The sequence below is a fragment of the Xenopus laevis genome, chromosome 4L (assembly GCF_017654675.1).
Source record: "Xenopus laevis strain J_2021 chromosome 4L, Xenopus_laevis_v10.1, whole genome shotgun sequence".
Lineage (NCBI taxonomy): Eukaryota > Metazoa > Chordata > Amphibia > Anura > Pipidae > Xenopus > Xenopus laevis.
In genome coordinates, this window is record NC_054377.1 from 91,877,700 (window position 1) to 91,999,133 (window position 121,434).

Below are 121,434 nucleotides of genomic sequence, written 5' to 3' on the forward strand. Positions count from 1 at the left end.
TTGATGTATATCTGAAGAGTCAATGCCGTGAGTGCTTTCACTGGACATACATACATACATACATACATACATACATACATATATATATATATAAAATAGAGGATCGGCACACTCCGTAATGTTTAGGTGAAAACAAGTGTTGATTTATTAACACATCTTATCCGACGTTGAAAAAGGTCCCCACGTGGGACCGAAACGTCGAATAAGATGTGTGAATAAATCAACACTTGTTTTCACCTAAACATTACGGAGTGTGCAGATCCTCTATTTATTATTACTACAAGCTTGATTGTGCACCTCTGGCTTTGTCATTGACTGTGTGCGGGCACTGTCGGATAATCTCTCTCTCGATATCCCGACAACCAACAGAGCTCTGACTAGCTGACCTCTCAATCAATCAAAAAGGTCTTATCTTACAAAAAAAAAAAGCATACATAGAAGGCAATGGATTGATATTCCATTTTACAACTGATAAATACTTTATCCAATTTCTCTGCTTGTAGATTTCTTTAGTTTCTACACACACAAACAAGCAGTGTTTTTTATGACATTTTTAACTTTATTGCAAATTCCATGCATGCCTTTTTGTTCTCCCCCAATATGACTGGCTATTGATTAAAGAAGTTGCAACAGCAAGCTTACAATACAAGAGGGAACGCTATGTTGGAAACTGGATGATGGCATTAAGATATGCCTTCTACTGTCTAAACTTACAATGACAGAATGCAGTAATTCAGCAAACATTTTTAAAAAATATTAAATAAAACATCACACCCAGATAAAACAAAATATACACAAACTTTATTATATTAGTTAATAAAATAGTTTTGCCAAAAGTAGTCCATGGATATTAAAAACTGATGTGCACATGATTATTTATAATGCTGGTTCAGAGTGTTCTTTCTACATTAATTTGCTGTTAAATCTTAAAGAAACCAAAGGAGAAATCATTCCTCCTTCAGGGCATACATAATATCATCCTGACTGACGTTTATCCTCACTCTTAGGTGAAGGTCATTTCTGCTTGATTCCACCAGGAGTAGCCGAGAGGCTCCAAGTCTATGGCACACAGCCATGGTCTCAGACATCTGTGGAGGTTGCAATCCCTCTATCCTGCACAGTGCAACATGCTGTCGATATATCTGAAACAAACAGCTCACATTAATACCACAGATCTAAAAGACAAATTTAAATCAAAAAAGTTTCAAGCATAATTCCTTAACAACTGAACAGTACCTACAATTAGTATGGTATTTCATCAACTATTAGTCAGGGCTGTACCTACCATACAGTCACCCATGTGCATATGCCTAGAGCAGCAGATTTAGGAGACGACCCACAGGTTATTTTATAACTTCCCCTCTATCTATATCATTTATGTAAAAATATTCTCCCTGGAGTCCTGGGTTTTTATTACAGGTTGTTTGCCAGCAGCTCTGCAGTGGTCAACATCGGTGTCTGTGATCATAACAAGTTTAGATAATGCACATTCATAACCTGAACCCCAGATATCTCAATATAAATAGTTCATGATTTCTAGAAATGTTACTAGACCTGTTTTGAACACTTAAAAAAATACATCAATACATTTTGAAACACAATTATATTGCTATGGAAGCAGAAGATAAACGTTATGTTTGTGTGATCTTGTTGAGAAGGGAAAGATATGTCTGTGTTGCCAAAATAACAAAATAATGGTAGTGTCACTAAAATGGGGGCTGAGCATTCACTTACTTCATACAAGTATATGAAGAAATAAGTTAAAAAAAAACCAGAAAACTGTTTAATACAGTTTGAGGCACTACAATTACACTTATAGCTCCTTTTACATGTTCCAGGACAGGCATTTCTTTATTGTAGAGGACTGTTGGACATTCCAAGGAAAGGGTAACATTTTTCTTGGAGGCAAGGTCTGACTTCCCCACAAAAAATGGCATGGCCTATAAGTTAGAAAACAGGTTCTTGCTTTCCAAATACAATGAGTTGGGATACTTTCGCCTCTTTGGGTTAGCAGTTCAAACTGGGGCTATCTTACAAAAATATAGGCTACCACTCCTTTGTGTTTAAGTTCTCTTCACAGTTCAGAAGAGAAAAATATTCTGATACAGACCTTTGTCCTACCCCATTATTTAGTTATGTTGCTTTCTTATATGTACTGGGTCAAATAACATGCCCATTACTCCAGGTTTAAAAAAAACCAATCCATAGCCTCTTGTAGCTTGTATATGAAAGCATGATAAAGTAGTTGCCCATGGAACAGAGTAGTGGCAATTTTAGTAATGGAATAGGCCATGTTCAGATTTCACACAAACCATACAGCTTTACAGATACAGAGTGGACCTGACCCCTTGGAGATCTGTCCAAAAAATGTATACACTTGGGGGCACATTTACTAAGGGTCGAAGTGAATTTTCCAAAACTAAAAACTTCGAACAAATTTTTGGGTACTTAAACCATCGAATAGGCCTAAATTTGACTTTGATTCAAAGTAAAAAAGTTTGACTTAGAAAATGTTGCTATGTTAGATTATGGGGACCTCCTACAACCTATAGCCAACATTTAGCTAAGCTTTTAGAAGTCGAAGTAAAATCGTTCGATTGATCGATGAAATCGTCCGATTCAAAGGATTTCATCATACAATCGAACGATTTTACTTCGACTGAATATGGGCAAATAAACTTCGAATATCGAAGTAATGCCATTCCATGGTTGAATTTCGAAGTTTTTTACACTTCGAAATTCGACCCTTGATAAATCTGCCCCATGGCGTGTAAAATCACTGCCAAGCCTGAATACCATGAGGTCATTGAAAAAAAAAAAAAAGTGATCATGATGCTGGGAAGGAAAGGCCTGTATCACTATACAAGTATTAGAAAATTCATGGAATGGCTATTCTTTACTTTCTGTGAGGCATATCATGTTTTGACTATAGCACAACTAAATCGTCATTGAATGTTTTGCTAAACGGTGAGGTCCCTGCACAATAGGGTTGCCTCCAGGAGCTAGCACTGCACCCTCCCCCAGTGAGCAGGAGCTAGAGGGGTCCTGAATAGCCATTCTGAAATCTAGATTGACATTTAGAGCAAGCAAAGTAGGTTTCCTGCGCTGCTGGTGTGGGGGCTCGTCTTCAACCCCCCCAAGGGAAATAGTGTCCCTGTCCTACCTTCCACCATGTGTCTGAGGTTAAATTGTCAAGGAGTAATATGTTACACTGGTCTCTGCTGAAGTTAAGAAGAGAGGAGCCCCCCATTTAGCCAGGTTCTGCAGAGTGAGCTGGTCTTGTGGGAGTTTGTGGGAAGAGGTTCTTCCCTCGGTTGCAACTACTGTGGGCTAGTTGGCAACATGGTGGCAAGTTACGGCGCCAAGCTCCCAGCATGAACGCGTCATAAGTCACACAGCAGCAGACACCCAGTACCTACGTGCCTCAGTGCGCAAATGCTTCTCCTGTCATCCCTGCTGGCTAACACAAGAGCAGGACATGGGACTCACCGTTAAAGGCCCCCAAGGTGCACAGGGTCATGGAAGAACGGGACAGGTACAGAAGCAGGGGAGAAAGCGAGTGGGCATTCGTGGGGTGGGGGGGAGCTTTTGGTAATGCTGGCCATGGGCACTGTGGCCAGATAAGCACTGGAGCAGGGAAACATACCTACTGCTGTGCTGGTGTCATCTGGCCAGATACCCTGTATTCCCCCCAGGGAACAGGTGCCAATCTGGGTGGTCGGTCTCCTAAGGGAGGGCAATGATTCCAGGGAAGTGTTCCTCTGGTAAGGTCTTGCTGGAGACCAGGTGGTCCAAACCTCTTGTGGACAGGACACTTGAAAAACTGAGTACAGGTAGGAAGCGCTTGGGGTATAATATAAGCCATAATACAAGGCATGGCACCTTTTTCTTCAGTCATCAAGTATCCTGCCGCCTGGAGCATGTAGCTACTGGTCTGCTGTGTCCCCCGGAGACACCACAGAGATTTAGTTTGTGTGCACTTCTAAATGCAAAATTTTAGATGTCGGGGTCATCTTGCCTTACTTCACATTTACTGGATGGTAAGGAAGCTAGCAAGAATTTTTACCCAAAACTTCTTTGGTGAGGTTGTCTTTCCAAGTTAGTTAGGTTGCAGTATAAACAACAATGCTGTACTTGAATAGTACCTGTTGAAAAGTAGCCTCCTCAAGTCCAGATCTGCGAAATTCAGCAATTACAGCCCGTAGGAATGTCTGTTCCATTAACGAAGAGTTTCTAAATAAAGAAATGGTTGATATGTTATAACAGTGTGTAAATCGCTAACGTAGTATTTTTGCAACAAGTATGGCAGTTGTAATCTGTGAATGAGAGTGAAGAATAAAAAATGTATATGGGTTAAGGGAAGTGGTTCCACACACCATGGTCAATGTTATCATTTACCTTCTGTATGTTTTTGCTGGAGTACCTGGAGAAAACCAGCGCATGCAAGGAAAGACTCCTTGCAAATAGTGCTGTGGCTGGAATTAAACCTAGGAAGCCAGTCTTCTAAGGCAGCTGTGCTAACCATGCTGCTCTTGTATCACATTAAATATTAAGATTTTACACACAAAATATTTATATATTACACAAGAGCCATAAATTACCTGTAAATTGTCACGACCTGTGTATTACAATAATGAACCCTGTCAAGTGCAGCCACATGTTTGGGTGTGGCTGTGTGTGTGTGTAGTTAGTTATGGAGTTCATGATGACGAAATTCAATAAGATTTTGTTCCCCCTTTCTTTTCATTGTTAAACGCCAAGCAGCAATGTAGCATAGGTCAATGAGGCTTTCTGACAAGTGCTATGGTTTTCCTCTTTTGTCATTTAGGATATAGTCTGTGATTGTGACTCTAGAATCCCTGCCATAAGTCCTGTCGCACACAGGGAATTTTCTGCCCAATGCTATTAATGCCTCTCATTATCAGGAATCACATAAAAGCACTTACTTAAAGATGCCCAATGTACATCTGTGAGCGAATACCCACCTTCCCCATTTCTATGAATTTTCTTCTTCTTATACTGGCCCCGCAAACAGGTCAGGCACTTACAGGATGTGCTTGGTCGTTCCACATTTGGTTCATACAAGTTCTTTAAAAAGGAACTTGCAGAGCCCAACCTCAGCCAGTTCCAATATTTCTGATTCAGGCAGGTTTTTCAAGCACAATTTGGTGGAACAGATGTACAAATTTCCCAACCCCAATTTGAAATTGCTCTTTGGTCTCCTACCCTAACTAAACCGACATCAGCACTCTATAAAACTTTACTGCAAACAACCTCCCCACAGTTTCAAAAGGCCTATCATAAAGTGCTTGACTAGAATCCTGGACCTTACAGAGGAGGACTGGGATGAGGCAACAGACAGAGGTTATTAATTATTCCTTATACGGGATAAACTAATTCAGTTTAAAGGGGTTGTTCAACTTTGAGAACTTTTAGTATGATGTAGACTGTAGAGAGTGCTATTCTGAGACAATTTTTAATTTTTTATTAATGAAGGTTTGAGTTATTTAGATTTTTATTCAGCAGCTCTTCAATTTGCATATTAACCAGTCAGGTAACTAGGGTCCAAATTACCCTAGCAACCATGCATTGATTTGAAGAAGAGACTGGAATATGAATAGGAGAGGCCTGAATTGAAGGATCAGGAATAAAAAGTAACAATACTAATACATTTGTAGCCTTATAGAGCATTTGTTTTTTTTTAGAAGGGAGTCAGCAACGCCCATTTGAAAGCTGCAAAGAGTCAGAAGAAAAAGGCAAATAACTATAAAAGTATAAAACAAATAAATAATGAAAACCTATTGAAAAGTTGCTTAGAATTGGCCGTTCTATAACATAATAAAAGTTACCTTAAAGATGCTACAACAGTTTTATCTTACACCTATACGGCTCAATGGTGCTCAAACCTGAAGCAAGGTGTGTATTTTAGGGGTCTTAGATGAACTTATAAATGCTAACTATGCCAGAAGCAGACACAGAACACTCCTATACTATGCAAGGAAAATCATTGCAATGAAATGAATGGGACCCAAAGGTCCTCCTAATATTTACATAAAGGAAACAGTCACATAATTACTAGGATAAGTTAACATGTTTTGCAGAAGTAAAACATTTTCCCAAAACCACATTACATTAATTTGTAACTGTAATTCAAATTGGTGTCAGGCAAAAGGAATGGCTATTAATTCTGACAGAATTCCTTTAACAAATGTGTTGGCCTAAGAGCAAGATTTTTTACAGTACTTAAACAACTTTGTACTATGAGATCATATTCTATGTATATTGTAGACTAATCTCATACCAATCCACTGCCATCTGAAAATGATCTGTTGTACCTACTAAGATTCTTTTTAAAAAACATGTAAACTAATTAACTTTATGAGCTATCTTCTCAGATCTACATTACATTGCCACAAAGACCAAATTGAATGTACAGATGAACTGGAATACAAATTTATATTTTCAGTCATTGAGTTTCTTAAAGAGTTTCTAATGCTTTGGGGTTTGGAACAACAAACTATATAATAATTTCAGCCACCCAATAGTTTAGATGTCACATCAACTAAAAACACCAATTTCAGTCAACCAGCACCCAAAGCTGCATAAAAACACACAGTAGGAACTACAGACAAGCCAAAATTAAAAAAAAAAATAATTATCTGGACTTACCGGATTGCAGTTACATAAGGTGAAGAAAACATTTCCTCCAATGCTTCAATCACATGGGACATCTTAACCAGAGATGAGTCAGCCATCGAATGAGAAAACTCACATATTTCTGTGGCTCTACGACATATATCCAAGCATCTGCGAGCATCTCCCGACAGTGCAGCCACCTAAAAAGAATGTTTAATTTCTACCTTAAAGGGATATGGTCATCGGAAAACATGTTTTTTTCAAACCGCATCAGTTAATAGTGCTACTCCAGCAGAATTCTGCGCTGAAATCCATTTCTCAAAAGAGCAAACAGATTTTTTTACATTCAATTTTGAAATCTGACATGGGGCTAGACATTTTGTCAATTTCCCAGCTGCCCCTGGTCATGTGACTTGTGCGCCCTTTCTGGCAGGCTGCTGTTTTTCCTTCTCAATGTAACTGAATGTGTCTCAGTGGGACATGGGTTTTTACTATTGAGTGTTGTTCTTAGATCTACCAGGCAGCTGTTATCTTGTGCAGGGAGCGGTTATCTGGTTACCTTCTCATTGTTCTTTTGTTTGGTTGCTGGGGGGGGGGAGGGAGAGGCGTGATATCACTCCAACTTGCAGTACAGCAGTAAAGAGTGATTGAAGTTTATCAGAGCACAAGTCACATGACTTGGGGCAGCTGGGAAATTGACAATATGTCAGATTTCAAAATTGAATATAAAAAAATCTGTTTGCTCTTTTGAGAAATGGATTTCAGTGCAGAATTCTGCTAGCTATTTCTGAAAGACCAGGATCTTGCACAATTGCCTGAGATTGCTGCCTACACCAATATTATATTATGGATAAAAAAAACCCAAAAAAATATTTGTTGGTCCAGGAATAACATATTATAGGGTAAATTATTTGTAACGTAAACTGTAATTTAGGAATAAAAACTACACCATAAATTTCATGACAGAATCCCTTTTAAAACATTTAATAAACTCAAGAGGACTGTTTCGTCACCAATATGGATTATTGCAGTTTAGTAACCATTAAGTACATAGTATTTATTGATTATTACAGAAGTGAAGGAAATCATTAATTTTTTAAAATTAAAACGCACTAAACAATCAATACAGGTTATCCAGAAATCTCTGAATTAGGGAATGGCCATCACCTATAGTCTCCATTTTAATCAAATAATTTAAATTTCCTTTTTCACTGTAATAATCCAACTATACCTAGTAATTAATCCTAAAATAATGTGAATCCTTATTGAAGGCAAAACAATCCTGTAGGATTTAATTAACGTTAAAGTGATTTGTTTAGTAGACAACTTATAGAGACCCAAATTACAGAAAGACTCCTTATGCGGAAACCACAGGTCCCAAACATTCTAGATAACATGTCCCATATCTGTATATCACAATCAGATACTACAAGCTTTGGCAAATTCTTATTACCACTGACCTTTCTTGCAACAAGCTGAATAGCATCATCATCAAAAGCTTTGATGTGATTTAGCCTAGAAGTAATTATCTGCTGCAGCTGTTTGTGAGTGTAAGGCTGGAAGGACATCCTGGTGAGACCCTACAAATAAAAGGAATTATAAGGTGAGACCATATGAGAATGAAAGACATTCAATACACTATTTTGCACAGATAATCAACAAAAGATTTACTAATAATGTAGGTGTGGTTAATTTGAAAGTTAAGAAGGTAGGACTTTGTTTGTACTTATTATTATATTGCTGCATTTGTTCTATTAATTTACTCTTCTGCTGAACAACACTGCATGCATAAGAAGCGCTATATAAATTGTATTTGTGACTTTATCTTTTCTGCAGGTCACAAATGTCTGTTTTTATTGCAACCCCATTCCTTTGTGTTTAACAGGTCAGGAGTGCCCTTATGTGGATCAATGACCTCCTAAAAAAGTATTCAGAAGTAAAAAATAAATTCCAACTGGATAAGAAAAACACTAACCAGTCTGCTGGCCACTCTATTCATCATGATCCTCTCTGGCAGATCCATAGTATTTGCTATTGCCAGGACAATCAATTTTGCTTGTTTTCTGGTCGGCCAGTCAAACAAACTATACATGACATTCTGTTTTCTTGTCCACAATAAGTCCAGCTTGGAAAGAGAGAGCAGAAATAGATCAATATATATAGTTTATACTGTGTAAATGTTAAAAGATTTTTTGTAAAAAAAAAAACCATACAAAAATAGTCTATTTTTTTTTCAAAGAACCATGGGATAAAAAAAAAAATGCAAAAAACATCATTGGACTTTAACATTATAGCTTGTGAAGCAAAGAATTGTGGTGTAATAACTCAAGCACTGGACTGAACTAGCCTTTGAACTATACCATCAGGTGTAAATCAATTAAGGATGTTACATTTTGTATTAGTACTCCATTTGCCATACTTCTGTGCTTAGAAATCTTTTACTTGAGTGTATTTCATTCGCAATTTCTTTTAAGTTTCAAGTTTAAAAAGGTATTTAATTTGTAAACAAAGAAATAAGGTTATATAACAGTACACTCCAAAAATTACAAGAAACGTGTACAAGATTTCCACATGTTTGAAAACAGGACCCTAGCTGAGTGGACTACAAAGGATTTATTGCAAAGGAGGTCATATGTAAAAAGTAGGATTCGGCCTTTTTCAGCAGGATTTGGATTCGGCCGAATCCTTCTGCCAGGCCAAACCAGAGGACGGGGAGGGAAATCTCGTGACTTTTTGTCACAAAACAAGAACGTAAATTTTTTTCCCCTTCCCATCCCTAATTTGCATAGGCAAATTAGGATTCAGAATTCGCCCGAATCTTTCGCAAAGGATTCAGCCGAATCCAAAATAGTGGATTTGGTGCATCCCTAGTAAAAAAAAGTGTCGAACAGAGATCAATTCCGATAATTTCTACTGGAATTGTATCCAACAACGTTACCCATATTCTATTAAACTTGGATGGGCAACCTCTTCCTTTTTTTGTGGGTTTAATTAGTAGAAGAAATGGAAAGCCATGCACCTGGGATGTAAAAATATGCAAGCTTCTTATACCCTTAATGGAGCACTATAGCCTAACTAAAGAAGTAGACTATAAGGATCAAATTGGAAGCAGAATCAGTAAATACCATAGATACGCATACCGGAGACCTCTAGTGACCAAACAGAGGTAAAACTATGAATACAAAAAACTTTTCTCCAAGGCATGCTAATTAGTAAAAAATATATTTTATTACATCAATAATTTAAAAAACATACAGAGTATAGAGTTTTAAAAAACATACAGAGTATACCCTCTAACGCCTAGGCGTTAGAGGGTATACTCTGTATGTTTTTTAAATTATTGATGTAATAAAATATATTTTTTACTAATTAGCATGCCTTGGAGAAAAGTTTTTTGTATTCATAACTAAAGAAGTAGGCTAGTAATGTTGTACATTATGTTTTGGGCTTCTGTACCAGCCCACGGCAACCACAGCCCTTTAGCAGTAACGATCTGTCTCCCCAAAGATCAAAGATGCCCCAGTAGTTCCCCATCTTCTTTTCTGCTGATTCACTGCATATGCTCTGTAGTGCTGTCACTTATATGAGTTTAGGGACCCACTCACATACATAGAATATAAATGTCACAATATACGGCTGATTAAGAATTAATACAGATAATTACTACATGGCAGCACAGAAACCAGTGCAATTAGCATCAGAATTTAATAATCAGCCCTGTAGTATCAGCTTATATTACAGACCAACCTCATTTTCTGCTTGTAAATTTGCTGGTACAATAAGTTTAGTATGTAAAATACGGCATTTTTAACCATATTATTATTATTATTTTTTAATGGGACTGCACTGGGCAAATGAAAAAGGACCTTGGCATCCTTGTAAATAATAAACTTGGCTGTAGCAAGCAGCTGCATGAATAAACAAGGTATTGAGCTGTATTTAAAGGGGCATAGATTCATGGGAGGAGGGGGTTAATCTTCCACTGTACAGAGCACTGGTAAGGCTCAATCCAGAATATGGTTCTAGATGGTCTACAGTGCTAAAAGAGGACATTATTGAATTAGAGGGGGTCCAAAGATGAGCACGCTGGAGAAGAGGCACTTAAGGGGTGATATATATAAGTATACAAGGGGATCATATAATAAATCTCTATAATGCTTTATTTACCATTAGGTCCTTTCCTTCCAGCTGACAACAGGGCACCCATTCCAGTTAAAAGAAAGGAGGTTCTAAATATTCTATTTTTTTTACAGTAAGAGCTGTGAAGATGTGGAATTCTCTCCCTGAATCAGTTGTACAGGCTGATACATTAGATAGCTTTAAGAAGGGGTTGGATAGCTTTTTAGCAAGTGAGGGAATACAGGGTTATGGAAGATAGCTCATGGTAAAAGTTGATCCAGGATCAGGTCTGATGCCATCTTGGAGCCAGGAAGGAATTTTTACCCCTCTGAGGCAAATTGAAGAGGCTTCAAATGGTTTTTTTTTTGCCTTCCTCTGGATCACATGGCAGTTAGGCAGGTTATTTATAAACCTAAACTGAACTTTATGTACGTGTCATTTTTCAACCTAACTTACTGTGTTACTAGTTACTTTATGGGATAAACCTCTCCAGCGATGATTGGTAGGATTTTAATAACATATTAGATTAGAGTTCTGTTTTCCCTTGGGGCAATATATTGGCCACAATTTGCAAGTGTCATATTTCAGGTGTAAAAAGCAAATGCTCAGAGAGGAAGTTGATGACTCCCTTCTAGCAGCTTACATCCGGAGAACAATCCCAAAGCAAATGCATACTGTAAGCCCATGGTTGTGCACATTTAGCAGACTGGTTTGCCCAATGTATAAAATACTTTGTTGTAAAATAACAGCTAAAAAACCCCCCAAAAAAACAGTGGAACATAAACACTCTTCTCAATCAGTGACAAAGTTAAACATGTTAAAAAAAAAAATCGTATAAAAGTCTTAGCGTTATCTATTGCCCCAACAAGGAGGAAGGCCTGGAGGAGTAATATTTAACTAAAGTCTAGTTTAAAAGTAATCCAGGCAAATGAAACCATATCCTTACCTCATCCACCAAGAGCACTGTAGTTTCTTTTTTGGATGCTGGGGTGCTAAAGCGCTTCTCCAGGAGTGCTGCAGCGTGATCTGCTGTGGCTTTTTGGCCAGTTAAGAGCTACAACCAACAAACAAAGCTATTCAGATAAATTTGTGAAAAACAAGTTACAACTACTAAATAGTTATGGTAATGGTGTCAAGTTTGGCCATTGCATTTGCTCTATTCACAAATATTCCAGAAAGCTCAGAATTATAAAAAGGCTTTCTCCCATAGACTCCAATATAATCAAGTAATTAAGATTATTTAAAATGATTTCCTATTGTAGTAATGAAACTGTACCTTGCACTTGATCCCAACTAAGATATAATAAATCCTAGTTGGATGTAAAACAATCCTACTGGATTTGATTAATGTTTAAATTACTTTTTAGTAGACTTGTATTCAAAGTTATTAGAAGTCTGAACTTTTTTTGGCGACTCCAACTCCAGATACCCAAAATTGCTTCCGACTCCACAGCTCTGTCAATGGGGCAAATCTAACCCAGTCAGTAAGCCACAGTAAATAATCTGCAATTCATTTTGATATTTGTTTCTATTGGTTACAGCGCTAGGACAAATTTACTCTTAAAGTGTTAGAAAGGAAGACCTATGGTTGACTTATCATTTAACAAGCTCAGTGTGGTGAGGCCCACTGCATGCTGAATATGCTGCATTTTGTTACTACTAAAGCCTATATTTGTTCTATATGGCAACACTCCTTGGCCCTTATAAAGACTGCTTTGACTGTGCAACAGATCTGCATGTTAGGGAATCTACACTAACTCAGTCGGGATATTTTCAAAGATGGAATCACCTTCAGGATCTGCACATAGGCCTGATGAGGATCAGTCAGTTTCATGCCATTTATTTCAATGTAGTGGAACATAGGCAGCTCTTCTTCCTCTGCACTTTCCTGTAAACTGCGAATCACCTCATGAACAGTGGCTGTTTTTCCTGTACCTGGTACCCCAGAGATGTACATGCATCTGCAACGTAATTTTCACATATCATCAAGGAATATCTAGTACAGCAGCCTGAAAAGTAGTTTCATCTGAAGCAATACATATATGTAAGGTGAATACATTATAAGGTTAGTCAACTAAATATGCCAAATTATATTCAATTAAATATTAACCTGGGAAGGCCTACCGACTACCCCAATCAATTTAAAGGAATTAAGAAACTGAATTTAGAGGCAGACAGTGGATTACACCTACACTAACTGTTTGTGCAATTCTAATGGGAAAAAGAGAATAAATGACATTTAAGTTAGTGGCAGAAGGCATGGCAGTTTTAAGGCACTATAAGCACAGTTGAACTGAAGAAGCTGCTCGGGTGAGTAGTGAAACGTCTTCAATGATTACTCAGCAAGTCCAGTTGTTTTAGATTTACCTATACTAGATATACCATGACATGGATGAATGAAAATCTTCATAGTCATATTAGCATAGTATTGGACACAAATGCTCTTAAATGCTACTCACCCCCCAGTGCCATCTAAAAGCTTGCTTTCCACAAAGTTATAAACATCTTGGTATTCTTGCTCCCGACAGGGCAGTGATTCAGGCACAGCAGAGACATGAAGTCTGCATACAAGAAGACATTGCTGTAAGCACAACTAAAAGGTAGCCCATTATAGAATGCTTTCTTTAAAAGAAAAATAAAGTTTATATGTTCACTGTTGTCAGTACACAGACCATAACTACATGACCCTGACAGTCATCTGTATCATGCTAACACAATTGCTTTTTACATTTAATGAAGTAGAAACTTAAGACAGTGTGGTTGCAGTAGATGTGATCTACTTGGATTTTGCCAAAGCCTCCACATAAGTGTTGGCTTTCTAAAGGTCTGTTGAACTTGGTACTGCCGAATGGAAAACCAGCAAAACTGGAGAAGGGTCCTTAGCAAGGATACATATTAAACACATGGTATTTGTACGAAGTGCTTCATTGGAGCATATTTGTCTCATTTTTGGACACCTGTAATGGAATTTTGTGACTATTGCTTATAACTAAGGTGCTGTAGGGTTCTGTATTGGGTCCGCTTATATCCAATTTGTTCACCAAATCTCTTGGGAATCTCCTGGATTAACCTCGTTGATTCAACTATACCCAAAATAAAGCTTACCCATGAAGCGAGAGGCACAGCAGATACATTTCAAAAGATATGGAGTCCTTGGTGGGAAATGGGCCCGGGCGTGCAACCAAGAAATTATCATGCAACCGGATACATTTGCTTTAAATTGTACCCGTAATGACTTCCAATGTTAATTCAACCTCAATTTATGCTGCAACATTTGAAAGCAAATAATCCAGGACATGTGATACGTTTTAACTCTACACATGTTTATTGATATATTAATAATGTTTTTTTCTTTTTTTGTAATGTTTATTAAAGCAAATAAAACATAACCTTTTAAAAAATCTCTTGGGGATGGGCAGTGTAAGACATACGTGTATCTGTTTGCTATGACACAACTATACAGGCCAATTTAGTTCACCCAAACCAAGTCAAGCTGGCAATATAGATGGTTACGTGGCAGATAAGTTTCAATGAAAGAGGTGGTTCACCTTTTAATTAACTTCTAGTATGTTACAGAATGGTTAATTTTAAGCAATTTTTCGATTGGCCTTCATTTTTCTTTTTTACACTTTCTGAATTATTTGCCTTTTTCTACTGACTCTACCTTTCAAAAAAAAAAAAAAAATGCCCCTTAAGGCTACAAATGTATTTTTGCTACTTTTTACTACTCATCTCTCTATTCAGGCCTTCTCCTAGTCATACTCCAGCATTTTTCAAATAAATCAATGCACAGTTACTATGGTAATTTGGACCTTAGCAACCAGATTGCTGAAACTGCAAAGCTGCTGAATAAAATAACAAAAAACACAAATAAAAAATTATAACCAATTGCAAATTGTCTCAGAATATCACTTTCTACATCATACTAAACTATAATACCCATTTAATGTAAGATTTTACATTTGGGATTTAAACCCTTGATGGGACCTGGAGGCACTTGTAAATAACATAGCTGTAGCAAACAAAGGCAATCAGAAGCAGGAAAAGACAGCTATGTATTGTCCATCTAGCAGCCTCCATCTTTTTTTTTTTACAGCAAGAGTTGTCCACTATTTGTTGTTCTGTGTCTTTTTAGCCTAAGCAGTTAAGATTCAGCATGTTAAAGTGATAGGACTAATTTATTATACAGTTGAAGTTTGAGTTTTTCAAAGGATACTACAACGGTATTGCTGCAATATTCTTAGGAGAAAAATGTCAAAATATACAGTATATGCTTAATACAAGTATTCGTAAATTAGGTAAAATTAATATTGCAATGTGTTTATTTGGAATAGATAAATTGTTGTTTTTAATCACAGAAAACATTAACATTAAGCAACACAGTGCATTTTTCTATATTTCACAGTCATCTAAAGGACACACAAGATTCCCTCACCTAATTCTGGCTTCCTCCAGCATATTGCTCGGTTTTTTAACTGGCTGGTTCCGCTCTGGAATTCTAGGAGTTGCAGAATGTAGCGTTTTGGAGGTGGGCTTTAAAAAAAAACAACAACATACTGGTGAGAATTTTTTTTCATTCATACTAAATTAAACAACAATTTGTAATACCATGCTTAACTCCATAAAATATACAGAAAAGATTTAAAACATTTCAAGAGCTGTGTGAAAAAAGCTAAAAGACAAACTTATTACACAAGACTGTACAGAAAAACTGACTGTTTTATTGGGTGTTCTTGAAGAGGTTTTTCTGGAGGAGGTTGGTGTTCTAGGTGTAGCACATCCTCTCTTTACATTCCTTTTTAAAGGCACTTCCTCTTGTTCGTTCTCTTCTTCACTGTCACTGGGTGTACAAGTCTCTTTTATTGGAACAAAGTCTTTGTCCTCATCAACATCGTCATCACTGTCCATTAAAGCCCTGTACAGGTAAGACATTTAGGTAGAAAGCTGTTGCTTCAGAAAGAGTGAAACAATTATCAGCTAACACAGAAAATATGAGCTGTATCCTTGACATACACAGATCACAATGTCTGCTTCAGTATAAAGCCGATATGCAACTTTTTTTTTTTTTTCAACCTTTCAACCAGAGATTATGGTTTAACATTTTTTTTTCTAATTTTGTACCCATGAGATTGAGAACATTAGTCTCCTATCACAATAACTAACGTTTTTAAAGCAGACTAAACTAAAGCAGTTTGAGTTATCATATCAAGCAGCTTCTTACTTCAGTTGAGCACGGACTTTGTTTGCAGTCTTCCGAGCAGATGTCCTGCGGGAACGGGGTGTCTGTGGGTCTCCCTCAAAGTCTTCCTCAGACCTGGAAAAGTAGACAATTTTTGTTTCTAAAATTTCCTTTTTCTTAAATTCAAAGATGCGATTAGAGAAAAAACAACCCCACATTTTTGAAACTTAATGGAACAATAACACCAAAAAATTTAAATGTTTTATTAAAATATAATGCACTGTTAAAAATGGTGTGTGATTAAGAAATTCTACTAATTTATATAAACAAGCTGCTGTGTGCCATGAGGGCAGCCATTCACGAAAAGGCACAGGATAAACAGCAGGTAACAGATAAGCGCTTTAGTATACAAAGGGATTCTTCAGAATTTACCTGTTATCTAAAGTTTTACCAGTGCAGGGCAACAGTACATTCATTGCAAACACCTTCATTTTTTTGGTGTTACTATTCCTTTAGGGTGGTGACAGATGAGGAGATTTGTCGCCCGCAGTAGAGAAGATTTGTCGCTGGGTGACTAATCTGCCCGTCTGCCACCACCCTTAAAAAAGCCTAATCATATTTGAAAAATCATTCCAATTAGACCTTAGCCCCTATGTGATTTAAAACCAAAAAAAAAAAAAACACCGCTCTACATAAATATCAGCATGGCCTGCATTCTCCAAGCTCTAGGCTTAGCACATAATCAATGTGCCACCTTTGGCTGCAGTGCACCCCAAAGCACCAAACTGAGCAAGCAATACTCAGATAAAAAAAAAAAATGTACATTTTTATAAGATGTATTACTTTTTACATTTAAATCTACAGGACAATATGGCATGCTCTATGTATTACTTTTTACATTTAAATCTACAGGACAATATGGCATGCTCAGACCTTATGTCAATAAAAAAAAAACTTTCCAAATATGTATTTAATGTTTGTTTTAATTGAATAATCCATAGAGTTAAAGCCCCATACAAATTTCAGCATTAATAAGGGTCTTACCTTTTTAAAGGTCGAGACGTGCCTTTCTTTGGTGTGGGTTCCAGTTTTTGGGGTGTTTTAGACTTAACAGGTCTTCCATTATCAACAGCTTTATTTCCATTCACTTCTATGCTAAGAACACACACATGCATAAATCTTTACTTAGTCAACAAGTTAACTGAAGCGAAAATTACAGTTGAATGAAACACAATTCATTGTTGACAACATTAGGGATTCAGCCTAATCCTTCTGCCCGACCGAACACAAATCATAATTTGCATATGTAAATTAGGGCAGGGAGGAAAATTTAGTGACTTTTTGTCACAAAACAAGGAAGTAAAATTTAATTTTTATTTAATTAAATTCCGCTTAACCATTGACGCAGGATCTGAGAAATGGTACATTATTAACATGGTATCATGTCCATATTTACCAGTTTTTACTCTGGTTCTCTGGCAGACTGCTGCATGATTGTTCCAGCGGAAGTCTCAATGGAGTCAGTCTTAAACGGAGTCTTGTCTGACTATTTGCGTTTCCCTTTAATGGCAAGATACTAGCACTATTAGGGATGTCGCTGAGGACTTTCTTTTGTGGTGAATCAGGGATTCCGCTAAATGCCACTTTCCGCTTGGGAGCTATGGATTCCAGCATTTTGAATTCCTCATCCAATGTGGTGTCCTCTTGCTCAAGGCTAGAGACTTCAGATTTTGTTGGACCTGATTATAAAAGAAGCATAGAATAGAGCAGTGATCCCCAACCAGTAGCTCGTGAGCAACATGTTGCTCCCCAACCCCTTGGATGTTGCTCTCAGTGACCTCAGAGCAGGTGCTTATTTTTGAATTCCAGGCTTGGAGGCAAATTTTGGTTGCATAAAAAACAGGTGTTCTACCAAACCGAGCCTCCTGTAGGCGGCCAGTCCACATATGGGCTACCAATAGTCAATCACAACCCTTACTTGGTACTAACTAGGAACATTTTTCATGCTTGTGTTGCTCCCCAACTCTTTTTACATCTGAATGTTGCTCACGGGTGGAAAAAGGTTGGGGACCCCTGGAATAGAGCATATTATTTACAATCATATCTAAATCCGTTATTTTACGCAAAGTCTCTCTCTTTGTACTGCCAACAAATGTTTCTGCATACTTTACTTTTTATTTTCAATTTGCTTGGAGAAATATAAATGCCGGTGAATAATGATTAGCCCTTCTTTGTTCCATCTAGCTTCCATCTATGAGGTGTATTGAGTTACATTTGCAGCTTTAGTTGGCAGCAAGCTTTGTCTAAAGATCTAATGCATTATAATTCCCTTACAAAAAGGCAGCAGGGCCATGGTTTTACAACAAGATAGGGATGTGGCCAGTCAAACAGGGATAATAATAAAATACAACATATCATTAGCAGCAAGGTATCATAACCATTAGTATTTCCCCACACAATTCTGCGTTTTTTTTTTTATTGAGTTGGAGAGCTTTTTTTAATACCTAGAATGAACTCAACTCTGATGTTTTTGAATTTATGAAAAAACTCGGATGTAAAAAACTTGTTTTGGTGAATGTGGGGTGAAAAAAAGAGTTTTAAAATAATACCCACCGAAAAAACCCTGAACATCATGAAGGCTACAAACATCTCGACAGGTTTTGGATGGAGTATTTTTGGATTTGCACTATTTCCAGCTTCGGAGTATAATAAATCTCAAAAAAAATTTAGTTTCTTAAAAAATTAGCGTTTTGACTTAAAAATACCCTTGGCAACTAAAATTTTTGGGTTAAATACAACCTGCCCCTCAAATAAAAGAAAACATTCTCAGCAACTTTGCAATATACATTCATTACAAATTTTATATGGTTTTTAAGTTATATATACAGGTACAGGATCCGTTATCCAGAAAGTTCCGAATTACTGAATGGGCGTCTCCCATAGACTCCATTTTACCCAAATAATCCAATTTTTTTAAAAAAAAATAATTCCTTTTTCTCTGTAAAAATAAAACAGTATCTTGTACTTGATCCAAACTAAGATATAATTAATCCTTATTGTAAACAAAACCAGCCTGTTGGGTTTATTTAATGTTTACATGATTTTCTAGTAGACTTAAAGGTATGAAGATGCAAATTACGGAAAGATCCATTATCTGGAAAGCCCCAGGTCCTGAGCATTCTGCATAACAGGTCCCATACCTGTATATGTATTGCTAGTAAAAGCAGTGTTTGTCTGTGCCTATATATTCTCTAACACCAGATATGTGAGCTCACAGTCTATGAGTAAGTGCCTCAAAAGGCACAAAATGCATCAGGCCATGTCCTTATACATTTTTGTATTTTTTTACTTGCTGCCTAACATTTTTTGGAGGAAATCACTTATCTGGTGTTGGTTTTTATTACATGCACCCTTGCATTGGGGTGAACTGTGAGTATGTGTCTCCAACCTGTACTCTAATTTGGACTTTGTATTGATTTAGTAGTGGTTTTACAGGTTGGATGCACCATACTCTCTCTCCTTCTATTCTCTGCCTTGATGTCTAAAACGGTTGATACAATGTAAGACAAGGCAGCTGATTAGCAGACCTGTCTTTGCTGGGGAACCAAGACTATTGCAACATTGTTTACAAAAGTAACAACCGGGAGTTAAGCCAATGCTGCTTTCAATATCAATTGTTTTTACAAATAACTTTAAAAGCACTGACAATTTGTAATGAATGTATATTGGAAGTTGCTTCAAATTATGTTTTCTTTTATTAGTCAAATTTTCATTTTGGGGTTGACTTGCCCTTTAAAGCAAATGTTTAAGGACACTTTTGGCTAAAAATGCAATTCCCCAATTTTAAATGCAGGCTTACAATCACTCTAGGTGGGTGAAACACTGGTGCTACTTTAAAGGGATACTGTCATGGGAAAAAATTTTTTTTCAAAATTAATCAGTTAATAGTGCTGCTCCGGCAGAATTCTGCACTGAAATCCATTTCTCAAAAGAGCAAACAGATTTTTTTATATTCAATTTTGAAATCTGACATGGGGCTAGACATATTGTCAATTTCCCAGCTGCCCCAAGTCATGTGACTTGTGCTCTGATAAACTTCAATCACTCTTTACTGCAAGTTGGAGTGATATCACCCCCCCTTCCCCCCCCAGCAGCCAAACAAAAGAACAATTGGAAGGTAACCAGATAGCAGCTCCCTAACACAAGATAACAGCTGCCTGGTAGATCTAAGAACAACACTCAATAGTAAAAACCCCATGTCCCACTGAGACACATTCAGTTACATTGAGAAGGAAAAACAACAGCCTGCCAGAAAGCATTTCTCTCCTAAAGTGCAGGCACAAGTCACATGACCAGGGGCAGCTGGGAAATTGACAAAATGTCTAGCCCCATGTCAGATTTCAAAATTGAATATAAAAAAAATCAGTTTGCTCTTTTGAGAAATGGATTTCAGTGCAGAATTCTGTTGGAGTAGCACTATTAACTGATGCGTTTCGATAAAAAAACATGTTCTGATGACAGGATCCCTTTAAGGAAGCACCTGGTGTAATTTACAATGCCGGGACTCAAGCATACTCAGACTGACCCAGGGCACTCACTCAGTATGTGGATAACCCAAAAACTAGGTGGATTGAATGATCCTATTGGCAAACTGCACTATTAGCAAGTCACAATTTTGGACCGACATCTATAGAATCTATAACCAACACTCGTGTACAGTAAACAAAAGGCAGCATGCTAGTGGACAGATAGCAAACAAACCTCCTCTTATGATTTGCTGTGGGTTTAGCATGCACTAACTGCTCAGAGTAGAAAAGAAAAAATCATCTGACTGTAAACACCATATTGCAAAAGTTACGTTGAATAAAACATTAATAAAGTTGTTTACCTTCCAAAAATTTTTTTGTTGGTTTCAGATGCTACACTAGTATTTTTTTATTTTATTTCAGCCTTGAAACTGAAGCGTTAAAGTTCCTCTATCTGGTGTTTTTGTCTGGCAGCTCAGCAATCCAGATGCAATATATAATATATAATTTGCTAGATCATTTGATACGTTTTTCGGCAGCATCTGCAGAATGATAACTATTTCAACAGCCGTCTTTAATAAATCTCAGGAACTATGCTCAGCAGTAGTGATGTCTGGGTTGAGAAAAACACAACCTGAACCTGCCCGCAACTGACCCGAATAACCCATCACAAAAGGGGCAGCAAGAGTGTAAAAAAGGATGGCGGTAGCCACCAGTGTAAGGTCCCAGGTGGGGTGAGCAGAGAAGAGCTCAACCCGACCCCCCCCCCACACAAATGGTGTGCTGAGGTAGGTCCAAACCCGCCGGTATTGGGCCAGCCCGCACATCACTACTCAGCAGGGCCACAGATAAGCAAAATATCAACTAATGTATCATATTAGAATAGTTTACAGAGTCACTGCCCGTCACCCAGAGCTACTCTAGAGAGCCACAAGAATGTGGAAAACTTCAACATTAGCTAAATAGCCAAAAATAAAAAAGGGAAAGAATTGAAAAAAACGTCTATTTCTGGGGTCCTGTCTGAAAACAAGTGAACTAAAAGATCTTGGAAGGTGAACAACCCCTTTATAATAAATCAAAACTGTAAAACTCAAAAATCTGCAAAACGTACTACTTAGTTGCAGCTTCTTTCTAGCTCCAGGAGTGCTGGTTGTACTAGAGACTCTCTGAATCCCTCTCTCCTTACAATGGGAGCTCTTGGAAGCTGAATGTCTTGACTCTACTTCTGCCTCGTTTCTTTGTCCCCTGGTTGCACTGCGAGTGATTTGCTTGATTTCGGCAGTATCTCCCTCCAACGGATAGAAGAGGGGCTTTGGCAAAGAATTATGATCCTCTAGGTGATTGTTTGCTGCAATCTCTCCATATTTATGACAAATACTGGAAGTTAATGGCTTGAAGGCTTTCCCGTTCCATGCCAACTTCACAAATAGTATTCCAGCATCTTTTTCTACAGGGAAATTCTCTCCTGGTTTCAACTGTGTTACCTTAAGATGAAAGTAAGTTAAGAATGACTTGTAATGAGGGTAGCTCACAGAAGCAAACATTTAGACACCAAATTTGTCACAACTTCATGGTGAGTATGAAAGTATATAGTAATATTTTTATGCACCTCCCATCACTATCATGGATTTACATCTGCATGCAGGGCTATGGAGTCAGTACATAAATCCTTAGACTCCAAGGAACAGTAACACCAAAAAATGTATCAGCAAAAAAGTATCAAAGCAATCAAAATATAACGTACTGTTGCTCTGCACTAGTAAAAGCTGTGTGGTTGATTCAGAAAGACTACTATAGTTTATATAAACAAGATGCTGTGACGCTATGGGGGCAGCCATCCAAGCTGGAAAAAGAAGAAATATGTATTGGACAGGGCTTATCTGTTATGTGCTGTGTAACCTGTGCATTTTCTCCGGCTTGAATGGCTGCCCCCATGGCTACACAGCAGCTTGTTTATATAAACTATAGTAGTCTTTCTGAGGCAAAAACAAAGCTTTTACTATTGCATGCCAATACTATATTATATATTACTTTAAAATGCTTTAATTTTTTTTGCTACGGTTCCTTATGCATTTTCCATGTTGACTGAAAGAAGTTAAGCATACAAGGCATTTATGAATGCCAAAGCTCAATAATATAAACCACATCCTTTGGTAATTTTAAACTAAAATCAGTTAAAATACATATTTGAAAACATAAAACAACCAATATATTAATTGAACTTGGCATAAAGCTGTAGAATAGCTGCTAAATCAGCCACAATTAGCTAAAGTATTGTTCTTAGAAACAGAATTCTGCCATATCCTCCTTCACAGAAGCGATTAAATCGGTTTTGATTATTTTCAGTTCTTCTATTTAAAGTTATTAGGAGTCAGAACATTTATGGCGACTCCGACTGCAGATACCCAAAATTGATCCAGACTGACTCCACAGCTCTGCCTTCATGTTACTATTTACCATAGCCCTACTATTCTTTCCAATGAAAAAAAAGCATGTATTCATATTCACAAATTATAATTTTATATTATAAATATATATTTTATATAAGCAAGCATCCCATCTCAATATCCACAAGTTGTACAGTCCCCTTCAGTGCTGTTTCCTCCAATCAGAAAAGGAGTACCTTAACACTTCCAATAATTGTCTCTGCATCAATGTCATTTTCACAGGAAGGGACGTCATACAAGAATATTTCCTCTTGATGAGGCTCCCGCCCAAGTAGGGCTCGCTTCTTGTATGGCACTTCTTCATACCTTAAAAACCATTGTACAATGGCATGCTTGCTTGTGTGTTTTTCATTTCCTTGGAAAAATGAGGGGAATAAACACCATATAGCATAAACCTTGCAAGTATACTTCAATCATTTTAGTATATCACATCATAAGATCACAATAGTCCACAGTGAAATATATAACAAGAGAAAAGCAAATGAGGACAAAACATGTAAGGGAAAATAACTTAAAGGAAGGGATGTACAATTTCTTAAACTCCATTTTACATGTACTATGAAAAGAATACTATTATATTACAGGTATGGGACCTATTACCCAGAATGCTTGGGACCTGGGGTTTTCCGGATAACAGATCTTTCCGTAATTTGGATCTTTGTACCTTAAGTCTACTAGAAAATCATGTAAACATTAAATAAACCCAATAGGCTGGTTTTGCTTGCAATAAGGATTGATTATATCTGAGTTTGGATCAAGTACACCGTACTGTTTAATTATAAGAGAAAAAGGAAATCACTTTTTAAAATTTGGATTATTTGGATAAAATGGAGTCTATGGGAGACCGCCTTTCCGTAATTCGGATCTTTCTGGATAACTGGATTCCGGATCCCATACCTTATGGATAAAAAGAGTAGACCATGGGAGAGGATTTGGTAAAATGACACATGCTTTGAAGTGTGGCCTAGCTAGAACCCTAGCGATATAGAACCTATATTGGGGGTGGGGTTCATATATATATAATTGTGCTAGGATCTACTTACTGTTGTAACAGCATTAAAGCAGACAGTGTAGCATTTTTTTAAAAAAATATTTTCATATAGGCAAGTATGTAATTGGTGGCTGATTTTAATACGGGCTAAAGCAATTGCTACTTTTAAAAATAAAACCTTTATTAGAGCTCCCCACAGATCCTCTATGATCCTTGTCTGTGTTACAAATCAGCACAGTAAGATAATCACAAAAAACACTGCAGTTTCCAGTCAGATTTGCCTTGCTGCTAATTTGCTGGCATCCGACAAAGTGCTGAAATACACAGCGCACATGTGCCATCGGAATTAATGGTACAAACTGTGCTCTGTACATATTAAAAACGCTAAGTAACCGCTTTCCAGCAATGTGTTTTCGTAATGTGTACCGAAATGCTTAAATTTGATAGAAATATGGGTAAAGCTCATATCGTCTTTTTTTCTTCCATTCTACAGGGAAGAGCAACAGTGAGAGAAAACTTTTGCAAGAGTTGATGTACTGTATTACCATATATTTTTCTTACCATCATCGTATAATTCTTGGAGCTTTGCAACAAATGGTCTCTCCTCATTTTCCCCTTCTATCAGAACAAAGTCTCCAGGAGTTACCGTTATACACCCAATGCCTTCAGATTTTATATCGAGCCCTCTGAAATATAATTTTTCAAGTACAAGGTAGTATACATAAAAGTTGCACAAAAATAATTGCATGCACAGTTCCTTATGATATCAATGCTGTTGTTAAAGTTTATTTTATTTAGTTGGTATGCAATGAAGCAAGGAATATAACAAATATAACTAGAGAGGTACATTTCCTGAAGAAAATGTGAGTGGTGCTTGCCGTGGCAAAACTCAGGCCCCCCATATATGTTGGGTGTCTTGCCCAGTCGCCCCTGGTGCCTAGAGAGTACACAAAGTCGGTAGAATCCGGATTAAACCGGTGAAATTTAAAGCCAACCAAATTTTACCATTGAAATCAATCCAAACAAACTGGCTATTTTTGGCTCCGCCCACTTTTAAAAATTTGCAACCCAGTCACCAAATGGACCAAGTTTGAGCACTCTTACATTAACAGTGTAAGAATGACAGGAATTTAAATATTCCCATTGAATAGCGTTAGGTAAAATTTGATTGGCTGTCTTAAGCTCCGCCCATTTTTCTGAATTTTAACCCCAGTTACCTAGTCATGGTCAGTGCCAAGTTTGGGGCCTCCGGTTTTAAAACTGTGAGAACGGCGGTAATCAAAAATTTTACATTGAAGTCAATAGGTGAAAACGGATTGGCTGTTTATGGCTCCACCCACTTTTCCTAAATTTTGACCGCAGTCACCCAGTGAGTAATTGAGCCAAGTTTGGTACACCTAGCATTTAAACCGTGATAATAGCAGCAGTTTATCATTTTTCATTAAGGTCAAAGGCTGAAATCTGATTGGCTGTTGTTGCCCCGCCCCTTTTTTTCCTAATTGTGAACCACAGTCACTCAGTGACTAACATACCAAAGTTTGGGAATGCTGTCATTTAATGTGTAAAAATGGCAGCATTTCTATTTTTTTCTATTGAAAATCAATGAATGAAATTTGATTGGTTGTTGGTGGCTCCGCCCACTTTTTCTAAACTTGAAGTGGAAACCCCCAGCGACCACATTTGTGATATTCAAGGTCCCTGACATCAATACTGAAAGAATGGCAGCCTTCTTAATTTTTCCCATTAAAACCAATCTGATTGGTTGGTTTTGGCTCCACCCACTTTTCTTAATTTTAATCCCAGTCCCCCAGTGACCAACTGTGCCAACTTTGAGGAGGCTGCCATTAACCGTCTAAGAGCGGCAGCAGTTTAAAATTTTCCTATTTAATTGAATGGCTGAAATTTGATTGGCTGTTGTAGACTCCGCCCACTTTTTGTAAATTTTGGCCACAGTCACCCAGTGACCCACGGTGCCAAGTTTGGGAGCTCTGGCTTTATTACTGTGAGAATTACAGCTGTTTACATTTTCTCATTGAAGTCAATAGGGAAAATCTGATTGGTTGTTTGCGGCTCCGCTCACTTTTTTGGGTCCCCAAAATAGGACAGAAAAGTCACAACACCCCATTCCCGAATAAGCTGAACGGTTTGACACCTCATTCATGGGTCTGCGACAAACTAATTATTCGATAAATTCCCCATTATAAGTCAATGGGGCAAATTTGGGGACCTCTCCTGCCCCGGGGGTAAAAACTTATACCCTCGTGTGGGGTATCATCTGACACAGGTCGCAAACCTCTTCAAATGTGGTTAATTTAACGTTTCTACAAGATTCCCTCTCTGCGCTAGAATCCGTCAAAAGTTGGCCTCAATGTTAATCTATGGGACTTTTCGGGGTGGTTAATTGCCCCCGCAAGGGGCAATTAACCACCCACCCCTTAGAAAAGTCATACCACCCCATTCCCGATTAAGCCGCACGATTTGACACCTCATTCATGGGTCTAGGACAAACGGTGCGGGACTAGTTACGCGCCAAACTTTCATACGGAAGAAGAATAAAAATAAGTTTGCAAGATAACAGTAGTGATGCTTTGCTTCGCAAGCACCACTAACAAGATAACAGTAGTGATGCTTTGCTTCGCAAGCACCACTAATAAAAAAGTAAATTGGTGAAAGGAGGCCGACTATAATGTGGCCCCCAAAACACTACAGTTGACAAAATAACCCGTGCAGCAGTGTTTAAATTGCAACTAAAGCAGTGTTTCTCTGTGTGTGTAGCGCATTATCTAGTCCCAAATTCCTACATACACAATATCAAACTCTTCAGGTAGGGGTGAATGTCTATCAATAGGTGTTGCTTAAACACATCAAGTATATGAAGTTCTGCTCCTCAGTGTAGTAGGTTTGCTACTTCTAAATGGAGTTATTATATAAACATGAAGGATCCACTGAGCAAAGTAGTGAAATTAGTTTTTTCATGTATTGGAGATAAAAAGCACAACATGTTTCAAAGCAAGTAGTTCTGTGCATCTTAAATAAATGGAAAAATTAATTTAACTACTTTGATTTCTAGTGGATCCTTCATGTTTATATTAATGCAGAAATGCCCTGCTGCCACTTGATAAAATACTGCCATTCAATATATGGTTGTCAATATCCAAAATGATAAAATGCCTTTAGCATACGCAGAGAAAAATATAAGGCTCTGTCAAGCTTAAGCTTTAATTGCCACATCGTGAAGGGCAGCTGACTGCAACAAATCCCACCCCAATACTCACACTGAGTCACTGTACCCACACACAAGACAGGTGCTTACTGAATTCTGCTTGCATATTCCACCAAATGGGGTGGAAATCTAAACTAAACAGATACAATACAGATCAATTTCTTCTGCATTTTGTATTATTGCCCATTCTAGTACCCAAGTAGCAGAACTGAACCAACTGGAGGTTGATTCAAGTATATTTCAACAGTGAGGATGCGAAGATCTCCTTGAAAGCCGTCTGTCATACACTAGATTTCCCTCCAAACTTGTGAACATTTAAAAAAGGAAACTTCTCAATACAAATAAATGTAAGTAAGTAGAGCAATGTTAGACATTCTTTTTCTAAGAGAATTCATTTTGAACCAACTGTATCCAGTCAGCCTAAATAACAAGCAGGCAGTGGTGTTTCAAGTTTATCATCGGTGTAAAAAGTGTCTCATATTGCAAAAACTAGAAAAAAAACATAAACAAGCAATTTTGATTTAGGTTATACATTCCCTTTAGCCTGCTAATGATATAGGGACTATGTCTCCAGCAAGCAAAATTACAGCCTGCTAACAACTTATCACCCATGTTTCAGTGTTTATGTTAATCTATGAAAAACGCATTGTCTAGCATTGAGCTTTTCCTGAAGCACCATTAACATGGCAGATCTGTTTACAGGATACGGGTTTACTACCATGTCCATCCCAACAATCAAAATGTCGTATTTAAAGGCTTTAACACTGTGAATTAGACCATTTGTGATATCTGTACATCAAGCATCTCTTCCCAGTTGTAAAATTGTACTAAGTATGTACTAAGTAATACTAAAATTTATTTTAATTTACCCATAATGCAGATTCAGTAATTTTCTGTCTTTTATGGAAGGTCTCCCTTTCCAGGCATAGACTCTGTGCTTTTTCACACGGGTAAAATATTTGGTCATGACTGGCCCAGAAAACCTGAAATTAGGAAAGATATATATATTAATATATTATAATATCACTACTTTTTATTTTTGTCCATGAGCACCATACATTTATCTCCAAAAGTCTATAAAATAGTCTTTGCTGAAAATATGTTTGGATATCCTGTTAGGGAAAAAAAAAGATTTTTATGTTTTTTTAATAAAACCCTTACTCCTACCTGATGAAGAATTTAGCCTTTAACCTTTCAGTTTAATCTTCTGCATTATCAACTATTTATCTACTGTATACTTCCCTGAAAACTCAATATACAGAGCATACTGCATCAATGCATTTTCAATATAAGACTAATTTATTGGGCTAATCTTGATCACAGATTTGGTTCTTTACAATATTCAGGTGTTGCATACTGAATATTTTTACTCTGATTTTATACTGCAAAACAAAATATTGGCAATCGTTTTATGTAGTGCAAAACACAAACAATTACATATGTTTGCATAAATGCACAAACCTGACAGTGCACAGTGCATCTTTTATAGACATATCAGATGTTGCCAGAAAGCTACTAGTTCAGGTTTGCAAAGTTCAGGTACTTAAAATATGTATTTAGCAGAGATGCACAGATAATTGCATTAAAATACCTTTCCTTACACAGAAGCCTGCATGTGTTAATGTATGAGGCCCACTCTTTCCAACTAAATGTTGTGCCTCTTTTTGTGACAAAATAATATATGTATGATGATAAAAGAGCATCTGCATTATATACAAGATACAAAATTATAATTGTTTCCATTTCAAAGGTGGCAAAATAAAGTGACAAATGGGAAGTACACCTTTCAATAGCGTCTTGATTGACGATTTTATCCACTATATAGCTTGCATCTTTTACCTCAGGGTATTTTTTTTTACAACATGCCTTGTGTTAATTGATTGTCAGATCTACACTGGTCTTCTTTTGAATTGGTTTTTTTTTTCCCTTCATTAATAATAATAATTTGTTTGACATTCAAAGAAATGCTTGACTGCTATGGTCAATGAGCCTAGAAATGCAAATATTTAAAAAAATTCCCACAAGGACGGAAAACCCTAAAAAGTTCACCTTTAAAGGGGAAGTCTAAAATAGAATAAGGCTAGAAATTCTGTATTTTGTTTACTAAACATAAACATGAAATTACTGCACCACAGGCCTAATCAAACAAATTATTTATGCTTTCAAAGTTGGCCACAGGGGGTCACCATCTTGTAACTTTGTCTGCAAGACTGTGCACATGCTCAGTGTGGTCTGGGCTGCTTTTGGATCATCTTAAATTATCATAACAGCACATGTAAAATAATATCTGCCAGAAGCCGATACAGCAAGACTCAGAATAGGCAGACTGCACTGGGTCCTGTGTTGTCATGTAATCTAATGTGGATTTTATAGTTTTTGTATTCTTTAATATAAACTTTCTCCAACTCTCCAGAACCAGTGGCTGCAGCAAAATAATCCTCCAAATAGAATCCCAGTTTATCTGTTTAAATCTGGCTCCATGATCTTTGTCCCTGCCGCTGGAGTTGGAAACAGTAAAGGGGATGTAAAGGCTAAAAGAAAATCCAATACAAATCTCTACACGGTCGTCGACTGCTCTACAGGGAAACAAACAAAGCTGCTTGAGTTCTGCATGGCTGGGAAGTAAGGTGGGGGCTCCCCCTGCTGTTCATAAGTATGATTGTTTCCCTGCAGAGCAGTTAGGGACTGACAATTCCTATCCACAGCAATATATGAAGGGAGAATTTCACTGCATATGGTGAGGTTTCTTATAAAAACAGCACATATTTTTTAATAAAAATATATTGGAGATAGGTTTCTTTTTATTAAAGAAAGTAAAAATGGGATTTTATTTCTTTGCCTTTAAATGCCGTTTAAGTTAACTTTTAGTATGTTAAAGAACAGCCTATTCTCAGCAACTTTTCAAATGCTTCAAAACTGTTGCGTGCACGTTCACAAACCAGAGGCCAGCGGTGGATTAAAATGTAAATTTATTTTGGGTTAAGTATACCTAAGGAATCATGATTCCAGTGATCATAGAATATAATAAAATGTGGGGTGTTCGCGTCCTTAGGCGGGTTGGCCTTTGCCATACCCGGCATGTGTTAGACCCTTCAATAAGAAAGGCTACACATCGGATTGCTCGAGATAATTATTGTTCTATTTTTTATGATTACCTTTTAACTCTTTCAGATATGGCGACAAGGTTGTGTATTTATACAGTACGCTGCATGAGTACACTAGGTGCCCCCCAATGTAACTACATTATAGTCACGGATTATGGTGAGGGGCTCACAGAGCACTTGCATATGCTTCCAACAATTAAGCAGTGAGGCACGATGGGATAAATGCACGTCAGATCGGATCTAGATTGACATGATTTTTATATGCATATATATTCCCTATGGTTCTATCACATGACAGTTGCATGTGATTCTTTCAGCGGTGATATAATTATGGATATGAGTGGACACTGTTTCTGTGATAATTGGTTACTACTTTATAGTAACACTTGAGGCACTAGATTGCTTCACAGCGGTATTTACATTTTTCACACTATTGCATTCTACACGGCACAAAGGTCAGCTTCTTTCTGACAGGGTGACCGTGGTGCCGACACGGATGGAGGGGTTTTGATTCAGGGGCAGCGTGTGTCTTCACGATTGAGGTAGTGCCGCTTTACCTGTAAGGGGAAGCCCTGATAGGTCGGTCAAATAGAGTAATATGGATTTTAATTAAGAAAAATTTTTTATTTAAAAAGAGATCAGTTAATTGATCAATTTAACGAATTGTATACACTACATGGCAGTATGGGCTGGTTGTGGGACACGTCATCAGGGGACGGGGATTTTGAATTTCACGCCATTTACGGTGTATATAGGGGTAGTTTGGAATGGCGTATATAACTTTGACAAAGGCTGTGACACAGCCGAAACGTTAGTGTATTTCTAATAAAGCAACTATACATTTATAAGACCTGTGAGGGTGGCTCCTACTGGGAGGATTGTGCACACTATCCATGACATGCACCCAGGTGGTGTCATGTAATAGCTCATCAATTTTAAAGTTGTCAGGTATACAATATTCCCATAATATACAGAGCATTCACCACAGAGCCTATACAAGAAAACATTTTTACTGTTATAAAGCCTAAAAGATTAAGAATATCATAGCTGCAGAATACTCATCAAATTGACTTCAACTCCTTGCACATTCGCATAAAGTACCTGGTTAAGGTGTAGCGTAAAGGTGGCACAAAGTCCTTTAAAGGGGACCCATCAGCAAAAAAAAATATTCAAAATCCTATTTTATCATATTTGTTAAGCAAAATGAACTTTAATTACACTGTTTAAATTATTTAAATCTTGTTTCCTTCAGTCTGGGAATTCATAATTATATCAAGCAGTCAGGAGCCATTTTGTGGACACTTATTAAGGAAAGCCTTGCATCATCTCAGAATCTTGTTTGTGCACCAGAATGGGGGACCTGATGTCCATCCCCATGCACTGGCTACACAATTAAATTGTTAAGAGAACGGGGGAATGTATGGAGAGCAATGACATCTAGGAAGTTCTGAATGGAAAGTGAAGGCAACTCACTGCCCCGCCTCTATGGCTAAGGCATAGATTTTTTAAATAAGTTTACATCTGCTATGAATGCTTTCATAAAAAATAGAAATTGGATTTCATGTTTAATTTGAAAAGGACTTATTCTACAGCTTTTTGGGTCTGGGTGACAGGTCCACTTTTTAATGGCTCAAATAAATCCCCAAAGCCCTACTCAATGTTTCTATTTTGGCACCTCAACTAGCACCCTAAAAATTGACACCACAAGAAGAGAGAACATCCTCCATGGGCAAATTGGATCATTAACGTTTCTAAAGTGGGTGAGCCTACCAACTAGATAACAGTTTCAATGCCAAACTGGAGAGCACATAATGAAAAATGTTAAATAATCCAAAAACCATCAAGAGCAAATTGCCTTTGAATGCCATTGTTTACATTAAGTGTAAATTTAAGGTGAACTTCCCTTTAGTCCTGTTATTTGACAACAGCCAAATAGTCATTGAAGAAAACAGGCCTTACTGCAGAGATTTCATCCGCATGTGAATTTTGTTGTGCCAACATACACTACACGTTTTGGGGTTGCCACTATTGTCAAGTGTACAGCTGGAAACATGTAGCGTATATTGGCACAATAAAATTCACATACAAATTGAAATCTCTGCAGTAAGGCCTGTTTTCTTCAATGATTCTTTGGCTATAGCAAATAGACATCAGACTGCAACGTCTTTGAATTATAACAGACAGAGAAGGGTTTCCTGAAGGGTATCCAAGTATGTTATAATTTTAAATGACAACACCATTTCCCTTCTATTTACTCACTTTAGGCATGATTTTGTCATAGGAGATCAAATTAAAAAGATTGAGGACACATACTCCCAACAGCCTCAGCTTTCCACCTTTTCCTGTTTTGTTGAGAGGTAGGTTTTTTTTTTTTGTTTTTTTTTTAGTTTTGTTGCATAAGAATTTTCTAATTTCTTGGAAGGGGGGTTAAAATGTTAGCAACTAGCCCCAAATTCAATGAGGGGCACTCCTGGACAACAGGAATAAACATACATTTTGTTGCCTGTGCTTAAATGTGTATTACCCACAAAAACAAAAGTACATCCTAAGGGTAAGGTCACACTGGGTGATTTGGGGAGATTTTGTCGCCTGGCGACTAATCGCCTTGTCTTTGCGGCGACCAATCTCCCCAAATGCCTTTCTTCTGTCTTGCGCTGACTAAAATGAAAAATCGCCTGCGGCATGGCACACGCGACGCTTCGTATTCTGAAGTCGCCTCGCGAGGAAACCGGAGTACAAATCGGCGCGTGTGCCATGCTGCAGGTGATTTTTTGTTTTAGCCAACGCAAGACAGAGGTAAGGCATTTGGGGAGATTGGTCGCCGCAAAGACAAGGCGATTAGTCGCCAGGCGACTAAATCTCCCCAAATCGCCCAGTGGACCTTACCCTAAGAACCGATTCTTAATGTTTTGTAATGTTTTAGGATAATTATTAACTAAAGGCAGTGGTCACTTATCTGTCAGGATAATTGGTATAAATCTGTGGTTAAACACAACATAGCTAGGCTAAAGGTCATTTACATCATCATAATTAAAACAAAACTGACAGTGCCAGAAAAATATTTTAAGGCACGTGATTTGCTTCTATTCATTGTAACTGTCAGCACCCACAGGGGAGGGCAAATTTAAATCTTTTGAAAAAGTTGTGACTATCCTACGCAGCAGCCAGACGCATCCAGTTAGACAGATGGGATAGAAGTTCCAACTCTTTGCTCAGCACAAACAAATTACAAGCAAACGGACGAGAAGTCCAATAAATTACATAAAGATACTCGATGCCTCGGGCACACCATCGCCGCTCACCCTGTCACTTCGCTCGGTTTGGTACGTCCTGCTCACACACTCAGCAGCTGCACAGATCTCCTATGCTTAGAACTGGAATACTTTTTCCCGCCAGTCAGTGATGTCACTACCTGGCGCGGGAGTGACTGCAGTAAGAAGCCTCTGCCGGGTCGATGACGTACTTGGGATGCGCCGGATGTTCGTGTGTTCTCAGTCTGTGGAAAGATGGCGAATCGAACTGTGAAAGACGCTCATAGTGTGCATGGGACCAACCCACAGTACTTGGTAGAGAAAATTATCAGGACACGCATATATGAATCGAAGTATTGGAAGGAAGAATGTTTTGGGCTGACAGGTAAAAATAGATTATGAGCGACACCATTAATGTGCAAGTTGATTATCTCCGAAGACTATTGATCATTCATAGTGTTTTCTTGTTTACAAATGTGCTTTTTCAAACCCATACAAGATCCATGCTTTTTGTAAGATCTGCCGCTTTCTATTTAATAATACATTTTAGTAGCTTGGCGATTAGTATTCGTTATTATTACTCATAAGTAGCCAAATAATAGGTATCTAATCAAAGGCGCACAAATTGCCTAGAGGTAGTAACCAATTAGATATTCTTTCGAAACAGAATATCAAGGTATTCAGACCCTGGAATACTATTTTGGACAATGGAATGGAGGTTTTTGACACCCTTGCACCTATATGGTTAATGTTGACACATTAAAGTAATTTTAAAGGAGAACTAAAGCTTAACTAAAGAAGTGGGCTAGTAATGTTGTACATTATGTTTTGGAAATCTGTACCAGCCAAAGGCAACCACAGTCCTTTAGCAATAAAGATCTGTGTCTCCAAAGATGCCCCAGTAGCTCCCCATCTTCTTTTCTACTGATTCACTGCACATGCTCTGTGCTGCTGTCACTTACTGAGCTTAGGGACCCACTCACAATATACAGTACACATAGAATATAAATGTCACAATATAAGGCGGATTATTAATTAATACATATAATTACTACATGGCAGCTCAGAAACCAGTGCAACTAACTTCAGAATTTAATAATCCGCCTTGTAGCATCAGCTTTTATGACAGGCCAATTTTCTGCTTGACTTGTGACAACCTCTAAGCTCAGCTCAGTCCACTGAACATGTGAGTGTCGCAGACACTTTCCAAGATGGTGACCCCCCTGTGACAATTTTGAAGTCCTGGATCATTGCTGCTATTGACAAACTGAACTTTCAGCTATAAAGTCTATAAAATGTGGTATTTTTAGCCATGTTCTCCTTTAACAAACAACTGCTGTATGATACTTGTCTGGTACAGAATTGGTCTCAAGGTCAAGAAAAGTGCTGCTTTTATACCCTTGCCAATAGTCTTGGGGTCCAAGCTGAAACCCCCCCTTTCCTGCGGTGTTGTATGGAAAGCTGAATTGCATCAATTAAATGTACAAAACCACTTCCCTTTAAAAATACTCTTACTGCTAAGTGATCAGTTATTATAATTGCAGGGGTAATTTCTAAATACAGTGCCAAACTGAGCTGATGCTGTGATTTTAGCCTGTTACATTCTTATAAATTCAACTTTGGTAATTTTGAAAAGAGATATACAACTACTAAACTGTAAATCATTGCTAAGGGCAGGGGGTTTTATTATCAGCAAAATAAAATGAGTGTAATTACACTGGGGGGAAAATACATTTTATTGGGGAAAAAGTGTACAATGCAGAGCAGTAGTAGTAGAAGACATTAATGGGCAGATTTATCAAGGGTCGAATCTGAAAATTCAAATTTTGAGTATTTTTATGGGCACATATCTATATTGAGACTCAAGTACACTCTTAATGCAATCTATATTAATTTGGTTTATATGCCACCTAGAATTATTGGTGCTATATAAATAAAGGATGGCATTAATGAGTATTATGACTATGAAGGCATAGTAATTAATAATAGTTAAATATCATACAACTTTGATACATGCCATGAAGCTATGATTAGCAGGTAGATCTTTAGTAGTTAAAAGTTTTACTGCACATCTTATAAGGGCTAATTGTCTGTGCTGTCCTACCTAACTTATGAAATGTTCAGAATTTGTTTGAATTTAAGTAGTGTGCTTTCTTATATTGTTTTAGAGATCACTTCAATAAGAAAAAAGGTATTTGTATACTTGTGATTGCATGTTATTTTTTATTTTTTTTAGCTGAGTTGATGGTTGATAAGGCCATGGAACTTAAATATGTTGGAGGTGTTTATGGTGGAAACATAAAACCAACCCCTTTCCTCTGCTTGACCTTGAAGATGCTGCAGATCCAGCCAGAAAAAGACATCATTGTGGAATTCATAAAGAATGAAGACTTCAAGTGAGTGTTATATTTAATCCGTTAACCCAACAGTCCCAAATTAGGTTTTGCCTTGAAGGAAGAATGCCACATGTAAATCTCACGTGATAGAATGGGGGGGGAGATCTCATGTGCCCTGCACTGAACGTTCGACTGAGGGAGCAGATGGACAAATGATAACATAAAGTTTACTGTCAAAATTCAAAACCTCCTTTTTATTTTCTGCAGGTATGTGCGAGCTTTGGGTGCCCTTTACATGCGATTAACCGGCATTGCCACTGACTGCTACAAATACCTGGAGCCACTGTATAATGATTACAGAAAAGTTAAAGTTCAAAACAGGGATGGAGGTAAATTCCTAAACTGTCTTAATGCTGACTTCCCTGGGATTGATGGTCTGTGTAAATTGTAATGGGGAAATGATGTTCTTTACTACAGAATTTGAATTGATGCATGTGGATGAGTTCATAGATCAGCTACTACACGAGGAGCGTGTCTGTGATGTCATACTACCGAGGTTACAGGTACGTATATTAGTTCCCAACTACACTTTTTTTTTTTTCTTCTTGCCTTTATTGGCACAGTGGGCACTGAAGTTTTCTTACAGAGCTAACAATATAGTGTTAACATTGTTTGTAGTGGCATTTAAAGGAGAACTAAACCCGAAAAATTAATATGGCAAGAAGTGCAGTATTTATATACTGAACTTGCTTCACTGTCTCTATAGTATTCCACAGGAGCTCCACATATTGGATTTTCTTTTTAAAGCGTTAGTGACATGTGCATGCTCGGTGTGCTCTGTGCAGCTGTTGAGAAACTCGGGCAGATTGATTAAGGGTCAAATTGAAAATTCGAGTTTTCTATTTTATTTTATGGTCAAAACTAAATTCGACTAAGGAATTACCAAACTCGATTTTTTTTTTTTTTTAGAAATTTGATTTTTGAGATTTATCAAAATCTGGCCCTTTAAGAATTCGACTATTCGCCACCTAAAACCTGCAGAATTCCTGTAATAAGTTAATGGAAGAGGTCCAGTGACCAATTTGAAGAGGTTTGCAGCCTTCCTGACATTCAAGGTTTTTTTCAGAGAAAAAACTCGATTTCAGTTTGGTCGAATTATAATCAATGCGATTCGAGTGTACAAGTCGGTAAAATTTGTTCGAGTTTTCCATATTCGATTTTTCTTTTTTTTTTTTTTAAAGGTTGATTTTTATTGCATTTTACAACAGAACAAAAATTAGAAGGAAAGAAAGTTAGGTAGAAAAGGAGGAAAGAAGAAAGGACAGGGGAGAAGAGAAGTGGCTGAAATCATCGGTCAGTCGAGGTGGCTGGCGACTCAAGCCATGTATTCCAAATATTCTCGAATTTTTTAGGACATCCACGTGCTAAGTAAGTGAGCTTGTACAGTTCCAATTGTGAATTAATCAGTCCAATCCATCTATTCAGAGTCGGTGGTGAAGGGCCCATCCAGTGAAGGGCAACAACTTTTTTTGCGTAAAAGAAAAGCAACCGCATCAGACACCTAGTGCTTACTCTAGGAACCACGGAGTCAAGAAGACCCAAAAGACAGGTAGCCGGGTTAAGTATCTGGGGAAGCTCCAGTTCGGTAGCCATAAAGTTCACAATTGCCCTCCAGTATCTAAGTATCACCGGGCAATCCCACAGTAGATGTATAAAAGTAGCAACAGGGGCACCACACCTTGGGCAACCAGGCGAGGCCAACCTTCCCATTGTAAATAGTTTCTGGGGAGTGAGGTATGTTTGATGTATAATCCTAAACTGTATAAGCCTATCTCTCACACTCACCAACGGCACATATAAATTGTCTATGATTTCTTCCCAATCATCTGGGTCAACACGAACCCCACTACTCTCCCACTTATATTTCACCCTGGGTCTGGGATCATATCTGTTAGAAATTAAGTGCTTATAGGTATTAGATAATAGTTTGACCTTAGTGGGCTGGGCTATCAATTGTTCTATCCCTGTACATTGTAGATGTAGGGGGGGGGTTGGGAACTGTGCTGAGCAAAGATGGCTAATCTGGTTGTATCGGAATTCAGACAGGTCAGGCAGAGAGAGAATCTGGCGCAATTGAGGGAGTGTGTGAAGAGTCCCATCTGTGTATACTTGTGATAGCCGCTTCAGACCAAATTTAGTCCACGTCCCCACTTCTGAGAAGGCAGCTAGGTGCGAATAGTTACTATTACCCCATAAAGGCGAGTCTGGAGACAGAGAGGTATCAGCTTTTGTGGTTTGCACAATTGCATCCCAGGCTCTCTTAGCGGCATCCATTACAGGCAATAAAGGGCCAAGATCCTTTCGGGTTCTATATAAAGCATTGTGCAAACTTTCCACAGAGGTAAGATACAGCGCCTCAATTATGGATGCCTGGTTATCAGCGTCAAACACTTTCCAACCAGCTGCATGCGAGGCCTGGGAGGCAAGATAGTATAGTTCATAATTGGGAGAGGTCAGTCCTAGATGAGCTCGTGGAGCATTGAGGGTGGCTCTGGACAGTGTGGGCGTTTTGTTTCCCCAAATAAATTCAGATTGTGTTCGATCAATATCAAGCAATGCTTTCTTGGGTATGTGGCAGGGGGTATTACTCAGTATATAAAGAAATTTAGGAAGATAAATCATTTTGCAAATATTAATTCTTCCAATTAGCGTGAGAGGGAGTTTGGTCCAGTGTGCAAGCGTGTCCCTAAATTTGCGATGTAAGGAGTATAAGTTATGCTGCAAAAATAATGTCGGATCTTTATGCACTGTTATCCCTAGGTACTTAAAATTGTCCGTCACCTTAAGGTTACAGTCCGGGGCCATCTCTATCGGGAGTTGTCCGTCAAGGGGGAATAGTAGGGACTTGTCCCAGTTAATTTGGAGGCCCGAGAACGAACCAAATTGTTTGACAATCCCAAGCACAGAAGTGAGTGATTCGTGTGGGTCTGCTAAGTACAGGAGCGTATCATCTGCATACAATGAGATCTTCTCTTCAATTGTTTTGTAGATGAGACCCCGGACCCGGGGAGAGTGCCTAATTGCTATGGCCATAGGTTCAATTGCCAGCGCAAATATGAGCGGGGAGAGGGGGCACCCCTGACGAGTACCTCTGGTAAGGCAAAATGGTATAGAAGTAATGCCATTAACCCTGATGGATGCCTTTGGTTCACTGTACATCAACTTAAGCCATTTTATAAAGCAAGGGCCAAAACCCATTCTAGTCACAACCTCCCATAAATAGGGCCATTCCACTGAGTCAAATGCCTTAGCCGTGTCCAACGAAACCACCAGCCTGGAACCCACATTTTCATGATTTAGTTGTAAGTTAAGAAACAAACGTCTCAGGTTAAAGCTGGTTGATTTAGAAGGCATAAAGCCGGTCTGATCTGGTTCCACTACCGTAGTTACCACTTTAACAAGACGCTTAGCTAAGACTTTTGCAAGAATTTTAACTTCCATGTTGAGTAGTGAGATAGGTCTATAAGAGGAACACAGCGTGGGGTCCTTCCCCGGTTTGGGGATCACTACAATTGTCGCGTCTGAGAACGTTTTAGGGAGAGAAAAACTTTCAAAGGCATACATCAGGGTTTCATGCAATTTGGGGACTATTTCACGCAAATGAATACGGTACCACTCTATAACAAAGCCATCCGGACCTGGGGATTTGCCAGAGGGGAAGGATAAAATGGCCTCTGCAATCTCAAGAGGAGAAATCGGGGAGTCCATGTACCTCGCCTGCTGAGGTGAAATATTTGGAATGGGGATCCTATTAAGATAATCATGAAGATCATCAGTGGAATAATGCGCAGTAGAGGTGTAGAGAGAGGAGTAAAATTTACTGAATTCCAAGGCTATGTCAGATGGGGAGGTCAACATGGCCCCTGTTGAGGATAGTATCCTGGGAATAGCAGAAGTACCATTAGGGGGATTGGCCAGGAAAAGCTAAGGGTTTGCCATTTTTATCACCATATGCAAATGTAGTGCTGGTGGCGTGTAGAAGTTGCTTTTTAGTCAGTTCTAACCTATGCAAATTGAGACGCCGAAGAGCAGCAGCAAATTCCCCATGCGTCCGTGGCGAGGGATTGTCAATATATACAGATTCGGTTTGGGTAACTGCTGATTCTAGGAGTTGTAGAGACTCTTTAGTAGTGTTTCTAGCCCTGGCAACTGCAGCCATCAGAGTACCACGAGAGACTGCCTTAAAAGCCTCCCAGGCAGTCGAGGGATTCACAGAACCATGATTTACACTCCAATACTGCGTGACAGAGTCAGTGGATTCCCCTACCACGCTAGGGACCTTCAGCCAGTAAGGGCTCAGCCTCCAAGTCCTATGTGCAGGGTCTGTCGATTTTTCTTTTTAAATAAATAATCAAATATTAAAATTTCGAGTTAATTCGAATTCATGTGAGTTAAAAAAAAAAAAACTCACATGAATGCGAAATTCGACCCTTGATAATTGTAATGTATAGGGATTGTCGCAAATTATCAAGCAGAAAATGAGGCTGGCCTGACAGACGCAGATGATACAAGGCTGACTAGTAAATTATGAAGCTAATTGCACTGATTTTATAAGCTGCCATGTAATGAGAATTCAAATTAATTACTAATCGGCCTTTTAGTGTGTGTGTGTGTTTGTAAAAATAAATAAATTTAAATTTTTTATATATATATATATATATATATATATATATATATATATATATATAGATAGATAGATAGATAGATAGATATATATTATGGCACAGAGTTACTGTGGGAGCTACTGGAGGCACCTTCAAGGGTGCTGGGGGTTTCCTTGGACTGGTACAGAACCCCATTACAGAAGGTGCCCTGCTTCTTTAGTTCTCCTTTAATGGCTAGTAACATTTCATGAAACACATATTTCCCCCTTGGTTCATAGTAATACATGATAATAATGACCGTTACCATAGCTATGCCTTCAAGATACAAACTTGTCAGGGAAATGTACTGTAGGAGTGCTGTGACTTTTGCTTATTACATTTTCATAAAATTTACTAAATATATATTTTTTTGTTTTACACATCTTAGTTTATAGTTTGTCATATGTGTGTTCCTTAGAAACGCTTTGTTCTGGAAGAAACCGAACAGTTGGATCCACGAGTCAGTGCATTGGAAGAAGACATGGATGATGTGGAGTCCAGTGAAGAGGAAGAGGATGATGATGAAAAGGTATAAATAGTGATGGTCTTTTTTTTTTTTTTTTGAAGCACAGCAGACTTAGGTGTGACTTTTACAAAATAATATGCAAACAAAACAAAAACCTGTGGCACAACTGATGCAATTGAATCCTTTTTCGTGTTTTTTTAGGTCACAAGCAAAGTGGCAACGTTCCGGGCCTCTACTGGGCCCTTTGTCAAGCCTAATGGTGTATTACATGTGACAACCATAAATAGTGAAAGAGAGGCAGAGCCCCACCTCTCACCCCACAGGTCAAAGTTCATCCAGTCCATGTTTCTCTTCTCATTAACCCAAATTTCATAATAATTGAGTCCAGGATTGTCAAGGATCAGTAGATATTGTAATAAAGTGACTAGTGACAATGTGCCCAAAACCATCTTTACCATCAAAGTTGCAACAAAGTATAATAGCAATATCATTGTGCACAAATATAAAAATGACACAAAGTTGTAACATAACAATAACATCTTTCAGTAAGTCAAACTGGACTCAGAGATTGGAATTGACCTATATATGCCTGCGACATCCTGTGGTACCCATGTCACAGACAGTACTCAGCACTGTACATGAGACACTTCATTGTATGCTCCAGTTGGTACCGACACTCAGGGTGTTCAATGTAGATCATATTCCTTTGAAAAAATAGAACAAAATTATAGACAAATTACCAAGTCATACATTTGTTTTATACACCATTCTAAACAGGACTACATACCTAATACATTTTAAATAAATGCTGCTGGGGTATAATCTCTGTTAAGCCCTCCAGGCCAAATAGTATCCAGTCTATGTATCCATTGCATTTCCAATTTCTTAAGCATAAGAATCCTGTTTTTTCTTGCTGTTATAGGGTAGAGTTCCCTCTCCAGAACATCACAGAAGAAGCTACAGAGACCTTGACAGGCCACGTAGATCTCCTTCTCCCCGTTACAGAAGAAGCCGCAGCCATTCACCGAGAAGGTAAGTGAGTGGCAGTGTTTGTGTACTAGAGGTTGGAGATGGCATCAAAAGTACCTAAGCCATTGCCCCCAGAAATATATTTTATATGGACAAATGGCTGTAATTAGTGATATTTGGTCCCATTATCTCATTCCAGTATGTGCAGATCTTCCCATTATCCTTTTGCCGCTAGTATAACAAGTCAGTGCTACTTAAAGGGATTCTGTCATGATTTTTATGGTGTAGTTTTTATTTCTAGATTACACTTTTTACACTGCAAATAATTCACTCTACAATATAAAATTTCATTCCTGCGCCAGCAAGTGTATTTATTTTAGTTCTGTTGTTGGGGAAGAAAGGGAGGGGGGGATGATCACTCAAATTTGCAGTACAGCAGTAAAGAGTGACTGAAGTTTTAGAGCCCAAGTCACATGACTTGGGGCAGCTGGGAAACTGACAATATGTCTAGCCCCTGGTCAGATTTCAAAATTAAATATAAAAAAATCTGTTTGCTCTTTTAAGAAATAGGTTTCAGTGCAGAATTCTGCTGGAACAGCACTATTAACTGATGCGTTTGGAAAAAATTTTTTTCCCATGACAGTATCCCTTTAAAGAGAAATTCTCCTTTTTAGTATGTTAAGGCATCTACCTTATAATTGTATTTAGTTTTGGGAATGTTCATTACAAATAATGTGTAAAAAAACTAAATGTTAAATGTTTTAGACTTGAGCTTACCTGATGTATTATACATATACTACAGCCTTTTAATTTGTGTATTTTTCTTATTTCAGACGCAGTCGCTCTCCTAAAAGGAGGAGGTAATTTAAAAAATCTCTTATTTACACCTTAAAAATCTTCTTAATTTAAAATGTTCTGAAATAATTTTCTCTCCACATGCAATTTGTGTTGTTTAATGGGAAAGTATATGAAAAAGTTGGGAAAACTTCTGTGTTAAAGTCATCAATATACGCTTCAGTCTCACTATTTGACATTAATACAAATATATATATACAACTTATTGTAGCTTGAATTGATTTGAAAGCTTCATAGCACATGCTGTGTTTTCTCCACTGGCAAGCCCATGTGTGCACATTAACAGAACTGGAATCCAACTGTCATTACACACATGATGACAATCTGCAGATGGAAAGTGCTGAGCAAGACAAAACTTTTGCGACACCCACTTCTGCTCTACCCCGTATCTGATGTCACTAGAGGTTGGGGGAGGGGTAGTTCTGGATTGACAGTGTGACCCATGCATCTCTATAACATTAATTTAATTTCCTGACGTAAATGGGTAATGCCAGAATATTTGTCTAGAGACAGACAGCACAGTATAGCAGGAATGGAGCATCATAACGTGTCCCTCTACAGAAGCTCATCTCAAAGTACATTATAGAGCTGTGCTATTTCCAGTGCTAGTATACGAAGAAATTAAAACTCATTTTCTTTTTTAATTTATTTATTTTTTATTTTTCGTTCTGTTTTAGTACCCCATCTGTGTTGAGAGAAATGTTTTTAGTATCCTCACTGGAACTATATTTCTTACGGTGTCCATTGATTTCCTGGATGCAAACGCCATGTACCAGAATGCAGAGACTATGAGAGCAGCACTCGCATAGATCTTCTGGCACTTTGCCTTTTATTAAACCACATGCTGACTTGTGCAGTGAATTCAGAATTTGCCCAAAATGTTGAATTATTTGCATAAATCAGTCTATGACTTAATAAAAGGCAAAGTGCAGATAAATCTGCATGGGCTGCAAAGGAGAATTCAACCCTAAACTTAAAAAAACCCTAACCCCCCTCCCCTCAACCTAAGTGTTACCCCAGGCAAATGCCACTAACGTTTTACTTACCCCTCGATGCAGATTCAGGCATCGGAATTCACGGGTGCCATCTTCTTCTCTTCGGAATGCGACCAGCATGTTGGTGCATGCGCGGTTGGAGCAATTTTCTGTTTCGCGACAACTGCGCATGCGTTGAAACTCTCAAAAATTGCTTAAGCGCCGGTCTCTTCCAAAGCGGCTCAAGATGGCGCCTGTGAACTCCAATGCCTGAATCTGCTCCGAGGGGTAAGTAAAACATATGGGGCATTTGCCCGGGGTAACACTTAGGTAGGAGGGAGGGGGATTTTTGTGGGGTAGGGTTTTTTTAACTTTAGTGTTGAATTCTCCTTTAAGTAATGGCACTTTGATCAGCTGCAAACTTAATAAGCTGTGTTTGCTTATAAAGATAGTTACTAAATCTGCAATATATATAGGCTTCACATCTATGCTGTAGGCTTGGAGACTGGGCACTTAGAACAGCAGGTGGCCCACATAGCACTTCTTGTTTAAATAAATTGCATCATTGTGAGCTGTAACTAGTTTTTATTTGTCAAGAGTTGCATCTTGTCGGAACTACTTGTGGATTACTTTGTGCCACATAGCTTTTATTTTGGCTAAGAAGTGCAGGTGTTCATTATTATTTACCTTTTTTGCTTTCATAGTCCTTCTCCATCTCGTCGGGAAAGACACAGGAGCAAAAGCCCGAGACGTCATCGCAGTAGGTCTAGAGAGAGACGACACAGATCAAAATCCAAATCTCCAGGTATGATTCCTTAAACATTGAATGTTTGAAGATTTTTTTTTAACAATGCGATGGAACAAATATTACAATTATTTTCCTTTTTTTTTTCCCAAAAGGACATCATCGAAGTCACAGACACAGAAGTCACTCCAAGTCACCTGAGAGGTAAACTCTATACACATATACAAGCTTTCTAAATAACCAATGTCTTCAAAATTGTATGTCAACAAATGCTTCTAGTAAAGAGGTGTTTGTCCTGTTAATGATAGGTTTTGCAGGAATCAGTCTGAAGGCCATTGGTAATTTCATACTGTCTGTAATCATTTTGTGTCCCTTCTGGTACAAGAAAAATCAGATCAGTAAAACTGTATTTTCTGTTACAACCTTGGGGTAGATCCTTGTCACTTATATTATTAACGTGGGTCTTTAAGAAATTTCCACAGTTTCAGGGGTCTATAGTGCAACAGTGTGAACAGAAAAAAATCAGTGTTTGTGGTCAATTTACTTTTGCATCTCCTTTTAATGCATGTTAAGCTGAACAGAGCAACAGCAGAGTGTTTGCTTACCTGTTATTAATTTGTATTTGTTTGGTACCACTTACTACCTGGTGCCTTTTTGTGATTCTGTGAAAAAAGCAAGTGTTATCAAAGGGATTCTGTCATGATTTTTATGATGTCGTTTTTAATTCTAAATTACACTGTTTACACTGCAAATAATTCACTCCACGGTATTAAATTTAATTCCTGAACCAGCAAGTGTATTTTTTAGTTGTAATATTGGTGTGTAGGCAGCCATCTTAGGTCATTTTGCCTGGTCATGTGCTTTCAGAAAGAGCCAGCACTTTAGGATGGAACTGCTTTCTGGCAGGCTGTTGTTTCTCCTACTCAATGTAACTGAATGTGTCTCAGTGGGACCTGGATTTTTAACTATTGAGTGCTGTTCTTAGATCTACCAGGCAGCTGTTATCTTGTATTAGGGAGCTGCTATCTGGTTACCTTCCCATTGTTCTGTTGTTTGGCTGCTGGGGGGGTGATATCACTCCAACTTGCAGTACAGTAGTAATGAGTGACTGAAGTTTACAGTTCAGTCATCTGTTTGCTCTTTTGAGAAATAGATTGAAGTGCAGAATCCTGCTGGAGCAGCACTATTAAATGCTGTGTTTTGAACACATTTTTTTCCCCATGACAGAATCCCTTAATTAATGTCTCCCCCCTCCCCACCCCCAATTTTCTATTATGAATAAAACCCAAATGTTTGACTTGAGGAATTAATAACCACCCAGATGAAATCATAAATAAAAATGCCAAACATTCACATAGAAAAATATGCTAATTACACGTTGGCTAAACGTGTAAGTTGGCCCTGAGATCGTAAGATTCACTGTGCACACATACAAACCACATGTTAGGTCACATGAGCCAATTAACAGACAGAGTTCTGCTTTTTGCTTCCTCACTTCTTCCTGTTACAGTTAGTGTTGTAGTATTTCTGGTCAGGTGATCTCTGAGGCAGCACAGATAGAGTCACGAAATGGTGGTTCAAGGCAAGAGATGTAAAAGGGCAATATTTATGTAAATATATATTCCAGTTTGGTAAGATTCTTTAATATGTCATTCAATTTGATATAAACTATCTGTTGCTTAAGTATTCATTTTGGGGGTATAGTTTTCCTTTAATTAAATTATCATATACAGTGCATTAAGGAACTTGTCTGTATAAACATTGTCTAAAGTGCAAATGCAATGCATTAAGTGATTTTTCTCCATATAGGTCAAAGAAAAGTCATAAGAAGAGCAGAAGAGGGAATGAGTAACAAGATGCTTAGTCGTGGACTTCTTCCAATCAAGAAATGTTTTTTTGTATATAACTTGAAGTTTTTTTTTGTTTTTTTTAGCTTTTAGAACCATAAACATTTTGGAATGCTAATCAATGATTTGTCTTCTTATTTTTGTTTTAATTTTATAAATAAATTACATATTTGATGTTGTAGGTTTTTTTTGTGTACCACTTGCGCCTATCACAAGATACCTCTGCCTCACTGTCAGTCATTGCTGGATCAAATGACTGGAACTTAAGATGGCAGATAGGCAAGACAAGGAAAACTCACTGGGAAGTACATTCAGATAGTGCAGCAACCATTTTCTTGTCTGCACCACTCTGAGATTTCCTATGGACAATAAGAAACCTTCTTTGGTCATTTCTGTACTCTATATGCACCCAGCTTGGATCAACGCAGTGGCTGCCTTGAAACAGGTAAAAAGATGGCAGTTGGGCACTCTGGGAAAGTACAACGGGTCTGTGTCCCTTTTAAAGAAGTGCTAGTCCTGGAAGGGAAGTTAAACCTGTGGCCCTCTAGCTTCTGCTTAAATACAACCTGCTGGAGCTGCAGAAATATAACCTGCTGGAGCTAGGGCAGAAAAGTCATCAATACGGTTGCCATATTTTTTTTTCAGTAGCATTATGCCAGGCTTTGGGTTGGGAGGGGTGGAGATGACATCATGGAGTGGGGGAAACGGGCAGAGCAGAGGCTGGGTCTTTATTAGAGGTAATCAAGCAGGGAAGAGAGCCAGGAAAGGCAGAAAAGTATTACAAATTTACAGGCTAGTACATTACTTATTGAAATTGTAATACCAGCCCTAGCTGATGATTTATCAGCTAGCCAGTCAAATCCCAGGCAAATAGCAACCCTGTGCATAGAATGAGAAACTACATATTTCTCTGTCTGCTTGGGGGACACAGGGACAGTGGGGTATAGCTGGCACCACTAGGAGGCAGGACACAAAAAAAAATAGAAAATGAATCCCTCTTTCTCCTGCTATACCCCTTCTCTGTAGGCAGAGACTCACAGTTTTGTTGTGTCCTCAGGAGGTTAGGACTGTTTCCTGCATTCAGGAGTAATTTATTTTTATTTTGCCTTTATTTTTCCTTACAACGCGAAAGAGGCAGCACTTCACTCTCTCGACCCTGTTAGGGCCCTCAAGTTTTACCTGCACTAGGTTGAGGACAACCGTAAATCAGATTCCTTGTTCATCCTTCCCTCAGGCCCTCTCTGGGGCACTCCAGCTAATAAGACTACCATATCCCGCTGGATTAAACAGGCCAGCCAGAGAGCGTATTCAGCACAGAGCCAAGTTCCCCCAGATTCAATCAGGGCACATTCCACCAGAGGAATGAGTGCGTCCTGGGCTTTTCGAAACCAAGCCTCAGCGCAACAATTGTTCAAGGCTGCAACGTGGACTTCAATCCATACCTTACCAACATTGAACAGTTTGTCACCTTGCTTCTAACACCCGCTACAGCAGGAAGGTTCTTCAGCCTGCAGTGGCTATTTCCACGTAGTCTTCTACTTCCCGCCCTATTTTCATGGGACACTTTGGTACGTCCCCACTGTCCCTGTGTCCCCCAAGCAGACTTAGAGAAAAGTAGATTTTGTGTACTCACCGTTAAATCTCTTTCTCTTCAGTCGCTTGGGGGACACAGGGCTTCCCTCCCTGGATAGAGGCCATCTCTTGGCTTCAGACTTGGTTGACTCAACCATCTGTTCTTCTTATAATTAGTTATCAGTTTTCCATTTTATTGTTAATTACCTCCTGTTTCTCCTTTGGTACGAACTGAGAGTCTCAGCCTACAGAGGAGGGGTATAGCAGGAGGAGGAGAGATTAGTTTTTCTATTTTTTTATTGTGTCCTGCCTCCTAGTGGTGCCAGCTGTACCCCACTGTCCCTGTGCCCCCCAAGTGACTGAAGAGAAAGAGATTTAACAGTGAGTACACAAAATCTCCTTTTATTTACGCCTTCCAGTTGTTACAAAGTATAACCTGCACCAGCTGCCAAATGTCTATAAATCTGTGCAAATGATGAAATAAAGAGTGCCTGCTACTTAAAACACAGCAATAAATAAGATAACAATTGGATAGAAACACTCATTGGGGTGTAACATAAGGGCCTTCCATGGCTGTTCATTGTCAGCTTCTAGGAGTCCGTGATTTGTCAGAAATAGGGTATTGCATTGTGGCTTGGCAGGCAAGCTGAAAACTGTATTTGGTGGCTTACATGCAGCACTTGGATTTAGAGTCCGATTCCTGCATGGGTACTGTAAGGAGATCAATTGTAAATTTTCCCTGTAATTAGGTGGGCATCCTTCCACTCTCTAAAACTACACAGGCAGGTCATTGGTTCCTGCTAGAAGCTCAACATAGTGAATGTAATAGGGGCTCTCCCGGAATTACCTGATTTAACAGCTGCATGTATGGTGAGCAATTTTACAATGGGGAAAGGGACAGTTTTAGATGTGGGCATGCACAATGATGCCATTACTGATGACATGCTAGACCACGCCTCTTTTATTAGGCCACTCCCACTTTCCCAGAGCTGCATAAAAGATCCTGTGACAAGAAACTTCTCCAGATTGTCATCTCTGTAGGGTCTTTCGATTCAGCTCCACTGGGGCATGGAATGATGTACAATCTCTGTAAAGTGCTGTGAAAATGTGATAGCATCATAAAAATACCAAGAATGAACTATTTATCTGAAGTATTTTGTGGCCATCCAGGTTTTGTTCAGAATAAAAATAAAGTAAATTAAAAAAAAAAAAATTAACATTTAGCACTTGCAATTGAATTTCATTGTTTATCGTTTGAGCAGCTCTCCTGTTTCAATTTCAGCAATCTGATTGCTAGGGTCCAATTAGGAGGGCCCTTTGTTTGCAGCCCAGGTCTGTCTCATAAATCATATAGTGGGCTTTTTGGCCGTTATTAGATCCTGCTTGGATAGCCACATAAGTCAAATGGTTTTCATAAAGAATTGAACTTGTGACTGTGTTAGGTATACTGCAGCACATTTTTGATTTCCAACTAACTTGGCACCTAGTTATTGTATTCAGGCTTTAGTCTAGAAAACTGGTTGTTTTACATTGATGACTTTGCCCCCCTCCCGGAAATATGGCTGCCATGCAGAAAACGACACTGCATAGATAGTGCACATTGACTGTCTATAGAGGGGTGGACTCCCACTCATGAAGACAGGTAGGCCACTAAGCTCCAGTATGGATCTACGAAAATTACAAAGAGATGCAACGTTACATGGTGCTGTGTAAGTGACTCATTTGAAGCACCATTTTTGTCAGTTTTCTGCCGTACTACCATCACCTCAAAATGAGCAAAATTCACAATTGCCCAATGGGCAATCTGGTATACAGATGCTCTGGACCCAGGGTTTTCCAGATAACAGATCTTTCCATAATTTAGATCTTCATTTCTTAAGTCTACTATACGATACAGATTTATTATATCTTAGCTGGGATCAAGTTCAACCTATTGTTTTATTATTACCCATAGGGTTAAGTTCCCCTATGGTCTGAAAATCCCACATGGTTGGAAATCCCCTGCTGTGGCCAGCTAAGTGTTGGACCTAGATTGGATATGGGAAGAGGGGTGAGTACTTTTCCCCAGTGCAGTGTGTCCTGGCAGATTTGGCCTGAAGGTGCCTCTGTTGAGTCATTTCTTTATAAAGTTGAGCTGTCTGTGTTCAGTTCTTCTCTATTAACGTCAGGATGGAGTGATTTGTTTTTGGCTTGGGCTATTGCAGCTGAGACCCCAGGATATAGAGAGATGCCACATGGGTGGTGAGGCCCTTGGTGGGCTCCGGAATATCGGGACCCCGAAAATCATTTGGTAGTTTGTCTGGAGCCCCAGCAGAGAAAGTAAAGATGCTGCCATTGATGGATTCCTGTGAAAGAGGCTTGACTCCGATGAGTTTTGGAGCCTGGCCTGAATTTTACATACTTCTGTGAGACACTGTGGGACTGTGCCCTGGGTAAAGATTGTCAGGAGTTGAAAGACCACATAGGTACCTCAGGGCAAAGGTTTAAATTACTGTTGTGTGATTGCATTTTGCCATTTTCCTTCAATTATATAAAGGTAATTTTTTTACTGTGATTTGTTCCTAGTGGGGCCACCTGTCTGTGCATCCCCAGATCCCAGTAGGTGAAGGTACTGGGTCAGAGAAATTCCCAGTACCTTTCATATAGCAAAGGGTATTCAAGGCCTGCATTGGTAAGAAACTGTATTTTTATTAAAGGTATACATCCTATAACACAGGAGGTGTCAAATTAATGTGTGTGTGTGTGTGTGTGTGCGCGCGTGCGTTAGGGAGTTTTACTTTGAAAGCAGCAAGTACGTTGCAGGTAAAGCTTAGTCCCTTCATAAAATGTATAATGAAGCAATAGAATCAATGCAAGTTGAGCATAGGACTGGCCATATCGGGGATGACTTTGACGTAGTTGGCCAGCTTAAATATATTGCAATATATGGACAAACAATCCCTGTTTTGTTTAAAGGGCAAGGCATTTTTAGTAGCTTCAGGCACAAAATGTTTCAATGTCCTGAATATATTGATAATGGGTTGAGCGCAGAGGACCTCTTGTATTTGTCTTTGTGAATTTTGTGGTCCCAGCCTCATTGTACACCTGATTAAAGGGGAAGTAAAGTATAAAATAGAATAAGGCTAGAAATGCTGTATTTTGTATACTAAATATAAACACAAACTTACTGCACCACAAGCCTAATCAAACAAATGATTTATGCTTTCAAAGTTGGCCACAGGGGGTCACCATCTTGTAACTATGTTATATAACTCTGCAAGACGATGCACGTGCTCAGTGTGGTATGGGCTTCTATTGGAAGGCTTAAATTTAGGGATTGTCATAAATTATCAAAACAGCACAAGTCAAATAATATCTGCCAGAAGCCGATACAGCAAGACTGATTAATAATCAGAATAGGCAGACTGCACTGGGTCCTGTGTTGACATGTAATCTAAAGTGGGTATTATAGTTTTTGTATTGTTTAATACAAACTTTCTCCAACTCTCCAAAACCAGTGGCTGCAGCAAAATAATCCTCCAAATAGAATCCCAGTTTATCTGTTTAAATCTGGCTCCTTGATCTTTGTCCCTGCAGCTGGAGTTGGAAACAGAGAATGTAAAGGCAAAAATAAAATTCCATTTTTTATTTAACTGAAAAAGAAACCTATTCCCAATAATAAATCTGTACCTTTTTTTTAAGAAAGCTGACTGTATGCAGTGGAATTCCCCCTTCATTTACTTGCTCTGACAGCTGCGGATCCAGTCTCTACACGGTTGCCGGCTGCTCTACAGGGAAACAAAGCTGTTCAAGTTTTGGGAAGTAAGGTGGGAGGGGGCCCTGAATGAAGGGGGAATTTCACTGCATACAGTCAGGTTTCTTAAAAAAACACCGAAGAGATTTTTTTTATTGGGGCTAGGTTTCTTTTTCATTAAAGAAAGTAAAAATGGGATTTTATTTTTTTGCCTTTACAAACCCTTTAAGCAAAAAGTATTTTCAGGGCAAGCTGTATTTATTAAACTCATGTTGAACACAAGGTTATACTGTATATAATATATATTCACCCCCTTTTATGCCTGTATATGCTCCATTAGGCTCTGAATAGGGTTACCACCTTTTAAAAAAATCTCTACTGGCTGTTGGAGGGGGCGGGTATAAAAGGGTGGGCCCTGGCTGCAAAGGGGCGGGTCACGACAAGGGGGTGGATCCATGGCACGTGATTGGCTGGGCCAGTCGTGACGTCAAAGGGGGCGGGGCCACAGCGCACGTTTGGACTCTAGCCAGCAGCAAAAAAGTTTTTACTGGGCTGGGTGCAGGCCACGGGCATTTGTTTGATGTATTACAAATTTACCAGCAGCTACATTGCTGGTAAATTTGTAATACCGGCCCCGGCCTTTGCTGGTGTTTTACCAGCAGAAAAGAAGATGGGGAGCTACTGGGGCATCTTTGGAGACACAGATCTTTATGGCTAAAGGGCTGTGGTTGCCTTGGGCTGGTAAGGAAGCCCAAAACATAATGTACAACATTTCTAGCTACTTCTTTAGTTACACTTTAGTTCTCCTTTAATGTTACTGGCCTGTATTTCTGCAGGTAAAATATATTTCCTGGGCTCTTTAAATCAAAATAAACAACATCACTGGTATTCTCAGCTTTATTAAAAATGAAGAAACCAATTTATCAAATATGTTATACTTTGCAGCTTGGAATTTCATTTTAATAAAAAAGTTTTTTTTTTTTTTCAAAGTTTTATTGTTTTGTTACACATAGGGGCAGATCAAGGTTCGAATTTCGAAGTGCAAAAAACTGCGAAATTCGACCATCGAATAGGGTAGCTCGACATTCGAAGTCTAAGGATTTTTAAAATCGTACGATGAAGTCCTTCGAATCGAACGATTTAATCGTATGATTTTATCAAACATCCTTAGATTTCTCAAAACTTGCCCAAACACTCAAGATAGGTTATAGGAGGTCCCCTATAGGCTAAACAGCAATTCGGCAGGTTTAAGCTGGCGAAGTGTCGAAGTCGAAGTTTTTCACTTCGAATCAAAGTCGAATTTGGCCTATTCGATGGTCGAAGTATCCAAAAATTACTTCGAAATTCGAAAATTCACTTTGACCCTTAGTAAATGTGCCCCGTTGTAAATGTGCGGATAAAACAGCCTTCTATTGGTACCAAAACAAAAAACGTGTTTTTTAAAAGATTTTTTGGCCCCTGCTTCAGACTCAAATAATAAAAGTCATTTTTAAAAAATTACATTCCTTTCTTTTTTTAAATCATCTTTTTTAACTAAAATATATACATTTATAGAGAGCTTGAAGCAGCTGAATGAACAAGGCTAATAAACATTAAGAACTTAATTTCATTTTTTAAAAATGCTCTCTTTTTTTTTTTTTGATTTTTTTTTCTTTTACATTTTATACCTCGATAAAACGCAAAGCTCCCCTTAAAATGGGGCAATGAAATAAAAGAAATTAGCATCACTCAGAGGAATGATTCCAGTAAATGAAAACTAATGTATTTACAAGTGATACAAATTAAAAGCCCTCACTCCTCTAGATTCCCTGCAGCCATCCAAGGTTTCAGCAGGCTCCTGGGCAGTAGAAGGGTTAAATAATCCAATAGTCAAACACATTGATTTAAAACTAGATCCTGTAAAGGCCGACATATTGTAATGGCATTGATTCATTTCTTCTGCTGTATATAATTTGAATTTAGGTGGGGATGCCCTTGAGATAAGACAGGGAACTGGGGCCCGTTCTGGATCAGCGAGGCAGCTGAAAAATAGAAAAATTTACATAGAAAATTAGATCACGGTAAGGTGTATATTCTCATTCAGCCATAAATACACACAAATATAATAGTAACAAGTGTCACACGTCATCTGGCCAACAGACAGTACATTTGTTTACTAACTTTGGGTACCATCGAAATACCCATAGCAGAGGAGATTCTGGGCCCCCGGCTACTCGGAGGTAGTCTTCCCAAATCTGCAATTCCCCAAATTGAAGAATTACAATGTACACATGATGAGCAGTAAGCAAATGGTTCTTAGATCAAACTTTTTTTCCAATGGCTATTTGCCAACCTGATGATATAAATGACTGCCCCACTGATAAATTGCCTTGTGTCAGTTTAAAATACAAATACTCTAATAACCTGACTGTTTTCTATATTTTTGGAAGGACAATGAAAAGAAACCGTTATCACAACTATGAAGATACTACCTGGAGGGTAATACGTCTTGGAATGAAAGCTGGCAGGTCCCTGCGGCAATAAGTTCTGGGGCAACCTGTAAGGCCACGATGGTGGGAGCAGGGGGAAGTGGGGCGGGGTGGTGTGCTCCCAGGGAGTGGATGGCTTAGCAAAATGTCCTTGGAATCCTTGATCTGTTGGGCAGGAAATGCAAATACTATTAAAACCTAATAGCAATCACAGTGTTTGATGTTTTATATTACAAATTACATATAATATATATTTATTAAGCTTTAATATGACTCCAGCTATTTGTGCAGCATCTGTTGCATTCAACTTGCTTCTACTCTCTCAGATGTGCTCTCTGGGCTACTAGTTTTTTCCACATAGGAGTTCACATTTACCCAAAAACGGAAGAGTATTGTTGTTTCACTGTTTGTGAAGAATTATTTACTAAAATTACCAGCACCCTTGTCTTGTTTTATGGCTTCTGGATTCTAGACTTCGGTTAAAAATGATTGTCTCTCAAGTCAAGTATCATTACAAATGACCCTTTACTGGAAAGGATCAGTTATATTTACTGCACTGCTATAGTTCTAGCTAAAAAAAAGAGGAATCTAGAGAGATAAAAACTGCAGAACAAGAAATTACTGAACAAATAAAACATGAATCTGAAATCTAACATGGCAGAAATTAGAACAGCAAAATTACTATGTGATTAAACAAAATTAAAAGGGGTACTGGTGTGCACATTTTTTCTAAAATGCGCGTTGGTTTGGGCAGTCTCTCCCTCTTAAAAAGCTGCATAAGCAGGTGGCGGAGGGAGGATTTAGCCAACATGTTGAAACCAAGGCACATGAGATATTTACTCCAAGTAATGCTATTAAGCAGAGAGGTAAAATACCTTTTATACTATGACCAGAGGTAAACAAGTTAGGGACCAACGTGTGGGGTTTACCTTGACGTGGTATGGTGGCTTCTCAATTTTATGATCATAACTTTGTAACTAAAAAACCCTGTTTTTAAAATACATGCACTTGCATATTTATTGAATTACTCAGACAGGGCATCAGGGAATGTGCATTGATTGACTGGCCGATTCAGTAGCACTTGCATTGTATTTAAATGTATTAAAATGTAGCCTTAGGTGTGCAACCACAACCCCCCTTTTTTGTATTTGTATCTTAAAAACATATGTACAAACAGAGAACTACACAAGTAAAACATTGGGCCAGTAAATATGCAGTGATTATTCTTTTGAGTATATGCATGATACAACTTTGGTTTGAGTAGCATTAGAAATTTGGATCCAAAGAAGAAATGTCATTAGAAAGGGTTTTCTTCTTCCAGTATTATGAGTGAACAATGCTTCTTCCATTCAAGGGATATCATCATCATAGCTTGTCACTTTTCTGCTTCAGCTATCACCCTGCACACCCCTTGTAGGTGCCCCCTGCATCTTTTACATTCTAGGGATAGCGTTTCTATGGAGAAACAGTGCTTGTGGAATACTAGCTTGGAGTTATTCACAGTGCCCACTTTATATTACATTCACAAGCAAGAACTAGGCTTCTCGTCAGAACAGTCTGCAAGTGACTCAAAGTGCTGCAAAAAGTAGATATTTTGGAATGCCTCATGGGCTTCCAAACTCTGAAGCAGATCAGTGGTTATATGACAAAATCCCTTTAAAGATAAGAGAGCAGGTTGGCAGCTATCACAGCTATTAAAACATATTATATAGAGCTTTTTTTCGATAAGACAGAGCTTTCTACACATTTTAAGAAAGAAATGTATATGTGCAAAATACTGTCTGTTCATTTTTCCTACCATAATGTGTTGATAAATAAAATAGCAATATTATTGTTTTACCTGTTCCACCCACTGTGCCATTGCTCATCAGAGAGCTGGGAGTTTGGGAGCTGTGCCAGGGACCATCGTGAGTGGAGTTTGGGAATCCCAGGGATCTGGCAGCAGGCTGAGCAAAGATGATACTTGGATCATTCAGGTTAACAGCACTTTGATTAGTAGTGGATGGGCTGCTGCTGCTGCCAGACCTGGCTGGGAAGGTGACACCACCAGGGTGAGAGGGGTTTCCAGAGGATGAGAGCAGCATCTGAGCACGGATGGGCCATGAGCTGCTGGGAAGAGGTATTTGTGGGGGAAAGGGGAAAATCCCAAGATTGTGCAGAGGAGAAAATCGAGTGGGGGGAGAGTGTGGAAAGTTAAACATGGGCCGTTGAACCTGGTGAGGATTCTGTGCTGCAGGAGTTTGTTGCTGGTCAAGCTTGGTCTGCAAGGGCAGTGTCTGGTTGATGGAATTTTGTTGTAAATTCTGAGGCTGTGGCGAGTATGACGAATGATGGGATTCTGACTGCAGAGGATAAAAGAAGGCAAAGTTACTAGTGAAAGAAGCAGAAAGTAATGACCAACTACAATTTTAGGGTAAGACTCTTTGGCATGTACACCATATCATGGTTGAGTGTGCACTTACAGAAAATTCACTTTGTGAATCATTACTGTAAACATATTAAAAAAAGATACTTAACAGTTCTGCAGTGTGCAAAGCCAATGCTTTAATTTAACATTTCAGCAGGAGAAAATCTAGGCCACCGCACCATTATATAACTGTATTAACTATATTACCAACAAATATGGTTGAAGTCAATTGTCTCAGGTTATGTAGTTCCCTAAAGCCTTAATACAGGGGAACAGTCCAGTTACATCAGGGACTGCAACAACCCCATTATTCCTGATAAGAGGCATCAAAAAGAATGTTTGCATATTACATATTTTCATGTTAAAACAACCATGATTTGGCTTTCTCTTCAACTGCAGTGCACAAAAACATGGAGTTTCTGTTAGCATCTGTGATGACAGTGACAAGAGGCAAATGTAAAAAGATAGCTTAAATCTTAGTCAGAAATCAGGACTGGAGTTAGAGAGAAGATATTTTTATGAGTGTGCCCCTTTAAAAGAAAGTAATGCTATATGTATCATCAGGTTTACCTTTCATGGTAAATTTTTAAATATGTTCAAAATGTACAAGAGGCATGTGATGCTACTCTTCTGCAAAGGCAAAATTATCTACTACTTATCTACCATAGAATCTAGTGTAACCATGCTACTAGCGGCTTTCTAAACAATACCTTTGAATTGAAGAATAATGTTGTTTTTTTGAGCAAGCCAAACAAAAAATTTGTGATTTGAAAAAGTACAAATCTGAATTCATAAATGAACGCCTTTTGCAACTCACCGATTCAGAGGCCTGTCGGGTCCGACATGGACGTTCAATCTGCTGAAGTGGTGTAAGAACTGACTGTGGTAGAATCAGGCCTTGCAAGATCTGAGGGGCTGAAAGAGTAAAACAACTCCCTTTTACACAGCTGATAACTCCTTTTGAACTTGGTTTGTAAGACCTCTGTCAATCACTGTTTGCCTTGAGTTAATTTCTTTAAAGAGTGGTTATAGGACATAACTTTTCTACGATTAAGGAAATATGACTGACACATAATTTAACAAATCTTCCTGCATCTTACCTATAATTCCACCATTTTTCTGCCGGACTGGGTTGTGTTCGGGACAGTCTCTTCGCACATGTCCCACATCCCCACAAGTAAAACACCTCTTCTCTCTAGGGTCTCGCTCATCTTCCTTTATGTCCTTATCATCATCCTTTTCATTCTCTTTCTTTTTGATTCTTAAAAAGGAAAAATGTTAGCATAACCATAGCATTCATAGTTAAAGGAAAACTATACCCCCAAAATGAACTTAAGCAACAGATAGTTTATGTCATATTAAGGGCATATTAAATAAACTTATCAAACTGGAATATTTATTTAAGTAAATCTTGCCCTTTTACATCTTTTGCCTTGAACCACCATTTTGTGATGGTCTGTGTGCTGCCTCAGAGATCACCTGACCAGAAAGACTGCAACTCTAACTGTAACAGGAAGAAGTTTTGAAGCAAAAGACAGAACTGTCTGTTAATTGGCTCATGTGGCCTAACATGTATGGTATGTCGGTATGTTTATGTGCACAGTGAATCGTACAATCCCAGGGGGGGTGCCCTTATTTTTTAAAATGGCAATTTTCTATTTATGATTACCCAATGGCACATACTACTAGAAAAGCATATTATTATGGTTTATTTACATGAAACAGGGTTTTACATATGAGCTGTTTTATGCAATATCTTTTTATAGAGACCTACATTGTTTGAGGGGTATAGTTTTCCTTTAAAATATTCTTTTTATCATGGTTAGTGTGTCAATGGAGATGTCCCTAGACAAGTTATTATTATTCACATATATTGCAGAATAAGACTAATGTTAAAATATACAATTTTAGTTTCATTGCCACTACCCGAACAAAATTAAATGTACCGTAGATGCTTAAATAAAAAAAGGGGAAAAGGTAAAGTGAAGAACATGTAAGGAGCTCAAAGCAACGTCTTCCTCCATTCTCTCTTACCTTCTGCGCTTTGGACAATCTTTCATGTAGTGACCAATCTTCCCACATACACGGCAGCACCTGTCATTGGGTGCCAACTCCCCATCGGTCAGCACTTTGGAATTAAAGAAGTATTCCTGTGAGCAGAAAAAAATTACAACTGTGTGAAATAAAGTAGATAAAAAGCGAACAGAATTTTTTTACATGAAACAGCATGTAGGATGTGACATATTACGTGGCTTGGTATATATTATGGCATATCATATTACAACCATTGCTTTGGTCGTCTAGTGACAATATCTTTCCAACAATATTTTTCCCTGTTTAGTAGGTGGCAAAAAATAAATTAAAGCATTGTCAACAATGAAGAATGAAAAAGGTGAAAAAGGGATGTCCAGCTCTTATCACATAGCTCATGTAAACTACAATTCAGAATATTAGTAAAACATCCAACTGGCTGGGAATGCTGGGTGCGCAAACAATAGTTGGTCGCTTGGTAATTATTTAAACTGTCCTAGATGCTTACTGCTACTTGACTCAAGTGAGGTACGTTCTGTAAGGAGATCAAACCAGACTTGGTCGGAAATGTACAAAATATATTTTGCCAGGCCAGAAAAATTGGCAAACTGGAAACTAAAAGCGATTCAGAGCACAATATTGTTGCACTAAAAGAAATACCAAATAAAAAAAACCTGATTTCTGTGGAGAGAATTTTCTACATTATAGCTAAACTTAGCACTGTAGGCATCTCCAAGTAAGGACTACTAAATAACAAAATTCCAAGCATGCAAAATGATGGATTATTGAATAAAGTAATTAAAAGTGAAACCACATTAGAAATGGGTGGCAACCTTTGCTTTGATATATTCAATGCTCACTAACGTGTACAAAGGAGGAATGCTGAGTAATTGCAGAAAACATATTAAAAAAGCAGAAACCTTACTCTTTCAAGACCAGGAATAGGGTAGATTGGTATTCCAAAAAGTTTCCTTCCATTAATAAATGCCTTCATGATAAAATTTGTCACTAGTACAAAACATAAACAAAGAAGCAATGAAGACAACAAATTTAATTAACCTTTTTATTAACCTTATATTTTTAACAAAAACAGCACAACATATATAACGGTTTATCTTGAAAAACAGCTGAATGTGTGTATAAATAGATTTTTATACTTACCGTTAAATCCTTTTCTCTTGTCCTACATTGGGGGACACAGGCACCATGGGGATGAAGTCCTGTTGCTTGGAGAATGGACACTAAAAGGTTAAAAGAGCTCCTCCTGCACTGGGCTTCATCCCCTGCCTACTTCCTTTTACCCTCAGTTTTGGGCCGAAAAAGGAAGGACAACCCTACAATTAACTAAAAACTGCGAACTGAGGAGGAACTCCTTCCCCCTAACGAGAACTTGTTTGAACAGAGTCAGCATAATTCAATTAGCAAAATAAAACAGGGAGGGAAGGCCTGTGTCCCCCAATGTAGAACAAAAGAAAAGGATTTAACGGTAAGTACAAAAATCTATTTTTTTCTTGGCTAGATTGTAGGACACAGGCACCATGGGGACGTCCCAAAGCTACCCATGAGGGTGGGACTTGTTTTCCCCGATGCTCAGTTAATCACAGTCTGAAGCACCTTCCTCCCGAAGCTCATTTCTGCTGAGGAGAGTCTGTGTATCTGTGACACTTGGAGAAGGTGTGGACATAGGACCACACTGCAGCCCTACAACCTGATCAGCGGAAGCCTGGTGGTGCACCGCCCAAGAAGTGCTGAGGACTCTGGTAGAGTGAATTTCGGATCCCGAAGGGCAGAGGTTTTCCCTTCTCTGTGTATTGGAAAAAACCCATAAGCAAGATGGGTGCCACACGGATCCCTAACCAAGATGGCGGCCGCACGGCGAAGTGAGGGAAGGGAAAATTCTGAACCGGTAAGGGTCAAGAGGTTGCCAGTCCGTCCACCCTGTCTGGCTTAGTAACGCTATGCAGGAAAGGGACAGGCTCAGAGAAGGTGCCTTGGGGCGAGAGCAAATTTATCGTTGGCGATGGACTGATGGGGGGGGTGAGAGTAAGTGTACTTAGAGCGGGAGCCAGTAGCCACAGGGTGTTGAGGGAGCATCCGCCTGCAGACCTCCATAGAGCGGGAAGGCAACAAGGGCACAATAAGTAGAGTAGACTCTCTCGGCTGGTGGGGTTCGGGAAAGGAAGCACAGACTCCTATTTCTGGCATGGCACATGAATAAGATCTGTACCACTGCTCCCTGCCAGGAGTATCCGTCCTCCTTCTGAGGACACTAAAAGAAAACTGAGGGTAAAAGGAAGTAGGCAGGGGATGAAGCCCAGTGCAGGAGGAGGAGCTGCTTTAACCTTTAAGTGTCCATTCACCAAGCAACAGGACTTCATCCCCATGGTGTCTGTGTCCCCCAATCTAGGCAAGAGAAATATATTTATATTCAGTTTTATTTTGCTTTACTTAAAGCTTCTATAAAGGGATAACGATGAGTCACCTTACAGTCTACAGGTTTAGTCTTGCCTGTGAAGTCAATATCTTACTGGCAGGCTGCATACCTCCCAAAGAGATGCTATCAAGTTTGTTATTCAGTTACAATAAGCCCTCTGATAATCTAGAGGGTGTGTCTTTGGCCCATTTATCAATGGTCGAATTTCAAATTCATGGGAGTTTTTTTTTTGAAAATGCCCATAAACTTCCATGAACTGGAAATATGATCAATCAAAATTTATCAATAAAATTAAAATTTTTAAAAGTTGAGTGAAGAGAATCGACTTGAAAACTCTAATCAAATTAAATTCTAATTTAAAAAACTCAAATGTCAGGAAGGCTGCAAACAACTCCAAATTGATCCCGTCTCCCATTGACTTAAAAAGAAAATCACAGGTGGCGAATAGTCCAATTTGAGTTCTAAAAGGGCCAGATTATGATAAATCTCAAAAATCTGATTACATTTTTTTTAAAAAAATTAAATCGAATTTGAATAAATCCCTAGTCCCAGTTTTGACCATAAAAAATTTGAATTTATATATAGCAGGGACAGCTCCCTATGAATTCTCATAGCTTGTAGGCAGATAACACACATTTATACTGCCTTAGGTATTCCCCTACACTAAAAGGGTGAGAGGCTGTACAGCATCTTCCTGTAAAGATCTTCCACAAATTAGAATATACAGGGCAGATTTAATAAATTAAATACAATCATCTAGGAACTCAAAGATTATGACTCAGATGGCATCAGGATACAAAGTTTCAGTATCAATGATCTAGAAATACTTACTTTTTCTGGAAACTCCAGCTCCAAGATTATGATTGAGGTCAAAGGGGTCTGGTAAAGAGCACATATGAAAAGATAGTTATTTTAAACAGCATTTATTTATAAGGCCCACATTGACACAGAATGAAATAAAAGAGGGAAGAAGCCCTGTTCCATAGGTTACAGCACTTAGGAGGCCAATTGTATCGAACAATTTAAAATTACATGTTTTTATAAAATATATATTCACAGGATTTATTGGACTGTATATGTAAGGCAGATAAAGTTGTGAGTGAAAGTTTATGAATCCTTTAAAACTTTCTATATTTTTATATGAATGTGACATAAAACATCTGATTTTCTAACCTAGTTAAACAAAGGAAACAAAAATGATTATATTTGGTTGTGTATTTATTGAAAAAGAAAAAAAAAATCCAATAACAAATCTGTGTGTGGCAAAAGTAAGTGAATGATGCTCTCAGACTGCCTTGTAACTAAATATTTGTGGTAACTGTTGATCAGTCCTGCATATTCCTGAATACAGAACAGCTTCAGCTCTTGGATGTTGGCGCAGTTTCCTCACATGAACTGCTCGCTTTAGGTCTTTTCCATTTCAATTGGACAAAGGTTAGGACTTTGACTTGGCCATTCAAGAACATTCACTGCATTCTATTTTTAACCATTCTTTGGTAGAAAGACTTGTGTATTTAGAATTGTTGTCTTGCTGCATGACCCATTGTGTCTTGAGATTCAGTTCAAGGACAGATATTTTCACATTTTACTTTAGAATTCTCTTGTAGAGTTCAAAATTGATTGTTCCATCAATGATGGCAAGCCATCCAGGCCCAGATGCAGCAAAAATGGCCCAAATCAGAACACTCCCACACACCATGTTTCACAGATGGGATAAGGTTTTTTATGCTAGAATGCAGTGTTTTTCTTTCTCTAAAGTTCTATATTGGCTTCATCCGTCCATAAACCATTCTTCCAGTAACCTTCTGGTTTGTCCACATGATCTTTAGCAAACTGTAGGTGTTCAGCAATATTTTTGGGGGAGAGCAGTAGCTTTCTCCTTGCTACCCTGTCATACACACCATTGCTGTTCAATGTTCTCATGATGGTGGACTCATGAACATCAACATTTACCAATGTGAGACAGGTCTTGAGTTGCTTAGACGCCAAAACTCTCAGACTATTAGATGCCTTGCAGTTGGAGTTATCTTTGATGGTCAACGGCCTTGAATTTCCTCCATTTTGTCTGACTGTTGATTGGTGAAGTCCAGCTTTATGGGCATCAACAACTCTTTTTCTGAGGCCCTCCGACACCTTCTTTGTTCGATCCATGATATACATCCCCAAATGTGTTGTATGTGTGATCAGGCTTTGCTGGATCACCGCTCTTTAAATAAGAACCTGATTGTCATCCCACTGACTAAAAATGCAGACTCTGATTTCACCTTCAAATTATATGATAATCCTATGAATTCACTTAATTTGCCACCCGCATGTTAATTTATCATTTTTTTTAATACATATATGACCAAATATAATATTTTTTTAATTTGTTGAAAACATAGGTTTTCTTCATCTACTTTTAGTACTTGTTTGAAAGTCAAATGATGTTTTAGGTCAGATTCATATAAAAATATAAGATATTTTTTAAAGGGTTCACAAACTTTAAAGCACGACTGTACATATGCTTAGCAAGTGGCACAAAAGCACATTACGCAATACATGCCCTAGGTATGCTCTTTGCGTGTTAATTTTTAAATAATTTGTGTTTGTGTACCAAATGCTAGATAATTATGCTCATAAAAGGCAACAGATTTTAAGGGTGTGTTTGACCTTTAAAGGAGAAGGAAAGGTTAAAACTAAGTAAGCCTTATCAGAAAGGTCCATCTAAATATACCAGTAAACCCCAAAAGTGGTGCTGCTCTGAGTCCCCTGTCAAAAGAAACACAGCATTTCTTTCCTTCTATTGTGTACTCATGGGCTTCTGTATCAGACTTCCTGCCTTCAGCTTAAACCTCATTGCCCTGGGCAAGAGCATGCTCAGTTTGCTCCTCCTCCCCCTCCTCCTCCCTTCTCTACTGTAATCTGAGCCCAGAGCAGGGAGAGACTCAGGCAGGAAGTGATGTCACACCATGTTAATACTCCAGCTCCTATCCTAAACAAACAGAGAGTTTCTAGAGCTTTTTACTCAGGTATGGTAAAACATTATACAGAATAAATATAGCATTCTAGCTTGCACTATTGCAGCTAATCTATTGGCAATAAAATGCCTCCGTAGCTTTCCTTCTCCTTTAAGATAACTTTTATAATGTTATAGTATAGACAAATTCGAAGCTACTTTTCAATTGGTCTTCATTATTTACTTTTTATAGTTTTTTAATTATTTGGCTTCTTCTTGTTCTTCCTGTGTCAGTGATGCCATCTAAAAAACAATTGCTCTAAGGCTACAAGTGTATTGTTATTACTACTTTCTATTACTCATCTTTCTATTCATGCCCTGTCCTATTCATATTGCAGACTAGTATTCTAATCAATGCATGGATGCTAGGGTAACTTGGACCATAGCAACCAGATTGCTGAAACTGCAGACTGGAGAGCTGAATGAAAACCAATTGCAAGTTGTTTTAGAATATTACTCTCTACGACGTCATACTAAAAGTTAACTCAAAGGTGAACAAACCCTTTAAATACCTGAATAAATGCTTGTAAAGTATTGCTCAGTGTATCTATCAATTGTACATTCTTTTTTGGGAATTGATATAAAAAAGGTTTTGTAATTTACATGAGGTTAGAAGTGGTTCGCGTGATTAAGGATGTATTTTGCTTTCATAATAAAAATGTCCTAGCCTTTCATTTACTGTAGTACATATACCTTCAATAGCAATACATTTAGAGGTCCACTGCTTTTCAAATGTAGTTAGTAACTTTTTCTGCCGAATACTAATGACATATTCCTTAAAATCAAACTCTTCCGTGTAGAATCGAAGGAACCCAAGCCATAGTTCCCCAACAGACTCTTTATTTTTCCCAAGTGAGGGGAAACGGTTTCTCTACAAGGGAAATAAGAACAGGTCAGTACAATACACAGAGAATATAAGCAGAACTTTGAATTAGGAAATAATTGGTGAAGACATTTCCATTTACCACAAATTGCTACAATGAACATGCTTTGCTTCAGTTAAGAGGTTGAATAACTGACTACTTTTAAAAACATTTTACCAATGCATATAAAACATGGTAAAATATCTCAAAATTGGGATTAGAAAGCTTGTAAGAAGCATACAAATAGTCACAATAAAAACATTTATACAATGAGCACCTGAGCCACTTATAACATAATATAATTCCAATCATTTCAAACATGTTTTTATGTTTACCAGAACTTGTTCTCCCTTAACTTAAGGTCATGATAGCTTGACGGCTAGGGTCGGTATAGAGATTTTTTTTTTTTTTTTTTGGTTCAGATAAGTTTATTAGAACAAAGAATACACAGGTAGTTAGCAGTTGTCGGTATAGAGATTTTTACAACAAAATGGGGAAAAGGCCAAACAAGAAATTTGTAACAAGTTATCATCTGATTAGGCCGAATACCAAACTGAATCTGAATTTGCATATGCAAATTAGGGGTGGAAAGGGGAAAACATTTTTTACTTCCTTGTTTTGTGACAAAAAGTCATGTAATTTCCCTCCCGCCCCTAATTTGCATATGCAAACTAGGATTTGATTCGGCTGGGCAGAAGGATTTGGCTGAATCCGAATCCTGCTGAAAAAGGCTGAATCCTGGCCGAATCCCGAACCGAATCCTGGATTAGGTGCATCCCTAGATTAAACATCTGATACCACCTTTGTAATGTAAATTGGTGAGTTTCATACTGAACTATAAAGTCAAGGTATCACAAATTTTATCAGCATGCTTGCTGGTTGTTGGCACAGACATATAGCAAAGAACATGCAAAAGACAGCTGCCATTGACTTGTGCCTCTTAGAGAATCAGAGCAGTATATAATAATTTAACACAGCAGTGCAATTTGTTTGAAGTACTAGAAATCAACCTTTAGCTCTATTAATATTTAGAACATCCATACGTCATCTATTAGCCAAAATGCTTGAAACCAGGGGTTTTCCATAATTTGGATCACCAAACCTTCAGTTTAATAATAAAAATTTTAAACATTCAATCAACCCAACAGGATTGTTTTGAAACCAACAAGGATTTACATTCGTACACACAAGTGCAGAATACTGTTTATTATTATAAAGAAAAAGGAAATAATTATAAAAATGTTTTGCTTAAACTTCTGTACTTCAGAAGCTGTCTGTGAGCTGGAATTATGGATTAGAGATCCAATAACTGTTCTACTGTGCATTTAGTATCCCTGTAAACAACACAGGTTTACAAGTCTGTGAATACAATGGTAATGACAGGTTGAATAGTGCACTAAAAAGGTATATAAAAATGCAAGCAGACAACATATTGGAACCCTTAACAGCAATCAGTGGATTCTGGCAAACGGCAGAAGGCGACCTTATACAGTCAGTATTTAGTGGGGGCTGTTTTGGCCTCTCTTTATTAGAAATGCCTGGGCCAATTTTGAATCCCAGTTGGGGCCTGCACCTATCCCTTTATATTCCAGTAGTGATCAAATGATTATATACTCACCAACTCTTCTGTGTTATCAAAGAAAAAGGCATTCCAGCCATCTACCATTCTTTGTGGGGTTTCTTGCCCATCATATATCTAGAATAAATGTAACGTAGTGCATTATAGGTAAGGTTACATCTCTTTGCAAAACAACATATTAAAATGTTTTTGGCCTAAGGAGTTCTTTTAATTTATTCAGATGTTACATTTTAAAGTACTGAGAATAAATTATCTGTTGATGTCTGTTAATTTACTGCCCAGTTACAGTGCACCCAGTAAGCTTCAGAGAGCTAGGAAAACTTGCTCAGATAAACAGAGCTTAGCTGAAAAGGCGGCTGTAACAGCAGCCAAACATCTGGTAAAATTTAGGCGCATTAACAATACAATTTTTGTAATGCACATGCACCAAAGATGAAAAGATGAAGGGCCATTACAATTCAGTATGTCTGGGGTGCTGGCAGCTTAAATTCAGCCCTGCTTCTAACAGTTTTAAAGGTCATACAATAAGGTGCTTAACAATGCTTTCAACAATCTAATAAATACTGTATATGTTAAAGAGGGTCTAACATTCCAGGATGTAATGTATGGAATGATGCAATACACAATGTCCCTAGAATTAGTATTAAAGTCAGCAAAACTTTATGAGCTAATATACATGTATACCAAAACACACACATTAACATAATGTAGGCTCTCCCCTAGTTTTGTTCTCCTACCTCTTGAAGGACTGGGATGACTGGAGGATTTCTTTGCTGCAAGAAGTACAGCACCATCAAAATGTAAGCATATGATGATAGGCTCCCTCTTGAAGCATCACCAATGTCACAGCGCTGAGGAACATAATAAAGTTAAGTTTAAGTTTTTAAGGATAATATATTGTGACGTAAAGGAAATACTAGCAATATATTATTACAGAATCAAGTAATTTATAGTACCTTCGCAAAAAACTTCACTGTGTATCCAAGGTATTTTACCCGTGGGTCAATGGCAGCATATGTAGCCAGCATTCTGGTGTTGTGCTGAGCCTAAATATAACAAATGTCAGTGCTATTAAATCATTCTTCATATAAACACACCTCAAATATAGCGTCATCAATCTTCCCAGAACTTACCAGAGTGTTGTACAAGCTTATGTCTCCTTCCACACCACTCTCCTTATGCTCAAACTTCACTATTGGCACCTTGGCAGTGGTTATTGCCAAAATGTTTCTTAAACCTAAAATGGCAAAAGAGAAATGAAAAAAGCAACAATGAAGAATATGATTGTTTAAAAAAGTCAAAAGAAGGTAAACAAATGGATTCAAAATGTCCTGCCAGCGTGTTTATATTTAATTATATCCAAATGTAGGTTGTAGGTTTACCTGGATGCCTTTTAAGAACCTTTGCCAAACCGTCAATAATTTCTTTGCAGTTTAGTTTCTAGAGAAAAACAGAACAATTTTAAATCAAAAGAGCAATGAAAGAATTAGTGCATCAAGAAGCAAACAAATCAAACTACTTTAGTTAAATGGATATGCATTTGTTTACATTGTTTTAATACTAAATTACAGCCACCCTTCAATATGTTAAGTGAAGACTGTTCGCTCCTTCTTACCTTTGCATTTTCATGACCTTCCAGGGTCATACAGATATCTAGGTCACTATCACGAAACCCAAAACCATTCTTGGATGAGCCAAACAAGCACAGCCTGGCATGGTCTAAGACAAACATAAAAGAAGCAGGTCAGCTCATTGCAATCCCTATTCATTTCACTCATATTAATCACAGTGAAAAAAATGAACCTCCTGTTTTAATAAAAAGGATTTTAGAAGACAATTGGGTTCACTTATGAACACTGGGTGAAATTGCACTAATCTATGGCAACCAATAAAATGTTTACTTTCCTAGCTCTACCTGCATATGGCTGGAAATAGCGAATTACTGACTTTGTTCCTACCTAGGTGCAGATTTACCAACTATTTCAGGACCATGGCGAGGCTAATATCAGACGGAGATTTTCAGCCCAACATAAATCAGCTAGATGAAAAGCGATTGTTATCACTTCCTGTGGCTCCCATGATTCACTTGATTGAGCAGGTAAGGGCAGGTTTTATTGCACTTCTCAAGACAGCAGAGATATGGCAGATTGAAAAGATAATCGCAAATTAGTAGCTGCTGACTTCCTGCCTCCCTCTTTTCCCCCTCAACTCAAACTCTTTTTTTATTCTCGTCCCTGTTATTCTTGAACAAAAGTATTTTTTTTAGCTGTAATATTGTTGTGGAGGCAGCCATCTCAGGTCATTTTGATTCTGAGCTTTAAAAAGGAGCCAACACTACACAATAGAACTTCTCTCAGACAGTTATTGTTTGTTCTCGCTGGAACGTTCTAATAAGAAATAGCCTTACATGGGAGATATTGCTTTAATTCATAATACTTAATTATGCTTTGTTTTCCCATTTCAGTTCACCTTCATCTTAATATACTATAAGCAATTCTGAATAGTATAACAGGCTTGGAATAAAGACTAGAAAGGTGAAATTAGCAGTTTGCTTTGAAACAGATAAGCAATAGGTATGCTATTTGAGTACTGTACTATACTACATACAATTACAATCATATTATGTGATTATATGATGGCTGGTAATTCAATACTTACTAATAAATTCCTTCCGGATAAATCTCTCAAGGTATGCCAGGATCTGCTCCCGGTTTTGTTGCTCACAAGCATTAGGAGACAGTTCATCTAAAAGGAAGTTGTAAAAAAGACATTTACACCACAATTATGGCCATTTCACTCATGCTTCTTTATATGCACACATATATGGATTAATGGCTCTGAACTATATACACTGTGCAATTAATGCTTTGGGATGCACCAGTGCCACAGTAATATGAAGTTGTAATTAACAAATCTCCACCCAGAATTACTTAAATGAGGGTTAAATCATCTCATTTTTTATTTTGGTTTATATTTCTCTGCATAGACCCAAGTCACGACCTTGAAAGGCACATCTGTACTCCTTAAACACAGAGTTCCTTATATCTTCAAGAATTATCATCAAACTGAACGACTTTAATTGTATAAAATATACAAGGCCATCACTGGAATGAGATATGATCTAGCAGAAATAAGGGGAGTGAAGGATGTTAATGGAATGGGATGAGAGAAAGAAAGAGTTGCAGTGGTGAGAGAAAGCAACAATACTAAATGGAGAAGAGAACACAGGACTAAATTGGACTGAGAGAAAACATTGGGCATCGATTGGAATACCGGTTAGGACTAAAATAAAAAGAAAGAACAGGGTAGTACTCGATTATAGAATGAAAGCTGTGTGAAACACAAATGGGATGAAGTTACTGTAAAATGATGGGATAAGAGAGCTAGGTAGGACTGGAATGAGGATAGAGACCGGGAATTGATTTTGGAACAGGTAAACAGAATGAGCAGGAGAATAGTAGAATGAGGAGCAAGAGAAATGGGTAAGACTGGAACTGCAACAAGTAGAGAGGGAGCTATGTAAGCCTGGGAAAAATAGAGGGAACAGCGCTGGATAAGATGCGGACAGAACGCAGAAGGGGGGGTGAACTTGTACTCCTTCATAACACTGCTACACTTTCTTTTGCAATACTGAATTTACTATAGGCAGAATTTTTGCTCCAGACAATCTTTATAAAATACAATTCAGAGTAACTTTTCACAGAACCACCAGTTTACCATAGCATCTCTTGCACACTCTATCAAGAATCTCCCGGAACCGTGTAGTCATAGGAGGTAGAGGCTTCAAGTCTATCTTCTTGAAGTCCTCAGGACAGTCATCTTTGGCGTGCCCATCACGCTTGCAGAAACTGCACACTATGGTGGGAGGCTTGAAAAAGAAAGATGATTCAAGGCATAAGAAATGGTTCACTTTGTCTGTTACCACATCTGAAACTACCAAAGAATATACTAGGTCTTTGTCCAACACTGAATGCAACAAATACCACATCGTATGTTTCATCACAGAATAACTAACATTTAGGGGCACATTTATCAAAATGTGATTACCCCCTTTCTATTCATCCCATTTTAATACTTATCTCTAATGGTGAACTCTAACCCATTGATAAATACTCATCTAAAAATCCCATAGGAATGAATAGAAAGTGAGTTTTTCCGTGGGGAGCTCTAATTACACACATTGATAAATCTGCCCCTTAGCCTTGTCATTGACAGAAGCACTCAGTCTCTCTCCTAACCCCTCTCATAATAAAAAGCCATTTAAGAATATTTAAATAATTCATTCTGCTTTAGCAACTGTAATGTTTAGCTCATAGTCAATTGTTTTGATTCCAATACACCTCAAAGACTAATGATCCATTGTCATATGGAAACCATTAAAACTGATTCTGCCTCTGTATTCCTTAATACACATTCTGATCCGTACCTTCCCAGAAGTCAATATAAACTTGTCAAAGACATAGTGTAAATCTTCCTCACTGAGGCTTCCTTCATGCTTCAAGGTTTCATGATCAAGTGAGGTAGCAAAAGTGCAATCGACAGACCAGTTATCCAGAAGCTGAGTTGCTTCTGCATTACACCGTTCTTCAGTAGTATCAGTTAGCTCTTTTATAGCTAAATAGTCCTTGCCATTACAGTTTGTGTTCTCTTCGCTTCTCAAAAGTTCTACAGCATGGTGTCTTTCATCCACAGATGATAAATCCAATTCACCAAACTCTGTTAAAGGGTTTGATTTGTCAATGTCCTCAACATTATTTTGTATGGTGCCAACATCCTCCTCTTGGGAAGGGGGCAACCTCGCATCAATTTCTAGGAACTCCTCAGCAGTAAGGATGCTTCCAGCATCTGGGAGGCTGTCATTATCCTCATCATCTTCAGGGTTGGACAATGTATTGTTAATACACTTCGACCTTTTCCTAGCATCAGTTTTAGATTTCTTTTGTTCCTTGCACTGTGGGCAGGCAAAGTATCTGTAGGCTGCTCGGAACCGCTCCAAAATGTACTCGTACACCATTTGGCTATTTAGGCTTCTTGCAACGTTCCTCTTTAGTGCAAAGGGATCTAGGAAAAAAATTATAGAAACACTCAAACCTATGTTAAAGCATACAATACGGTACTGGGTTCATAACAGATGAACCAGTAAAAATTATTTTAAAAATGACTTATAGTAGCACTTGTAGGTATAAAATGTTGGATATCATACAGATCATGTGGTATTTATGGTTGCAAGAAAATACATTATAGGAAGACTCAATATGATCTATAAATTATTATTGACCATAGGAAAGCTATGGCTGTGTTCCCATAAGTGTAAGCAAGTACAAACAGCTCGAGGCCAGCATAAAAATAAAAATTAAAATAGGCTAATTTTTTGCTGTTGTGCTGCAGACATGACATCTTTTAACAATTGTTTGTCGCTGCCTTCTAGACTTAAGACCCTTGACTTAATGTGCTGATATGAAAGTTAACAAACAGCCAGGTGCCATATGAGCCATAATCCCCATTATCTATAACAGGAATCCCATTAAAGGACAAGGAAAGCCCAACCAAATTGTTCTCTCATCTGAAAGGCCTTCATCAAATATGTTATTTAATATCCTTCATTTACCTTAATTCACATTCATTTTGGTGCAGTAGAATTGTCTTGCTGGCTACTGTAAACTGATTTACCCATACAGCAGTGGGCTTTCCTGAGACCAAGACTGTGATTCTGCACAGTCTAATCCTGCAGGGAAATGATCCTCTACAGGCAGCTTGGAATGCTACACGATAGCCTGCCTTCCAAAGCAACGCCCATCAATTGCATACCTAACTTCCATTTGCTACAGGAACATGTACCCTCAGGAAGGAAAACAGGATTTTTTGATACTCACCGTTAAATCCTTTTCTCTGTAGTCGATAGGGGGACACAGGGACTCTTGGGGTTTAAGCTCCACCCTCCAGGAGGCAGGACACTATTAATAAAATTAAAATTAAGTGGGCGTGCCCATATAGTGGCTTAACCCCACATGCTGTAGCATTCCTTCAGTTGGTACCAAAGAGACTGCTGAAAGACAAACTGTATTAACACTCAACTTGCAAAACCGTAAATCAGGAAAACTTTTCCTTAAGACCAAGTGGTCAACATTTCGCTCAGGGTCGGGAAGCCCTGTGTCCCCCTATCGACTACAGAGAAAAGGATTTAACGGCGAGTATCAAAAAATCCTGTTTTCTCTGTCGTCTAAAGGGGGACACAGGGACTCTTGGGGACTTAACAAAGCAGCCCCAGACAGCAGGGTGGGAGCGAATCTAATAAGGTAGAGACACGTTACCGTACCACAGAGTGTAGTACTTTGCGGCCGAAAAGGGCATCCGCTGACGAGAACGTGTCAAGGCTGTAGAATTTAGTGAATGTATGAACCGAAGACCAGGTGGCCGCTCTGCAGATCTGGTCCAAGGAGGCCGAGTTGCGCCAGGCCCAGGAAGCTCCCAAGGATCGTGTGGAGTGAGCTCGAACATTATTAGGAGGAGGTCTGCCCTTAGCCAGATAGGCTTGCCTGATGGTTTCTCTGATCCAACGTGCGATAGTGGTCTTGGAGGCTGACAGACCCTTCCGATGACCGGACGGAATGATAAAAAGGGCTTGAGAGCGCCGATAGGACTTGGAACGGTCAAGGTACCAGCGAAGTGCCCTGACCACATCCAGACTGTGAAATCTCCGTTCCTTGTCATTCTTGGGTTCCGGACAGAGAGATGGAACCACAATCTCCTGGTTCACGTGAAACGATGACACAACCTTAGGCAGGAAGGAAGGCACAGTCCTGAGGACTGCCTTGTCCTTATGAAAAACCAGCAGAGACGGATCACAAGATAAGGCACCTATTTCCGATACCCTGCGAGCAGATGAAATGGCAACGAGGAAGGCCGTTTTCCATGTAAGCCACTGTTCTGAGACGACTCCCAGAGGTTCGAAGGGGGGGTCAAGGAGAGCCTCCAAAACGAGATTAAGATCCCATCCAGGGACTGGCGATCGGTAAGGAGGAACGATATGTTGTACCCCTTGCAGAAAGGTGCGGACCGAATCGTCTAGGGCGAGACGAGACTGAAAAAGGACAGAGAGAGCAGATACTTGTACCTTCAAGGAACTGAGCTTCAGACCGAGTTGAAATCCTCGCTGTAGGAAGGATAAGATCCTGGGAACATCGCATTCATGGAAGGAAAACCCGGATGCCTCGCATCAGGTCCAGTAGCTGCGCCAAACCCGATGGTAGGCTTTGGAAGAGGTAGCTTTGCGTGACTTCAGCATAGTGGCAATGACATCTTCCGCTATACCCTTCCGTCTCCAGATGGCCGCCTCAACAGCCATCCCGTCAAAGCGAACAGTCCCGGATTGTGGTGTAGTATGGGACCCTGCTGGAGAAGATCGTACCTGGGAGGGAAACGAACTGGTTGAGCTATGGACATGTCCTGAAGATCCGTGAACCACGTTCTCCGGGGCCAATACGGAGCTATCACTATGACTGTCGTGTAGGATTGCTTGATTTTCTTCAGAACCCGAGGGAGCATTGGAAACGGAGGAAAGACGTAAGCTAGGTGGAAATCCCAGACTTGTGTCATGGCGTCCACTCCCATCGCCGTCAGATCCCGAAAACGGGCGTAAAAGGCCGGAACCTTGCGGTTGGCTCTGGAGGCCATGAGGTCGACTTGAGGACTTCCCCACCGTTTCACTAGGTCTGTGAACACTGCGGGATGAAGTTCCCATTCTCCCGGATCCAGCTGGTTCCGACTGAGGAAGTCTGCTTGGGTGTTGTCTACTCCCGGAATGTGGATGGCAGATAGTCTGACTGAGCTGAGTTCCGCCCAGGCTAGGATTTGTACTACCTCCGCCAGGGATGCTTTGCTGCGGGTACCTCCTTGCCGGTTTATGTACGCGACGGTGGTGGAGTTGTCGCTTTGTACGCGGATCGACTTGTCGTGGAGCAGTGGAGACCAATGTCTGAGGGCAAGCCTGACTGCCCGAAGCTCCAGGACGTTGATGTGTAGTCTCTTTTCTGCTGGCGACCAACGGCCTTGTACCGACGAGGTGTTCCACGTGGCGCCCCATCCGAGGAGACTTGCGTCTGTTGTGATCACGGTCCAGTCCGGAGTGCCCAAGACTGGCCTGTCGACAGATTGCGGTGATTCAGCCACCAGAGGAGTGACTCCCGGGTTGTTTGCTGTAGAACAATCCGTTGGGACAGAGGGCCCCCCTTCCATCCCGAGAGAACGTTGGCTTGTAGAGGTCTCAAGTGTATCTGAGCGAAGGGAACTGCTTCGATGGATGAGACCATCAAACCGAGGACCTTCATTGCGAGGTGGACTGTGGGGAGCCGGTCGTGAAGAAGGAGAGTGACTTGCGCTCTGATCTTCCTCTGTTTGTCCATGGGCAGGGAAACACGTTGGGTCAGGGTATCGAAGTGGAGACCCAGGAATAGCATCTGGTGGCTGGGTGTCATGCTGGATTTGGTCCAGTTGATGGTCCACCCGAAACTCTGAAGTAGTGCAATCGCTTGTTGCATGTCCCTTCGGCTCTTCTCGAGCGTGGAAGCCTTCAGGAGAAGGTCGTCCAGGTAAGGAGTGATCGAGATGCCTTGGAGCCGTAGCGTTGCCGCCGTCACCGCCATGAGCTTGGTGAACACTCTGGGGGCAGAGGAGAGACCGAACGGGAGTGCCACAAATTGGTAATGGCGATTTCGGAATGCGAACCTGAGGAAGCGATGGTGAGGAGGCCAGATCGGAACGTGAAGATACGCATCCTTGATGTCGAGGGACATCAGCAGTTGACCTGGTTCCATGCCCCGTATGACAGACCGGAGAGTCTCCATTTTGAACCGGACCGATCGTATGTGTTTGTTGAGGAACTTCAGGTCCAATACTGGTCGGAAGGACCCGTCTTTCTTTGGAACCAGGAACAGATTGGAGTAAAACCCGCAAAATGTTTCTGACGGGGGAACCGGAGTGATCACTCCAGTCTGTTCCATGTTGGCAATGCAGTCCAAAAAGGCTCGGCCCTTGACTGGGTTTGAAGGAACCCTGGACATGAGAAATTTCCTGGGAGGAAGGGAGGCGAAATCCAGGTGGTAGCCCTCGGAAATGATTTCGGTTACCCAAGCGTCTGACGAGTATCGTGTCCACACCTCCCGGAATCTCAGCAATCGTCCCCCTAGTGGTTGCCGTGACCCCGGAGGGGGTGACCCGTCATCCGGAAGCGGCCTTGTCGGCCGTGGACTTGTTGTGGAATTTGTTGGTCTTCCATGATGGTCGTCCCTTGTCGTTTGGTTTAGAGCGAAACTGAGAACGTTGGGGAGGACTGTGCCGTCTGGAGAAACGTCCGGTGTTGCCACGAAAGGACCGACCACGTCTGGGGGAGGTCGTGGGCCTTGACTTTTGTTGGGGAAGAAAGGTACTCTTCCCTCCCGTGGCCTGTGAGATTATCTTTTCGAGTCCCTCACCAAAAAGTCGTTGTCCCTTAAAGGGTAGTGAGGTAAGGGACTTCTTGGAACTGACATCCGCAGACCAGTTCTTCAGCCAGAGTGTTCTGCGTGCTGCGACGGAGAGCGCTGACGTGCGGGCAGTAATCTGTGCTGTATCGAGAGAAGCGTCGCACAAGTAAGCCGCCGCCTCCGTGATGGATTGTGCGGAGGACAGGATGTCTGTTCTGGGGATGCCATTTTGAATGTCTGCCACGAGGGATTCTGCCCATGCCTGAATGGCTCGCGCCATCCAGGCCGAGGCAAGAGCCGGCCGAAGAGTGGAGACAGCGGATGAGTAGACTGCCCTGAGGAAACCTTCTAGACGTCTGTCTGAGGGATCCTTGAAGGCTGCAGCGTCCGTGACTGGTAACGCTGTGGATTTGGATAATCTCGAAACTGGTGCGTCCACGGTTGGAGGCAGTGACCATTTTTCCACTAGGTCTTTGGGAAAGGGATACGATTTCGAAAATTTTCGGGTAGCTTGGAACTTTCGCTCCGGAGAATTCCATTCTTCTTGTATTATGTTAAGTAGCTGGTCATGTGAAGGAAAACATGTAGCAGATTTGTGTTTTCTTTTAAACAGGTTGGAAGAGGAAGCCTGTTGGTCAGGTGTTTGTGTGATTTTTAGCACATCCAACACCCCCTTAATAATACCCTCAATGTCGTGAGGGAGTTCCTTGCTTCTGGAATCCTCCGCATTATCCTCCTCAACTTCTGAGGAAGCATCAGAAGGCGGGAGTTCCCCCTCTGAATGAGAAAGGTCTTCCCCAGCTGACGAGACGTCAGAGGGGGTATGGGTGTCAGTGTCACCCTTGGAGCTGGGAAGCCGTTTCCGCTTTCCACTGGAGTGATGACCTAGTTTGGCTAGGGCTTTTCCCAAATTGGTGGCAATGGAAGGAAGGCCCTGCAGGGATGCCAGAGATTGGGAAAGTTGAATTGCCCATAGGGGTGCAGGGGGTTCTGAGGAAGTGCCCGCTACCCCATCCATTGCATCCAAATCCTGTGCGGGTTCCCCAGATGCAGGGACCGTTGGGATGGGCCCCTGGGTGGGCGCTGGTCTCTGCCCCTTTGAGCAAGAACTGCAGAGTGGGTCAGCCTGGCCCCCAGGGATTTTTAATTGGCAGTTTTTCCAGGTAAAATAGGTCACCTGTGCTGCTGGTGCTCTCCCCCCAGCCCTGGGGAAAAGTCCCCCTGACTTACCTTCTGCCATACGAACAGTGGCTGAGGTACCTGCTGAGGAATGTCAGTCAGCAGATATGCTTTGTAAGAGTGCTTTTAGGCAATCCTAGACTGCTGCCTGAAGGTAGAGCCTAATCCCCAAAAACAAGAGAGGCTCCCGTGTCTCCTGAAGTGCTGCTGGCAGAATGAGGAAGCGTCAGCTTAATGTGGCTGTGTAGAGTGGCGGGAAGGAGTTTGGCGCCTTCTGAAGCCACTTGTACGCTTCGCGCCGAAAAAACAAAATGGCGCCTGGAACGCATCAGCGCGATGCGTTCCACTGCGTGCAGGAGAAGGGCGCGCACTCACTAAGCAGCCCGTCAGTGTGGAAGAGCGGAGAAAGCAGACAATGCCACCTTGAATGCAGCTAGGTCTGGGCTGACTGAGGGGGGTCCCCACCCGGGGGGGGGGGGAGAGAGCAGGCCAGAACACGAGTAGAACAACTCATACTCACTGCTGGCGTCTCAACCGGTCAGAACATCTGCTGGCCCCAGCGGGTTGCAGGAATCTTTTCTGTGCAGGTCGGTTATAGCCTAGAGGGCTAGCATATGACCCCGGTGAGAGATCCCTCGAGGGGGGGGTACACACAAAGGAACAGGCAGTCCTGCCCTGGTGACACCCCATAGCATGCTTCTGTGTTGAAGCTGGTATCCATCCTCCTTGAAGCAGGACACTTTAAAAACTGAAGGAATGCTACAGCATGTGGGGTTAAGCCACTATATGGGCACGCCCACTTAATTTTAATTTTATTAATAGTGTCCTGCCTCCTGGAGGGTGGAGCTTAAACCCCAAGAGTCCCTGTGTCCCCCTTTAGACGACAGAGAAATGGACAAAAAACATGGTGGTGGCTAGTACAGTGTGGCAAAAATCTCTCAAGTTGCTACCAAGTGAAGGATGCACTACTGAGAGAAAATAATGTAGCGACTCTGTACAACTAAGTGCTATGCACATTTTGTAGAAACTGTGACATACAGACTTTCCTTAGAAAACCAGGTACACTGTAGCACACCACAAACTTGTAGATTTAGTGCATCAAAGTTGGTTTACTGACCCCAAATAGTAGATATTTACAAAGCAATGTTTCGGACCCCACTGGGCCCTTTCTCAAGCCTCAGGCTTGAGAAAGGGCCCAGTGGGGTCAGAAACATTGCCTTGTATATATCTACTATCGTAGATAGTAGATATATACAAGGCAATGTTTACATCTACTATTGTAGATAGTAGCTACAGTGTACCTGGTTTTTAACAAGTCGTTTGGATCACAGGCGGATGATCCCTCCACTGTTTAGCACCCTACCCATCAAAAAGGGTTCTCTCTACAGGTTGAAGCTCTTCATATTTGTGTGGAAATACAGACTGTCCTTTAAAGGGGAACTAAAGTGTAAAATAGAATAATGCTAGAAATGCTGTATTTTGTATACTAAAGATAAACATGAACTAATTGCACCACAAGCCTAATAAAACAAATGATTTATGCTTTCAAAATTGGCCACAGGGAGTCACCATTTTGCAAATTTGTTATACATTGTTGCAAGACCAAGACCATGCACATGCTCAGTGCGGTCTTGGCTGCTTAGGGATCGTCATAAATTATCAAAACAGCAAAAGTCAAATAATTTCTGCCAGAAGCCGATACAGCAAGACTGATTAATAATCAGAATAGGCAGACTGCACTGGGTCCTGTGTTGTCATGTAATCTAATGTGGATTTGATCGTTTTTGTATTGTTTAATACAAACTTTCTCCAACTCTCCAGAACCAGTGGCTGCAGCAAAATAATCCTCCAAATAGAATCCCAGATTATATGTTCTGCTTTACAGGTAAACAAACAAAGCTGCTCGAGTTTTGGGAAGTAAGGTGGGGGGGGGCTCCCCCGGCTGTTTGAAAGTATGATCCTTTCTCTGCAGAGCAGGTAAATGAAGGGGGAATTTCACTGCATACAGTCAGGTTTCTTATAAAAACGGTAGGCATTTCTAATTAAAGTATATTGGAGACAGTTTTTTTTTCATTAAAGAAAGTAAAAATTGGATTTAATTTTTTTGCCTTTACATCCCCTTTAACTATATCAAGTAACACGCAGAGAAAATTTCTGGCCTTTTGGAGACAGATTCCAAACAGAGGAAGGAGACAAATTAACAAAAAAAAAAACTAATTAAAGGTTTAGCAAAACAGTAGTACAGACAAAAACAACTGCTAGCAGATCTGCTCAGCAGCATAATCACAGTGTTAGCATTTTACAGGGCCAATAACACTTTTTTCTAATAGATACAGTACATCATACTCCCCCTTAACTGTTCCACTGTTGGAAGCCTCTGAATGGGTGATCAGGCATTGTGCAACCTGCATGCCTTTGCATACGTGTTCTCTGTCCCGAACCAGAAATCCTAACAGATTTATAGTAAAGCAAATTCAAATTCAGCTGTCTAAAGCATTGTCTGTCATGTAAATTTAGGTCTCCCTTTCTATCCTGCCAACATTAGTTTGCATTTTGGGAGAGGGATGTTCAAGCGACTGCTGCTTTAGATTGCTGATTTTGAATCTACTCCACTATAACTCTGCCATGTGATGACTTCCAGTTCAGGACTGACAACAAGCACACAAAGCTACAGTATGTAGGTTGTACAGTGTCCAGCTGTCTTATCCATAGACTTCTAGCAGATGTTTTCTAAATTGTGTTTATGGTGTAAAACAGTGTAGAAACTTTTGTGTATCTTATGTTTATCTATTACTAGAGCACTTTAGAGTAGACGTATTGGTGTTACTGTTCCCTTCAAAGAGGAGGTTAGTAAACTACAAAAAGGCGCAAAAAAAGAAAACACTATCTATTTTACAATTGTATGCAAAAACCTTGCCTTCAATTGCTATCCGCCTTCTCGGCCAGTTCTTGTTGTCCCTGGTTAGTAGGCCTTGCACCCGCACACTGATCACATGTTCTTCCATTGCAAATTCCAATGTGTAAAACTTCAAAAGCTCCAGCCACAAATTCCCCAGGGATTCCTTGGGAGGGTGGTCAAACACCAAAGCGCTCTGTTGGACACAAGCATAAAACCCCTGACTTCTAGGAACTGAAAGATCTACCCAATACATCCCACTTTATGCCATTAAGGGTTTTTTTTCCACAAGAGACCTTCAGATAGACATGCTGATGTTGTACTTAAGTATATTTATTCAAGCATATATGTGAGAAACAAATAGGACACGTCTCACCTGGCCATACTATAATAGTTTTTGTGGACTTAAGTCAAAAGGGGGATAACGTCTATCAGTGACCAACAGTATCTTATCTGAGGCTGTCCACAGCTGAACAGCAAGACCTACTGTTGAGTGATTTACAAGAAACTTGGTATATTCAAAAAAATTATATTAAACAAATCAAGAAACCATGAAAAAGTTAATATTGTTTTTCTCCCACTACTGTACAATTTGTTATGTACCCACATACAGAAAGCAGAAATAAAGCACACAAAATAAGAAATCAAAATGTATCAATATCATAATTCTCTGCACAAAATAGTACAAACAACCCCAGCAGAAAAGTTATGTGGTCTCACAAAGCTGAACCTCCTATTTCTAATTAAAAATTCCACTTACTGCAAAAAAGTGCAGTGATCTTGACACAAGACCACTTACCACTGACGTAGGAGGGAAGTAGGAGCTGGGTAGCTAGGGGCACATGGCAAGCAGCTTGCATTCCCCTGGGCCGCTGTTACTACTACTAATACTAGGGGGATGCATTGATAGTTAATGAGACATTGTATGAAGCCTTTTAACAGCTGCCACAGTAAGGAGCTGCCACAGTAAGGAATTCGACTGCAACATACAGTCATATATATAATATGATTATGTAATGCAAAACATACCACTTTCTTTATGATATGCATTGGTATCTGATGTGTTGCCTGAACTTTCAAATTATGTTTTATATATATGAAACCCACTTACTCTTCCTTGCCTTTCCTTGTTCTTCCTACTCTCCAGTTCAGATAATGTTGTCTTTCTGTGGTTCTGCTCAGTTCTTCCTCTCCCATCTGTGGCAGATGAGCCTTTGTTCTCATTGTTGCACGATGGCCTGTATTCCCAATCAATGTAGCATTCATCAGAAACACTTTTAAGATGGTATTCATCCAGCTTCTTTGACTCAAACCCATCTATCTGCAAGTAGATGAAAGGAATGTTGCAAATGTTTTCAAATCTGAAACCATATTTGTATTAACAGTATATCATATATTTCACTGGTCTTTTTAGAGATAAAGATAAAGGAAAGGTGAGGCTCCTGTATATGCAGAATTGATGCTTACCCAGGGGCCCAGATATGCTGGTAGGGTCGGTGGCTGTCTTTTCTGCAGAAAAAACACCACCATTAAGGCAAAACAGTACGATGGGATCCCGCCTTCTGCTTGACAATCTATGTGACAAAGCTAAAAAAGACATAAAGAAGGGTTAGAGCTTTTATTTTATAAACCATGTAATATTAGCAGGACTTGCTTTAAAGGGGTAGTTGACCTATAAATTAACTTTAAAGTATTGTGTAAATACTACAATACAAACATTAAGAAATTCTGCAGTTATTCTCACCGTTTATAAGGATATAATTGACAAGATATTCATAGCTTTTGTTTTGTATTTATATATATATATATATATATATATATATATATATATAATATACAAGAGGTCCTCTGCACTCCTCTGCACTCAACCCAATATATTTAAGCTGGCCAACTACGTCAAAAGGTGGCCATACATGGATAGATCCGCTCGCTTGGCCATGTCGCCAAACGAGCGGATCTCCCTCCGATATGCCCACCTTGAGGTGGGCAATATCGGGCTGATCCGATCGTGGGCCCTAGGCGGTCGGATCGCGGGAACAGATGCGGCCGCGATCCGACGGGATTTTTAATATGGAAAGTCGGCCAGATCTCGATCGGGGAAGCCCGTCGGGGGCCCCCATACACGGGCCAATAAACTGCAGACAGACCGAGTTGGCAGCTTATCGGCCCGTGTATGGCCACCTTACGTCATCCCATATCTGGCCAGTCCTACGCTCAATTTTCATCTGATTCATTAAGAATTCAATTGCTTAATTATACATTTTACAAAGGGACTAAGTTTTACCTGCTTTCAAAGTAAAACTCCCAAACTTGGCTGCCCTTTTATTAGACACCAGTGGGATCACCTGACTATAGCTGGGAAGGGTGGGAGCTACAACAAGGAGCTGGTCACTGCTCCTGTATAACTATAACAAACAAGGGAAAGTTGTGCTCACCACTAATTTTTAAAAACATTAGGTGGGGGTGCAATGAGGCTGTGACCACAAAATACTTATAGACAAATACAAGAGGTCCTCTGTACTCAACCCATTATCAATATATTTAAGACAGAGACATTTTGTGCATACTGCTACTGAAAAAAAATAAATAAATAAATAAAAAATTATATATATATATATATATATATATATATATATATATATATATATATATATATATATATATATATATATATATATATATATATATATATATATATATATATATATAGTAAATGGGAATATTCTTTAACAAGTTTATTTTTCCGGTTTACTAAAACAATTTGATTCTTGCCAGTGTGCAACTTTTTCTGTATAAAAAAAACATGAACAACTATTCAGAGAGAGTTCTTTCTTACATAAGCTAGCATTCAAGTATAAAAATGCAAAAAATTGCTAACACTTGCATTTTCTTTCCCACACTTGCTTTTTTCCTCAAATTTGCTAAATAAGCCTCCAAATGTTTATTTAAAGCTGAACTTCCTCTTTAACACAAGAACAACTCTTTTCAGCTCTTGTGTGTTGGCTGTATGTAATGTAAATGTGACCACCTCTGGCATCATGGAAAATGTGATTTGTTTCTATTCATATATATGTAATACTAAACAGCACAGACACCTGTACTTCTGTGCATTTCCAATTTAATGGGAGCCATGGGATGCCAGCTGAAAGGCACCGTGTTCGGTTACCATTAACATGTAAAATGTTATAAAAGTGCAAAGTCTGCTTATATTCCCCTACAGCAACTACTCCGCTTTTACTGGTAACCTGTTTAAAAGCAAAATTACTATTGTTTGATATGAGTTACTGCACTTGTGCAATATATGAACTTTTTATTATAACTTTTTACATTTAGGGAGCAGATTATTTGTCATTAAAATTATTTCCGTGCAGTCCTTTAGGAGACTGAAGGATATTAGTCACTTGAAGGGCCACACACAGGGGCCTTGAGATGTGAAGCCCTGTTCTAACTGAAAACACAAAAAACTGTGATAATGTTAAACACAAACAACTGACTTCACTGTATTTGCACTAATTGAATGGATTCTGTCATGATTTTTATGGTGTCATTTTAATTTCTAAATTACACTGTTTACACTGCAAATCATTCATTTTACCATGTAACATTTAATTTCTAACCCAACAAGTGTAGTTTTTTTTAAGTTGTAATATTGGTGTGTAGGTGCCATCTCAGGTCATTTTGCCTGGTCATGTGCTTTCAGAAGGAGTCAGTGCTGCACTATGGAACTGCTTTCTGACAGGCTATTGTTTCTCCTACTCGATGTAACTGAAGGAGTCGCAGTGGGACATGGATTTTTATTGAGTGTTGTTCTTATATCTACCAGTGAGCTGTTACCTTGTGTTAGGGAGCTGCTATCTGGTTACCTTCCTATTGTTCTGTTTATCTGAAAGCAAGTCACATGACTGGGGGCACCTGGGAAACGGACACTAAGTCTAGCCCCATGTCAGATTTCAAAATTAAATATAAAAATATCTGTTTGCTCTTTTGAAAAGTGTATTTCAGTACAGAAGTCTGCTGGAGCAGCACCATTAACTGATGCATTTTGAAGAAAACATTTTCCCGTGACAGTATCCCTTTAAGTTAGGGATGCACCGAATCCATTATTTTGGATTCAGCTGAACCCCAGAATCATTCTTGAAAGATTCGGCCAAATACCGATCCGAATTTGCATATTTCCCTCCCCTCCACTAATTTAGGATTCTGATTTGGTTCGGCCAGGCAGAAGGATTCAGCCGAATCTGAATCCTGGCCGAATCCCGAACCGAATCCTGGATTCAGTGCATCCCTACTTTAAGTAGATGACAATGATGCAGAGGCAAAAGTGTTTTCGTACCAAAAAACAAAACAAACTCATATCGATAAATGCCTATTGACCTCTGCAATAGTTGCCTGTACATAAATAAAAATATACAATTCCATTATACAGGTATGGAATCTATTTTTTTAAAAAATTCATCATTTACCAAAATACAAAATGTCATTTGCAATAGTGTTTATTTAAAAATTTTTATTTTTTATTTTGACTCTATTAAAAATAAGTGATTTTATACCAGATGGTAAGTAAGCTAGCAAAAAAAACCCTGTTGGTGGCAAAATACTAATATTTTTTGTTATGATTTAGGGGCATATTCACCAAGGGTTGAATTTCGAAGTTAAAAAACTTCGCAATTCGACCATCGAATTTGATACTTCGATAGTCAAAGTATTTTTTCGATCGAAAATGGCCGTTTTTGATCGATGTAAAAATTGTTCGATCGATTGATTAAATCTATCGAATCGAACGATTTTACAAAAAAATACTATGACTACTCAAAACTTAGCCAAAGGTTATAGGAGGTCCCCCATAGGCTAAACCGCAATTCGGCAGGTTTAAGGTGGTGAAGTGTCGAAGTTTTTTAAAGAGACAGTACTTCGATTTTCGAAGTCTACGTTTTTTCAATTCGAATCGAACTTTGGCCTATTCTATGATCGAAGTACACAAAAACTACTTCAAATTTCAAAGTTTTTGAATTCGAAAATTCACTTCGACCCTTAGTAAATGGGCCCCTAAATATGGCTGTGAAGATGGCCAACAAGTTACCTGAACACTTCCACTATTATTGTCGTGTTGTGACTGCAAGGTAGCTGAAATTATATTGTTTACTTTGAAAAATGACAATTATCCATAACATTCAACCATAGTATTTCCCATCATTGACCCAAAGTAGCAAAAACAAAACTTTATCAGTAATTGTAGGTGTATATATGAGTTTATTTATGCCGTTACATGCATAATGAACTGCACACCTATATGTGGTATTATTTCCAAGGTGGTATTATTTATGAATATCAGTGAAAGGGTGCTGATCCTACGTTCACATTTACTCACTTTCTATGAATTTCTATGGGATTTTTATAAGTGTATTTATCAAATGGTAAACTCTAACTTTTACCCACTGATAAATATGATTCCAAAAATCCCATAGGAATGAATATAAAGTAGGTGAATTACATTTATTACATTTTGATAAATCTGCCCCTAAATCCAAAAAACAGGAAAAAACATATTTATGGTTTATAAGATGAATCATTTTGCATGTTGCTTGCCACAAAATATGACAATAAGTTACATGGTTGAGCATATTTAGGATACAGAGGTAACATTTATGGTTAAACATTTTATGCCAACTATATGTATGTACGTATGGGCTCTACTACCTAGAAACCTGCAATTCATAAATATCTGGAATATGGCAACAGCATTTCCCTTAATGCATTTTAAAAATACAATTCTACATTGAAAATTTTTGCTTTTTCTTGAATAAACGTTGATGGCAAAAAATTCTATAGAATTTTTCAAGATGCAAGTCGATTTATGGTGGCAATTAAAAGGTGTAGGTTCAAGTATGGAATGACTTACTCTGGCCCAGTAGCGAAATGCCAACACAAGTGGGATGAGAACAGGTTCCAGTTTGCCAACAGCTTCTAGGAATTCAGTGGTAAGGCACGCTGTGTCATTTCCAGCACTCACTTTACAGGTCAACCCACTAAAAAGTAATCAGTAGGTCATATATCTGTATTATGTATCGCACAGAGTTTTTTTTTCAGCATCTTCTACAATAATAAGCAGCTTAATACCATCACATTTAAAAAAGCACTGGCTACACATAACCAAGAATTGTTTTCCAAAATACTCTACTTAATTTCCTTGAGCTACAGATGCAACTACTCACTCTTAACCAGATTAGCAGGCTACTGTAAGTTTTGTTCTTTGCTTTCAACCAAAGAAGCTACCTCCTTACCAGAATAAGCTAGAATTACAATTAAAGAGTATCTAGGTGTCCATGTGGTCCTAGCCTTAATTATGTTTGATTCTGTAAAAAATGCAATGTGCATGGGTAAAATCAATTCAAATCACGTTTGACTGCGCCTATATAATAAAATTGCCTAAATGTATTACAATGGGATCGAACATACCTTTTTTTGTCCTTGCAAAACACAACAGGAACCTTTGCATGGAAATCCGACTCCACCTCTGTATAGCACGCTACAGACAAAAGATAAAAGTTTAATTACTGAACTATAAACACAAATTCATACCAGTATTCAGCAGATAAACTTAAATTTTGTATGGAGAGCAGAATGAGATAAGATAAAAACCTCCCCTTTACACACACGCATGCACGTGATACTGGTATACAAAACAAAATTATTGAAAAAAAATCTGAGGATAAAAAAAATACCTACCACAGTTTTTTAAAATGTCAAGTACTTGAATTAATACATCTGGTTGGTTCATCTGGAAAGATCACAGCAAATGCACAGGGTTAGAAGCAGAAAATAAATTAAATACAATACTTAAAAGAATGTCTGTGCCACATATCTGGCATAACATGGCAGGCAATTTAAACCACCCAAAACAAAATAGGATCCAGTTAGGCAATGGATTTAAGAAACATTTGAAGGAGTGTAGTAAGTACAGCTACCCCATAAATAATTATATATCCATGTATACCTGTTTTCTTTAGCCCTTATAATTGTAGTGGCAAGAATACATATATCCCAGGTTTTGTTTTCTTAAATAAAAATAAACCAGCATGGTTTGAAAATGGTTTAGGGTTTAAAACAAATGAAAGGTAGGCTCTAGTCAGTAAGATTTGCACAGAATTCCATGTTCAGGCATTTGTAATATACATACCTTCCTTGGAAACTTAACATCTATATTAATGTCACTTGACTTAAATGCAAATCTAGTTTGAGAAGATCCATACATTTTGAGAGAGCACTCTGCAAATAAAAAAAAAAAATACACAAAACTTTTATAACCTCAACAAACTGTAAAACCCAGTATAATGGGAGTATACAATGGGGTAGATATTTGACTACATTATATTCTATGTAACAATTTTGCTGGTAGGCAGAACTGTTCTGGTAGCAGTCCCAGGCTAGGCAACTAAATTTCCTGTAAAAACTTAGAATAGTGCATTTTAAAGGATCCTGTCATCGGAAAACATTTATTTTTTCAAAATGCATCAGTAAATAGTGCTACTCCAGCAGAATTCTGCACTGAAATCCATTACTCAAAAGAGCAAACAGATTTTTTTATATTCAATTTTGAAATCTGACATGGGGCTAGACATTTTGTCAATTTCCCAGCTGCCCTTGTGACTTGTGCCTGCACTTTAGGAGAGAAATGCTTTCTGGCAGGCTGCTGTTTTTCCTTCTCAATGTAACTGAATGTGTCTCAGTGGTACATGGGTTTTTACTATTGAGTGTTGTTCTTATATCTACCAGGCAGCTGTTATCTTGTGTTAGGGAGCTGTTATCTTGTTACCTTCCCATTGTTCTTTTGTTTGGCTGCTGGGGGGGGGGTGATATCACTCTAACTTGCAGTACAGCAGTAAAGAGTGATTGAAGTTTATCAGAGTACAAGTCACGTGACTTGGGGCAGCTGGGAAATTGACAATATGTCTAGACCCATGTCAGATTTCAAAATTGAATATAAAAAAATCTGTTTGCTCTTTTGAGAAACGGATTTCAGTGCAATGTTTTTTCCCATGACAGTATCCCTTTAATAAAATTTCACCACAGGCTCAAGCTTGGGATGAAATGTTATTGAAAATCACTAAAGTAAATTTAAAGAGCAGATTGTAAAAAGTTATCTTGAAATGGTCACATATATACTCCCTATTAACCTTTTCACACCTTTCATCCCCAAATCTTCTATTACAGGTAATAATTCCATAAACAGTCTAGTATCAGAGTAAACAATACAAATGTAATACCAGGTAATTTCATTTGAATAATCGTTTCCATGGATTTAACAATTTCCAGGCGTAGCAAGAAGTCCTCCTGTGAAACTCCATTTTCTTTTGCTGCATCCATCAAGGCCAGTCCCAAAGCAGATATTTGGGCAGGAGTTGGTGGTGGAAGAGCACGCAGCTCATCCTCTTCTTGTTTCTCCTGTTTGAGAGAAAGTCAAAGCATTACAGAAACAAAACCTTAAGAAATGTTTTTTTTTTTTTAAATGTGAAACCTGAGCTGAAATATAGTTTCACTAATAATCCATAAACGCTATATTTAAAAAACTGCCAATACCCAGTATAGAAACTTCAGTTAAATATCTGAATCACATTACTGCAAATTAATGTTTTTTTCCTGCAATTTTTTTACTAACATAGTTGCCAACACTTTAAAATGAATTTTAGGGGCATGTTCAAGACATCGCAGGAATGATGTGCTAAATGCCTACAAAATTATCTTTGCCCACCTTAAAAAATATAAAAAAAATATTTCTCTTGGTGGAGACCTTTTCATTAACTTAATCTAACAGAGTTGTAGATGACATTAGGAAAAGCTTTTCATTCATGCAAGATAGAATTAATGTTAACGCAGCTTTTTTATGTGTTTTATGAAAATGGAAAAAATGCTATTGCATAGTCAAAATCCTCACTTATCTTGTACAGCCACGTTTTGCAGAAGCGAGAGATTTACGGTTAAGTATGTACCAGCTTTACATACTGTTGGGAATGATTTTGGCCCATCCAGATTACTCTAGTTCAGGGCTGTCCAACTGGCGGCCCGCGGCCCGCATGCGACCTGCGACCCCCCCTTCTTTGGCCCCCCAGATGCTGTGTCTAATTTACCATATGTAAATTTTAAAAGGTATCACTGTAGAGATAAACTGCACCCTGCATTGTTTAAATCTCAAATTCAGACTCTAATCCCCTGCATCACACCTGTGATCCCCCTGTATTGTTCACACTTGTGACACCTCTATTGTTTATATCCTAAAACCCTGTACTGTTCACACCTGAGACCCAGACTGAAACTGCCCACATTGTTCACCTGTTCACACCTTATTCAAAATGCTAATGAGACACCAGCACTGTGTCACTGTATGTAGTACATATTAGAGTGATAGCTTTCCCTGTCTCCTGCTCTGTTCTGTGTTCCCTCCCTGCAGGGCTGGAACTAGGGGCAGGCAGAGTAGGCGCCCACCTAGGGCGCAATCATGGGGGGGCACACTTTTAAGGGGAATTTCCTTACTTTCTTTTTTTAAACCCTGATTTGCTTGGTCTTTAATAGTTTTTCAACTTTATAAACCCCCTGTTCTGCTTTTGGCAGCTGCTGGCACAGGTACATATTTGTGGGCAATATCTTGGCTGCTACTTGCACAGGTAAACAGATGATATGATGGATATTTGGCTGCTGCTGGCACAAGTACATATATTGAGGCAATAGTGTGTATTTTTTGGCTGCTGCTGGCACAGGTACAGATTGAGGGCAATATAAGGGATTGGCTGCTGCTGGCTCAGGTACATGGGGCAATATGGTGGCTGCTGGCACAGGTACACAGATGTTTGAGGGCAATATGATGGATTTTTGGCTACTGTGGAACAGATGCAAATTGGGGCAATATGATGGATTCTTTTGGTTGCCGCTGGCATAGGTACAGATTGGGGGTAAAAATATGATGGATATTTTGACTTATGCTGGCACAGGTACAGATTGGGGCCTGGGGGCAATCTGAGGGATTGACTGCCATTGGTATAGGTACAAATGGAGGCAATATGATAGGTGCTGGCACAGGTACAGGGGGCTATATGACTGGTAAGGTGGGAAATGGTAATGCAGGACTGGGTGGGGGGGGGGCACTGATTGAAGCCCTTGCCTAGGGTGCAAAAATACCTTGGCCCGGCCCTGCCTCCCTGTGTGTGCCATTCTCTGCTTGCCCAGTGCGGCTTGCCCTACCCTACCTGTGATGTAAGCCTGTTAGGGGTTTGTTAGCATTTGGAAACTGTTGTTATGGGCCCCTAAGGTGTTTAATCATGTGTTGGGGGGTTGTTGTATTATCCAAAGGGGAGGATGAGGCATATGGATTTAAGGGTATGTTTTTAACATGACTTCAATTTTTCATTTATGAGTGATGAGGGATTTCCCTGCAGTGAGCACCAACCATTCGGTTTTTTTGTGTGCTACCACCGTTAATGTGGATACGATCTTAAAAGTTCTTGTGGTAATATGGGTGTGGTTTACAGTGGGTGTGGTTTAAAAGGGGGAGTGGCCAACACTGACTTTCATTATCGGCCCTCCTCCACATAGGGCAGTAAAATTTTGGCCCTAGGTACCACAGAACTTGGACAGCACTGCTCTCGTTTGTTCAGCTTAGTCTGATGATGCTTGTGAACCTCAATTTTCAAGTGACAGTTTTTCAACTAAATTGAGAATAAGGCTGTATTCTTGCCTTTACAACCCCTTTAAGGCCTCTAAATAACACAAAGTGGGTAATACAAAAGAAGCCAAAACCAAAATAGAACTATGTGAAATGCATCTGGGATCAACGAAGAAGCATGAAAGTGTCCCAGTTGCAGCAAACACACAGGGGGCAGATTTATCAAAATCCAAGTTTTGGAAAAAACAAAATGGTGACAAAATTTGTGTTACTTTTTTCGCAAATGCTATGTTAAGAAAAAACGCAACAAATATTCTGCACGCGGTTTTTCGCAGGGAAAAAAGTGAGAACCTCATTCTTCATTTTCAATGAGGCTGAAAATCTCAAATGTTCAAATAAACTGGAAAAATAAATAACAATAATGTCAAACACAAGGGGGAAAATTTACTAAAGGGTGAAGTGGTCGTCGCTAGCAAAAATTCGCCAAAAAGACAATCCGCAGGGACAATTTACTAAAAGAGCAAAATTCGTGGCAAAAGAGCTCAGCACTAATTAAGTTTTGCTTCCTATCGCCAGGCGAATTTTCGCTCAGGCGAACGTTTGTTACTTCGCAAATTCATCAAAGTGCGAATTTTCGATCAGGCAAACAATTGTTACTTCGCAAATTCATCAAAGTGTGAATTTTCCACTACGTTACCCTTTTAGGTTATACCTGGCGAACTGATAAGATGAAGCTACATCCTCAACAATCTTATGTCAGCGACATCATATCCTGTATGCCGAAAAGGAAAAAAAAAAGGAAAAACGCTAACGTTTTTTCATATTTTAAAGTGGGATTATGTTTAAAAGTTGTAACTGTTAAATATATATATATTTAAAACTTTTTTTTAACCATTTGAAGGTCATGCCACATTTGTTTTACGGTGGGCTCATGTCTAGGACAATAGAGGATTTATTTATTCTTTATTTTGCTTCCTTGGACATTTTTAATAATAAGTGGCCACTTCAAGCAATTTCACCAACATCACTGATAAATATATATATTAGACTTATATGTACCCGCCCTATTCAAATTGACTCAATCCCAAATGTGTTAACGAAGTTTTGCTAGGAATTAAGTAACGGTAGCGAAATTTCGCTTTGAAATGCTCACGCGGAGCAATTTTTGATGGCGAACCCTTGCCAGCGTTCGGCGGCCGAGATGTAACTTTGCATTTTGATGCAAATGTGCTGCAAATTAACGTCTGAAGAAATTGCGCAAAGTGTGCAGAGCCTACCAAGGTGAGAATTTGCCCTTTATTCAATTTCCCCCAAGGAGTGGCTCAAGAACCCAAGGTGCCTGGCAGAATGGACCAAAATCACTTGTTTACAGTGCACAATGGGGGTAGATACTTAACCCTTAAAGCTGTTATTGACACAAAACGTGGCTTGAAAAATATTACAATGTTAGAATTGAAAACATATACAAAGAGCATATTTCAGTTTATTTCCCTACTGATAAACATAAAACAAGATTACATTAAAAAATATGTTTAAAAAAAAATGTTTTGGATAAAATTTCCCCCCGAAAATAAAAGTGTTATGAGATTTTTTATACAGTACTGTCAAAGAAATGGAAAAGGGTCTGAACATTTTTGCAAGGCACTGTTTATGGAAGAGCTACTTCTGAATTGGCATTTGCAGCAGATGATTCATTTGGCAAACAAACACTGGAGCCAATATTATAGCCTTCTAATCAGGGATTTCACCTACATAGTTTATGCAAATGAAAAAATCTTTTTACATATGTACAATTTATCCGAAATTCTTGGAAGCTGGGGTTTTCTGAATAAGGGATATTTCTGTAATATGGAATCCCATACCTGTATAGTAAACCTTTGACAAGGTAATCATAAGGCAATCATAAAAATGAAATGCTGGTTTACACCAACAAACGTAAGAGAAATCCTGTTGGCTGTCTGGCTCCTATGCAAACTGCCCATTTGCTGTTCTGCTGATGTTACATCAACCTAGGTTTTGACAGACATTACTAATGCACTGTAAATCAGTTCCAAATTAAAGCAATGTGAAAAGGCAATTATAAAACTCATCCTACTCAAAACCACGCACCAAACAGATGCCATATTGTCAACATTAACAAGGTGCCAGGTGCCACTAACAGGAATCACCACCCAGAAACAGTTTTTTGCACAATTAACCATTTTTAAAGGTTTGAATGTAATTTGCAAATGTTTTTGTGATTGAATGCAGCATTCAAGCACAGGAATTAAATACCTGAATACTTTCTCCCAGCATGCGAGTTACACCAGGGAGTAAGGATTCAGATGGGTGTCAGTTCACCATAAAGCATAATAGCCTTCGACCCTTCAAAACAGTTTGTGTCATTCTGAAAGATTCAAACAGGTATCAACTGAGATGAATTTGTCAATTCCATAAAAAAAGTCAGTAAAATATTCCTGACAGAAACTTTTGATAAATTGTAAAACAGCACAAACAGCTGTCAAGGCCTATTCCCCAACTCAGCCTATAATAAAAAAGGCCCTATCTGTTTTTGGATCTTCAAGCAGGCTACTCAACCCAACTTCTCATTTCTATTTATGGAAAGTAGCCTGTGGCTAGGGAGTACTGTAGTCTACTTGCAACACAATGTTATTATAATACATCTGCCAGTCCTTGAATAATAACTCTAATAATAAACAATTTTTTCATTGCACAACATCAAGTACAGCAAAGTCTGCAATGTGAACAAGGACTTTGTTCTAACATTTTTTACCATCCCATTCCTGGTTTTTAAGGTTTGAATTACAGTAGATAACTCAAACAAAAAGAATTAATTATAAAGTGGGAGTTTTATAAAATTGGTTGTATAACTTCATCTTAAAAAAAGACTTTGCAAGATACGAAGTGCTCAAAAAAAGAAAAAAACAAAAAAACGGCCTACCCCACAACAAGCTGAAATCTAGAAAAGAAAATTGCTGAAAACTAAAATAGTTGCCAGATTTAAATGTATGTAAAGACACTTAAATTATCAGATAACAACCATGAATCTGGTGTATTTAATGTAACACACTCACAGGGTGATTTGTTTTTTCCTAGACACAATAGCTACTTATAAAACTCCAAAATACTCACCGGTTTCTGTTCTCCAAATCCGGAGGCTGGAACAAGCCCCTTTATTGCCATTATGTTTTGTGAAGGTAAAAAAGTGATTTGCCAAAAGCTTTCACAGCCCAGCAGCAGAGAAAACTACTAATGTTCTGTTATAACACTTCATAAAGAACAAAGTTTACCAGAATATTCTTTTTGTGCCGTTTCTCCTTAATATGCTTGTGAGCTCCTTGGACGTTCTCGATGTGTACTGTGCAGAGTTTGCATAGATACTGGCAGTTGGAGTACTCAGGAGATTTCTGAAAGAGGTGTAAGGGGTGGGGGCTGGTAAACATCCTGCAGAATCAGAATGACAATTGACTTGCATCAAGTTGATTGTGCTAATAGGCCAAGCTCTCTTTTGTGTCACCTATTTAGAAAGACTTTTTGTTCTCTTGCTCACACAAGATATAGCCTGAAGGGGAGGAGTAACACAGATAACAAAAATACTGGCTATGCTTATATCCGACCTGTAGAAGGCCAGGAACAGGTTCCATTGGCTCCTACATTAATCAATCCCTTATCTGTGTTATATGGAGCAATTCTGGCCAGATCAGTAAAGCCTCCGCTATACAGTAAACATACTATTTAATGTCTTCCTCCTACAACCACCCATTTTCTTTTAGGGTTATTCTTCAATCCTATCCATTCAACCTTTTCACTTCTAGGGTTCTTTGATTTTGCTTCATCACTTGTTGATGCAAACATGTAGTATGGTATAGATCAAAGGAGAACATGGAAAAATATGGGGGTTGGCAGTCAAGTGGCAGCAAAGAATGAATTCCTAGGTAAGCAATTAATGCCTTATGCTTTAATGTGCAGTTTTTGTTTGAAAATCTCGCTCAGCCTGCAAAAAATAAGCAGGATGAGAGCAGCTGAGCCTTCAGGCTGTGTGCCCACAGTCTTAGGGGAATAGGACAGTGTTGTGCCAAGCTGGAGGGGCACTTTACGCAACCCAGGCATTAATCCTAGTTCTACCCACCCATGATGAGTGTGGGGGGAAGTGACAAATAGGCGGTGGGGAGACCATGTGCAGGACTCTCAAACATGAACTAAGGGTAGGCAGACTGAAGAGGTACGTGTCCCCACCACTGCACCTTAGATACTTGCTCCTTATGCCTACCCCAGTCTGAGACCTGGAACTGGGTGGCATTCAACCTTCCATGAAATATTCAGCAGAACCTCTAACCCAAACCCTACATTTGCATATGCAAATTAGCAAAATCCCAAAGCATTTTTTTTTTTTAAACTGCCACTTTTCATTATCACATTGTGATTTTAATGGTTTAGTTTGGTAAGAAACTTGAATTCGGCTGAATTCTGCTGAAATTATGGTTTGCTTCCATTAGGGTGAAGAAAAATAAAAAATAAAAAAACACCCTTGTGTGGACTGCCAATCACTTCCCTTTGACTTGCATGTGGTGGACACCAGCATTTTGATCACCTCATGCAATAGACTAACTTTTATTGTTCTAACTACTATCTCCAGGGTGAGGATCACAGGAATTCTAGTTTAGTGTCCATGGTCACCCCAGCACATGTTTATTGGAAAATCCATGTCACATGCAAAATGTTACCTTCTCTAGCCGGTATATGTAATCACGCTCCAATCTCTCTTCTGCCTGCTTTAAGCCGAGTTCCTGGTCTGCTAGAGTTAACTCTTCTGATGCCATCCTTGTGTCCAAATTAGATTCTAAGTGAGAGCTGGTCTCTAGGGTTTTATCTGTATGAGAAAATATACTAGCTGTAAGTGTGTTTAGCAAAAGCAATGCTAACTGTGGAAGCACACTATTTTTTTTATTTTATGCAAGGGAGCAGTATGGACAATAACACAGAAAGAGCAAAGAGGGGACAAATTGTGAAAAATAAATACCGTAACTAAAACTGTTCCCTAGAAAAGGTGCTATGCAAAGTCTAGGTTATCTTCATCTTGGGCAAACACTAACCAAAACATTATGGCTAGTGCCACATGGGTGCTGAAATCGGCTTGCTGAAATATGCAATCACTCAGAAACATTGTGTTGGCTCTGCTGCAGGCACACAAGACCGATTTTGCAGTTAGAATGCAAAGTCTTGAGTTTCAGCCTCGTGTACCTGAACCTGAGCCAACACTATGGTTCCAGATGAGGCAAGTGAGAAGGCTAATGCCCACGTAGGGGCTGATAATTGACCTGCATATTTCAATAGGTCGATTTTAGCCCCCATGTGGCACTAGCCTTAATTTCTTTGTCTTAGGGCAATGAAGGATTTGGCACTTATCACTGACCAGAAATGTTCAAATCTGCAGACAATAAAGAGCTAGAAAATACCTGCCCCTCTGCATTACTTTGAATCGACACATTTATAAAATGCTTTAAATGCAGTGATCACTGGTAATCGCTTGAAAATATAGGAAGCAATTTTAGATTCCAGACAGGAGAGTGTATGTTCTCCCGATACCTGCGTGGGTTTTCTCAAGGTAATCTGGTTTTCTTTTAACACTCAGGCAGGAAAAACATTTCCTGATAAAACTGGCCCTACGGTGGGATGGGAATGATGTATAATCTCTGTGCTGCAGAAATATGTCAGCTCTATATAAATATCATGAAATAAATATAACTTTTGCTCCTGTGTCAGAGGTGTTACTGGTTCAGATAGCAATTTTTAGGCTTTAAAATGACATTACCTTTCATAGTCACATGCTTTTTTATCAACTCCCATAGCACTCTTACTGTGTTATAACACATCATCATCACTTATCAGAAGCCAAATTGACATTTTTTTACGGAGCTGCAGCTATAAACCTCTTTTTGATAGATTAAAGGAGAACTAAAGCATGACTAAAGAAGTAGGCTAGAAATGTTGTACATTATGTTTTGGGCTTTCGTACAAGTCCAAGGCAATCACAGCCATTTAGCAGTAAAGATCTGTGCCTCCAAAGATGCCCCAGTAACTTCCAATTTATTTTCTACTGATTCACTGCACATGCTCTGTACAGCTGTCACTTACTGTACTTAGGGACCCAGTTAAAATATACAGTACATATAGAATATAAATGTCACAATATAAGACTGATTAGTAATTTATACAGATGATTAAACATGGCAGCACAGAAACCAGTGCAGAATGCAGAAGTCGGCATTCTCTTCCAGTTTCCACTCAGTTTAGAGTGTGGTGTCCAAAGGAGAACTTTAAAGGAAAAGAAAACTTAGCAATCACTTGGGGTGCAAAAAGTTAGGCACATTTTTATTGTACATCTCTTGTGTTGGCCACAGAATTTTAAAGAAAGTAGAAGCAGAAGAAGAGGATTGCTTCATGGTGCTTGCTGGAAGAACCCCTGGCTGGGGCAGTTTTCTGCTGACAATGGCATGGACACGGGGTTTCATGTAAGTGAATACATTGACTAGAGGTGACTAACTTTTTGTAAGTGAGTGTGACTTTCCGTCTCAATTAAACTAAATATTTTCCCATTGCGCATTCCAAACGCTGGCCAGGAATCCTTTTTCCTGCAGTAAACATGAAATAAGGTTCACAGTGTGCAAAAAGTATTATGCCTCCTAATTATTTCTATGCCCAGTGTCAGAAGACTGTTTTACTGTCTACTAGCTTGTATGACCTGAATACAGCTATTACAAAAAACACAATAGCGAACATGGCTATGGTACTACAGCAACTGCATTTATATGATCTGCTGTTGAAACTGTATACTCACTCAAAGCACCATCTGTTGCAGAAGGCTTTTGATCAGCTTCTGCTGGTTCAGCATCCAACTCTTGTGTATGTTCTTGCTTTGGTTCCAGGCAGTTTTCGCTAGGCCCTTGGTGTTGAAAAATACTCTTTTTTTCAACGGTTTCATTCTCCTCCTTTGACTTTGAAACTATTTTCTCTACCTTGACAGTCTCTGGTTGTTTCAAGATCCCAGCTGGCACAGGAGATGATTTCTTAGCTCTTGAGTAACTTGGTTCTACAAGATTCGGACCAATGTCTGTTGATCCAGTAGTGCAATAAGTTGAGTTTTCTATGCTTGTTTTTGAATCTCCCAAAACCCTACCAGAGGGCTCTGATTGCTTTCCTTTCTTGTCATTACTCTGAGAGTTTCCATCTAAATCTCTGGTTGCTTTACTCTCAGCTCTGTATTTGTGCTTCTGACTGCTTACCACTCGGACAACTTTGTTCTCTCCTCGAACTACACGAGCATGTGACTTTTTTGCCTCATGATTTACAGGCTTAGGAACACCTTCCATAATTCCTGGGTTGCCTTCACACCATTTGACTAATCACCACAATTTGACATAAATCCCCACTCCAGATAAAAGAGCCTGCTTGACTTCCTGGTAAATAAAAATACATTTGTAATGAGTGACAGAAAATTTCCGATAGCAAATCAACAATGTACTTTTTAAAGAAAATAGATTAACTTCTTTGATAACAAATATATGATTAGTTGCCATAGGTTACTGCCCAGGTTTTCCCATTGTTTATAAATGAACCCCAATGTTATGATTTGCATTACCTTTTGTACAATGCTTATCGATGTGTTGCTACAATAACTATTTAGATTATCCCCGTAATGATTTAGCTGCACCCTTAATGGTTTTAATATTTTCTATATTGTATTTCTGATTTTATACCCAGTGCTGATAACCTTTGGAGGGAATTCTAAATGAAAAATAACCACTTAAGCAGGAATGTGGATTTACATTAAAGGACCAGTAACATCAATTTTTTTGAAAAAAATAATTGTTAGTATAGAACGAAAAAAAACACAAAGATAAATTAAGCTTCTAAATCATTAAGTCTTTATTAAGAAATAACTTACCGAAACTCCACTTGCGCTCACCTTCAGAAAAGGCGATCCGGCGATCCATCATGTGGCGCTCGATTTCTCTTCTCTTCTCTTTCTCTTCTCTTTCCTTATAGTAGATAGCCAGTTAGGAGAAATCGAGCGCCGCATGATGGATCGTCACCGTGTCGCCTTTTCTTAAGAGGAGCGCAAGCGGAGTTTCTGTTAGTTATTTCTTAATAAAGACTGAGCGATTTAAGTTTGATTTGTCTTTGTGGTTTTTTTTCGTTGTATACTAACAAAATTTTTTTTTTTTTTTTTTTTTTTTTTTTTAAATTGATGTTACAGATCCTTTAATGAAAGGTCCTGCTTTTAAGCAGTAAATCCTGATCATGGGCTGAGCTTGTTAACATGAGAGTCAATTACATTTGGGCAAATTTCTAGTTAGACTTATTACAGATACTATAAATTACTCAAAAGTAACTTAAAACATTGTTTTATTTTCAGAGTATAAGTACTGTTTAGGGGGATCTTTGTGCTGAAGTGTTGCTGCTAAAATATGTCAATTTGAGGTTCAGCATGGCTCCATGTAAGTTTGTTTTACTCTATAATATACAAGATTACACCAATATCACATGGCTATGCAGTGGTTTAGTGGTTTACTCCAATTGCCTCTAATTACTGTAGTAATTAAATGTTGTACAGTTCAGTACAGATGCAATATAAGCTATATATACACTGTATTTTTAACAAAATTGTTGAAAAATTGCAAAATTGAGAAGTCCAAAAAGGTTATTCAAACCCCCTTAAAAAAAGGCGATAGGATAGATCTTCTCTACAAAAAAAGTACAAAGGTAGGTCTAAACTCTAGGCCAGAGCTATCCATGTTTTTGCATGTGGTGGGTTTATTAGCTACTATATAGAAGACTCAGTGGTTGAATTAGAAATCGGTTATGTCACACAAAGAAGACGGTAAAGCCTTTAGGCAAGCTGTGTTCATAAAAACTTGTTTGAGGGCCATAACCAGATGGTCAGCTTTGCTCTAGGACTTCTTCTCTTTCTTTAAATAACTTTTGAGTCTGCTGTGAAATTATAGCTTATTTCTTATAACAGCAATATAAAAATGAAGAAAATTCCAAACAAACGAAAATATATATAAGCTAACAGGCTGGGCATCGTCACAAGCAACGTCAATGGACACAAGTCAAATGTTAGATGAAACAAACTGATTGAAGGTCAGGATGTCTCTGCTCTCAAAAAAATGTATTAAAGCACAGGGCAATTTAGTGCAATTTATTAGAAATTACATTTCCTCCAACAAGAAGAGACAGAAGTTTGCCCCAGCCCAGTAACATAGCAACTAGCCAACAATAACTTTTCATTGGTTTTGTACAGTGTAGATATTGAAAGCAAACATTTGCCATGGTTTAATAAAAATGAAGAAGATTCCAAACAAATGGCAATTTATATAAGCTCACAGGCTGGCCATCGTCACTATCAACGTCAATGGACACAAGTCAAATGTTAAATGGAATTAACTGATTGAAGGTCAGGAAGTCTCTGCTCTTAAAATATTTTATTAATGCACAGAGCAATTCAGTGCAATTTATTAGAAATTAGATTTATTGCATTTCCTCCAACAAGTAGAGACAGAAGTTTGCCCCAGCAATTCATTCATTTCATTGGTTATGTACAGTGTAGATACTGAAAGCCATGGTTTATGGAACATACACTTGATCTACAAAGGAAGTGCACAAACTGCACTGGCACACAGGCCCAGACTGGCAATCTGTGGATTCTGGCAAATGCCAGAGGGGCTGCTATAAGATGCCATAGAAAGTCAGTCTTTAGTGGGCTGTAGTGGGCTGGTGGGGGCTGTGTGGGCCTCTGTGTGGGCTGATTGTGCCTCTGTGTTCCTGAAATGGGAGGGCCTATTTTAATTCTCAGTCCGGATTTCAATACACTTACCATTATATAATTAACTGCTTGGGGACGAACAGCACAATACAAGTATGGGACCTGTTATCCAGAAATATTTGGGACCTGGGGTTTTCCGGATAACATATCTTTCCGTAATTTGGATATTCAGATATTAGGGGGCCTATTTATCATACTATGTAAAAATGGAGTGAAGCATTAGTGGTAATGTTGCCCAGAGCAACCAATCAGCAATTAGATTTCAACAGTTAGAAAATAAAAGCAAAGATCTGTTGCTATGAGCAACATCACTGGTAATGCTTCACTCCACTTTTTACACAGCATGATAAACAGATAAAATTATGTAAACATTAAATAAACACAATAGGCTGGGTTTGGATCTCAAGTACAAGGTACTGTTTTATTATTACAGAGAAAAACGAAATCATTTTAAAATGTTTTCCATTATTTGGATAAAATGGAGTCTATGAGAGATGGCCATTACGTAATTCAGAGCTTTCTGAATAATGGATCCCATACCTGTACCAGAAAAGATTTTAAATGCTGGTGATGGATTGATATTAATTTACAGGTAACAAAAATTACAGAATATTTATTACAAATACTCTATAGAAATTATTAATCACATTGTATGGTCCTTGTTGTGATATTGGAAAGTTATTCAGGATTTTGTTTTCTTTTATTAGGCAAATTTTTATTTCGGGGCTGACTTGCCCTTTAAAAAGAAAAAACAATAGCTAAGCAAAAGTCATTGAGCATAAATGGACTAATGTTTGCCATCTGCACATATATGTCTGACACCAAAAAGCTGTGCCTGCACCTGTGCATACTGGGGTCATATGTCTGCTCAGTGTTATGTGACTGTCCACACATCTGGCTTAACTGCTCAAAAAGATCTGGGTCTGAAAAGTAACCCCGAAGCGTTGTCAGCTTCACAGTATCCTTACATGATATCACAAGGAAAGTAAATAACCTCATTGAAAAATATTAATAATGTAATACAGGGTAACATTTTATGATGAAGGGAGTTGCTCCCGAAACGCGTCAGGTGATGTTGGTCTGTGACCTGTTTTAATAAACCACCCTTTCCTTTTAACCGAAGTGCTGCCTTTTGATTATCCTAAACATAACATTTTATTTTGTCACTTTGGAAAAAGCCCCCCCCCCCCCCCAAAAAACAAAGGGGCAGGAAAATCAAAGGACAAAACTATCTATGTGTAGCAATGTTCTTTTCTGGTATGAACAGCAATCAAAGAATAACTAAGCCTATCTGTAGGTACCTTGTAGGCTTTCAAGGCAGACAGAATAGCGGTTACATAGCATATACCTTTAAAGGGTAATTAAAATGTAGAATTTAGATTTACTTGACATTTCTATCACTTTTTTTCCAATGTGTCCATACTAAGCACAGTGTGGGCAAAAACTGCCTTAGATGTTATGACTGCCAACCTAATGAACAATTTGGAATTAAAATATTACAACAGCCCTAGATCTCCCTGGCTTTGATATAAGTTGTACTCCAAAAGACTGTTAACCACAATGCAGCTAAAGCTGTAACCCTTAACCCAAACCTTGAAATGAGTTATATAAAAGAGTACTCAATGGAAGAAGTAGGTGGTTGTAATTCTGCTAACACAAGATAAACCGAATATGTTTACATCTCATTATCATTAGAAGTTGTCTCTAAATCTGAATGTATAACCAACGAAGCCTTCTTTGTAACTTACCAGAGCCCAAGCAGAGGGCTGAAGGGACTTTGTACTGGGTTAAGTGCTAGAGATGATCTACAGTGGAGCTAAATAGAGAAGCTCAATAGAGAGGCAGCAGTAGGTGAGAACTGACACTATAAGGCAGTAGTTCCCAAACTGTGGTACTAATGCCACTACAGTGTTCCAGTACAGCCTAAAGAATAAAGCCTACTTCAAGTAAGATTTGTGAAAAATTCCAATTTGCTCATCTAAATACTTCTAGAAACCCAAATTAAAGGCAATACTGGGTGGGTGAGTTTTGTAGAGAAAGTTTTATTTTTTCTCCTAGATATTCTTGGGACTATGGATAACATGCTGATAAAGCAATGTTTTCATACACCTGTAACAGTGCTTAGTGCATTTCCCTGCATTTTTGTGGCCCTACCTATCATCTGCAGATACAATATGTAGATTTTTTTTCCCTTTACAAACCTCAATATTGTCGTCTTGAGGATAAGTAAAATATATTTTGTTATTCTATTTGCCAAAACTATTTTGCCACATTCACATCCCTGATTTTATTATTTTGAGTATAATATGAGGCCAGATAGATACAAAGATACAACAGAACCTTTTGCAATAGAAGACACTTCAGTGTACATTATTTATGACATCTGTTTTGCTTGCTAAATTTAAATACTGATTACACTGGTGGAAAATATCTGACTCTAGGTGACATAGACACAGAAACCTCTACAGCCAGTGGCCACTCGTGACACAAGTGATATCCAACTTGGAGAACTTGACTGAATCTGAAACCCATTAACTCTGTGAACCTTTTTTTTACTGCTTTTAATAAGCTGAGAAAGACATTTAAGGTAAATAGCACATTATTTCTCAAAACAAATCTATATAAAAACAGTGAGTGGTGCCGCATGTATTTGCTGGATGCCTAGCCATGATCTATTTAATATATAGAAGAACAGACACACACACACTTTTCATACATAACAAGTCTACAGCAATTTTCCATTTGTTACTTGAAGACATCTTTATATATGTAAAATAGATTTTTTTTCCGTTTAGTATCATCTCTAGAACTCACATTGAAATGTTTGACTAGGCAAATAATATTGTAAAACAAAATGGAAGAGTGCTACCACTGTAGGTACCATTTCTGTTTTACATCACTGTTACCTTGACCAATTCAAATCAGGGAGCTCTTCTCATGAAACAAAATTATAGCTATCAATATATGTGCACTATTTTTTTTTTTAAGTCCTTCTTGCCAAAAACAAGACCCGTCCATTGTAATCACAAATTCCCAATTTCTGTTCTGTCATGAATCAAGCTCAACCTACTATCATTCCCTTGACTCAATCAAGCTGCCTCGAGGTCGTAAGTTGCAAAAATAGGTAATGTAGCAACTATTAGGTGTAACAATATGAACAAGGAAGATCTGCTATTCAGCACTTGATAAGCCCAGGATTCCATTGGTGATCTGCAACCACATGCTATTATTTTGTGCCAACTGAATCGAGGCAAATGAAAAAGCATGCGAGGATAGCAACATGAAACCAATGCTAAGTGCTTGCATTTTGCCGTAGGATAACTATTTAAGCCAGAGCTAAAGCTTACCTATTGTCTAGCAGAAGGCGTTCAAATCTGCAGAGATTCTTGATTTCTAGGGGAAAGTATTGTAAGTAAAGAATGCAGCAAATCACTTTTGCCTATTGTTAGTAAAAGAAGGACCTTTGTGTCTGCAGAACCGATTACATGGATTTTTCAGTGGTCTATATTAGCACACATTGCAACAAAGATTTCGGATGACCTCCGGCTTTGTTAAATGGAATCTTCCTGCACAATATACAGAACTGCAAAATTATGAGACATATACAGTCATGCAAAGTCACAAATACATGTCAACACCATAATGAGATGGGAAATTAGCATGTATGTACATGGGTTTCCTTTTCTTCCACATTATTTCAGTTTTCTGTACCTATTTGTGCTAGTGTCTGTAATATAATTATTTTCTTTTTTCTGCCACCATTATTTATGCTTGAGGAGGATAGTCAAGGCTGTACTCATTTTATGTATTAATTAAGACTGCTAGGTAGATGTGTAGAGCTAAAGCCTGTCTTCAAAGCTACATTCATCTTTTGTTAGGCTGCATCATGATCCATACACACAACTGTTTTCTTAAAATTGCTACAGTCAAAATGTTATAAATAAATATAAGGCTAGAAACATGTTACAGAGGCATCATACAGCTTATCTACAAAAAACATCCAAATATATATCATGTACAGAAGCCAAGCAGAGATTTACAGCACAGAGGCCAAGATACCTATTTGCTAATTGGAATCACAGGAGTATTTTAAACAAACAGAACAAGAATGGGCAATCTGTTCCAGCTGCTCAGGACTTCAATGCAGCCTTCAGCAAGTGGCAGTCAGTGAAAAAAAGGGTGTAACAAACATTTTAGTGGGAGTGGAGAACCTCCACTTGACGTCATCTAGCAGAGAATGTAAATAGAAAAACCTAACACAGGACATATACACAGTGATGTCCCAGAGAATGTAAACAACATGACATCACACAGAATGTAAACAAATGACAACCCTGGTGAATAGGTGTAAACAAAGGAAATACTGAAAAATATAAGACAGAATCTCAATTTCCATGTAGATTACAACCTAGCCTGACCTGACTGCGAACATTATACATATATAAAGTACAGGTTCTGACACCCCCCCCCTTGAGCTGATAACAGTCCGGGAGCCCGCAGATCTTCTATCCTGGCACAAACAACTCGAGCCAAGAGGAAAAGGGGAGTCTGGTACAGTTGGCCCAACTAACAGCAGCACAGGCTAACTTTGACCAACTGATTTCTTGCCACCACTTCTGCGTTGCGTGGCACCTCTGCGTCTGGCCCTGGGGCGTAATCGTATATCGGGAGTGATTGTACAGCACCGTGCCCTGCTTATTAAACACTGACTCTTTATACTAGACCAGGGCTCCGTGTCCCGGTGGCACACACTAATTGCATGACTGCTGCACAACCCAACTTTCCCCAAGGCCAACTCGCATGTACTCTCATTGCATCGCTCCTCAGCGGCGATGCGGACGTGGCAGTCAGAGAGGAGATGCTGCTCCTGCCTGTACCACAGCTCCTGCATGTCTGCTCACTCCATACTTCTGCTCAAAGCTGCACACATGACTTGTAACTGTTTTATTAGTCGTCACACATAGCTAATAAACATCCTGACTTTGATACCAACATAATATGAAAGATGCAATTACCATAAGTCAGAAAAGCTTGTAACCTGCCTGGGATGATGTGTAATCTCTGTAAAGAACTGCAAAATATGTTTGTGTTATAAAAAAGGATAGGAGTGGAAATAATGCCAACAATGACTACTGCACTATCATTTAAAATGAATAACCTCTTTCCTTCTGACTAGACACCAACGTTATTTCCAGGGGAACAATCATTTTGTGCATTTTTCTTCCCAAAATGAACTTTTTCCTAATTTCTTTCATTTTCTTTGAGAAATGTTTAGATCATAACAAAAGATGGAATCACTGGGGGTGGCTAGTTGTTTGACACCCCAAACTTTTTCTAGTCTACTCCGCTCCGATTATATGTCAGGAGATGCCTGAAATATGTTCTGAAAACCTATTAATTGAACAAATGTTGCAAACGTGTAAAGGCATTATACCCTACACACATCACCGCCACCAGTAGCCTGGAACCCACAACTGTTTTCTTAAAATTGCTGCAGTCAAAATGTTAAAAACAAATACAAGGCTAGAAACATGTACATACCTCCCAACATTTTGGAAGTAAAAAGAAGAGGGACAAAAAATTTTTTTCCACACATAGCGCAGCAATTTTTTGACCACACCCCTTTCTGTGGCCACCCCCCCCTAATTACCATGTTTGTTTTACAAAATTTGGCAGGTTATGAAAGTTTGAAAATATTTCTCCTTATCTAAACTGTGTTTTTGTGTCTCAAAATTGTTACAAAGTATCTTATTTGCACCTGTTAGCTGTTCTGGGCTCTCTGATAAAAGCCAATTAAGTGAGAAACTTTGTTTCTTTTTCTGGCTGTTCGGTGCATAGAAAAGAGGGACTTTCCAGTACAAATGAGGGACTGCGTGTTGAGCTGTCAAAAGAGGGACTGTCCCTCCGAAAAAGGGACAGTTGGGAGGTATAGGCATCATACAGTTTATCTACAAAAACATCCAAATATATATTATGTACAGAAGCCAAGCAGAGATTTACAGCACAGATTTCACAGCTACCTATTTGCTAATTGGAATCACAGGAGGAACAAACATTTAAGGAGCTGCAGTGGATTAAACGGAGGCGTATAAGGCCTATTGTTGTGTGGCCTGGGGGCCAGCCCGGTGTGGGAGGGGGCTGAACATACAGTTAAACAGGCCCCATCCCTCCCCCTAGGCGGGGGGCACAAGTGCGAAAGGGTGGGGTTAGAGGGGGTTAAAAGTTTTAGACAGGGCAGGGGTAGGCAGATCACTTTTGTTATTTATCTTGCAGGTACTGATGGAGAGAATACAGCCTTGTAGGACAGCGGGCCGCCCAAAAAGATACAGGTAGGAATGTACCTCGCCAGCTCCTCGGCAGAAGCGGAGTAGAGTGCAGCACAAGCCTCAGTCCCAAGCCTCTTCGCCAGGACCCCAGCAGAGACTCGGTGCAGCAAGTCAATTCTCCGTGTAGGCACCCAGCAGCGGAACCAAGTACACAGCCACTTAGACCCTGCAATTCTCTGGAGGACAGACCAGTTACCCCAACCCAGCGCCTACCTTCCCCTCGAAGGCAGCCTCAGATTAAAGAATCCAGGAGAGTGCATCGGGTTCCAGAGGTTGCGGATGCCATTGTGGTGCAGGCGAACTCTCGCGGGAACTCGTGCGAGATCCAAGATGGCGGCCGGGGCGTAGACGAGAGAGGACGCAGTTGAGAGGCTTCCCACAGGTCATGGAGCTGTATGGTCGGAAGGAGCTCCCCCGCACACAGCCCAGCTAGAAGGGAGAAAAGGCAGGAACTGAGGGCATTGGACCAGCAGGAGCCACAGACACAGCTCGGAGGCGTTTGGCTGCACAGGATCTGCAGCAGCAACAAGGCAGTGCTCCTCCAGAGGGCATACATATGTTGAGTACGGAGATAGGAGCCCCAGAAGAGGGGGGGGGGGGGGGTCAGGGACCAACACTCACATTGCCATAGGGGACACAACGTCTGTGCAGCACGGGAATCCCCACCTCCAAGCCATTCATGGGCTGGCAGCAGCAGCATACCCCACAGTACCCAGAGCAGGTATGTACCACCCTAAAGAGCCCCAGGCCATGCAGCCCAACCAGATCCCCCAGGCTGCATAGAACCCACAGCAGCCATTTCAGTAGTCCACACAGCAGAGCCAGGCTCTCCAGGGGAAGCAGTAGGCCATCGGATAGTTAGGTAGGATAGGGCTGACCGCCCCACAGTAGCTTTATCCAATTGAAGGTGCAGCCGGCAACTGAGTGTGGAGGAACAAGGACAAGATGTGTATTGGAACAAAGGTGTGGCAGCTGATGGAGTATCACTAAGGGAGCATCCTGAGTCAGATAGTGAGGTGGAGGAGGTTGGTACATACAAATCCCTTAAAGGAATAGTTCAAGGTAAAATGATATCAGGCAGAAGCAAAGACTGGTTATAAATGCTTTTTTTCAATATAGTTATTTAGCCAAATATGTATGATTGATTTAAAAAGTTAATATATAGGGTATGTGGCTAAATAAACCGCAGCCTCCTGCTTTAAATAACTCTAACCTGCATCTAAGTCGGCGACTTGAAGGGAGTCTATGTAGGACACAAAGCAGCAGCGTCGGGTCATCTTATAGCCTGCTGTGTGTGTGCTCCAGAGAACTCGCTTCTATTTGTTTCAGCTGCTGTGTGCAGAGAACAGCTCTCGGAGGTAACCGTGTCGGGGAGGAGAGGAGTTTGGATAATACACAGCTCTGTCAGATTGAAGGTGTTTGAAGGACTTTTGTTCCTTGATGTCTGAGAATTTGTAAAAGTTTAGCACCTTGTGTGTAGTTAGGTAGGAAGCTGTATACAGTTTATAAATTAAATGTGTTTAGCTTGTAATGAGAGAGAGTTTTTTTTTTTTAAACATACAATAGTCTGCCATAGCCTAGTGGATTAGGTGTTTGTCTTGGATGAGAGTGGTTATTGGTTCAATTCCCCTTTACTAAACATACTTTATATGTTTTATGATATGATGAGTCAATTAATTAATCTTAAGTAATAAAAGGAAGAATTTCTGTGAAACAACATTTTTTTGGGAGATATATATATTTTGAGGAACTAATAAAAATGTGGTGATACCAAACAAACAAATGGCGAGCAAGTAGAATGTCTTACAGTATGTGCTAAATATTAGGTGCTTTTGCCTGTCTAAATCCTAGTTATAACTTAATCCTATTGTGCAGCCTTACTCTGGCTGGAAGGCAAGTGAGGTAAGCACAGGAGTGAGGGGGTGCACAGTTTGCCTATGATTAAGGGAGTTGTTCCCAAAACGCATCAGGTGATGTTGGTTTATTTGTTTCAATAAATTACCTTTTTTTTTTCTTTTTCCCGGAGTGCCGCCATTCTATCCATTTGCACAGATTGTCCCTCCCGCAGGTTACAAACTTCAGTTGAAATTTTACATGCAATGATCCAGAGTAAGATAGGAAAGAAGTAATTTTTCTGTCAATTTAGCTGGATTGCGACTGTAAAATTGTTTTGATTTCACCAATCCCCTTTCTTCAGCGTTAAAAGGGATTTACATATAATTTGTCACCTGAAGGAGAGGCATTCCCTACCAGCGATTTTTTTTATTTTATTTTTTTGGGCCCAAGCCCAGATCCCACCCACACCAGTTTAAACTGTTAACCCCACACACACGTTATAAGTTTTAAAAAAACTGTAGCGACAGGGTCCCCTATACGGTTTTTAATGAAAATGTTGGTCAGCCCCCCCCCCCACAAGTAAAAAAAAAAAAAAAAGAATTGGTGACTAGGGGCCCCCCTATAAATTTAAAAAAAATCATTGGTGCCAGGGCCCTCATTAAATTTTTTTTAAAAACATTGGGATCTCAGGGCATATTTCAAAAACAAAAAAACATTTGTGACAGGGGCCTATAGCGTATTAAAATAATACATTGGTGGCCAGAAATTTTAAAAAACACATTGGTCTTCAGTAGAACTGAAGTCGTGGCTTCACGACTTCGGCTTCTTTCATGACATTGGGTCTTTTCACGGCTTCAGGACTTCAACTTCAGCTATTTTTGTGGCTTCAGGTCTTTTTGTGCTTCAGGACTCAACGTCTGCTGCTTTTGTGAGTTCAGGTCTTTTCGGGACTTTGGAAGAGGTGGCACAGCTTTGGCGCTGTCAAGGGGGCCCAGCTATTTCGTGCAGCACGACCGGGCCCCCCTTAAGGCCCGGGCCCAGTACCCCCTGTGTCTCCCTGATGGCAGGCCTCTAGTCAGCTTCAGGTAAATAGTTGTAGGCAGCAAACAAGGGTAGTCAAGTAACAGGCTGGGGTTGGTGCAGGTAGCAGTCAATCTGAGTCAGGAACCAGAGGACATGCAGTAGTATAGGCACAGGCCGCCAATTCTGAGATGGTTATTCAGTGCAAATTCCTTCAATCATTCCTATTGGCCTCTATAGCCTAATGGTTAGGGTGTTAGTATTTGAAACAGAGGGTCATGAGTTCCAGATCTATATCTGACTTTTATGCAAAATGATTTACATATATTAAAATTTCAAACTCAATATTATATGCCATAAAACATAAAGACTTAACACTAAAGACTGTTTTATGGCATATGATATTGAATTTGAAATTTTAGGATTTGTAAATCATTTTGCATAAAGTCAGCTATAGGTCTTGAACTCATGACCCTATGTTTCAAAAACGAATACCCCTAACGATTAGGCTACAGAGGGCAATGTAGAAGACTGTGGTATTTGCACTGACTAACCATTTCAGAGTTTAAGACATAAACCGTAAGTGACAAAAAAGATTCACAAATTATCCAGACTGTGGCACACAATAGTAGTTGAAGTTGGAGGATTGATTTTGCAGGTTTCCCAGACCCAAATCCATACATTTGTCATTTATTTTTCTGCATATGAAGCAGATTACCGAAGTTACCCTTCTTCCTGTAAAGGGTGTACCCTGCGCTACCTGGTGTCCATTTTTAATAATGCAGCTGAAGGAAACTAAATGAAACGTGTTGTGGAAACTGAGGAACTGCATACAGCACGCATAGCGCGTCAATCCCATTTATTTACCGTGTGCCAGACACAAAACCAGGCTGGCTCTAACTGTAGTACTTTTTAAAAAGCCCTACACAAAAGCGCTCTCACAGAGAAGTCCTATGCTCGCACCCTGGTTTTCACATGAACGGGCAAGGGTAGGCAGTTAACGTTTTGTTTTTTCCCAACCCCTTGATAAGCTGTTTTTCAGGTGATGGATGGTTGCATAAGAGATGGGAACTTGGTGGTGGAAAAGAATACCAAGACAAAGACGATCAGAAGTAATGGGCGGAATGCGGCACACCAGAGAAAGCGCCAGAGGGTGGGGCCATGCTCAGGCTAGCAGGCTGTGATCGTGCGGTCAGGCTTGCAGGGAAACCTGTTGTATAGACCACCATGGGGGCGCCCAGAGAAGAGAGAAACCAGGGAAAGCACAGCAGTGGATCGTGGCTCCTCCTTGGTGGATGCTCTTGAGGGAAGCTGGTGGGGTGCCGCATTTGTGAATGAGGGGACTGAATTGCAGTTAATAAATCTATGACCTCTGGTCCCTTCAAATCTTCCAAAACTAACGTGTCAGTCTATTTTGTTCAAAGAGGTAAACATGCAATAAAGTCAGAAAAACTTGTAACCTGAGTAACATTGGTCTCTTCCCACACACACACCAGAAGCCTTCATGCAGCTTCCCTGGCTCCTGATAAAAAAATTTGAGGCATTTAGATTGAAAGCTCCACTGGGGAATGGGATGATGTGTAATCTCTGTAAAGAACTGCAAAATATGTTGGTGTTATAAAAAAGAATAGGAGTGGAAATATTGCCAACAATAACTACTGCTCTATCATTTAAAATTAATAACCTATTTTCTTCTGACTAGATACCAACATTATTTCCAGGGGAACATTCATTTTTTGCATTTTTCTTCCCAAAATTAACTTTTTCCTAATTTCTTTCGTTTTCTTCGAGAAATGTTTAAATAATAACAAAAGATGGAATCACTGGGCAGTGGCTAGTTGTTTGACACCCCGAAACTTTTTCTAGTCTACTCCGCTCCGATTATATGTCAGGAGATGCCTGAGGTAGCTCCTGCAGTGTGTGTGACCCCAACACAAGCCCCACCCACTTGTCCGCTCACCCCACAGTAAAAAAAAAAGAGCATTGGTGGTCAGGGCCCCCACACATTAATAAAAACATTGGTGGTCAGGGCACCCCATAAAATTAATATTGGTGGTCAGGGTCCCCCCATAAAAAAACAGTGGTGGCTAGGGCCCCCACATGTTAATTAAAAAACATTGTGGTCAGGGCCCCCCATTTAAAAAATATTGGTGGCTAGGACCCCCACACGTTAAAGAAAACAATTGGTGGCCAGTGCCCCCCAAATATTATAAAACATTGGAGGCCAGGGCCCCCCCTCACACGTTCATTTAAAAAAAATTGTGGCCCCCCCCCCCAGAATTTTAAAAAAAAAATTGGTGGCCAGGGTTCCCCCCATACAATAACAGGGACCACTATGTTAAATTACGGGGGCCCTTCCATGTTGCACTTACTTCATTAGCAGGGCCCCCCTGCTGTCAAAGCTGCCAACTTCAGAAGGGAGGGGGGAGCACAAGGGGCTGCATCTTCTGTCTAGTAACGGTAATCTCTTCCCTTATTCACAGTCAGAATTTTAAGTCCTGGTCAAGCCGCATGAGGATTGGATGAGCTGGAGGGGAAAGCTCTGAGAAGCTCAACCGGGACTTTTGTTGGTTTTTTTTAAATTCTGATTTATTTAAAATTTCAAAAGAATACAGAAAAGAAAAGTTTTACACTTCAGAGAATCTATGTGATATCACAGTGTCATAAAAGAAGCAACATTTCCTCTCTGAGTGTAATGAAAACCACAGGTGTAGATCTAATGAATCCACTACAGAAGAAAGGGGAGAAAGAAAAGATGAGAAAATCTTCTAGCAAACATAGAAATCTCTCACACATGATATCTCGCGAATGGGTGTCTCAAAACCGCCAAGCTAGCTCCGCTGTGCCAATGCATACATAGACATTATTAACTGTACAGTGTTAACAGTAATCATGATGCACCTACCCTGTAACAGTGGCTAATTTCATTGGGTCCTCCAGACGAGAGAGGTCAGCTCCCACTTGACCGCATCCATGTATAGAATCCATAATATATCTGAATAGATCAATCAGGTGTAGGTAAAGGACTCTCTTTTTGTCCTCACTGTGTCAGGTTCCTCAAACAGAGCATAGGAGCCGCCACTTCTCCTTGTCTTCATAAATCCAAATCAACCACTCTGGAGAACCAATATCATCAAACAAGTGATTGTTTATTCGCTAGCACTACATGTTTCGGATCTATCTGATCCTTCCTCAGGTGCCAGTGTTCACAGTGTACATACCCCAATAGCCCAACATTTAAACACAAGGAAACACCAACAAGACTGTCAGTTCCACAATGTGGCCAGACATCATCAATTACATTAAGTGCAGTACTGCCCTCCAGGGGCCTACTCCAGAAATACAAGACACTTGAGGCAATTGTTACAATAGTATCTATATAAACATTGTTGCAAATCTTTCCTACCTGTTACAATCAATCAGTATATTCAATGTTGCAAATGTTCATTTCCTGTAATAAATAAAGAGCTTTACTACAAGCACAGTATTATATTCTGCTCAAAATAATGCATGAATATATTAGCATAACTAGGAGCTAGGTTACTTCCCATAGCTGTACCTTATGTTTGAATATAATAAGTGTTATCAAACCGGAAGTAATTTTTCTTCAATACTATGGAAAGTAACTCTAGCAGAAAGTATATTAGATTATGAGGCATTTTAGTGGCCAACAGTGCTTCTTCAATATAGTGTATACCTTCTATGTGTGGGATTGAGGTATATAGGGATTGTACATCTATACTACATAAAATCCAGTCTTTTCCCACTTTTGTGAATTCTTTTAATCTAAATAAAAAGTCTGTAGTATCCCTTAGGCATTCGGGTATGTTTATTACAATTTCCTATAAGAACGCGTCAACAAATTTGGATAGTGGTTGTAATATGGAACCCATGCCGATACAATCGGTCTACCTTTGGGATTTACTAGGCTTTTGTGTATTTTTGGTAGTAAGTACAAAACGGTACACGAGGGTGTGGGGGTATAAGAAACTCTTTGTTATTTTTTGTAATAATGCCAGATTCAAATGCACTTGTAATTACATCATCTCTTTGTTTCTTAATTGACCATGTGGGATCTGAGTGTAAAATTTCGTAATGGTCTGTATTGTTTAATTGTCTCAAAGCCTCCTTAATGTAATCACATCTGTTTAAAATAACAATGCCTCCCCCTTTATCTGCTTTTTTAACTATGATGTTAGCGTTGTTTTCCAAATTACGTAGAGCCTTTCGTTCAGCTGCTGTTATGTTATTATATTTCTTATCAGTTTCGGGGTTCCAGATTTTCCCAACCTCATGTAGAACTACACCCTCAAACAGTGTTAAAGCATCATTATTTACATCAGGTACAAAATCATTTTTAGGTTTAAACTTTGCCAAGCAATCATCAGTTTTAATTAACTTTGTAGCTTTGCAGTTATCAAAATGAATTTTTAATTTGTCTCCTTATGAACTTGAAAAAGTCTGTTTTCCATTCAAACAAATTAGTCTTGTATGTGGGTATACACCCCAAACCTTTATTAATCACATCCCTCTCTTTGGCAGTTATATTATAGTCTGAGAGGTTTATGATTAAGCCATCCGCATTGGTATCATTGTTCAAAGTACCTGTTGCCTTTTGTAGAGGTACAGTCTGTCCTAGGGTCAGTAGAATTGTCGAGGAGCCTGCTTCCTCTGGGATTTCCGTTGTGTATTGCCATCTGCACCGGGGCCTCCTACGGTGCCGCGATCGGTGGTGCGGTTCCTGTATTCTCCACCCCCAGCATCTCTCCCCTGCCATTCCCGACTGGAAAAAGGTTGCTGGCGTTGGGGGAACTCTTCGACGTCGCTGTATAGCACCCCTTCTGAATCGATGCCTCCGGAGCTCCACTGCGATGGACCAGTATGGCGCCGCTCTCTCCAGGAGTCACGTGGTCTACGGCATCCCGGCAGTCCAAACTCCTGCGCGCGTTGCTGCCTCGGGGACCCTTCTTTCCAGGCATAGACTCTCCCTGCGGCATAGTCATGGGTATCCCTTTCAAATTTACGAAGTTTTCACCCTAGTAAGTCACTTTTATGTTTCTCAGTCTGTGAATGGATGTGCCCTAGCGATCGTTCAAATAAAGCCATATCTGTATATAGCTCTTTTAACTTGTCTTTGATCGCTGCTGTTTCTTTCTGTTTTTTTATGATCTCGGGCTATTGCAAGGAAATCGATCTGTCCCAAAATCCCTGAATCTATGTCTTCCTGTGAGTGTCAGGCCCAATCAGGAAATATATCCCCTCCCCATATAAACTTCCAGTGTCACGTTTACCTAAATCTGCATCATCGTTTTATACTTATCTGTATCTTTAAACTGTACCCAATAAAACTATTTCTGATTGTATGTCTCTATTTCTTGTGTGGTTGATGCCTTATAACTTTCAAATCTCTCGATCTCTGTAAACTTTCGTATCCAATCCAGCAATCTTGGGTGTGTGCGCTGTTTCAATTTATGGGAATAAGTAGTTTAGCTGTATCTAGCAAAATTGGTACAAGAGATTTGCGATATGCCCTAATTGAATTGGGAGTGTGGGGAAGAACTAATTCCAAGGGAGCATTTGGGATTTCCACATCTGTGATCTCTTTAATGATATCTCTTATCTGAGACCAATAGTCTGTTAATCCTGGGCATCCCCAAAAGATGAGAGACAGATTCCCAACCCCCACGTTACATCTCCAACACGTTGGCGGAAGTGTTTTATATATCTTGGACAATTTAGCTGGAGTTCTATACCATCTACTTAACAGTTTGTAATTGAGCTCCTGAATCTTGCAGCAGGTCGAGGTTGAGTGCACTAAACGAATAATCTTTTCCCAATCAGTCCCCTCTATCCTAACTCCTAGCTCTTCTTCCCATTTAAGTTTGAATACATCCCTCGGTGGGTTTTTAATATCTAGAATGCATTTATATAGATAAGAAATCGTCCTGTGTGGAGCGTCTTTCGATTCCCAAAGATTTTCTACCTTTGTAGGAGTCTCATTGGCTGTGAGATGAAGGCATCGGGATATTATAAAATGTCTCACCTGTTCCAGTCTGAACTTCACCATTGGTGATGGGGGGGTATTAGGGAATAAAACTTCCCAGGGGGGGGCAGTCGCGTTAAAAAGCAGAGAGTGAATCCCTAGGTGTCTTCTTAATGTCCAGTTGGGGACTTAAACTTTTGTGACCAATCAGGGAAGAGAATGGACAAAATGCAGTCATTGTACTAAGTGAAGGTATCCAGTGTTCCAATTTTGGCTGAAAAAATGACTTGACTCCACCACGTGTTCCTGTCCTCCCCACACATCTTGTAGTAAATAACCAAAATAGGTGAAGAAAGCCTCAAAAGCAGAGCTTTGCTGCAATTAAATTTATTAGTTTTGTGCCACTTCATGTTTCAGGCCACAAGCCCTTTATTAAGTGTGCACAGCACAAGTACAAAAGGATACAAATAGCTCAAGTCTGTGGTAAACCCCTCCCCTTGCATAGTGTCCATTGGTCCATGCTGGAATCCACGGGTAGGGTTTCTTGTTAACTTCATAGTCCAGAGAAAGAGGGGAAACTTTTCAGGGTATATTTTAGAGACTACCCCCATGTCACACTTAAGTACCCAGAATTACCCAGAAGGGCCTTCAAAAAATGCAGTCATCTGTGCTCCTGCCCTCCCTTCCGAAGACGGCAGATCTGTGACAGCAGGGGGGCCGGCTAATCAAGTAAAGCTGGCCATCAACGCAAAGATCCGATCATTTGAGAATTCCCCATCTCCCGACCTGCCACTAACCATTCCGATCAAATAAAGTAGTAAAAGAACAGTTGAAATAAAGTGGGTTGATACCAATTACACCAATTACCTGCCTGTGCCACTGCTTCTGTCCCTCTTAGAAGCCAAATGTCTGCAGTTTCTGTGAAAGTTGTGGACAAAACAGGCTCAAAACCGCAGAATCTTTGCTGCAAGGTTTATTAAACACAACATGTTTCGAGCATTGTGGCTCTTTGTCAAGTGTTCACAGGTGCACATCGTACAAAAACTTTAAATACATTAAACTCCTCCCCTCCACCGTCATTGGTAGATAAATTAACTTCACCCAATAGTTTAAAAAATGGTTAAAAGACAAGGTCATCAGAGGTTACTGCCTTGGGGTTTTTTTTCGCCTAACCTCCATCAATCCAATCCTTTTTGTGTCAAATTGGTGTTCCCTCCATCTGTGCCCAGTGTCCATTATTAAGAGTCCATATTAAAGTGTCCAATTAAAATCCAGGTTGTTACACTTTACCCCCTTGTACTGCAATACAGCCTACAAGAAAGAGTCCAAAATTGCTTCAAGTATTCACATATGTGATCATTCATTTTGTATACTGTAATCTGAGCAAAAATACATAATATTTAATATTTTGTTTTCAATTTAATTTACCTGCCTCTATAGCGACACTGCCCAGTTTCTCTTACCACTCTGTAGTGTTGTGACTGTCGAATCTTGTTTCTATTCTACTCTGTACCTAAGGGCAGCCGCATATCTCTAGAATGGATACAAAGTTATATTAGTACACAGGGATAGCAACATAGTATACACATTTGGGCTACAAAACTTACAGAAAACTTGCCACACTCCATTGGTCATTCATACCTGCTGGGGCTAAACTGTTCAGTTTCTTTATCCAAACTGCTTCCCTCTGTAATAATAGTTTTTTAACATCACCTCCTCTTTGAGGTGGCTCTACCACCTCTAACACCAACCATTTTAGCTGGGACACATGATGTTTATTTATGTTAAAGTGACGTGAAACAGGGGTGTCATTTGCCGTACCATTTTTAAAGTTACGGATGTCTCCTTTATGCTCCTTTATCCTCTCTTTAACCTTGCGACTTGTTTGTCCCACGTATACTATGCCACACGGGCATTTTAACATGTAGACCACATGTTCCGATTCACACGTTGCATAACTGTGTAGCTGGATGTTACTTCCCTTTGTCGGGTGTTGTACTTTATCCCCTTTTATAATGGATGGGCAACATACACAGCTTAGACAAGGAAAGGTGCCTTTAATGGGTTTACCTTTAAACAGTTTCCGCATTCTGCTTATTTTTGGTTCTGCAGGGCAAAGTATATCTCTGACTGTATGGCCTCGTTTATAACAGAATAGTGGTATATCTGTGGTGGTTTTACTTAGGGTTTTGTCGTTCTGTAAAATAGGCCAAAATTTCTTAACGATTTTCTCCACTTTCTTGCTATGTCTACTGTAAAGGCTCACCAAAGGGATTCTACTATTTTCCTTTTTAATTTGGTTCTCAGTTAATAATGTTTCTCTAGGTATTTTTTCCACCTCTTTTGCAACATAGGTCAATCTTTCTCTCTTATACCCTTTCTCTGTGAAGCGTTTAATCAATTCCCCTGCGGCTGTCTGGTACCCGTCTTCCTCTGAAGCAATTCTCCTGGCTCGCATAAATTGGCCTTTTGGTATGGCATTAATGCATTTAGGATTGTGGAAACTTGATGCATTCAAGAGATTATTACGGTCTGTGCTTTTCCTATACAGATCTGTGCAGATTTTATCGTTCTTTAACGTTAATTGGACATCTAAGAAGTTAAGGGATTTTACTGCCACCTCTTTAGTAAACTTAATTGTGGGGTGGCTTTGATTTGCTTCTTCCACCATGGTGAGGAATTTTTCTATGTCTCCTTCCCAAACTACCAGGATATCATCCACATATCTTTGGTATGTTACAATGTGTTTTTTATATCTATGCTGCAAAAAGAATTTATTTTCGAGATGGTGTACAAATAAATTGGCAAACGCTGGAGCAACCGCCGCACCCATCGATGTCCCCTGGGTCTGCCAATAGTACTCCCCCTTAAACCTAAAGTAATTCTTTTTCAGAACCATAGTAAGGCAATCTAGCAGAAAATATATCAGGTTATTTGGCAGGTTAGTTTCTAGTAAGTACTCTTCTATACACCTTATACCTTCCTCCTGTGGAATAGACGTATACAGACTTTCTATGTCAATGCTACATAAGGTGCAGTTTTCATTCACCCCTTCTAATGTATTAATTTTCCTTAATAATTCCCTTGTGTCCTTCAGACAGTTAGGTAATTGTTTAATCAATGGCTGCAAGTAAAAATCAACATATATACTCAATGGTTCTAAAACTGAACCTATTCCAGATACAATAGGGCGACCTGGTGGATTCTCCACAGATTTATGTACCTTTGGCAACAAGTATAAAACTGGGACTCTAGGATGGTCTGTTACTAAAAAATCTGCTGTTTTTTTACTAATTGTGCCATTTACCAATGCATCATTTACCATATACATTATTTCTTTTTTTATATCTTGGGTAGGATCTCTGGGGATTTTCAAATAATTCCCTGGGGTCTCCAACTGCCTCATCACCTCTTTTTCATACATACATTTATCCATCACTACTGTGGCGCCTCCTTTGTCAGCTTTTTTAATTACAATTTGTTCATTACTTTTAAGTTTTTGCAAGGCCGCTCTTTCGTTGAAGGATAAATTATGTTTCCCTGTGTGTAAGGTTTCAAACTCTTTTTTAACCTCTGAGGTGACCACATATTCAAAAGCACTTAAGGCATCGTTATTAACCATAGGTACAAAACTACTTATCTTTTTAAACGGACATGTATCAGTTGCATTTCTACTAGGGTCTAATCCTGACTCTATCTTAGGGAAACACATTTTAATCTTCAAATTCCTTATAAATTTTTGAAAGTCAATTTCCCAGGCGATGAAATCAACCTGGTATGTAGGAACAAAGCCTAGTCCTTTATTCAGAACTTTTTCTTCAGCAGGAGTAAGAGTATAAGACGAGATATTAAGTATACTGTTTTTTACCTTTATCTCCTTTTCCTGCTCGGATACTGCTCCCTTTGGATAGGTTCCCTTGGATTTCTTCTTTGTTGCTGCTCGTGTGTTCCTCCTAAAAAAGGCACGCTGTAATTGCTACTGGGGTTACTCGTGCTGCTGGTGGAAGGCGTGGAAGTGCTGCTCCTGCTGCTGTCTGACGAACGCTCCCTAGTGTAGCGTGGATGGTAAGCCGTGTATTCGCGTCCCCTCCTTCTATTAGTGTTCCTCGCGCCGTATCGATATACCGGCTGAGCTCTGTCTGGGTAGGGGTCCGGCAGGTCGGTCTGGCTCACGGTCTCCTCGCCGTCTTGATAGAACCGCTGCCTTCTCCGCTCCTCTCGCCACGTGTAGACGCGGTTTTCCCTGAAGTCCTTGGCGTCGCGCTCGAACTTACGCTGCTTCCTCTCCACTAGCTTTTCTCGATGTCGCAGCAGGAGGTCAGCGTGTTCGGCCAGGATGTTCTTTGTTACTTCTGTTCCCTCCTTAGCAGTCACCTTTTCTTTCAGGTCTGCAATCTTTAGGCGGACGCTTTTCACTTTCTCCTGAAGACGCTCAATTGTCAGGACCATCAAATCTAGACTGCACTTATTGCATATTTCTTCCCAGCGTTTGGTTAACACTGAATCATCTGCACACAGGTTTGGCTGTAGGTTAACCCTTAGTCCTCTAGGGATAAATCTTGCCTTTACGTATTGTGCCAATGTTGAGATATGCAGGTTAATGGTAATTTCATTCTTTTGAAAACTAGGCACTGGGCACAGATGGAGGGAACACCAATTTGACACAAAAAGGATTGGATTGATGGAGGTTAGGCGAAAAAACCCCCCGAGGTAGTAACCTCTGATGACCTTGTCTTTTAACCATTTTTTTTAACTATTGGGTGAAGTTAATTTATCTACCAATGACGGTGGAGGGGAGGAGTTTAATGTATTTAAAGTTTTTGTACGATGTGCACCTGTGAACACTTGACAAAGAGCCACAATGCTCGAAACATGTTGTGTTTAATAAACCTTGCAGCAAAGATTCTGCGGTTTTGAGCCTGTTTTGTCCACAACTTTCACAGAAACTGTAGTAAAAGAACAGATCAGCCGACAAAGCTGGTGACATTCTCCCACTGAAAATCGTCCGATTGGCAATACATGCAGAGATATTATCGGCAGCTGACTGAAATCTTTTAACCTGTCCGATCGACCAAACGACCAATCTCCATGGGATGAAAAATATCGGAACTCTCCACACACGGTCTGAAAATCGTACTTATCCTTGATTCGTACGATCGGATCTTTGTGTCTATGGCCAGCTTTAGTGCAGCACAGCCCCCCTTAAGACCTAAAACCCTCCGGGCCCGGGACAACACTCCCCCCTGCCCCCCCCCCATAACGGCCCTGATTGTATCTGAAGCATTTCCAGACTGAGATTCAAAAAAAGACTTGTAGCCATCCTGCCCATCTCTGATGTTATGAAAGGGGGTGGGGCAGGTGTTCAGCTGTAAATAGAGGCTGCTGGAGTCAGAAGCCCGGGCCAGGGTTGCCAGTTTGGCGGGTTTACCGCCAAATTGGGCTGGTTTTGATATGTAGTGACGGGTTTTAAAAGTCCAAACCCGCCAATGGCTAGTTAGTGACGTGAGGCTCCAGTCTGGGTGGACTGGTGACTGCTAGGGAGAGAGTGAGACCGAGTTGGTCTACTCTGCTGCTGCCACACCCCCACGGCTGATTGACAGCATGCCCCTCCCCCACCCCGTGGATTCGCAGGGCTAGACTGTGTGTTTTTTGACTAATTGGAATGGAGATGTGACGTCACAGTTGAGTATCACGTGACTCGTCTGAGAGAGAGAGATACTGTGCTTGCCAGTGCCGCCTCTGCCCCAGTCAGATCTGCCCGCCTTACGGCCCTCCCTCCCCCGGATCCTTCTCCTCT

At 39.4% G+C, this 121,434-nt stretch overlaps 3 protein-coding genes and 1 long non-coding RNA gene across 9 annotated transcripts; 2 read left to right on the forward strand and 2 right to left on the reverse strand.

Annotated features, from left to right (window-relative positions):
* Positions 1–538: 538 nt before the first annotated feature.
* orc1.L (origin recognition complex subunit 1 L homeolog) lies at positions 539–33,587 on the reverse strand (the record flags this gene model as incomplete). The annotated part of the gene is given in 18 exon segments (NM_001088337.1): positions 539–1,142; positions 4,146–4,233; positions 6,670–6,836; positions 8,097–8,216; positions 8,612–8,761; positions 11,702–11,809; positions 12,545–12,716; positions 13,215–13,316; positions 15,191–15,288; positions 15,472–15,670; positions 15,977–16,069; positions 16,979–17,089; positions 17,391–17,673; positions 21,572–21,944; positions 23,084–23,262; positions 24,460–24,584; positions 27,991–28,104; positions 33,528–33,587. Coding segments are annotated over 17 exon segments (2,661 nt in total).
* Positions 33,588–33,652: 65 nt separating this feature from the next.
* On the forward strand, positions 33,653–46,545 carry LOC108714318 (pre-mRNA-splicing factor 38A-like). 2 transcript variants are annotated; one of them, XM_041590470.1, is made up of 11 exons: positions 33,728–33,861; positions 35,713–35,872; positions 36,080–36,201; positions 36,290–36,375; positions 40,934–41,044; positions 41,183–41,304; positions 41,904–42,013; positions 42,784–42,810; positions 44,484–44,584; positions 44,680–44,728; positions 46,334–46,545. In XM_041590470.1, the coding sequence occupies exons 1-11, from the start codon at positions 33,732–33,734 to the stop codon at positions 46,462–46,464; spliced, it is 1,149 nt and encodes a 382-aa protein (XP_041446404.1). In that variant the 5' UTR covers positions 33,728–33,731; the 3' UTR covers positions 46,465–46,545. The 2 variants fall into 2 exon arrangements, with proteins under 2 accessions (XP_018113918.1, XP_041446404.1); XM_018258429.2 differs by lacking the exon at positions 41,183–41,304 and having other exon boundaries at positions 33,653–33,861.
* A 6,024-nt stretch (positions 46,546–52,569) lies between these two features.
* On the reverse strand, positions 52,570–107,368 carry tut4.L (terminal uridylyl transferase 4 L homeolog). Of its 5 annotated transcripts, none has more exons than XM_018258434.2 (30): positions 107,012–107,368; positions 97,485–98,103; positions 95,371–95,516; positions 93,937–94,053; positions 88,257–88,434; positions 87,170–87,258; positions 86,719–86,770; positions 86,449–86,518; positions 85,892–86,018; positions 81,460–81,579; positions 81,104–81,313; positions 80,014–80,188; positions 70,883–71,517; positions 70,174–70,324; positions 69,115–69,201; positions 68,072–68,175; positions 67,839–67,896; positions 67,590–67,693; positions 67,413–67,502; positions 67,194–67,307; positions 66,496–66,573; positions 64,708–64,885; positions 61,848–61,895; positions 59,508–59,590; positions 58,586–58,701; positions 57,652–57,812; positions 57,369–57,466; positions 55,985–56,486; positions 54,148–54,309; positions 52,570–53,697 (listed from the first exon to the last, which is right to left on the reverse strand). In XM_018258434.2, the coding sequence occupies exons 2-30, from the start codon at positions 98,014–98,016 to the stop codon at positions 53,606–53,608; spliced, it is 4,677 nt and encodes a 1,558-aa protein (XP_018113923.1). In that variant the 5' UTR covers positions 98,017–98,103; positions 107,012–107,368; the 3' UTR covers positions 52,570–53,605. The 5 variants fall into 5 exon arrangements, with proteins under 5 accessions (XP_018113923.1, XP_018113920.1, XP_018113924.1 ...); XM_018258431.2 differs by having other exon boundaries at positions 106,814–107,368; XM_018258435.2 differs by lacking the exon at positions 107,012–107,368 and having other exon boundaries at positions 56,358–56,486.
* A 27-nt stretch (positions 107,369–107,395) lies between these two features.
* Positions 107,396–111,050, forward strand: LOC108714321. Its single transcript, XR_001935349.2, has 2 exons — positions 107,396–107,519; positions 110,697–111,050. It is a non-coding gene; the product is annotated as an uncharacterized LOC108714321 (long non-coding RNA).
* Positions 111,051–121,434: the final 10,384 nt, after the last annotated feature.

Coding starts and splice junctions, on each gene's coding strand:
- LOC108714318 (XM_041590470.1), top strand. CDS start 33,732: ATGGCGAATCGAACTGTGAAAGACGCTCATAGTGTGCATGGGACCAAC. Junction 33,862..35,712: donor AGAATGTTTTGGGCTGACAG/GTAAAAATAGAT, acceptor TATTTTTTTTAG/CTGAGTTGATGGTTGATAAG. Junction 36,376..40,933: donor TCATACTACCGAGGTTACAG/GTACGTATATTA, acceptor TGTGTTCCTTAG/AAACGCTTTGTTCTGGAAGA.
- tut4.L (XM_018258434.2), bottom strand. CDS start 98,016: ATGGAAGGTGTTCCTAAGCCTGTAAATCATGAGGCAAAAAAGTCACAT. Junction 94,054..95,370: donor ACATATACCGGCTAGAGAAG/GTAACATTTTGC, acceptor CACCTCTTTCAG/AAATCTCCTGAGTACTCCAA. Junction 88,435..93,936: donor GGCACAAAAAGAATATTCTG/GTAAACTTTGTT, acceptor TCTCTCAAACAG/GAGAAACAAGAAGAGGATGA.